The 144,179-nt window shown below is 41.6% G+C and overlaps 1 protein-coding gene across 1 annotated transcript; it reads right to left on the reverse strand.

Moving 5' to 3' along the window:
- Window positions 1-35,799: 35,799 nt before the first annotated feature.
- Window positions 35,800-114,855, reverse strand: LOC118390269 (ephrin-B1-like). Its single transcript, XM_035780660.2, has 5 exons — window positions 113,721-114,855; window positions 76,805-77,082; window positions 46,751-46,843; window positions 43,478-43,615; window positions 35,800-40,700 (listed from the first exon to the last, which is right to left on the reverse strand). Exons 1-5 carry the CDS (start codon window positions 113,837-113,839, stop codon window positions 40,318-40,320), a joined length of 1,011 nt encoding a protein of 336 aa, XP_035636553.1. The 5' UTR covers window positions 113,840-114,855; the 3' UTR covers window positions 35,800-40,317.
- Window positions 114,856-144,179: the final 29,324 nt, after the last annotated feature.

Raw genomic sequence — 144,179 nt, forward strand, 5'->3', positions numbered from 1 at the left:
CTATTGTCAATTTGTCCGATTCTCTGAATAGGCATTTTGTCTTTGGACTGAATTACTTTTGCTCTTTAACTGGCGGTTTGGAACCAGACAGTTTGAAATTGAGCACAGGACGGATGACCGGATCAGATTCCTGTGCTTCTCTTATCCCATCTTTTGGGATCGAGCTGGTTGTTGCAGTGGTTGTCTCACCTTCAGCTGATACTGACATAGATGCAGCTGAAAATGACCAAGGTACAACAGCCTCTTTCTGTACCTCAACTGCTTGTATCGTGTTGGCAATGGTGTCTGGTGGAAGCTCCTCAGAACATTCTCTCATCAGTGACTCTACATCCAGTGGCATCCTTGACAAAGCATCTGCATCACCGTTCTCTCTGCCTGTCCTGTACTTTATTGTAAAGTGGAAATCAGCCAAGTCTGCAACCTACCTGGAAGTGGTTTTGCAGTAGACAGAATGTAGCAGAGCGGGTTGTTATCGCTGTATACAGTGAAGGTCGGAGCATAGTACAAATAATCATGGAACTTATCAGTGATTGCCCATTTTAGAGCTAGAAATTCTAGCTTGCTCGAGTGGTAGTGATAGTTCTTCTCAGCTGCTGTTAAGGTTCGAGAGCCATAAGCAATGACCCTAAGCGTCCCCTCTTGCTTTTGATAAAGAACTGCTCCCAAGCCTTGGTGTGACGCATCAGTGTGTACAACAAATGGCTGAGTGAAATCAGGGAAACCTAAAACTGGTGGGTGAAGCAAATACTCAATCAGCTGTTCAAGGTCCTGTTGATGCTGGTCAGTCCACAGGATTGGCTTGTTTGAGGGTACCACATGACTTACTTTCTTTGTTTTTGTTTTTCGTGGGTGGTCAGGTAATTTCTCTGAATCTGCTTTCAGGAGGTCATACAGGCAGCTGGCACTCCTAGAAAAAGTATTTGATGTACTGTCTGTAGTAAGTGAGTAAACCAAGCATTTTTCTGAGCTGGCCCACAGTCTCTGGTCTGATTTCTTTCAATGCTCTTACTGCTTCAAAATCGGCTGGGTCAACTCGGCTGCCCTCTGCAGACACTATTGTGCCCAAATAACGGACCTGAGGTTTAAAGAGATCACACTTACTTGGTTTGAGTTGAATGCCATACTCTCTGAGACGCTGCAAAACTTTTCGCACATCATTCACATGGCTGTCGAATGTTTTACTGAAAACTAGCGTGTCGTCCAGATAAGGAATGCAGATGTTATCCCGGAGCCCTTCCAAACACTCCTCCATACAACGCTGAAAAGCTGCAGGAGCGTTCATGAGGCCGAATGGCATCCGTATCCACTCATGGAGTCCCCACGGTGTCACAAATGCTGTCAGTGGTCTGCTTTCTTCAGAGATGAACCCCTGGTGATACGCTTTCCCCTGATCCAAGAGGGAGAACCAGGAATTACCACCTAAACTGTCCATGATGTCTTGGACCCGAGGGATGGGCTGGCGGTCCGGATGTCTTTCTGTTCAGGTCTCTGTAATCTATACACAACCGGAGGGTCCCGTCCTTCTTACGAACGCACACGACAGGTGAAGAATATGAAGAGTTTGACTTCCTAACCCAGCCCTGGACTATGAGGTCATAAATGTAACCTTCATCTCCTGATACAGTGGCCTGGGCACTGACATGTATTTGCGCTTTACTGGTTCAGAGTCCTTTAGAGAAATAGTAATTTTCAATCGTTCAATGCAGCCAATGTCATTGTCTGATCTGGAGAAGGAGTGACACTCTTCTCTAAGCATTTGTCTAACAACCTCTCTCTGCTCTTCGGTTAGGTGAGTTAAACCTACTGGTGGATCCCACTGTTCAGTAGCAGTACATGGGGTTCGAACGCTGGTGTGATTCACTGTGGCTGAGGTGACAGTTTTTTCAAAGACTTGGGCAGGTAACACAGTCATAATGGTTTGTACTGTACCGATTATTGTGCGTCCTAGCAGGGCAATGTCGTGGTCAGTGGGGTTAGAGACATCAAGCAGGATAACTGGAAAAACACCTTTCCTGACTCTGACTAGTGTGTCAAAGAACTCAAGGTCGTCTGGCCACTGCGGGTTCAGGTCTGGCTGAGCAGAGTGGTTGGTATAACGGTTAGGTGCATATTGATGCTGTGCAGGGTCAAGTGCTTGGGACCGACTGTAGTTGCTGTAATACTGCTGCTGGGAAACAGGTGGCTGGGGGTCCCTATCTGGCCTCCTAACTGGGGGTGGGGCATAGGCACAAGGCGGTGACTGAAACATAGGCTGCTGTAGTGTCTCCTTAATCTGAGCAATCTCTGCACTGAGACCTTTTAGAGAAGCTACACCTGTCTTAAGTTCAGCTAACTCTGTTAACAGTCCTGCGGGTATCTTAGCTTTGGCTTCCTTCACAGGACACTTTGCAGATGGCGTATCTTCTAACTGGACTACACTTACACTTGTAGCAGGCTGTGGGGCATTAAACCGCTTTTTGTTTCGTCTTTCTATCAAGCAATGTTAAGCTTCTCTAGCAAAACCTCATCTGATGTTTTGCTCTCTAGCAGGAGAGGCTGCATGTCTATCCTGATACTGTCACTCTGGAGACCCGTAAGGACTGTGTGAAAACACATGCTCTGGACTAGAGCAGGGTCATACTTAAGCCCTGATTCTGACTCCTGGGATGCAAACAGTACTTTTTTTCTCAAATCTAAAACGCGCATCAGGAAGCTTTGAGGGGTCTCCTTGCTATGCTGTGCTTCTGAAGCTAGCTGTTTGTAAAGCTCTGTTGCATTCTTCTCTTGGAAGTGGGAACGCAGGATACATCTAAGTGTGGGAAGAGTTAGCTGGGGTTTACCTTCCAAGTAGCTGCGTAGCTGTGAGCCTGGAGAAATAGCCCTGACTACTGCGTCTACTATTTCTACCTCAGGATAGCCTCTGTTAAGTCCATTTTAAATCTGATGGGCAAGGCTGGAAAAAAAATCTGTTTTTCTTTCTGACCAGAAATTTTAAACTCTTTGCGCCAATATGAGCTGGGCTGTGCATTGGGTGAGAGCGGCACGCTCCGCTGAAGATTGGCATGGTGTTGGGGCTGACGCAGAGAATCACTGGCTTTGGCTGCAGTAATCTGCTCAGTTCCCACCCCTTGTTGTGGGGTTACAGTTCTCAGTTCCTCTATTCTGTGATGTGTTCCGGCTGGTTCAATATCATGGTCAATTTGCCCTGTTTTGTTATCTATGCCACTGATCATCTCTGTCATTCCGTCTCTAAGTAGCAACAATTCCGACATGCCGCCATCTTCTAACTCTGCGACTTCCTCTCTTTCAAGGAACATCATAATGCGAGTCATTAATAATATGCAGGATTTGTCTTTAACATCTCTTCTCTGTTCACCTGATATTTCAAGGAAATCACATATCTCTAGTAATTTCTCTTTAGTCAGGGTGTGCAATTCTCCTACTACCTCTTCCTGTAGTTCTTCCAAGGCGCTTGTCATGTTGACAGAACATTACATTACATTTACATTTAAGTCATTTAGCAGACGCTCTTATCCAGAGCGACTTACAAATTGGTGCATTCACCTTATGACATCCAGTGGAACAGCCACTTTACAATAGTGCATCTAAATCTTTTAAGGGGGGTGAGAAGGATTACTTTATCCTATCCTAGGTATTCCTTAAAGAGGTGGGGTTTCAGGTGTCTCCGGAAGGTGGTGATTGACTCCGCTGTCCTGGCGTCGTGAGGGAGTTTGTTCCACCATTGGGGAGCCAGAGCAGCGAACAGTTTTGACTGGGCTGAGCGGGAACTGTACTTCCTCAGTGGTAGGGAGGCGAGCAGGCCAGAGGTGGATGAACGCAGTGCCCTTGTTTGGGTGTAGGGCCTGATCAGAGCCTGGAGGTACTGAGGTGCCGTTCCCCTCACAGCTCCGTAGGCTTGTGGTCTTGTAGCGGATGCGAGCTTCAACTGGAAGCCAGTGGAGAGAGCGGAGGAGCGGGGTGACGTGAGAGAACTTGGGAAGGTTGAACACCAGACGGGCTGCGGCATTCTGGATGAGTTGTAGGGGTTTAATGGCACAGGCAGGGAGCCCAGCCAACAGCGAGTTGCAGTAATCCAGACGGGAGATGACAAGTGCCTGGATTAGGACCTGCGCCGCTTCCTGTGTGAGGCAGGGTCGTACTCTGCGGATGTTGTAGAGCATGAACCTACAGGAACGGGCCACCGCCTTGATGTTAGTTGAGAACGACAGGGTGTTGTCCAGGATCACGCCAAGGTTCTTAGCGCTCTGGGAGGAGGACACAATGGAGTTGTCAACCGTGATGGCGAGATCATGGAACGGGCAGTCCTTCCCCGGGAGGAAGAGCAGCTCCGTCTTGCCGAGGTTCAGCTTGAGGTGGTGATCCGTCATCCACACTGATATGTCTGCCAGACATGCAGAGATGCGATTCGCCACCTGGTCATCAGAAGGGGGAAAGGAGAAGATTAATTGTGTGTCGTCTGCATAGCAATGATAGGAGAGACCATGTGAGGTTATGACAGAGTCAAGTGACTTGGTGTATAGCGAGAATAGGAGAGGGCCTAGAACAGAGCCCTGGGGGACACCAGTGGTGAGAGCGCGTGGTGAGGAGACAGATTCTCGCCACGCCACCTGGTAGGAGCGACCTGTCAGGTAGGACGCAATGGGCCGCGCCGGAGATGCCCAACTCGGAGAGGGTGGAGAGGAGGATCTGATGGTTCACAGTATCGAAGGCAGCCGATAGGTCTAGAAGGATGAGAGCAGAGGAGAGAGTTAGCTTTAGCGGTGCGGAGCGCCTCCGTGATACAGAGAAGAGCAGTCTCAGTTGAATGACTAGTCTTGAAACCTGACTGATTTGGATCAAGAAGGTCATTCTGAGAGAGATAGCGGGAGAGCTGGCCAAGGACGGCACATTCAAGAGTTTTGGAGAGAAAAGAAAGAAGGGATACTGGTCTGTAGTTGTTGACATCGGAGGGATCGAGTGTAGGTTTTTTCAGAAGGGGTGCAACTCTCGCTCTCTTGAAGACGGAAGGGACGTAGCCAGCGGTCAGGGATGAGTTGATGAGCGAGGTGAGGTAAGGGAGAAGGTCTCCGGAAATGGTCTGGAGAAGAGAGGAGGGGATAGGGTCGAGCGGGCAGGTTGTTGGGCGGCCGGCCGTCACAAGACGCGAGATTTCATCTGGAGAGAGAGGGGAGAAAGAGGTCAGAGCACAGGGTAGGGCAGTGTGAGCAGAACCAGCGGTGTCGTTTGACTTAGCAAACGAGGATCGGATGTCGTCAACCTTCTTTTCAAAATGGTTGACGAAGTCATCTGCAGAGAGGGAGGAGGGGGGATTCAGGAGGGAGGAGAAGGTGGCAAAGAGCTTCCTAGGGTTAGAGGCAGATGCTTGGAATTTAGAGTGGTAGAAAGTGGCTTTAGCAGCAGAGACAGAGGAGGAAAATGTAGAGAGGAGGGAGCGAAAGGATGCCAGGTCCGCAGGGAGGCGAGTTTTCCTCCATTTCCGCTCGGCTGCCCGGAGCCCTGTTCTGTGAGCTCGCAATGAGTCGTCGAGCCACGGAGCGGGAGGGAAGGACCGAGCCGGCCTGGAAGATAGGGGACATAGAGAGTGAAAGGATGCAGAAAGGGAGGAGAGGAGGGTTGAGGGGGCAGAATCAGGAGATAGGTTGGAGAAGGTTTGAGCAGAGGGAAGAGATGATAGGATGGAAGAGGAGAGAGTAGCGGGGGAGAGAGAGCGAAGGTTGGGACGGCGCGATACCATCCGAGTAGGGGCAGTGTGGGAAGTGTTGGATGAGAGCGAGAGGGAAAAGGATACAAGGTAGTGGTCGGAGACTTGGAGGGGAGTTGCAATGAGGTTAGTGGAAGAACAGCATCTAGTAAAGATGAGGTCGAGCGTATTGCCTGCCTTGTGAGTAGGGGGAAGGTGAGAGGGTGAGGTCAAAAGAGGAAAGGAGTGGAAAGAAGGAGGCAGAGAGGAATGAGTCAAAGGTAGACGTGGGGAGGTTAAAGTCGCCCAGAACTGTGAGAGGTGAGCCGTCCTCAGGAAAGGAGCTTATCAAGACATCAAGCTCATTGATGAACTCTCCGAGGGGACCTGGAGGGCGATAAATGATAAGGATGTTAAGCTTGAAAGGGCTGGTAACTGTGACAGCATGAAATTCAAAGGAGGCGATAGACAGATGGGTTAGGGGAGAAAGAGAGAATGACCACTTGGGAGAGATGAGGATCCCGGTGCCACCACCCCGCTGACCAGAAGCTCTCGGGGTGTGCGAGAACACGTGGGCGGACGAAGAGAGAGGAGTAGGAGTAGCAGTGTTATCTGTGGTGATCCATGTTTCCGTCAGTGCCAAGAAGTCGAGGGACTGGAGGGAGGCATAGGCTGAGATGAACTCTGTCTTGTTGGCCGCAGATCGGCAGTTCCAGAGGCTACCGGAGACCTGGAACTCCACGTGGGTCGTGCGCGCTGGGACCACCAGATTAGGTGGCCGCGGCCACGCGGTGTGGAGCGTTTGTATGGTCTGTGCAGAGAGGAGATAACAGGGATAGACAGACACATAGTTGACAGGCTACAGAAGAGGCTACGCTAATGCAAGGAGATTGGAATGACAAGTGGACTACACGTCTCGAATGTTCAGAAAGTTAAGCTTACGTAGCAAGAATCTTATTGACTAAAATTATTAAAATGATACAGTACTGCTGAAGTAGGCTAGCTGGCAGTGGCTGCGTTGTTGACTTTGTAGACTAGCTGGCAGTGGCTGCGTTGTTGACACTACACTAATCAAGTCGTTCCGTTGAGTGTAATAGTTTCTACAGTGCTGCTATTCGGGGGCTAGCTGGCTAGCTAGCAGTGTTGATTACGTTACGTTGCGTTAAAAGAACGACAATAGCTGGCTAGCTAACCTAGAAAATCGCTCTAGACTACACAATTATCTTTGATACACAGACAGCTATGTAGCTAGCTATGTAGCTAGCTACGATCAAACAAATCAAACCGTTGTGCTGTAATGAAATGAAATGAAAATGTGATACTACCTGTGGAGCGAAGCGGAATGCGACCGGGTTGTTGAGTGCGGAAGTTCTATTCAGTAGACGTTGGCTAGCTGTTGGCTAGCTAGCAGTGTCTCCTACGTTAAGGACGACAAATAGCTGGCTAGCTAACCTCGGTAAATTAAGATAATCACTCTAAAACTACACGCTCTAAACTACACAATTATCTTGGATACGAAGACAGCAAAGACAACTATGTAGCTAGCTAACACTACACTAATCAAGTCGTTCAGTTGAGTGTAATAGTTTCTACAGTGCTGCTATTCGGTAGACGGTGGACGTTTGCTAGCTGGCTAGCTGCTGGGCAGAATAGGCAAAATAGGTAGCCCAAGAATTGGCTGATGGACCTCTTCGGCTAGTCTGGAGATATGCCTAGCTCGAGGCTAGCTACAGGCTAACTGGTGCTTGCTTCGGGACAGAGACGTTAGCCAGGAGAAGCCAACCGGATAGCAGCTAGCTAGCTGCAATGATCCGGTGTAAAGGTTCAGAGCTTGCGGTAGGAATCTGGAGATGTGTTAGAGAAAAAGCAGTCCTATATGCTCTGGGTTGATATCGCGCTGTGCGGGCTGGCAGGAATTGACCGTGCTGAGGCTGGCTGATGTCCGAGTTAACAGTGATGACCGCTAGCAGTGGCTAACTGACTACTAGCTAGTAGCTAGTTAGCTGGCTAGCTCCTGATGGGGGTTCCGGTAGCAGATCCGCACCACATTGGGTGAGGTGGGTTGCAGGAGAGTATGTTCAGTCCTTAGATGGAAATTGAGATAAAAAATATAAAAATATATACGAAATATAGAATGAAGAAAACGATATATACATGAGATCGGACGGGACAAGACAAAACAGATTTCCGACTGCTACGCCATCTTGGAACACACGTGGTCAGATTCGATTTTCCAATAAGGCTGAATGGATGCATTTTGATTGCTCTGCTATATCCCTGTTGTAAATGCATGAGGTTGCATCACTGGTTTTGTATGCTCTCTTATTATGACCTTTCCCTACCAACACGGAGAGGGAGAGCCAACACAATTGCTTCAAGGCCCATTCCATCAGGGAATGTTATAAATGCACATGCTCTGTTATATCTCTTAGCAGGCTATTAGGAAAGAATGTATCACTGTAGGTTCAATAAGATCCATACATATGGGATAGTCATTTGTGTCCCATGCATGAGAGTCGGTAGAGCTTACAGCTAAATGCAACAAAGCTGTCCTGTTCCTTCTCTTCCGCACCATAAAAACCCACACTTCCTCCCTATACGTGCTCCTCTAACAGTCACGTCTCTCTCCATGACTCTGATGACTTTCTTGTGTTCTCGTCCTGAGACACACCGTCTCTAAGCCATTGTCTCCGACCATTCCTACACGCACTTCATCTTATGGATTCCTGAAACCTTCTTTGCCAAGGATGTTTCTACCCGTCCTTCCGCTTGTTTTTGTGGCCATAGCTCACTTTAGATCCACATCTTGATCTGGAGACAAGGATCGTTATCCTCTCCTCCACTGGAGGGTTTGGTGTGAAGATGTCCACTTCATATGGCTGTAACTCTATATAGTAAATCATGTTAACATGTGACTGTTGTGTCATCATATACTACTGTATTTCCAAGCTACCCCAGTTTAAGCATGTCTACTCTTCTCTTACCATTCAAGTTCAAACATGAAGACTTTTTTGCTGATTTTCTCCCCCACTGTGCAGCCAGAGCTTTTGGAGACTTTGCAGACTTGGCTTGCCTCTGGCCTCCTCCAGACTAGAACATTATTTATCACAGTGGCGGTGCCTGCAGGAGCTGCAGAGCTACATACGCTTATTTTTAATTAGTGAATCGCCCCTGTAATGTGGGAGATAGGGAGTGTCCATTTCTGTGGGGCAAATAAACACAAATTGGTTTCTTATGAATTTGTGTTGTTGTAACCATGAAAGACCATGAATACTGTACTGTAGCCTTTAGGACATTATGATGTTGACATGGCCATTTCTAGAATTTTGGTGGCCCTAAGTGATATTTGGTTGCCACCCACCCCCAACCCCCTCCACCCCTCCTCGTCGGCAAAACATTTTAATGGCCCCCTTAATGGCCCCCTTGGTGTCGGAGAGAATAATATGCTATGTCCTGCAATTCTATGCATTTTTCTATGGGGCAGAAATAAGATTTTGCAGTTTTAAAATGAATTAGATGCGATTCTACTCATTTTGCCATGGGCAGGAGAGAGAACTGCAATTTTAAAGCAAAATTCGTGCAATTCTACACATTTTGCTACAGGGTAAAAAAAATTAAATCCCTTTTTGAAGCAAATATTTTGCAGTTCTTCACATTTAGCCTTGGGATGGAGAGAACATTTAGCCTTGGGATGGAGAGAACATTTAGCCTTGGGAAGTAGAGAACGTTTAGCCTTGGGATGGAGAGAACATTTAGCCTTGGGATGGAGAGAACATTTAGCCTTGGGAAGTAGAGAACATTTAGCCTTGGGATGGAGAGAACATTTCGCCTTAGGAAGTAGAGAACATTTAGCCTTGGGAAGTAGAGAACATTTAGCCTTGGGAAGTAGAGAACATTTAGCCTTGAGGAGGAAGTAGAGAACATTTAGCCTTGAGGAGGAAGTAGAGAACATTTAGCCTTGGGATGGAGAGAACATTTAGCCTTGAGGAGGAAGTAGAGAACATTTAGCCTTGGGATGGAGAGAACATTTAGCCTTGGGATGGAGAGAACATTTAGCCTTGGGATGGAGAGAACCTTTTGCAGTTTTAAAGCGAATTTCCTGCAATTCTACACATTTTGCAATGACATGCCATGTTTATATGACACCTGAGTGAGAGTGACTAACAAAATCAATGCGGGCTCTCTGGAGGGCAGGGCCCCTGGGCACGTGCCTTGCATGCCCAGTCAGTAATTTGGCCTTTATTACTACAATGTTTAGATAGCTGGCTGGACTAACTTACCTAGCAAACTATGAAATGTTAGCTAATATATGGGCTAATTGTCACTGTCAGTGACTGACATAACAAGAGTAAAATCATGTATTCCACTATCCTAACTAACATTAAGTTGAGACCACGACTGACTTCCTAAAAAAAATGTTTGGAGACCCCTAGCGGACGCACCTATGTCGCTTATGCCTAGAAACGGCACTGCCCTTGTATGTTGACATTACATAGTGCTGTACGTGCAAAGTGTACAGAGTGCATAATGCATATGGCCATTGGTCTTCAGGTGTTGTATTATGGTATCAGGAGTTTAAATATGACCAGCACATGTACAGTTGACACAATTTAGACTGCAAACATGTGCTCACATGTGCGTGATTGTGTACAGTATGTGTGCATTGTAAATATAGCTACATATTGTATGCACAGATGAACAAATACTGTATGAAAACAACGTATCAACCCGATGCAGGTCTGTAGGTAATCCAGTGATACATTTTCATGAAGGTGAGGTGTTAATTATCAAATTGAAGTAATTGTGGAAAACAATTCCACAGAAGCCTTTGGTCTTGCCTCAAAAATGATCCTAATGAAAATAATGACTGTGGTGGTGAATTACGTCTGTGGTCATAATATGTGTGTGCCACATGAAGTTTGCGGAGAGACTCATAATAAATGCTCTTGGCACTTTCATCCACAGAGATTTATTAACAGCCTACTTTATGTGAAAAAAAATCCCATCTGTTGTTTCAAAGGTGGCAGTCTTAAAATGCCTTCCAGGGATGAGAATGAAATCTGTTCATATTCATCAATATTATATGAGTTAAAGCTCACTCTTTAATTTATCCCAAGTCAAACTACTGTATAAGGAATTCACTCATTCAGATACACAAAGTCAAGGCTCATTCATTCATTCAGTTGAGTGAGGTGCTTGTGATTTTACTCACATCATTTGTGTTCATATGAGAATGAGCCACTCATATTATCTCACATTTACTTATATTCACTCTTATGGCTCTGCACCAGTTCAGATGTTATCTACCGGGTTGTGCACTGCAACTTCTAATGGGAGGGCTGCTAAAGTCATCATGTGTGATATGATATCACTTAATCTCAGCCACATGTTTTTTAAATTCCACCCCCTACTCTGCATCCAGGGCCTGAGTGCTCTGGGATTGATGTGTGAGTACTGTTCTATGAGTGCCAGAAACCCCTGATATGAAAACTTGCACTGTTGGATAGCAGAGCAATGTCGCATGCCACAGTCATTCTGATAACATACGTTAATACATTTATCTTACAGTAAGTAACTCATTTATCTTACAGAAAGCATTATGAGAAGAGGTTGGGAGTTTAAATAAATCTCATATCTTCAGATTTGCCCACTACAGTGATCTGAGGACGAACGAAAGGTTAAGTAATTTACACATTTTTAATGGCACTGTTTAATTTAGCAGCTACATAGAGAACAGTTTTGAACGGATAATACTGTACATGGTACAGAAAATATTTATCAGGTTTATCTGGTGACTAAATGACTAAGGAAATACCACGTTTTAGGGGGATTGCGTGCCTGATAGACCGTCTCCAGGAATAATTCTGTAGCTTTCAACTAAGTCTCAGGAAGCCTCATGGCCAACAATTCAAACTATTCTGTTTTGATGTTGCTGGGCAGCAGAACATTAGAATGGATTTGAGAAAAGATGGTGCTCTCCACTGTATTTGGAACTGATCATGGATCATGCCAAGGCTTGACACAGTGGAAAGTAACACTTACTTGAGTTTAACTGGGAGCTATAACTCTTTTTGGGCATATATTTATTTATTGTGGCGGTTGACTCTTGAATTCCACCCATTTTGTTTAATAAGGTCATAGTTAACATAGTACTAGTTCGCTTTGAATAGGCATTTCGTGTCCATGTAAAACTGTCTGTGAACTTTAAAACCAAAGTGTCACTTTATACTCTCTATGTACTATCTGTTTGAAATGACAAACGGGTGGCATACATTTTTTGAATATTTTCACTAATAAAAATACACTATATACACTATATCATCTCTAAGTTGATTTTTATACGTTACCTCTCAATTGTGATATGGTATAAAAACATTTTAAAATGTTAATACATTTCACATGCTTTAAGCCTATCACCCCTAATAATCTATACTACTTGTGCTCCTTTTTATCTCTCCAAAATAAAATAAAGATCTGGTGTGTGTTCTTGGAAGGCTATACTCTGGTCTCTCCTGCTGGTGTATAAAAAGCGTGAATCTATTTCCGGCTGATGTATATAGATAATTTAGAACATATGGTGACAGAAGGGGAGCAATTGTGACAGACCCTACACAAAAGCATCCATCTTGGAGGATGTGTGAATTATGTTCTACATTATGGTATTTTGTTTACCGAAACACTACTATTGTCTTCTGCTAAGAAACAAGGACAGACAAAGAGCGACAGGAGAAATGAGGGTGGGGCCTTGCTCAAGGGCACATTGGCAGATAGTTCACCTAATCAGCTCTGGGATTTGAACCAGTGACCTTTCAGTTACTGGCCCAACGCTTTTAACCGCTGGGGTTGGGATGTCATCCTCTGCCTCTGCTTGTGAAAGATCAGGAAAGATGCAGTAGCAGCAGGGGACCCCCAAACGTTTTGAAGCCCCATATGGCCAGCACCCTGACAAACCAGAAAGGGCATAAATTACAACCACTACTTCTCTCTTACACACAGACACAAAAATGCACACATGTGCACTCAGAGAGAGAGAGAGAGAGATGAAAAGAGAGAACGATGCTCGTGTCCCAGCACGTCTGAGAACAGCTTAATTAAGTGTCATTCTGATCCTGCGTGGTAATCTGTGTTTTAATGTCATATGTACAAATTGGAAGGTGAAGCAATTTGGCTAAATCATGTGGTGGCATGTGGATGTCTATAATCCTGCCAATGCATCACCAGCCGGTGTGCTGTAGCTCACTAACCAGGATAAAGTACAGATTACATTAAAATATGTGCAGACAGGGACCTCTGGAAATTATTGTGTGATACAGTGCAGCAATTTGTGGGCTGTGTCACAGTATTTCACACATTATGTGAATGTCCCAGATAAGCTGCTGACTGTTGATTCAAGCAGGCAAGGTACAGACGAGAATGTTTATGGATCCTGTTCAATCTGATATGCATTGTAAAAGGATGTACTGTAGGTGAATAAAATATACTATGAGAAAGAAAGCTGTGAAAAACTGTGAGAGAATTTCATACTTATTACACACCCTGACATATTCATACACATGCACGTACACGCACAAACAGGCCTACTGGACAGGAAAGCTTGTTTTCCATCCCCTCAATTGTGGCTGAAAAAAATTGCTATTTGTTCTTGGTCATTTTTTGCTCTTTCTTCTCTGCCCATCGTTTCTCCAAAGCTCCCTGACAGACATATTTGTCTTAAGCCAAGGCTCTTTGGCTCCTGTCATGAGTAGGAAGGCAATATTAAATCTGACATTTCCAAACATCCTCCCTCCTCACTGTGTGTGTGTGTCTGTGTATGCGCGTGTGTGCGACAGAGAGAGAGAGAGAAAGAAAGTGACACCGACAAACCTCATAATGCATTGGGGAGAAGGCTGTTAAGCAGGAAGACCAGGAGACTAAGATAACTAATGGGAACGTTTTCACACACTGGTACTTTTAATGATGTGTGTACAGTTGTATGATCTTAATTTGACCAGTATTGCGATAGCAAAAATCATTCTCCAACATCAGGATTTTTAAACTTTTTTTTAACTTGCTTGACCAGTAGACCAGGCTAAAATTAGGCTACATGAAAAGTGCAATACTGTTAATATAATTGCGTGTTAGTGCGGGTTTTCAGGGAATTTTCAGAAGCAACAGAGTGATCAAATTAAGATCATACACTTGTATTTGTTCTTTAAAAGTGTCAAAGCTTGCTTAATCGTAACAGGTGCTGCAGGGTTGAGTATGTGTTTCCTATAGCCTCAGGCTCTCTGCGGGGGAAAACTCCCATGAATAAGCTTTTTGAGGTTTGTTTTACTGCACAGAATAAGTATGGGATATTTAGCTACTGTACATAAATTCCTCCAAACCAGTGAGAAGCCTTTTAATTGATACCAAATGTTTGTGTGTAGAAAGGAATTGATTGAAATTGTGAGGTTTATTGTGCTGCTGGCTCTGTGGCCTGGGAATGTCAGAGGTCAAGTCTAATTGTCTGCAGATGTATTCTTGATGTAGGGTTCAAAAACCAACTAAATGCCCTTGCTTTTTAGTTGCATTAAAATCATCTAACACTGCAGAGAGAGAGATAGAGAGAGAGAGAAACTGCAGTGTTAGTTGTTTATATGTGAACCCTAGAAGGGAAACATTTGTGGTTTATTTAGGGTCATTCAAGGTTTATTATCTTCTCAAACGCTCACACATTCAGCCTTTAGGACTGTATAATGTAAGACCACACCTTAGCTGAAGGCTTGAGTAAACACTACTTGTATTTCTCAATGTCTGGTTGACTCACAGAAAAAGCATACTGTTCGGAGTAAATTGCCATTTGTTTAAATATTCTGAATAACATGACAGTCCGCTCTCTTGGCAGCGTTCATTTGATTTCTCAGGATGTGTACTTTATTGTCAGGGGATTTATATTGTACCATAAACACTGCCGTTCCACTGTCGTCTGCAAAGGACCTCCCATCTGCAAGTAACTTTAACACTAGTATTTAAGTTATGAATACAGTACATGGAGATTACTCAGAGCAGAGATTAATGGGACGTGGGACAGACTTGCTTTCTCTTTCCAACATGAATATTTACTTTATCTTCATTTTCAGGCAGAGTGGAGATGATACTGATGCTATCCTGACAGGGCTGCATATGGCTATTGTTACTTTCAAGTATCAAATTGTATTAGCCGTATATACGGGATACGCATGGTATAGATTGTCCAACAAAATGTTTACTTGCAGGCTCCTTCTTGACAATGCAGCAACAATAATACATAATAAAATATAAGAATATGAACATAAAGTAAATGGCTCAGTGGAATAGAATAATACATTTTAGCATAAGCATAATACAGGAAGGCACAATTTATAGTCCAAAATTGTACATGTGGGGCCTCCCGAATGGCACAGTGGTCTAAGCTGTGCCACTAGAGATCCTGGTTAGAGTCCAGGCTCTGTCATAGCCGGCCGCGACTGGGAGACCCATGGGACGGTGAACAATTGGCCCAGCGTCGTCCGGGTTAGGGGAGGGTTTGGCCGGCAGGGATGTTCTTGTCCCATTGCGCTCTCGTAACTCCTGCGGCAGGCCGGGCGCATGCACGGTTGCCAGGTGTACTGTGTTTCCTCCGACACATTGGTGGGGCTGGCTTCCGGGTTAAGCGGGCATTGTGTCAAGAAGCAGTGTGTCTTGGTTTGGTCATGTTTCAGAACACGCACGGCTCTCGACCTTCGCCTCTCCCGAGCCGTATGGGAGTTGCAGCGATGAGACAAGACTGTACTTGATACCAATTTGATACCACGAAATTGGGAAGAAAAAGGGGGTTAAACAAAATGTTATATATAAAAAAATATATTAAAACAATTTTAGGCAAAAAATTACAAAAAATGTAACCTAAAAATACTACAAAAATAAACATTCATGCAAAAAAACAATTGTACATGTGTATTGGGAAGGTGGGGATGGTGGGCAAGTGTATACATTGAGCAATATAATAAGAGACTGGTATTTGGGGTATTTATTAGGATCCTTATTAGCTGTTGCAAAAGCAGCAGCTACTCTTCCTGGGGTCCACATGAAACATGACATAATACAGAACATTAATAGACAAGAACAGCTCAAGGACAGAACTACATAACAACAAAAAAAATTTAAGGCACAAGTGGCATACATATCAATACATACACACAAACGATCAAGGTAAATAAGGGAAAGGTGTTGTGTCGTGAGTTGTTGCTTTATCTGCTTTGTGAAACCAGGTATCTGTTCATTTGAGCAATATGTGAGGGAATGCAGTTCCATGCAATAATGACTCTATATAACACTGTACTCTTTCTTGAATTTGTTCTGGATTTGGGGACTGTGAAAAGACCCCTGGTGGCATGTCTGGTGGGATATGTGTGTGTGTCAGAGATGTGTGTAAGTTGACTATGCAAACAATATGGGATTTCCAACACATTAACATTTCTTATGAAAAGAAGAAGTGATGCAGTCAGAAGAAGTGATGCAGTCAGTAATTTAGTTACCTCAACGTGTTCAACAGCCACACCATTCATTACCAGATTTAGCTGAGGTCTAGAACTTAGGGAATGATTTGTACCAAATAGTTTTAGAGATATTCAAGACCAGTTTATTACTGGACTGAAACTGTTTGTTACAGACTGAAACTGTTTGTTAAGGGTTTCTGTGACTTCATTAGCTGTGGTTCCTAATGCATATATGGTTGAATCATCAGCTTACATGGACACATGCTTTGTTTAATGCAAGTGGCAGGTCCTTGGTAAAAAGAGAAAATAGTAGAGGGCCTAGAGAGCTGCCCTGCGGTACACCACACTTTAAATGTTTGCCAAAGAGAGGCTTCCATTAAAGAATTCCCTTTGAGTTGTATTAGATAAATAGCTTAGAATCCACAATATGGCAGATGTTGTAAAGCCATAACATATGTTATTTCAGCATCAGGTTATGGTCAAAAGTATCAAAGGCTGCACTGAAATCTAACAGTACAGCTCCCACAATCTTCCTATTATCAATTCTTTCAACCAATCATCAGTCATTTGAGTCTGTGCAGTACATGTTGAGTTCCCTGCTGACAGTCTGTTGTTCATTTTTCTTCTAGGCTCAGATTAAAGATATGACAGAGTCAACTATCATCCTTAGTAGCTTTCCATCTAAGTTGTCAATGCCAGGAGGTTTGTCATTATTGATCGATAACAATAATGTTTCCACATCTCCCACACTAACTTTACAAAATTCAAACCTCCAAAGCATTTCTTTCATTATTAGTTTTTTTTATGCATGAACACGATGGCTCACTGTTTGTTTTTGGCATTTCCTGCCTAAGTTTGCCCACTTTGCCAATGAAGTATTCATTAAAATAATTGGCAACATCAAATGGTTTTGTGATGAATAAGCCATCTGATTTGATGAAAGATGGAGTTGAATTTGTCTTTGTGCCCATAATTTCATTTAAAATATGTCTGTTCAAACTCTCTTTCATATCATCCGATATCCCTAAAGATTGGAAAGCTGCCGCGGTCATCCCCCTCTTCAAAGGGGGTGACACTCTAGACCCAAACTTTTAAAGACCTATATCCATCCTGCCCTGCCTTTCTAAAGTCTTTGAAAGCCAAGTTAATAAACAGATCACTGACCATTTCGAATCCCACCACACCTTCTCCACTATGCAATCCGGTTTCCGAGTTGGTCACGGGTGCACCTCAGCCACGCTCAAGGTACTAAACAATATCATAACCACCATCAATAAAAGACAGTACTGTGCTGCCGTCTTCATCAGCCTGACCAAGGCTTTCGACTCTGTCAATCACCGTATTCTTATCGGCAGACTCAACGACCTTGGTTTCTCTAATGACTGCCTCGCATGGTTCACCAACTACTTCTCAGACAGAGTTCAGTGTATCAAATCGGAGGGCCTGTTGTCCAGACCTCTGGCAGTCTCTATGGGGGTTACACAGGGTTCAATTCTCTGGCCGACTCTTTTCTCTGTATATATCAACGATGTCGCTTGTGTTGCTGGTGATTCCCTGATCCACCTCTACTCAGACGACACTATTCTGTATACATCTGGCCCTTCTTTGGACACTGTGTTAACTAACCTCCAAATGAGCTTCAATGCCATACAACACTCCTCCAACTGCTCTTAAACGCTAGTAAAACCAAATGCATGCTGTTACGTTCCCCAGTTTATGTGTTGTAGTTTGTGTATTTGCATGTATGTATTTCAGGATATGGCTTTGTGAATTCTCCCCAAGCAGCTGATTGGTCAGCCCCGTTGATGATTGGAGCTGACCCCGCCCCTTCGTCAAGATGTAGCTGTCTCCAATTACCAATTGATTCTGAAACTATATAAAGGCCAGTGTTCTGTTCAGAAGAGAGGTCATTGCTGGGAGGTCATTGCTGAGAGAAAGATCATTGCTGAGAGAGGAGGCTGATGGCTATGGGTAATATACTGTGTTGGTTGTTCTCAGAGGGAGATGATTAGTGTGTCCTGTATTGGTTGAGTGAGAGAGCTGATTGGTTATGTCTGTGTGTCAATAGGACGCAGTGTTTTGATTATTGAAATTGTTTGTGTTATTCTGTTTAATTTGTTCCCAGGGGGAAGGGGAAGGCACCTAGCGAGTGCTTAGGCAAGAGGCCCGCGGGCATACATATACCCGTAGTATATTCACTGTCTAGGCACACTAGGTAAGACCTGGGCGATATTTACTTTCTTTGCTTTGGTTCCGTCCAGTCCATTTTCCCCATATTACCGTGTGACAGAATAAATTCCTTGTAAACGGTACCACTCTCTCTGCCTTTGTCATCCTTACTCGCACCTACAGTCCCATACCTCTTTCATGTCACGTTGAGTTGTAGCAGGGTTTTGCATTCCCTCTTCACAGAGGCGTGCATAACACATGCTCTTCAACTGTTCGCTGCCCGCACCCGCCCGACTAGCATCCCTACTCTGGATGGTTCTGACTTAGAATATGTGGACAACTACAAATACCTAGGTGTCTGGTTAGACTGCAAACTCTCCTTCCAGACTCCTGTAACTAGGGGGCACTATTTTCATTTTTGGAAAAATAATGTTCCCAAAGTAAACTGGCTATTTCGTCAGGATAAGAAGCTAGAATATGCATATAATTGACAGCTTAGGATAGAAAACACTCTTAAGCTTCCAAAATTGTAAAAATATTGTCTGTGAGTATAACAGAACTGATATTGCAGGCGAAAGCCTGAGAAATCCAATCAGGAAGTGACTCATGTTTTGAAAGCTCTGCGTTCCGATGCGTCTCTATTGAGCAGTGAATGGGATATCAACCAGATTCCTTTTTCTACGTATTCCCCAAGGTGTCTACAGCATTTTGACGTAGTTTCACGTCTTTATGTTGAAGAATGAGCGTAAACGATTACATTGCGTAAGTGGCCGGCTGAGTGCTCTCAGAGTAATTCTTGCGTAATAGACAGAGGTAGCTATTTTTCCTCCCGGTCTTACTGAAAATACAGCTGTCCCGGTTGATATATTATCGAATAGTTATTTGAAAAACACCTTGAGGATTGATTATAAACAACGTTTGCCATGTTTCTGTCGATATTATGGCGCTAATTTGGAATATTTTTCGGCTTTGTCGTGACCGCAATTTCCGGTTGAATTCTCAGCCAAACGTGAAGAATTTATGGAGCTATTTCGGCTACAAAAATAATCTTTATGGAAAAAAGGAACATTTTCTAACTGGGAGTCTCGTGAGTGAAAACATCCGAAGCTCATCAAAGGTAAACGATTTGATTGCTTTTCTGATTTTCATGACCAGGTTGCCTGCTGCTAGCTCGGCATAATGCTATACTAGGCTATCGATAAATTTACACAAATGCTTGTCTTGCTTTGGCTGTAAAGCATAATTTCAAAATCTGAGATGACCGAGTGATTAGCAAATGGCTAAGCTGTGTTTCAATATATTTCACTTGTGATTTCATGAATATTTTCTAGTAATAGTTTTTGTCTGTTGCGTTATGCTAATTAGTGTCAGATGATAATTCTCCCGGATCCGGAAGCGGTAGTTCCTTCTCTAATCCAACATTTTAATCTAGAATCGGCTTCCTATTTCGGAACAAAGCCTCCTTCTATCTCGCCCCCAAACATACCCTCGTAAAACTGACTATCCTACCGATCCTCGACTTCGGCAATGTCATTTGCAAAATAGCTTCCAATACTCTACTCAGCAACTCAGCAAACTGGTCACGATAACAACACCCACCCGTAGCACATGCTCCAGTAGGTATATCTCATTTGGTCATCCCCAAAGCAAACACCTTTCTGCTCTTTTGCACACACATTTTTACTTGCACATCACCATCTGCTCATCTATCCCTCTGGTGTTAATTTGCTAAATTGTAATTACTTTGCTACTATGGCCTATTTATTGCCTTACCACCTCACGCCATTTGCACACACTGTATAGACTTTATTTTGTTTTCTATTGTGTTATTGACTGTACGCTTGTTTATTCCATGTGTAACTCTGTCACACTGCTTTGCTTTATCCTGGCCAGGTCGCAGTTGTAAATGAGAACTTGTTCTTAACTAGCTTACCTGGTTAAATAAAGGTTATATAAAAGTACTTGTTTTTTTCCAAAATTCTTTATATCATTGATCTTGGATTTACAATACAGTCTATTCTTTTTGTTGAGTTTAGTCACATTTCTCAATTTGCGGTAAGCCAGCTGTGTAACCAGACTTTTATTAGCCATTCCTTTCCCCCATCTTTCAACCATGTTTTTTTTATTTCCTCATTAATCCTTGGAGCCTTAACAATTCTAACAGTCAGTTTCTTAACAGGTGCATTATCAATAATTGGAAGAAGCATTTTCTTAAACTAAATTCTGTGTCTGAGTTACATGCAAAATCGTTTGTATGATTTCTTATACACTATTTTAGGCCCAGCTTTTGGAACTTTGGCTTTCCTGGATATCACCACTATATTGTGATCACTGCATCCAATGGGTACGGATACAGCTTTAGAGCAAAGTTATTCAGTATTAGTAAAAATGTGATCAATACATGTGGATGATCTTGTTCCTGTAGTGTTTGTAAACACTCTGGTAGGTTGATTAATAACCTGAACCAGATTACAGGTACTGGTTAGTGTGAAGCTTCCTCTTGAGCAGACAGCTTGATGAAAAGCAGTAAATATTCAGGTCCCCAAGAAAGTAGTCATCTCTGATTACATCACATACTGTACACTATCAAGCATTTCACACAAGTTATTTAGATACTGACCGTTAGCACTTGGTGGCATATAGCAACATCCCAAACGAAAATACTTCAGCAGTGCCAGGTGAACCTGGAACCACAGTTGAGTAACACTTGACATGAGATCTTCTCTAAGTATTACTTCTGGGAGGGAGGATGGACAATGAGCCTGTCATAGCTGATGTAAGCAATATCCTCACGCGCTCTGGGCTTTCATGGCTGGGATAAGTTCTTTCCACTTCTGGTGCATATCTTCAGGATAGTCCTCATTGAGGAAGATGTATGTCCCTCATGTTCTTGGCTATTTTCAGCACAGCTACCTTGTCCTTGAGCCTCAGGAACTTGACCACTATCGGCCTGTGCCTGTTACTTGGGCCGGTGGTGGGTTTTCCAGACCTGTGAGCATGCTCCACCTCAATATTCCTGTGGTCCATCTTCAATCTCAGAGATAATTTCCATCACTTTGTCCTCAGACTCCTTCCAGGTCTCATGTCGAGATTCTGCAATTCCGTCCACAACCGTGTTCCGCCTTTATTGTCCCTGGAGAGTCTGATTTCTCCGTAATTGTTATTATGGATTCACACACGGAACTGGTGTCCTCTCTCAATGACTTACAGATTGCTGTCATCTTGCCGTTCTCCTATTTCAACTCATCGAGCTTACCCTGGGAGAACTACAAACTGTTCTTCAGGTCCTGGACCTCTCTGGTCAGGTTGTCCAATCCACCATTTTCTTGTGGTTGTAACAACTTGTAGAACTTGTTGTTTGTTTAAAAGATCCCTCAGGGCCTCCCGGGTGGCACAGTGGTTAAGGGCGCTGTACTGCAGTGCCAGCTGTGCCACCAGAGTCTGGGTTCGCGCCTCGGCTCTGTCGTAGCCGGCCGCAACCGGGAGGTCCGTGGGGTGACGCACAATTGGCCTAGCGTCGTCCGGTTTAGGGAGGGCTTGGCCGGTAGGGATATCCTTGTCTCATCGCGCACCAGCGACTCCTGTGGCGGGCCGCTAACCAAGGTTGCCAGGTGCACATTGTTTCCTCTGACACATTGGTGCGGCTGGCTTCTGGGTTGGATGCGCGCTGTGTTAAGAAGCAGTGCGGCTTGGTTGGGTTGTGTATCGGAGGACGCATGACTTTCAACCTTCGTCTCTCCCGAGCCCATACGGGAGTTGTAGCGATAACAATTGGATACCACGAAATTGGGGAGGAAAAAATAAAAGATCCCTCACGTGTGATAGTGACACCACTGTGCTCAACGGTACTCCCGCCAGCTTTAGTCTTTGTAATGGTCGCCTGCAACCTAGGTTACGCTGTTACTCCTCACAGTTCCAGACAGGGCAGGTCACAGGGAAGATTGAAAACAACAACAAACAGCAGGGATCTAGAGAGTCACAAACTCGGGACAATCTGCAGTCCCAGCCACAATGGCTGACCACATCGCGGGCTGTGTTCAAGCCCTCAAGAAAACCCTACTAGCTTGATAGGCTACACCAAATAGCTCCTCAGACCCGCCCTTGGTCGGCAGGATCACTAGACAGGGAGTAGCTGTCCCAGCAACTGATGCCAACTGCGTCACGGGATCCAAACTCAAAGGTTAGCTTGCTACTAAGTAACTTACCAATACACTTTCAAAACATCAAACGTTCCAAAACAACAAACCGAGCTCTCCCCTTGTAGCAGCAGTTGTGGTGTGTGGGTGTGTTATTAAGGACACTTTTTAAAAATGTTATCCTAAAATGACACCCTAATCTAACTGCCTGTAGCTCTGGACCTGAAGCAAGGATATGCATATGCTTGATACCATTTGAATGGAAACACTTTGAAGTTTGTGGAAATGTGAAATTAATGTAGGATAATATAACACATTAGATCTGTTCAAAGATAATACAACAAAATGATGTTCCATCATCTTTGAAATGCAAGATAAACGCCATAATATAATATTGCAATTTAGATGCAATTTAGATTTTGTCCACTAGATGACAGCAGTGTATGGGCAATGTCTCAGATTGATCCTGTGAAGCATTGCAATACTGGACAATATTTAGTGTCAAGTCTGCCCAAATGTGCTGAATTGATCAATTTTCAAGTACATAACTATGGTAATACAAAATTTAAGTTTACACACTCCCAGGAATGTCATACATGATGGATCATTAGCTTATACACTAACCGGGCAGGGTAGGTATGGAGCCAGAGACAGCAGGTGTTCAAACTGTAGAACCCAGTTCCTACATTTGAATATAAAAATGGATTTTATCCCCCAAAAAACTGCTACATTTTATATCTGGGACCCTCAGGATGACAAATCAGAGCAAGATTACTGAATATCAGTACATTATTTACCTTCAGAGGTGAATGTATCAAACCAGTTGCTGTGATAAGTGTGTTGTTGGTGTGCACTCTCCTCAAACAATAGCATGGACAGTTTTTCACTGTAATAGCTACTGAAAATTGGACAATGCAGTTAGATTAACAATAATTTAAGCTTTCTGCCCATATGAGACATGTCTATGTCCTGGAAAGTTTGCTGTTACTTACAACGTCATGCTAATCACATTAGTACACGTTAGCTCAACCGTCCCGGTATAGGGACACCGATCCCATAGTCAAGAGTGAGTGTATGCATGCAAGGTGCGGAGAATCAGAGCAGGTAGTCAGTTCAAGTGTTCAGCAGTCTGATGGCTTATAGATAGAAACGGTCTCTGAGCCTTTTGGTATTAACATGCCTTCCTCAGGCACCTTTTCGAGTAGATGTCCTGGATGGGTGGGAGCACAGTCCCAGTGATGTTCTGGGCCGTCTTTACCACCCGTTAAAGGGCCTTGTGGTCGGGATCGAAGCAATTCCTGTACCAGACTATGATTCAACAGGTCAGGACGCTCTCGATGGTGCAGGAGTAGTATTTGAAGAGGAGTCATGGCGGCATGCTGAATTTCTTTAGCCGCCTTAGGATGTAGAGACGCTGTTTTAGCCCTCTTGCCAAGAGTTGTGGTGTTCTTGGTCCATGACAAGTCCTCAGTGATGTGGACACAGAGGAACTTAAAACGTGTGACTTTCTCTAATGCTGTTCCGTTGATGTGGATAAGTGTTTGTTCCCTTCTCTGCTTCCTGAAGTCTGCAATCAACTCCTTTGTTTTGCTGATGTTGAAGGAGAAGTTTCTTGATAGGAAAGAAATTGTTTCTCAAATATTATAGTATATCAACTCCATCTTTACTCCCTCCCTCCCTCAATGCCAAGCAAGACACATGAAAAAAATCTGATATGAATTCTCTATATTCCTTTTTAACAACAATATACTGTATACCTCGTTGTACAAAAAATACACTGTACTACTGATGGGGAACAGGTCATAAACACATGATGTATGCTTTTCACATTGCTATGTTCTTTGATCAGACCGTGACATTTTGTGTATGACTAATACAGCTATATTAAGAGTCAGAGGCCCCTTGCTCTGGCTCTGGGGTAGAGGCACCGTTGAATGGGCATCTTTCCAGGTCCTAAAGCCATGACTGCCTGATATTCAAATGACCAGTTCCCTCTGCTCTCTCTTAAGATTGTAGGATAGCATTGTTTGGCCTTAACCAAATCAACTAGCCCCCCCTTGACAAAAAAACACATGTACAAAATCCCTGACTAAATGATTCCAGTCTTACTGTAGAAAACATCCCAAAGGTAGATCCAAAATGTAAATAATAACATATTAAAACCAGAGAATGGATTCTTTCTCTTTCTGCACAGAGACACTTAAATTAGAAGCAATGATTCTAACCACAGGAAAATAAACCTCTGAAGAAGGATGGACAATCTCTGTGGTTTCCACTCATTGTCCAACATACTCTACCAATGTTTCCACTTTGCTACGTATTTATAAATGCAAATGAAGGTGTCACAATAGACTAAATAGTTTACCTTTTCCATCTAGATATTGTGTGATGGCCGTCAGATATGGGTAATGCTGCCTTTGTGGCAGTGAGTGGGACTGCTGAGGTTGTTAGTGTTTAGATGGTATTACAGTCTATTTCGCCCCTGCCTCTGCCCCTACCGCCCCACTGTCTGCACATGGCTCCTAGATTTAGGTCATGTCTCAGATGGAGGGGCTGCCGCTCTGCACTTTTCACATGACACAATTGATAGTGAGTGAACTGAACTGTACACTATGTACGAGGGTGAGTGGATTTCGGGAACAGTTATGCACTGCTCAGTCTATGAAGCGTAACAAGACCCCATCAAAGGCTTTTTATGAGTTTGGCAATGTTTTCTTTCAAACTTTACAACAGATAAAATATTGAATTAGTGATTGACATAGCATATAAACACAAATGTATATGCATTGCTTTTAGAAATGATGGGCATCTTTTATATCGGACCACTGCACTTAAGTGTTACCCAATGTCTGACTAACAGTGACAAAAATAATGCCGTAAGTAGGCCTACAGTGAAACATGGAGAATCATGTAATCATTGGAATTATTATAATAATTTATCAAGTGCAATTTGAGATCAAGGGACAGGGATTAGAGCACATGTTTGTCCTTGTTGTCCTCAAAATATATTGAATATGTCTTTTTTAAATACATCTTTAATCCTGTACCGTGATAGTCATCTAATAGGCGAAACTATTCCATCACAATTAAATGTTTTATTTTATTGGAGTATTCAGTATGTTTGATTTCAGTATCGGGTGTGTTTTGGCTTGTATTGATATGCGGGAGGAATTCCAGGCATCCCATAATTAAGGTAATAGTGTAAAACAAACCACAACCTGTCTTCGTCTCCGCACTCATAAAAACAATCCTGTGGCTGTTCCAAACACGTATTTCAGCCAGCCTGTCTTGTACCCAGTTATCAGATGGCCGGAGGAGGTACACGTAGCCAGCAAAGATTTGAAACTGGCAGAAAAATGTAATGCTCTCAGCCATGCACCTGAATACATGACGGGTAATTTCCCAGGTTGTAGGAAAATGAGCTGCCCCTGCTTTACATATTTAGCAGTTTAATCTGCACCCCAATAATAATCTTTAACACAAGCATATCCTGTGTTGGTTGGTCTTCAGCCTATGCAGTGACAGTGTGTGTTAGGATCCGGTCCGGTGCATTGCCCTAAATGTGGATTGGTCTGTTGAGGCTGTTTCCAGGGGAAATTAGCTCATCCGGAGCAGTGGAGCCTCAGACTTGCCTCCAATTGGTTCTCACCTGTGATGTTACTGGAGACACATTACTTGTCAGGAAATTACAGTAACTGCACTCATTACAACATCCTGTCCTGTGTATCTTGGATATCTGTGTATCACAAGTATCCAGCACATGAAAAGTTTATATTGCAATTGATGTATTCAGTTGCTGAAATGTTGGTTTAACTGACATAAAAGGCCAGTAATGCCAATATACAAGTGTTTAGGAATCTCAAAGTACAATGTAACGGGGGTCAACGAGACTAATTTCCTCATGGCATCACCATCAGTAAATTAAATGCATTTATTAAACCAGGAATGACTAATCATGACTGCATCTCTTTATTTAAAGACACCTCGGTTTGCTGTGTATGAGCGTGTTTTAAGATCACCCTTAGCATACAGATTGCTGAGTGATGTCAAGAGAGGGTAAAGGTCGAAAGTCGGCCCTTTTCATGTCACAGAAAGTGGTTTATTTTTCGTTCCAGTCGCAGCACAAACATTCATGATATGCATGCGAATTCACAGCGATGGGGAGATCAAACAGTCCGTCGTGAAGGAGAGAGGGGGAAACTACTTTTCCTCATGACAGTATGATGCACTGCAGAGTGTCTGCAACATAAACATGGCCCAGAAAAGTAATTTCACTCTGAATTTGAGCACCGGTCTGACAGCACAAGCCAGATAACCAGAATTTGTGGGCAGAGTGTTATCTCTGCAGGCAGTGTCAGGAAATTTACTGCTGAAAACATTCAGCGGTAATCCATTTGTTGCTTACGGTCATTCCTAAAAGAGTGTTTCTCCCACCTCACTGACCAGATCTCTGTCTCTCCACTTTGGCTTGATGCTCTCATCAAAGATGAAGAGAAATGTCATCTACACTATATATTACAGACATGATACAAAATCATGCATGCATAGCTTCCAAGGTGAAAAGTTCAAGGTGAACTGTATATTAAAGTAATAATGTTTAAATAATACTAATAATGTTTAGTTAAGTCGCTCTGGATAAGAGCGTCTGCTAAATGACTTAAATGTAAATGTAAATTATTAAAACTCTAATGTTAAAATCAAATCAAATCAAACATTATTTGTCACATGCGCCGAATACAGTGAAATGCTTACTTAAGCCCTTAATCAACAGTGCAGTTCAAGAAGAGTTAAGATAATATTTACCAAATAAACTAAAGAAAAAATAATCAAAATTAACACAATAACATAACAATAACAAGGCTAAATACATGGGGTACCGAGTCAGTGTTCAGGGGTACAGGTTAGAGGTCGACGATTAATCAGAATGGCCGATTAATTAGGGCTGATTTCAAGTTTTCATAACAATCGGAAATCGGTATTTTTGGAAGCCAATTTTGCAGATTATTATTATTATTATTTTATTTTTTACACCTTTATTTAACTAGGCAAGTCAGTTAAGAACACATTCTTATTTTCAATGACGGTGGGTTAACTGCCTTGTTCAGGGGCAGAATGGCAGATTTTTACCTTGTCAGCTCAGGGATTCAATCTTGTAACCTTACGGTTAACTAGTCCAACGCTCTAACCACCTGCATCACGAGACACCTGCCTGCTACGCGAATGCAGTAAGAAGCCAAGGTAAGTTGCTAGCTAGCATTAAACTTATCTTATAAAAAACAATAAATCAATCATAATCACTAGTTATAACTACACATGGTTGATGATATTACTAGTTTATCTAGCGTGTCCTGCATTGCATATAATCGATGTGGTGCGCATTTGTGAAAAAGGACTGTCGTTGCTCCAACGTGTACCTAACCATAAACATAAATGCCTTTCTTAAAATCAATACAGAAAAATATATTTTTAAACCTGCACTTTTAGCTAAAAGAAAGGTTAGCAGGTAATATTAACCAGGTGAAATTGTGTCACTTCTCTTGCGTTCATTGCACGCAGAATCAGGGTATATGCAACAGTTTGGGCCGCCTGGGTCATTGCGAACTAATTTGCCAGAATTTTACGTAATTATGACATAACATTGAAGGTTGTGCAATGTAACAGCAATGTTTAGACTTAGGGATGCCATCCGTTAGATAAAATACGGAATGGTTCCGTATTTCACTGAAAGAACAAATGTTTTGTTTTCGAAATGATAGTTTCCGTATTCGACCATATTAATGACCTAAGGCTCGTATTTCTGTGTGTTATTATGTTATAATTAAGTCTATGATTTGATAGAGCAGTCTGACTGAATGATGATAGGCACCAGCAGGCTCGTAAGCATTCATTTAAACAGCACTTTTGTGCGTTTTGCCAGCAGCTCTTCGCAATGCTTCAAGCATTGAGCTGTTTATGACTTCAAGCCTATCAACTCCCGAGATTAGGCTGGTGTAACCGATGTGAAATGGCTAGCTAGTTAGCGGGTTGCGAGCTAATAGTGTTTCAAACGTCACTCACTCTGAGACTTGGAGTAGTTGTTCCCCTTCCTCTGCAAGGGCCCGCGGCTTTCGTGGAGCGATGGGTAACGCTGCTTCGAGGGTGGCTGTTGTCGATGTGTTCCTGGTTCGAGCCCAGGTAGGGGCGAGGAGAGGGATGGAAGCTATAATGTTACACTGGCAATACTAAAGTGCCTATAAGAACATCCAATAGTCAAAGGTATAGGAAATACAAATGGTATAGAGAGAAATAGTCCTATAATTCCTATAATAACTACAACCAAATCTTACCTGGGAATATTGAAGACTCATGTTAAAAGGAACCACCAGCTGTCATATGTTCTCATGTTCTGAGCAAGGAACTGAAACATTAGCTTTCTTACATGGCACATTGCATTTTTACTTTTTTCTTCAACACTTTGTTTTTGCATTATTTAACCAAATTGAACATGTTTCATTATTTATTTGATGCTAAATTGATTTTATTGATGTATTATATTAAGTTAAAATAAGTGTTCATTCTGTATGGTTGTAATTGTCATTATTACAAATACATTTAAAAAATTGTCCGATTAATTGGTTTTGGCTTTTTTTAGTCCTCCAATAATCGGTACCGGCGTTGAAAAATCATAATCTGTCGAACTCTAGTACAGGGTAGAGGTCATTTGTACATGTAGGTAGGGGTGAAGTGACTATGCATCGATAATAAACAGTGAGTAGCAACAGTGTACAAAACAACTGGAGAGGGGTCAATGTAATAGTCCGGTGGTCATTTGATTAATTGTTTAATTGGGGGTAGAAGCTGTTAAGGAGCCTTTTTGGTCCTAGACTTGGCGCTCTGGTACCTCTTGCCATGCGGTAGCAGAGAAAACAGTCTATGACTTGGGTGACTGGAGTCTCTGACAATTGTATGGGCTTTCCTCTGACACCACCTATTATATAGGTACTGGCAGAAGTAGGAAGCTTGGCCCCAGTGATGTACTGGGCAGTACGCACTACCCTCTGTAGTGCCTTACGGTCAGATGCTGAGCAGTTGCCATACCAGGCAGTGATGCAACCTGTCAGGATGCTTTCGATGGTGCAGCTATAGAACCTTTTGAGGATCTGGGGACCCATGCCAAATCTTTTCAGTCTCCAGAAGGGGAAAAGGTTTTGTGCCCTCTTCACGACCGTCTTGGTATGTTTGGACCATGATAGATCGTTGGTGATGTGGACACCAAAGAACTTGAAACTTTCGACCCGCTCCACTACAGTCCCGTTGATGATAATGGGGGCCTGTTTGGCCCGCCTTTTCCTGTAGTCCACGATCAGCTCCTTTGTCTTGCTCACATTGAGAGAGAGGTTGTTGTCCTGGCACCACACTGCCAGTTCTCTGACCTGCTCCCTACAGGCTGTCTCATCATTGTCTGTGATTAGGCCTACCACTGTTGTGTCGTCAGCAAACTTAATGGTGGTGTTGGAGTCGTGTTTGGCAACACAGTCGTGGGTGAACAGGGAGGACAGGAGGGGACTAAGTACAAACCTCTTAGGGGTCCCAGTGTTGAGGATCAGTGTGGCAGACGTGTTGTTGCCTACTCTTACCACCTGGGGGCGGCCCGTCAGGAACTCCAGGATCCAGTTGCAGAGGGAGGTGTTTAGTCCCCGGGTCCTTAGCTTAGTGATGAGCATCGTGGGCACTATGGTGTTGACCGCTGAGCTGTTGTCAATGAACAGCATTCATTGGATTTTTTTGTCCAGGTGGGAAAGGGAAGTGTGGAGTGCGATTGAGATTGAGATTGCGTCATCTGTGGATCTGTTGTTGCGGTATGCGAATTGGAGTGGGTCTAGGGTATCCGGGAGGATGTTGTTGATGTGAGCCATGACCAGCCTTTCAAAGCACTTCATGGCTACCAACGTGAGTGCTACGGGGCGTTTAGGCAGGTTACCTTCGCTTCCTTGGGCACAGGGACTATGGTGGCCTGCTTGAAACATGTACACTACTGTTCAAAAGTTTAGGGTCACTTAAAAATGTCCTTGTTTTTGAAAGAAAAGCACAAAAAAAATGTCCATTAAAATAACATCAAATTGATCAGAAATACAGTGTAGACATTGTTAATGTTGTAAATGACTATTGTAGCTGGAAACGGCAGATTTGTTATGGAATATCTACATAGGCATACAGAGGCCCATTATCAGAAACCATCACTCCTGTGTTCCAATGGCACGTTGTGTTAGCTAATCCAAGTTTATCATTTTAAAAGGCTAATTGATTATTAGAAAATCATTTTGCAAACATGTTAGCACAGCTGCAAACTGTTGTTCAGATTAAAGAAGCAATAACACTGGTCTTCTTTAGACTAGTTGAGTATCTGGAGCATCAGCATTTGTGGGTTCGATTACAGGCTTGGACAGCATCCCAGAGTCGCCTCTTCACTGTTGAATATTGAGACTGGTGTTTTGCGGGTAGTATTAAATGAAGCTGCCAGTGAGGTGTCTGTTACAGACTCATTCAGGGAGAGGTTGAAAATGTCAGTGAAGACACTTGCCAGTTGGTCTGCGAATTCTTTGAGTACACGTCCTGGTAATCGATCTGGCCCCACAGTTTTGTGAATGTCGCTCACACCGGCTAAAGAGAGCGTTATCACACAGTCATGTAGAACAGCTGATGCTCTCATGCATGCTTCAGTGTTGCTTGCCTCGAAGCAAGCATAAAAGGCATTTAGCTAGTCTGGTAGGCTCGCATCACTGGGCAGCTCGCGTCTAGGTTTCCCTTTGTAGTCTGTAATAGAATTCATGCCCTGACATATCCGACGAGCATCAGAGCCCGTGTAGTAGGATTCAATCCTAATCTTGCATTGACGCTTTGCTTGTTTGATGGTTAATTTGAGGGCATAGAGGGATTTCTTATACGTGTCCGGATTAGTGTCCCGCTCCTTGAAAGCAGCAGCTCTAGCCATTAGTTTGATGTGGATTTTGTCTGTAATCCATGGCTTCTGGTTGGGATATGTACGTACGGTTCCTGTGGGGACGACGTCGTCGATGCACTTATTGATGAAGCCAATGACTGAGGTGGTATACTCCTCTGGTACTTCCTGCTCCTGCTTGTAAGCAGGAATCAGGAGGATAGAATTATGGTCAGATTTGCCAAATGGAAGGCGTGTATGCATCTCTGTGTGTGGAGTAAAGGTGGTCTTGAGTTTTCTTTTCCTCTGGTTGCACATGTGACATGCTGGTAAATCTTTGGTAAAACTGATTTAAGTTTGCCTGCATTAAAGTCCCGGGCCTCTAGGAGCGCCACTTCTGGGTGAGCATTTTCTTGTTTGCTTATGGCCTTATAGAGTTGGTTGAGTGCGATCTTAGTGCCAGCCTCTGTCTGTGGTGGTAAATAGACATCTACGAGTAATATACGTAGATGAGAACTCTCTTTGTAGATAGTGTGGTCTACAGCTTATCATAAGGTACTCTACCCACAGGCGAGCAATACCTTGAGACGTCTTTAATATTAGACGTTGCGCACTAGCTGTTATTGACAAAAATACACACACCCCACCCCTGGTCGTAGCTTCTCTGTTCTGCAGATGCTTTGAAACTCCCTCGAGCTCTATATTGTCCATGTCGTCGTTCAGCCACAACTCGGTGAAACATAGGATATTACAGTTCTTAATGTCCCGTTGGTAGGGTAAGCAAAAAAATGAACAAATTGCACAATTGATTACGGCCATGTAAAGCGTTGGCCATCTTCTTCGGCACCATTTTATTTAAATAATCAATTATTTAAATAATCAAAATAATCAACTTCTACCATCTTCTTTATGTTAGATGGGTTGCTTACTGCTTAACGTTGCTTATTGATTGTGCCATATAAACGTTTGTACTTTTTTCCCTACTATGTTCAGAATGGAATACAACGTTGGTCTTCCTGTGAATAAAAAAAACAACAACATTTTAACAGTAAAATCATTCCTTGATCTCACGAATGCAAGAGAATGCGTGGCCCTCCTGAGGGTGAACAGCCTTGGTTAGATTTTTATGAACACATAGATCTCTATATTATAACTCTCACATTTAAGTGATGGGTTGGGATAGGTTGAACCCTTTATCTCATGGGAAGTCTGCTGCCTTACTGGGTCACATGGCCCAGCACTGCTTTCTAGCTCTGCTGTTCTGTTCCAAGAGGAACAAATTAAAGTTGCAGGGAGGAGAGGAAAGTTTCCAAAGTTAGCAGCGTTAGCATTCACTTTTCTCTTGAAGGCGGTGCATGTAATGATTTTTTCCCTCCAGACAGTTTTCTTTCACTCCATGAAGCAAATATGGAAAAGTTTATTTTTTTATATTCATGACAAGATATTTGCTGACAGTGGCACTTATGAAACTTTTTGAGAAGTCAAAGAAATATGTGCTGAATTTTCTTTCACAAACTGAGTGTCTGAAAGAGTTGAGGATGAAACATGTATTGGGGAGTGCCTGGAACATCTGGTTAAGAACCGATTCAATGCCTTATACAAACATTTAGCAAACCGTGTGAGAGACAGGATACTTCCAATTAATACCACCAAATACATGTGTTTGACTGAAATTCTGTTTGAAGTGACGACACCTAAGAGCTTGCTGTGGTTGTATTTGAGATTAAAATGACCAGCAATATCTAAATAAATGATTGCTTTGAAGAGTTGAATTTCTATAAATTCTGGAGGACTTCAGGGAGCTAATAGGGATCACTGCAACAACACATTTGTTCATTTGGATCAATCGCCAGTTTGGATGTCAAAAAGCCAGGATGTCAAACATCAGGATGACTCAGCAGCAGAGATATCCACAGTTAAAGCTCAACCTGCAAATACACATTTATTTCAAGACCTCCTGCACTAACTCCAGCCATGAGAGCAACATTTGCTCATTAGATGTGTGCTGGGAGCTGAGGCTCGGAACAAATGGATAGCATCAACGAAAAAGTCAATGGAGAAGAAATGTACAGTCGTGGCCAAAAGTTTTAAGAATGACACAAATATACATTTTCACAAAGTCTGCTGCCTCAGTTTGTAAGATAGCAATTTGCATATACTCCAGAATGTTATGAAGAGTGATCAGATGAAATGCAATTAATTGCAAAGTCCCTCTGCCATGCAAATGAACTGAATCCCCCCCAAAAAAACATTTCCACGGCATTTGAACCCTGCCACAAAAGGACCAGCTGACATCATGTCAGTGATTCTCTCGTTAACACAGGTGTGAGTGTTGACGAGGACAAGGCTGGAGATCACTCTGTCATGCTGATTGAGATTGAATAACAGACTGGAAGCTTCAAAAGGAGGGTGGTGCTTGGAATCATTGTTGTTCCTCTGTCATCCATGGTTACCTGCAAGGAAACACGTGCCATCATCATTGCTTTGCACGAAAAGGGCTTCATAGCAAGGATATTGCTACCAGTAAGATTGCACCTAAATCAACCATTTATCGGATCATCAAGAACTTCAAGGGGAGCGGTTCAATTGTTGTGAAGAAGGCTTCGGGGCACCCAAGAAAGTCCAGCAAGGGCCTGGACCGTCTCCTAAACTTGATTCAGCTGCGGGATCGGACCACCACTACAGAGCTTGCTCAGGAATGGCAGCAGGCAGGTGTGAGTGCATCTGCACGCACAGTGAGGCGAACACTTTTGGAGGATGGCCTGGTGTCAAGAAGGGCAGCAAAGAAGCCACTTCTCTCCAGGAAAAACATCAGGGACAGACTGATATTCTGCAAAAGGTACAGGGATTGGACTGCTGAGGACTGGGGTAAAATAATTTTCTCTGATGAATCCCCTTTCCGATTGTTTGGGGCATCCGGAAAAAAGCTTGTCTGGAGAAGACAAGGTGAGTGCTACCATCAGTCCTGTGTCATGCCAACAATAAAGCATCCTGATACCATTCATGTGTGGTGTTGCTTCTCAGCCAAGGGAGTGGGCTCACTCACAATTCTGCCTAAGAACACAGCCATGAATAAAAAATGGTACCAACACATCCTCCGAGAGCAACTTCTCCCAACCATCCAGGAACAGTTTGGTGATGAACAATGGCTTTTCCAGCATGATGGAGCACCTTGCCATAAGGCAAAAGTGATAACTTAGTGGCTCGGGGAACAAAACATAGATTTTTTGGGTCCATGACCAGGAAACTCCCCAGACCTTAATCCCATTGAGAACTTGTGGTCAATCCTTAAGAGCCGGGTGGACAAACAAAACCCCACAAATTCTGACAAACTCCAAGCATTGATTATGCAAGAATGGGCTGCCATCAGTCAGGATGTGGCCCAGAAGTTAATTGACAGCATGCCAGGATTGCAGAGGTCTTGAAAAAGAAGGGTCAACACTGAAAATATTGACTCTTTGCATCAACTTCATGTAATTGTCAATAAAAGCCTTTGACACTTGTGAAATGCTTGTAATTATACTTCAGTATTCCATAGTAACATCTGACAAAAATATCTAAAGACACTGAAGCAGCAAACTTTGTGAAAATTAATATTTGTGTCATTCTCAAAACTTTTGGCCATGACTGTACACTAAAGTACCCAGTTTTTTTTCTTTTCTTTTCTTTTTCTTTTTTCTTCCAAACTGCCTCTGGAAGCAACATCAGCACAATAACTGTTTGTCGGGAGCTTCATAAAAGATCACCATGGTTGATCATGGTTCGGGCTAGGCCCCTTAGTTCCAGTGAAGGGAAATCGTAATGCTATACAGCAGACCATGACATTCTAGATGGTTATGTACTCCTAACTTTGTGGCAACAGTTTGGGGGAAGGCTCTTTCCTGTTTCAGAATAGCAATGATCCCGTGCATATAGCGAGGTCCATATAGAAATGGTTTGTCGAGATCGGTGTGGAAGAACTTGACTGGCCTGCACAGAGCCCTGACCTCAACCCCATCGAACACCTTTAGGATGAATTGGAACACCAACTGCGAGCCAGGCCTAATCACCCAACCTCAGTGCCTGACCTCATTAATGCTCTTGTGGCTGAATGGAAGCAAGTCCCCGCAGCAATGTTCCAACATCTAGTGAAAAGCTTTCCCAGAAGAAGCTGTTTATATCGGCAAAGGGGGACCAACTCCATATTAATGTCCATGATTTTGGAATGAGATGTTCGACGAGCAGTGTCCACATACATACTCATGTAGTATACCACCACATTTATTTTGTTCAGCTAAGAAATGTGGCAGTCAAGATATACACTCTGAATTGCTTTTCAATAAAACCCATATCAGTGCTGCCTTGCGTAAGACACATTCTACCGTGCATGGTTCAATGCAACATCTGCTTGCTATACATTTTGAAATAAAAGACACCAGATAAATTCCATAGGAAAAATTTATTTATCAATATGCAATATCAGGATTTCAAACTTGGCTCATGGAATTTCCATTCCATAGTAACTGGTTATGTTGAACATGGGTTGAAGCTGCGTGTGAATGAAAGGCGAAATATGAACGCGGAGCAGATACAAAAAACACAAATGCACTGGGATTGCATACATGTACATTGAAAATAATACTGTATCATGAACAGAAATAAAACAATGACAATAATGACACAGAGCAGGGAAAGTGAGCAACCAGTCAAACTGAACAAGCCAGTACTGTTTAAACTGTGATGAGCAGGAAAACCAAAACACTGTATTACTACTCTAATAACATGGAGCTTTATAAGTTCATGTACTGTACTTCCACTCTCATGTCGCTAATCACTGCTCGAATATTTTCCTTTGTGAGCGGCCTGGCCACCACACACAGCACAGCAGAGTCTGGCTGAACTTGGCTGTGTGGCGGCTGATAGCTGAAGAAATGTCTGGGGCTTGAGCTGCTTTATCATTAAAGAGAGCCAGAGATAATATTGTGATAATCTGCAAAGGTCAAGAGAGCATCTCCATTTCACCTTGAGGGCTGACAAAGGAGTGAGATCGAGCCATGTATGCTGGCATTATTTATTTCCTAAAGTCGCAAGCTCAGCAGAGCTCCAAGCACGCAGCTCCCCCTTGGACTCTCACAACTAGAGATGGAATGACTGTATTTAGGGAAACTGGCCCAGAATAATATACTGCCAAAGAGATGCCCGGAATAATGCTTTGTTCATCTGAATATTTTAAATCAGCATGGGTTTATTTATTTACCTATGGAGTATGTTATTATACTCAGATGAATCTTGATCAAGGCATTAGATATTTAACTGGTTGCTGACCCTCCCCTGTTTTACGTTCACTAACAGTTCCATTGATTTCAAGGGGTGACTGTCACAGAGAAAATTGATTACATGTATAGTAGAGTGTCTAGCCCTTCTCTAGGTTCCCAATCCAGCACCCACAAACAAACAGTCTGGGACAGCTAGAATGAAACTAAGGGGGGGGGGGATCTCTCATGCTGAATGTATGTGGTGAACCATGATACGATGTTCTTCTCTCCTTGCAATGCCTGACACTTAAACACTGTCTCTAAGAGATGTGTCATCTATTATCGGTCTCTAAAAACAAAATCTGGATTTATATGAAATGTATTTCCAAAAAGACATCTATTTACAAAATTCTGCATACAAAAAAAACAAATATGTTCATAAATGGGGCTCTATTAAATGTAACTTTTAAATTGAATTTTTTCACATATTTACATTATTTTAGGCCACTGAACTAACCAAACAATAATAAACAAGCAGTAAATGGATGTCACTTCTAGGACCACATGGTGTTTGTGGTAGTGTTAATTGAAGACCATACAGTGGTGTAGACATTATCCTTCCAACATTTTGACGATTATCATTGTATTCAACTATACCTTTACCCAATGACAAACCACACACAATAACCACACAATGTTTGTTCAATATTTGAAGAATTTGGATTCTGTTGGTCACCAGTTTGTCATTGACTTCATCTGAGTTTTTTTTTAAAAATCACTTATTGAGTTGTGCCCTCGATAAAACTTAGTTACAGTATTGAACAAAATATGTTTAAAAAAATGTAATGCCAAATCATGATTACAGTCATTTTACATATGTTGTAAACAATGTATTTTTTCAATGTAGGTGTCAATGTACAAGACACTAGGAAGGCAATAGTACATTTTTTCTAGGCCCTTTTTAAGCCAAACAAATGTGAATGTATCAACATAAATCCAGACTGGGAAAAAATAAAATAAATGTTTTATTATAAAAGAACAGGCAGTCTGCTATAGCCCTCAAAGCAAACAAATATGTCTGTGTACAGCACAGGAGGTTGGTGGCACCTTAAGAATCTGAAACAATGCCAACAAACTGGTCGCACATGTCCTGCTCTTGCTGCTATACTTCTTAATAACTTTAAATAATGTCAATGTTATCAGCATTAAAAATATGCCAGAATAACCTCTACTGTAAATACAGGACAGTATCTATCTTCTTTCACAATAAACACAGACAACAACGGGACCAACTTCAGAACATGGGGACAAGATATTGACACAGAAAATACTGTACGTGTAATGATTTGTGTTAAAAACTATTTGGTACCAGTGTAATCTTCCCTGGTCTTTGAAGTTGCCATGTGATAGGAATTGTAAGTCATTAGTTGTCCTCCTGTTGACACCAGAGATGTTTAAGCGCCACCCTGTTGCGGTAATAATAACTCTTTAGGAATTAAAAAAGCCTTTTCATGAGCAGAAATAGTTTAAGATAAAAATGTTCTGTATTGCCTATTACGTTTATACAACAATTTGTAATGTAGAATCATTATTTACTTTAAGTGTCTACTCTGTGCCTCATCTGCGCTAAGTGATTTTGAAAGGTTTGGTTTTCCCACCATCGCACAGCTGAGGAGAATAGGGACTGGAGCTGGTTGCCAAACTCTTTCTATTATCATTTATTCTCCTGAAACTAGCTTTTATTGAGATGCACAACACACATGATTGACATTACCTGCACCTACTTCTCATTCTGAGCACATGACTGAACCAGGCACCATGTCTACAGTATGTGACTATGAATGAATTCAGACCCAAAAGAGAATGTGGAAAACAATAAAACCATCCTTAGCAACATCCCTATCCATTCCATTGTCTCCGGGTGCAGAACTAACACTACAAATGTCATACCATTCGGTGAACACCACTTATTCCCTCCAAAGCCATCCAATTCTTCTGAGAGCACGACCTTTAGGAGGGAGTGAAAGGTTTGATAACATCTTAATTGTGCCCACACCTTTTCTGCTCATACAAATCAGATCTTGTTATTATTTTTCACCGAAGGGAAAACTCAGGCCTAATTTAAGAGGAGCAAAACCCCTTGAGGCTTCAGATACAGAAGTGACTTGTCAATTTGAAACAACCTTTGTTTTCTTTTATTTCAGTCATGATGGCCTCTCACCATGATTGAGTATGAGCTATTTGTTTTTTATTCATTTATATCCAGGGTGAGGCAACTTTGTTGCTCGTTTTTTCCCGCCACAGTTGCATAACTGACTTTGCCTGTTCAGACAAGCTTAGAGAAGTAGAAGATGAGACACTTATTTCACACAAGTATGTCACCTAGATGTGTGTTTTTTTTAAAATACAGTACCAGTCAAAAGTCTGGACACAACTACTCATTCAAGGGTTTTTCATAATTTTTTTAAATGTTCTACATTGTAGAATAATAGTAAAGACATCAAAACTATGAAATAACACATATGGAATCATGTAGTAACCAACAGGACAATGACCTAAAACACCTCCAGGCTGTGTAAGGGCCATTTGACCAAGAAGGAGAGTGATGGAGTGCTGTATTAGATTACCTGTCCTGCACAACCACCCAACCTCAACCCAAGTGAGATGGTTTGGGATGAGTTGGACTGCAGAGTGAAGGAAAAGCAGCCAACAAGTGCTTAGCATATGTGGGAACTCCTCCAAGACTGTTGGAAAAGCATTCCAGGTGTAGCTGGTTGAGAGAATGCCAAGAGTGTGCAAAACTGTCATCAAGGCAAAGCGTGGCTACTTTGAAGAAAATATATTTGTATATGTTTAACACTTTCTTGGTTACTACATGATTCCATATGTGTTATTTCATAGTGTTGATGTCTTCACTATTATCCTACAATGTTGAAAATAGTACAAATTAAGAAAAACCCTGGGATGCGTAGGTGTGTCCAAACTTTTGACTGGTAATGTGTGTATATATATATATATATATATATATATGTATATATACTGTATTTATATATATATATATAAGAGAAAGAGTGGCAAAGTATCACTAAAGGACACATGAAAAATATTAATATTTACCATAATATTGTATGTATTAACTAGATATACAGTAGAAAATAAACAACGTTGAAGGAGCAGACATTGGTGAAGAGGGAGCTACTGTAGGTGACTGATAAAAAAGAATAGTGCAGATAAAACATATTAAAGGGAAGTGTGTTATGCTATATCATCACACTGTGCCTTTTTCTGTCTCTGAGCAGACCATGGAGGCTTCATTACAGGAATGGAGCCCATGAGTGACAGCCCTATCACGGGTCCTTTGTTTGTGTAGTATACCCTGTTTGCAACTTGTCTCCATTGTCAGAGCAAAGGCTTTTCTACTCCATAGGCTTGACCATCTTTACAGTCCTCTCAGACACACAGAATAGCGAAACTTGGGTGAATTCAATTTCTAGCAAGAAGCAGGAAGAGAAGACGACACAAACCCTCCAAAACCTGCCCTTTGGCCTATCTGGAAACAAAAAATTATTCAACTACCGTGTCCATGACGACCTGTTTTTTATTTCTGTTCTTGTGATGCTATTTTGAACATCAGATGGACAAGGTAGTAAAAGGTAGATCAGAATTCTCCCCTACAAGCAAACATCCTAAAGATAGTCTTTGCTCAGACCTTGTAGTAGATGTTGGCTGGGCTCTGCGGGGGCATCTCCTGGACTATATAAACCGGATGGCCGTAGTCCCCGCTCACCTTCTCGTAATGGGGGCAGTAGTTGTTTTCTGTAGTCCGTAGAGGGATGATGATGTCACTGGGTTCTGAGCCAGCGTTCCCAGAGCACTTGGGGCTGGCCAGCGTGCTGAGTGACAGAGCGGTGGTCCGCTGCTGGGTGTGCTTGCGGTTCCTCTTCCTCAGCTTGATCAGCAGGACGATGAGGATGATGATGATCAGCAGGAAGATGACGCATCCCGCCCCGATGGCAGCAAACAGCGCTGGCTTGGAGGCAAAAATACCCTCTGCTGAGTTGGACTTGTTGTCCTGGTTCATGGTGTCTGTGGATGGAAAAATAAAGGAATCAGTTAGCAGCAGGGAATGAACAAGTGGTGGTCTGCTTGGCAGCCAAGTCAGACAAAGCTGTACTGTTGCTGATCAGGATAGAGGTGGAACCCTGCGAGGGTGCAAATGGGTTCTCAATGAGAAAAAGGCTTCTTCCATTATTTCTCTGAATTGACTGAGTAGCTAGGGGCTTCCTGACTGTGTGGCCTTTGTGAGCGTGTGGGGGTGTCCGTTTTCCACAGATGATAGCTCATTTCTTCTTGGCATGCATCCTGAGAGCGAGTGGAGGATTAAACTGTGTATGTTTAGCCATATGTTATAACTCCACATGAGGGGGTAAAGGAAGAGAAGCTGTTTAAACGTATATAACCGGCTGCGAGGGAAAAGAAAACAACACCAGTCCCTCTATTAGACACAGAGGATGAGGATTGAGTCCAATTAGAGTGGCATGCCTATTTCCTGTGTGGTCCTGAAGCATCCCTCCCTCCCTATCCCTCCCTCCCTTCACTATGTATACTTCACTGCATCCCAGCGCTGTCTGCCTGGGAGCACAGCTTCTGCCGCTGTCTGCCTGCCTGCCCAACGCTGCTGCTGCACTGTCAAATCAGAGGCTGCTAGCTGCATTTACACTGGGGGTAGAGGAATGGATTCCACAGTGATCCCAAACATAACCAAATCACTACTAGAATTATTCCCAGCTCTTATTATTTTCTTTCATTTTTGCAGGGTAAGACGGCCCTGATGAAAGGGGAAGAAAATCCCATTTCAAAGTTGACAGATGGAAAACAGTCGACTATTGATCTTACAAGAGACCATAGAGCCAAATGTGTGTTGAAGGCAATGGAGCTGATCAGTGTCTGTCAGTCCCCACTGCTTTTATTTTCCAGCATGTCGAGTGAACAGAAGACTAGTTTGTGAACAAAATACTAGTTCGTTCTCGCTCATATTAATGAAGTCAAGACCACCTGCCGGTTAATGAGCATGAGGACGTTATCGTGACATGGAACATTAGCTTTCCTCAAGATCGTCTGAACGATTCTAAGACACTAGAATTATTCAAATGACTTTTGGGTGAACTAATTTTCACATTTGCACCTAACTGTAGACCCATGCCAACACTTCAGAATGTTCTGAATAATTTATAGAAATCTATTCTGGCCATCTCTCTACCCAGTTTAATTTAGATGCTGAGCATGAATGACTGTGAGTGTTATTATAATGTGCTTTCCTCACACTCTGCTGAGACCTTTTCTGCTTCCAAAGACCTTAATGGCTCAGGAAAAAAATGTGCATACAAATTAAAACGAGGTATTACCTCTTTGTATTACAGAGGCAAAACAACATTTGATCTTTCCACTGAATGAATGATGGGCAGAAGGAAGCAGCTTGATAAAAGCCTTTTTCTGCCATAATAAGCAGATACAGATAGTACCTGTGCTCCTCTGTCAAAGCATCAACACCATAAAGGCAAAGCATTGTACCGGATATCTCACTATATTTTCACTTTAGTGCAGAGGGATAAACCTCCCAACAGTATCTCTGACTGTTTAAATGCTGAAGTATTTGTAAATTGAAACGTATCATTTTGCTCCTGCTGGCAGCTCTGACAATAATCCCATGCATTTATTTTGTCTGTTGTCCTGATTTGGCTTTGGATCAGTTGTGCCCATTTAGCCGCCGTTCAGCGTTCAGCTGTGCAGACAGGCATGATAAACTGTGCACCTGTATTACATTCCTCTTCACCTGTGGTATGAGAGAAGTCAGACGCAAAAGGTTGTTAGGCGGAGCTCTCATGTGCAGGTAAAGGAATAGCACAGAAACAAAAGTTCAAAGTAACACACCAAGAAAGATGACTGTCAAACCTTCACATTGAAAGAAAACCCCACTGTGGGAGACTTGGCAGCTCTCCAGGATGAGAGGGAAGGCCATTTTGTTTGTCCTGCTGCAGAGCCAGAACTCTAGGGTCCAAATGACTTTCTAAACCTATGTAAACTTTAGCATTTTCTGCCTCCCTGTGAAAAAATACCATTCTGGTGACTGAAACCCAAGCAAAACAAACACAAATTGCTATATCTAATGTGCAGAAACCCTGCTGATGGATTTAATAGTCTCTGATAATTTGATCATCTGCCGCTAGATCTCAGCAGAGCAGATATGGTTTTAATTTTTCATTACCACACTTGAACACTGTGTCTATCTATCCACATTACTACTCAGCATAATTAAAAAGGTAGATTAGTGTAGCTTTCTTAAACCAAAATGGAAAAATATAATACTTTTGTGCCTGTGTTTGTGCATGCGTGCGAAACAGAGGATGCGGGGTGGAGCTATTGGGTGCTATTGGGTGGAGCTATAGCAGGACAGGCTCCACTGGTGGGTGGACCTATAGCAGGACAGGCTCATTGTAATAGCTTGAATGGAATAAATGGAGCGGAGTCACACATGTGGTTCCCATACGTTTGATGTGTTTGTTAGTGTTCCTTTATTAGTTTCCAGTCTTTACAATGAGCCAATCCTCCTATAGCTCCTCCCACCAGCCTCGCCTGGACTGAGAGAATATGTGTGTGGCAGACGTGGGGAAGCATTGTACTTAGAAAATGCAGTTACAAATGGTTTCACAATGTGGGATACAGTATTGGAAGCAAAACCATGACCTTTTGGCATTGAAGGTTACAGTCCAATCCACTGATAATGAGGACTATAACACAAAACAAGGAAACAGGGCTCATACTGAGACAAATATTCCTTTTCCCACAATTTTGAGCATCCTCACCTTTGTTGCCTGGCTCCACAGCCCCACCACTGCCCCCCTTTTTCTTATATGGGCTGGTGGTTGTCTCCTTCACAGTGTTGTCCTGGTCTTGGCTTGGCTTGTCTGTTATAACTGGGTCCGGTACAACTGTGTTTGGGTCTGCAATTTAGATGAAGAAAGTCAACAAAGTTAAGAATACTGTAAATTCTGTTGCTCTTTTTATAATTTTCCATTAAAGATTTGAAAATGGAGTTTGGAATGGGAGCCATATTTATCAGTTCCTTTGAACTCAATTTCTTCAAAGTAGTCGATGGCACACTTTTCAATTTAAAAACGGACAAGTCATGATGTCATATTTTGAGACATGTATCAGGACAGTATCTGCTATACCTTGCCAAATTAAGCTATAAGAAATGATGTAACTTGTCTCCTGACAAAAATGCATTTGTCACTTTTTTCATGGTTCCCCTGAGTCTCATCGATGCCATGCAGAAGTCTACGGGGATACGCTGGCATTAAGGGAGATTTCATCGACTGGAATATTATTGAAGTGTGCATATGAGTTTTACTGCCCCTCCTTCCAAGAGAACTTAGAGATCTTTGAATTATTTTACTGTAATAGTTTATAGAAAATATTCTAAATGTCCAATTGTTCTATTTTTAGAATAGCATTTTAAGAGCCCTAATGGAGGTGTGTCTCTTTGGTTATTAACACAGTATTTATAAAGGCATAGCTACAGATATTTATTATTTTAAACCAGCTCATATTGCTGCTACAGTGTGCTATGTATAACCTAAACTGCACCCTCAGTTTGTCTGTTTGATTACAGTTATTAAGAGAACTATTGTTCCAGGCGCTTTGGTGGTGTGCTGTCTGCTACTACTGAGTGCTAGTTTCTAATGTGCAACACAACAAATGGATATGTCAACAACCACTAAAGAATCTCCATCACAAAGACAATATCACACATTTTAACATGACAGCTTGTTCTATAAAGACATTACACACCCCATACTAATATAAATGTGACCAATTCACCTGAGTTTCAAACATCGACAGGCCTGGCTCTTTCTCATTATACTAACATTTTGAAAGCTTTGTCTGCAGATAAGAGAGAGTCCATCAAAGCCATCAGCCTCCCTTTAAACTACCCAGCATACGGTACCATACAATCTCATTTCATGGGTGAATAGTCATCTTATAATTGCATAAAATTCAATGTTCATATACAAATCAATAAATTAAATCTCATAGTGTGCAGTAATACAAGAGTGACTCAGTATGAGGAAGTGTATCAGCAGATTAACAGTCTGCTATATATCCAGATATTGGTCATATGATCGTCTCCAATCATTGCCATTTATGTTAACAAAGGCATTTTTTTAGAGATAAAGTTCTCTCCATGAAAAATATAGGAATTACTTTTTACATTTTTAATTTTTTTTTTACAAAAGGGTTTATAGCTTACTGTATGTATCCTCTTCTGATAATATAACATTTGTTCATGTTGCTTTGTGTGTATTTAACAATAATACTTTAGTGACCGTTGCCCTGGATGAGTCAGTGTAATAAAAGCAAATACGATACCGTTTCTTCCTTACTTTATTGTATGTAAACCGTTTCTCTGTGTCTACAATATTTGTGGCAACAGAGTTGCTATGACTCAGGGGCTGAAAATAGGACCCAATCCTTCAGCAAACACGCAGATGAATGTACTATGACCTAGGGTCGGTAACGTCATTGCTCCAAATCCTAAAGAAATAAACCGTTGCATTCCAATCGTAACTACCTGCACAAGACAGCACAGTTAATGACATCTATAATCTTTTTACTGTTTCCTAGCTTCTAACATAATGGGCATCTTGTGCATTAAACACAGATTTACGCAAACAAGTCTTGAGAAAGACAAAAGGAATGTCAAGCCAACTATGATAATTATTATCTAAGGTCAGCTATACAAATAATCCCTATCTGTAGAATAAGAGTCTTATCGGCAGACCCTCCCTTTGTGGTTTGTTTGTTTTGGATGTGTGGACGCTGACTAGGGCAGTGATTAAGACTGACCCTGCCACTCCTAGCATGACGGCAGGCCAAGCAAAGGTCTCTTTAGAGACCTAGCTACACTCTTCCAAAGAACCTAAAAGGGTTCTTCGGCTGTCCCCATAGCAGAACCCTTTTAAAGAACCCTTTCCAAGTTGAACTATTTTGGGTTCCATGAAGAACCCTTTCCACAGAGGGTTCTACATGGAGCCAAAAATGGTTATCCTATGGGGACAGCCTAAGAACCCTTTTGGAGCCCTGTGTGGATGAGTGGGCCAATATATCAGTGAGGATTTAAGGAGAGGGAGAGTGCATGTGCTGACTGATGCATATATATGGAGAACCTGGGTTTTTCCAGTGGTCTCATCTGTTCCACACGGCTGATGGTGCGTCTTTATTCCTTCATCACATTGATTTGTGTTGAATTGGTTTGTGTTGGCCTCGTAATCCACTGTCAGCATGATTATGTATTGAGACAAATGCGTATACATGTTGCACAGTGTTATTTCTAAAAGCTAGTGAGGACATGCCATGGCAGATTAGACAGCCCACACCACACCAGTGTAGAATGCCTGGAAACTCTTGCCCCACTTATCTCAATACATTGACATTATGTTAAGGCTGCTGCCTCATTTGGAAAACAATGTTAACACTTATTTGAGTTTGTGACACTGTGAGAGACAAAGTTCAAATTTAAGAGTGACAGTGTGTGAGAAACCTGGGCTCTTCAGGCAAAGCAATCTCATTCATGTTAGACCAACAGACAGTCTAAGTTATAGGACAACAGGTAGTCCATAACATGCTCTATGGAATGTCCTCTATGTTTTCCACAGATTTAATTTGTCATTGTGTGAGTGAGGTCTTTTGGTATGTGTGAGAAAGTGTTTCAGTGTGTCCATCTGTATTTGCACAATAGCTTTTCTTTGTTTCATCTTTCCCTTCTCAAAAAAGAAAAGTAAAGAATGGAGTGAAATGTGATGTCTGAGGCCCTTATTTTATGAGTGATGAAGTCACTGGGCGACTCTCCACACACTGTGAGCAGCGGAGTATCCCACTGTAAAACCCACGCCCGGGGCGTCTGGCTTTATGAACAATAGCTCATGAAACGCTCCTCTTGCACTGCAGTCATGACAGTCCCTATACTAAGCTTTCATTATCACTCATCCATACTTATATCCTGCCTGGCTCTATTGTGACTGCCTTTTACTGCTTTTCTGGCATTCCTGCCAGCCCGCATTGAGATGCTTACTTACCCTGGCCCACTTTCATGACGATCTTCATGGAGAGGGTGTTGCAGACCCCTCCTTCCCTGTTCTCTAGACCCTCCAGGGTCCCATTCGACGTGGCTGTGATGAGACAGAAAACAGTGTTGGAACATAAATAATAATTACAGCCACTCAGAATTAATGTATGGCTTGATTGTTCATTCATGAAGAGAAAATATATTTGCTTCATAAGATACAATCTAACCACTTGCGCTGAGAAAATACTTTTTAACATCAAGCTGTATATATTGCTTTACAACAGGTTCATTTTCTAAACCGCACACTGGTAATGTCCGCTCAGGCTGTGGCACCATATAAAAACAAGGCTCTATTATTTTTGAAGGTGCTGCTTATATCTGTACATAGGGAAGGAAATGGATGATGAAAAGTGGTGTCTCCTCCTACTAAGACATGGCTGTGATAGTAATCTGATCCCAAGGGAATGTGGTGGCCTTCAAAACACTGCTGAAATCATACATGTGGAGAGAGGGAGGTGTGCACAGTGCACAGTCCAATAATGTATATGTAGTAATCACTTTTACCCACCTCCTCCTATCTCTCCCCCTCCTCTTTAAAACAGGTTTTGTACCAAACATTTGGCAAGGCATGTTATGCCAGAAGCAATTATCGCAAGCTGCAAATGCCAGGGGCTTAGCTTTCTCTTTCGGCATGTCCTGTAATTAGAGACTGGGTGGCACAATGGCCTGCAGCCCTTATCTCTGAGGGGCTTTCCTTCAAATCAATATCCACTGAGGGGAGCTGAGGAGGCCAGGGGACAGGGGAGGCCAATAGGATCTCTGTCGCCCTGTGTTGCTTCTGTCAGCTTCGCTTCCCAAGGACTTAAGTCACAGAAACGGGGCGCAATTGGCACTCTCTATTCTAAGTTGGGACAGAAAAGACCAAGGAGTGTGAATATGGATCGGGTTCTCAATAATGCTTTCAGCCCATATATACGAGGAGGTGGTTTCCATGCCAGTGAAAGCTGGGGCCCAACCTGCCCTGTGTGATTCTTTTCAGACCTGCTCCGTGGGTATTTTTACCTCCAGAAACCTCCGCTTTTTTCTCCATCTGCTCCATTCTCCCCCTCACATGGCACTAAAGGGACGGCCACCTTATTAGCTGGTCCAGATTCCTCTCTCATTAAGAGTCATGAATGAGTTGCCATGTAGGAGAGTGTTTGACTAATAAGGTCCCTCTCCAGGAGAATCAAAGCCCCTCTCAGTGGAGCCCAGGCACAATGGCGGTGGGCCGGTGAGAATGGGGCATGTGGCGCTGCTCCAGCAGAGGTATCCCACCACACCACTGGCTCAAATCACCAACCGCTCAACAACACAGAATGGGAGGCCTGTGAACCTGATTTCACTCTTTCTTTCCCACATTTTGTTTTTTCATTCTTCAAGGATGCAATTAGAAGACAGAGGACACACAAAACCGGGCTCATGACAAACATTTTGGATTAGCAATTTCTTCTTATGGAGCAGCCAGATAGAATAACATGAGAATTTGAATTATTTTGTTTTACAGGCAAAGCTTAAAGGAGCTTATATATTTCACTAATGACACCCTGCATATACTGACAGCCGTACAGTATGGCCAATCAAGAGACATTATAATGGAAAGGGATTCATTAAGTTAAGGAGCTGTGAGAGGTACAGCGAAAAGACAATCTCATTGACTATTGGCCAATGCAGGGAATAAACGTGGAACCTAGCCTACCTACAAGCCGCGACCTTAGCTGATTACATTACCTGACTGTCTCATTCACATTGCATGCTATATCATGCAGGGCACTTTCTGTAACTCTTTTACTACTACTACTACCACCAAATGAGACTTCTTTGTCAGTCGAGAGAGGCTCCAGCAAACTAATGTTGGGTTTAAATAAAAGTGACAAGCTAACCTTGAACAGTTTGATGGAGCAAGAGAAGCAAAACACTAGACACAATTCATTAGTATTTTCTGATTGCATTAACCACCAAATAGACTTACCATGTTTCTCAAAAACCAACTGTCTCATACATCCTATATCTGTCCAGTATTCCACAAATAGAACCCCTCATTTGACAGATGCCTTTTTAAACTTTGTCGTTGAAAAGGTGGGCTTGTCTTATTAGGTTTTGAGCACTCATGAAATGAGAATGGATGTGAGAAAAACATGAGCAATCGATAGCTTACAGCACTTAACCCCAAGAACAAATTGCGTTACAAAAAAAATTTAACGGATCCTTAACGCTCTGTTAGTGGAAAGTTGAGGCAGTGAGTGGGAGAAAGCTCCGCTGCCGTGAATGATGTCACAACCATTAAGATGCATGGGCCTGGGAGAGGTGCCAGGCTCCGACCGAGTCGTCATGCACAATGTGAGCATGCCACCGTGCCCGCGAGAAGCAGGGCAGAGATACAGACAACTGTCCAACAAGGCCTCTATTTATAGGCCACTATGTTGCCCATCAGAGAAACACTTAGATTCCAGGACAGGAAATCACGGCATCACTGAGAAAGGATAAGGGAATTTTATAACATGCATTGCAGTTGTCTGTTATTATTGTAATAACAATTATTGTATAATTGTTTGTCACTCAACTCATAGTTGGTTCTAGGACTGTCAAGGCCAACCTTTGAACTGGGAAAACATAATTTAACACAGGATATGAAGCAGGGTCATCAGCAGTCCCATCTCTTCCACAGCTGCTTAAACTGACTTCTGTTTTCAAGGGAACTGGGGGTCACGTTTCACAACTCATGGGGCTCTGAGATGTTGGAAAGATATCTTTACCTTGCAACAACACTGGTCTCTATCATTCAACTTCAACAAAGCTACTGCACTCGTTCCATGAAACGGAGTCTGGAAAATAGGTATTCCAATGTAAAAGTCTGAAATAATAGTAAACTCTAGAAAAATTCAAGGACAATACTCAAACTATTCCGTCTGGGGGGTACTAGGAAATGGTCTTTTTTTGTCCCCAACTGTACTGTAGTGTACCAAAAACATCTGGAGGACATCTTGAGATTTGAACACAGCAGATTAGTTTAGGGACTGGGGATACTTTTTGCATGACAGCCTGTATCGACAAAAAGTTCCCTTCTTACCCAATAGATCAATGATTTATGTTGATAAAAAAACACCTTTCGGGGAAAGGGGGATACCTAGTCATTTGTACAACTGAATGCCTACAACTGAAATGTGTATTCTGCATTTAACCCAACCCCTCTGAATCAGAGAGGTGTTATATGTAAGATTACCACCTCAAATTATCAGGGCAAATGTTTGTTTATTTCTAAAGAATGTGGACCATATAGTGCATAGTTCAGGTCTGAGAATTCTAACTCGTTCCTAGGTATGTTTATAAGACTGAGATGGGACCCTTTGTTAATATACGGTGCTCAAAATATAAATGACTTACTGTATAGCTACCAATTATAAAAATCCCCTTGAGAAAGTGGAGCCTTTCTGTTTGAATCATAGCATGGTTGTTTGGAGCCTTTACCACTGGGGGTAGGGAGCCAACAGACATTAGCACATAATTCATTTGGCAAGAATAAGCTCTATATGCTATAGTGTGTGGCTCTGAGGGAGGCTTCATGACTAAAATAAATCTTGTGCCATTCTAGGTTTCTTCCTTTAGCACCTCTAATTAACTCCAACATGTTTCCTCTTGATTATGGTTTCTTTCTTTGCTCCAAGGACAAATAGCATGGTCTCGCAGGCCATCATACTTGTATGCAACTGCAACAGCACAGATACTGTGCTGCTTGTTTAAACATAAGCCAATCTGAAGGGAGTCTTATTCACTCATTGTAAGACATTGTGGGTGAGGATATGAAGCAAAACAGTTTGTTTTACCATTGACATTCTCTGTGGTATGTCCTCTTTTAGCTGACAAACAAAATGCAGACAGTATTTCCAAACTTAACTGTCATTTCAGTTTGTAGGACGCTATGGATGTTCCTCTGAGTGCAGCCAATACCACATCCCCACATACTCACCAATGCACACCATGTTTAGAAGCAAACACGATTTGTCCCAAAAATTCTTCTCTGTACTTAGATGAAATGACATTCTCCAAAAACAAAAGACCAAGCGCATTCAATTTTAATTAATGTGCTCTGCAGCATGCTTCTGTAGAATGCGTAGACAATACCTTATACACAGTCCTGTGCATGTGTTCACTGAGCAATAGCATGTACTTATGCATGCATGACTCAACATCTGACATACAAGGACCCTCTGTACTGTAATTAAACATGAGCAAAATCTATACTGTATACTCATTATTCATTTTTCAATTATATTTGATTACATATTGATTTAGCAGTATTACAGAACTTGCCAGTGTACACTACATCAGGCCCATAATGTTAATGCCACGGCTTCTGTATTCTTTCCCTGTAACTCACTGTAACTCCTAGTGGCATCTTTGCCCCAAACACCATCTGACATGTCTGAGCTTTGCCCCGTCTGACAAAAACTCATGTAATCTGTTTCAGTGGAGACAGAACCTTCACTGACGCGCCACTTTAAAACCTTGGGACAAATGGTAAGAAAAAAGCACAGAGAAAACCACGCAAAGCACCTTTAAAAGGCCTTGATGAGTGATAGGCTTAGCGGGATAGAAAGGGTTGTTGTAAACTCAACTCCCAGATGAGCACTGATAACTGTGTTCCAAGGACTATGCCAGGTAGCCACCCTGACAGAAACTGGAGTGGGATTCAGCATTCTGAGACAAGGCCACAGCTACTCTCTGACCCACATCATTTAGACACACAGGGGACACTGGAAACATTGAAGCTAGCTATTCTGTCCATAATAGAAGGAAATTATACAAGTCTTGAAAAGTAAGAAACTGTGGTATGTTAGACAGTTTAAAATTATATTTTGACAATGTCAATCGCTTGTGAAATAGAGAACATTTTGGACTCACTATCTTTAGCGAGAAACTGGGTTTGGTCTATGTTTATGGTCAGTAAGATAATAAGATGCAAAATATTTGGGTTAGGAATAGAAGCAGTTGTTTTAGGGATTCAAGGGAGAGTGGCTAAGTCCCAAGGCTGCCCCATCAGATCAGGCACAGTTGACCTGCCTGCTGACAAATTAAGCTGAGGGTCTGGAGTGGATATTTCAGCGCTGCTGCAAGATTACAGCACACTCAGCTCCGCCAATGATATTAAGAACAACCTTTAAATCCCGGGGGCCAGCTGCACCATGGGAGCTAAGAGTCCCAGAACAGGAAGGAGGGGGAACTCAGCCCAGCCGCCACCACTGTCTCCCACCTACCCACCTCACATCAGAATGAGACCACAGGCTCACTACACGACATCAGAACCAAAGCAGGGCTTTGACGAAAATGAAGGGAAACACATTTTTTTATTTTTCTCCCACTGAACCTGTCAGCTCTGTGAGTGTCTCTGTGGATGCTAGGGTGGATGCCAACTCACAACATTGCGATTACGAAAATGGATTGCTCCTACAGACAGTGAGTCACGTGGCCGTGGCTTGATATATAAAGCAGGCATCGAGGCATTCCGTTGCTGTTCGATTGAACATTAGAATGGGCAAAACGAGTAACCCAAGTCTTTGAGAGTGGTATGACCTGGCCGGCCTCCTGGACTTTTCACGCACAACAGTGTCTAGGGTTTACTGAGAATGGTGCGACAAACAAAAAAGCGGCATTCCAGTCAGCGGCAGTCCTGTGGGTGATAAAAGCTCATTGATGAGAGGTCGAAGGAGAACGGCAAGAATCGTACAAGCTAAAAGGCGTGCCACGAACTGACAAATAATGGTGCTGTACAACAGTGGTGTGCAGAACGGCACCTCGCAACGCACAACTCCTCGATCCTTGTCACGGATGGGCTATCACAGGAGACGGTTCCACTTCTATCAGCTAAAAGAAGAGGCTTCAGTGGGCACGCAATCACCAACACTGGACAATAGAGGAGTGGAAAAACATTGTCTGGAACATAACAGTGAGTTCAGTTTACTTGAGTGGCCTCCACAGTCCCCAGACCTCAACCAAATAGAGCATCTTTGGGATGAGATGGAACAGGCTGTTCGCAAAATGAATGTACCGTCGTCTAATCTGCAGCAACTGCATGATGCCATTGCGTCAGCATGGACTAATATCCCTGTGGAACATTTCTGACACCTTGTAGAATGCCCCAAATAATTCAGGATGTTCTGGAGGCAAAGAGGGTGGTCTGACCCAGTACTATATGGGTGTACCTAATAAACGGTCCAGTGGGCACCTGAGAGGTTGCCTGTGGTTGAACAGACAATTAAATGTGGGTTATGAGTGGAGACATGTGCTCAATATTTACAAAACAGGGTTCTGTATTTCTACAACAGGATTCTGTAAACACTCCAGGGTGTAACAATAATGAAAAGCCCTCAGATGTGTGTTTTTACATTTTGACAGCAGTCAAATGTAAATTGAAAAGTCAACATTTAATTCCGTTCCATATGACTTCATTAATGTATTGGGTTGGTTGCCTGAGCTTGACAGGGACCAGTAAATGACTAGTTTTACCCAAATCCCCAGTTTAATGGGCATAACTGTAATTATACACAGAGCACAGATCAAAGCTGTAACCCATGTTTAAAGATGATGCACAGGCACAGTAATTGTTTGTCTTTGGGGAAGCGGCGTTTCTGACAGAAATAGTGAGTTGAAAAGACCCCAGTCGACTCGTTCTGGGTCACTCCCTACCACTGTTCACAGAAACCTAAACTCTGGTGCCGCAGAGTGACACAGGAGACAATGTCTGGAAGGCTCTGCCGGGATCTTCCTACAAGCTGGGAGTATCTGATTTCACTCGAAGGAAACTACAGAGATAATATACAATCCTTCAATAGACACCAGAAGGATTTTATTGGGAAACTACTGAGCTCAGGAAACAAACATTTGATATGCTGAATACCACTTTCAAAGATTCTTTATTCTCAAGGTCATGCTAAAAGATGGATTAACGAAGAATACAATAGTTGAGAGGGGATGTCATTTTTTATTCTTGTTCAAACTGATTCACGTAGAGTGGGATCAAATAGAATAGGATCAAAAGAGTTTCAGAAAGCAATTCAAACAGAAAGCTTGACTTGAAGAGGACGTAATGGTGACATGTTTATTTAAACTATTATTTTCTGTGCACAATTTTTTCTTTATGCTACATACTTTCAATGAAATCCTTCAAATTAAAAATGAAACACACGGTTTTCAGATTTTTTTTAAGGGGGCAGAATTTAGGTATGCACAAGTACCCCCCTACACAGTCAAATCATAAGAGTTAATTCAACTCCTATGGATTCAAATGTAACAGTATTTTGGGGTTTATATTGTCCCACCCCCATTTGCTAAATCCCCTCTGGTTATGGTGTTGATCTTTTTTTCTTATTTTTAACGACACTAAATGGAGTAAATATTAAACTCTCAGAGAGTTGCTCAAAATGAACTTAAATGACAATTTCTCTTCTCAGTATTATTTTTAATCAACTCCCTTGCTATGTTACATTTGCCTGTGTTAACAATCAACTACAGCAAAGTACATTTTTCTTTCAGTTTACCTCCTTTAAGTGTGTATAAGAGTGTAATTTTGAGAAAAAAAAATGTATGTGTCACATTATGGTGGTTTGCAAAGTGATATCCAATCTCTGTTGGAAGCCAACTTGCTGGAAGAAATCCATCCCTTTTACATCACTCACAACTTGCAATTAAAATCCCTATCAGGGTAGGAAAGAAAATATCATACATGAAGACTACCTACACCCTTCAAACTCAACTCTGGACCTCGAAGCGAGTTCCACAGAATTTTTAAAATCTTTTATCGTTTGCCTCTAATCGGGGACTGATTTAGACCTGGGACATCAGGTGTGTGAAATTCATTATCAGGTAGAACAGAAAACCAGCATGCTCCAGACCTTGTAGGGTAAGAGTTGAGTACCCGTGACCAACACCATGTAAACTGGAACAACTATCTCACTAACTAACAGTTGCAATTAATCCAACCACTTACAGATTGGATTAGTTTAGAAAGATGTGTGTTTCTTATCTTTGTGTAGCAATAGATAAAAACAATCAAATGTAAATGCAAAAACACAGATATTGAAACAAACAATTTGAAATATGACAAGGCCCCTGCCACATATGTGGATAACTCAATAGATCTAACTGTCTCTGGTTACTCTTAATGGAGTTAAATGTACTCTGTCCCAATTAACCATAATTTATCAACATTAGGGAGCGTATCACTCCCTTGAGGGATAAGATGATTTACAGTAGAGTCAATTTAACCAACATTTTTTAACACTGATTTCAACTATCCTTGATTTACTTGATTTTATTTATTTTCCTGTAGAAATCTTGGTGTAAAGGTGGAAATTGCACATTACGAGAATGGTGTAGCCTCACATATCGCTTTTCTTCCAGAAGAGAAGCTTGCCAGCATTCCAACACTGGAACTGACCTGCTTTAATGCCCATCCATTCTCCCTCCCATAGGCAGATGTGATATTTAGTATACTGCCAGTTGGATTTGATACTCTCTGAACTCTTTTTTTCATGGGGACAACTGACATTTTTCACCCCCCATCCTATATACAGCATGATGGTAGCGCCATCCTGTGATCATACAGCAGTTCATCTTTAGTACCATAAGAGGTGATACAAACACAAAAAGGATCCAGATTATTGTAGCTTTATCATAGACCTATATTGCTTGGTACTAACTCAAACTCCTACAGTACTTCATCACAATCACACACACACACACACACACACACACACACACACACACACACACACACACACACACACACACACACACACACACACACACACACACACACACACACACACACACACACACACACACACACACACACACACACACACACACACACACACACACACACACAGATATATGGGTTCTTCAAACGTTTGAGTCCTCCCTCCTTATCTCCAGCTACTGTGCTGCAGAGTGTTTGTAATTCGATTTGAACTCTGGCAAATTGTTTGATGGGAAACACAAAAACAGTAATGCGGTCCTGCACCCGGCAGGAGGTTCATTGAACCAATATACTCCACTAATTTTCATAGACAGCAGGCGGGGGAGGGGGGCAGTACAGGTGCATCAAAGCTGGGACCGCGAGACTGAAAAACAGCTTCCATCTCCAGGCCATCAGACTGTTAAATAGTCACCACTAGCCGGCCTCTGCCCAGTACCCTGCCCTGAAATTGAGTCACTCTCACAAGCCACCTACCACCCTGTACTCAACCCTGCACCTTAGAGACTGCTGCCCTTTGTACATAGTTATTGAACACTGGTCACTTTGACAATGTTTACATACCGTTTTACACAATTTATGTATACATTATGTATTCTAGTCAAGGCTCACCCTATATAACTACTGCTGTTCACACCTTTTCTATTCATACACTGTCCATAAATGTCTATACACACCATCATATACAGTTGAAATCGGAAGTTTACATACACTTCTGTTGGAGTCATTAAAACGTGTTTTTCAACCACTCCACAAATGTCTTGTTTAACAAACTATAGTTTTGGAAAGTCGTTTAGGACATCTACGTAATTTTCCCAACAATTGTTCACACACACACTAAGTTGACTGAGCTTGGAAAATTACAGAAAATGATGTCATGGCTTTAGAAGCTTCTGATAGGCTAATTGATATAATTTGAGTCAATTGGAGGTGTACCTGTCGATGTATTTCAAGACCTACCTTCAAAATCAGTGCCTCTTTGCTTGACATCATGGGAAAATCAAAAGAAATCAGCCAAGACCTCACAAAAAAAATTGTAGACCTCCACAAGTCTGGTTCATCCTTGGGAGCAATTTCCAAATGCCTGAAGGTACCACGTTCATCTGTACAAACAATAGTACGCAAGTATAAACACCATGGGACCATGCAGCCGCCATGCCACTCAGGAAGGAGACGCGTTCTGTCTCCTAGAGATTAACGTACTTTGGTGCAAAAAGTGAAAATCAATCACAGAAGAACAGCAAAGGACCTTGTGAAAATGCTGGAGGAAACAGGTACAAAAGTATCTATATCCACAGTAAAACAAGTCCTATATTGACATAACCTGAAAGGCCGCTCAGCAAGGAAGAAGCCACTGCTCCAAAACCGCCATTAAAAAGACAGACTATGGTTTGCAACTGCACATGGGGACAAAGATGGTACTTTTTGGAGAAATGTCCTCTGGTCTGATGAAACAAAAATAGAACTGTTTGGCCATAATGACCATCGTTATGTTTGAAGGAAAAAGGGGAATGCTTGCAAGCCGAAGAACACCATCCCAACTGTGAAGCACGGGGGTGGCAGCATCATGTTGTGGGGGTGCTTGCCGCAGGAAGGACTGGTGCACTTCACAAAATAGATGGCATTATGAGGAGGAAAATTACGTGGATATATTGAAACAACAGCTCAAGACATCAGTCAGAAAGTTAAAGCTTGGTCGCAAATGGGTCTTCCAAATGGACAATGACCCCAAGCATACTTCCAAAGTTGTGGCAAAATGACCTAAGGACAACAAAGTCAAGGTATTAGAATGGCCATCTCAAAGCCCTGACCTCAATCCTATAGAAGATTTGTGGGCATAACTGAAAAAGCGTGTGCGAGAAAGGAGGCCTAAAAAACCTGACTCAGTTATACCAGCTCTGTCAGGAGGATTAGGCCAAAATTCACCCAATTTATGGGAAGCTTTGTGGGAAGCTTGTGGAAGGCTAACCAAAACGTTTGACCCAAGTTAAACAATTTAAAGGCAATGCTACCAAATACTAATTGAGTGTATGTAAACTTCTGACCCACTGGGTATGTGATGAAAGAAATAAAAGCTGAAATAAATCATTCTCTCTACTATTATTCTGACTTTTCACATTCTTAAAATAAAGTGGTGATCCTAACTGTCAGGAATTGTGAAAAACTGAGTTTAAATGTATTTGGCTAAGATGTACGTAAACTTCCGACTTTAACCATACATACAATGAGTGTCTTTCCGAGACAGACTGACCAGGTGAATCCAGGTGAAAGCTATTATTCCTTATTGACGTCACTTGTTAAATCCACTTCAAAATCAGTGTAGATTAAGGGGAGGAGACTGGTTAAAGAATGATTTTTAAGCCTTGAGACATTAATTGCGCAAGTGTGCAATTCAGTGGGTGAGTGGGCAAGACAAAATATTTAAATGCCTTTGAATGGGGTATGGTAGTACGTGCCAGGTGCACTGGTTTGAGTGTCAACAACTGCAACGCTTTTGGGTTTTTCACACTCAACAGTTTCCCGTGTGTATCAAGAATCGGATTATTAATATTAGGAAGGTGTTCGTAATGTTTTGTACATTCAGTGTGTTTATATTTATTTTCTGAACTCTGACATTGCTCGTTCAAATATTTCTATATTTCTTAATAATTTTCTTGAAATGTTTTGGCTTCGCATGGATTGTTTTGACAGGTATTACTGCACTCTCGGTGCTAGGAACATAAGCATTTCGCTACACCCACCAGAACATTTGCTAAATATGTGTACGCGACCAGTTTTATTTCACAGCCTCCCAGCAGAATGGTCCTGACTATCTCCTTATATTTTATTTATGTTAATTAATGGATGCTTAAAGGAGAAAAACGGCATCTTAACTTGCTCTCTAAAGTCTCACAATCCATTATGTACAGGATTGACAGCACTGGGACTAAACAGCCTCCTAAAATCCAGTAGATGCCTGGATAATTTATGCATCGGTGCAATGAGATAGCAGTGGGACACAGAGGCAGATATTGCAAACCTTATCAAGCCCTTATACACTGGACAAGATGGAGCTGCTCCCAAACTGGTATAGGGAATTATTACATGGTGTGTATAACCTACATTACATGGTTTGGAGGTGTGTGTATGTACATCTGTACTTGGTTGTGCGTGTTGGGTGGGCGTGATAGATATGTTTCACATTTGTTTCTCATTTTCCCCATGTTTTCTATTTCTAATAAAACAGTGGATTTGAAAGGATAAAGTAGCTGCTAGGGCTGATCCCATTTAGTAGACTGGTCGATTGTTTGGGCGATAAGAAATGTTGGCCGACCAACAGCCTTAGTCGAGCAGTAGCAAAAAATATAAAAACAGTACCAGTCAAAGGTTTGGACACACCTACTCATTCAGGTTTTTATTTTATTTTTATTTTTTACCATTTTCTACATTGTACAATAATAGTTAAGTCATCAAAACTATGAAATAACATATATGGAATCATGTATTAACCAAAAAAGTGTTAAACAAATCAAAATATATTCTTCAAAGTAGCCACCCTTTGCCTTGATGATAGATTTGCACACTCTTGACATTCTCTCAACCAGCTTCATGAAGTAGTCACCTGGAATGCATTTCAATTAACAGGTGTGCCTTGTTAACCCTTTCATGTGTGAGTTCCAAATATCTCTAACGGTTGCCCCAGCGTTATTCTTTTTTATGCACATGATGTTAGAATGTTCTCTCCATCTCAGAATGCGATTGTTACGCAACAGTACAACAGTACATTTAATCCACGCTGCCCTCAAACCAAGGCACTTAGCTTGTTTTTATTTATAGGCTGTTTCAACTTCAATTTCAAATGATTTTCTAACAAGTTTTTATTTTCTAAGAACAGTTTGAATTGAGGTGTGTTCCGCCTCCTCATTCATTGACATAAAAATAGTCCTTTTCACTTTTGCGGACAATTATGTTTTGGGACATTTCTGACCCAGACAAAATTCCCCAGGCACTTCCCAATTGTTTGCATGCATTCCGATTCTTGCATAGATTGTAATGGGCACATATTATGTCTGTAAAATACTTTTTTGAAGGTTGTACTGATTATGATGATCTAAGCTAATTCCAGCTGTGTGTAGCCATGTTTGTTGACAAACAATGCATTCTGGGTTTCACGTAATCGTCTGTTGGACCAAATATGTTATAACAAAATGAGGTGAGTAAGGGTTCACTCATTTTTTTGAGTAAACTTCCGGAAATGAATGGTGGGATGTGAACGATGGTGGACGACACCCTCCCTTGAGAAACTATAAACAGACCAAAAACATCGTCTCCTCTTACTATCTTTTGTTTCTGTGAGGGGAAAAAAAGCATGGCAGCGCACAGAAACTACCCATCTTCTAATTACTTTCAATTTCTAGAGAGTGTTTAACTCAATTATTTTGATCAATGGTGATCTCACCTGTGATGTGATTAATTATAAACAGTCATTTCTATTAGCTAATTCATATTGTAGTTTGTCAGCGAGAGTTATACAAACGTGTTACGTCAATCTTTCCTCAGTTAGCGCTAGGACAAATGTAGCCTACATTTTTCCGGTTTGGATGATTGTGTTATGCTGTAGATACTTTTGTGTATGTCTGAACATTGCATCCAAAAATAAACTGCTCACATTTTGGACATAACTTTGTAAGGACTGTGTTTGTGCAAAATGTTTCTGAAAAATGTGTGGCCAGCTCAAATGCTGATTGTTGCGTCATTCGAAACTGGCTGTTCTAAATAAGTGTTCTAATCACAATAGTTTGATCGTACACTACAGGGACCACTGTAGAACGATCACACCCGTGTGTCGGTACGTGTGAAAAGGTTAAATGCTCATTTGTGGAATTTCTTTACTTCTTAATGCGTTTGAGCCAATCACTTATGTTGTGACATGGTAGTGGTGGTATACAGAAGATAGCCCTCTGGGTCTTCCAGAAAAGGAAGAGTTCTCTCTGCTGCAGAGGATAACTTCTTTAGAGTTAATTGCACCTCAGATTACAGCCCAAATAACTGCTTCAGAGTTCAAGTAACAGACACATCTCAACATCAACTCTTCAGAGGAGACTGCGTGAATCAAGCATTCATGGTCAAATTGCTGCAAAGAAACCACTACTAAATGTCACCATTACGAATAAGAGGCTTGCTTGGGCCAAGAAACACGAGCAATGGGCATTAGACCGGTGGAAATCTGTCCTTTGGTCTGATGAGTCCAAATGTGAGATTTGGGGATTTTTTGTTAGATGCAGAGTATGTGAATGGATGATCTCTGCATTTGTGGTTCCCACCGTGAAGCATGGAGGAGGAGGTGTGACGGAGTGGGGGTACTTTGCTGTTGACACTGTTGTTGATTTATTTAGAAGTCAAGGCGCACTAAACCAGCATGGCTACCACAGCATTCTGCACCGATACGCCATCCCATCTGGTTTGCACTTAGTGGGACTATCATTTGTTTTTCAACAGGACAATGACCCAAAACACACCTCCAGGCTGTGTAAGGGCTATTTGACCAAGACGGAGAGTGATGGAGTGCTGCATCAGATGATCTGGCCTCCACAATCACCTGACCTCAATCCAATTGAGATGGTTTGAGATGAGTTGGACCGCAGAGTGAAGGAAAAGCAGCCAACAAGTGCTTAGCATGTGGGAACTCCTTCAAGACTGTTGGAAAAGCATTCCAGGTAAAGCTGGTTGAGAGAATGTGGCTACTTTGAAAAATCTAAAATTGCTTAACACTTTTTTGGTTATTACATGATTCCATATGTGCTATTTCAGTTTATTTCTTCACTATTATTCTACAATGTAGAAAATGGTAATAAAAAAAATAAAGAAAAACCCTTGAATGAGTAGGTGTGTCCAAACTTCTGACGGGCACTGTTTCTCACAAATCTATTGTCCAAGGACATGCTATCATCTACTCTACAGGGATATTAAACACTTTGAATTATTGTTCCAAAAGGGACTCATATGATATCAACATACTCATATCATTGACATAGAAACCAAATCATGGCTCCTAGAAGCATGTCGTTTGTCATATTTCAGCAACATTTTTCTAATCTTAAACAATTCCTAGAAACAGCTTAATAGGATGAAAGGCAGAATGCCCACTGTGTTTGCTTACAGCTTTATCTCAGACATAATGAGAAAGGTAGACAACAGGAATATTTGTAAGGGCCCGTGGAGAGGAGTTGGAAATAAAAAAATTCAGTGCGACTAGCAATATCCATATTAGCACATTTATTTATTATAGAGCAACAATAGTTTGTTTATGAGCAACAATATTGTGGAGGACAAACATCCTCCCAACGAACCTTCCTCCCGGTCTTTGATGTCTCAGCCAAGACAAATGGCAGTAGATTGGGGCGTGCCCTGTTTTCCTCACTGTACTCCCTGTCTATGATGGATCTGACAGTACCAACACCGACCTTTTCATAGTGCCCTTCTGATTTCATCGATTGAGGCATGGTTAAAGTCAACAGTGACTTATGAAACCCTACCACAATAAATAATTTCCACAACTACCGATCCTTTGGCCAGGACTGAGATGGATGGTTTACAAAAGAGGGCTTTCACATCCAGCTTGAAATCCCATTGGCAGCAACACTTTTCTCTGGTCTGATTATGATTGCTCTCATTTATTTTAATGATGTACACTGAGTGCACAAAATATTAAAAACAACTTCCTAATATTGAGTTGCACCCCACCCTTTCGCTCTCAGAACAGCATCAATTCATAGTGGCATGGTCTCTACAAGGTGTCGAAAGCGTTCCACAGGGATTCTGGCCCATGTTGACTCCAATGCTTCACACAGTTGTGTCAAGTTGGCTGGACGTCCTTTGGGTGAAGGACCATTCTTGACACATGGGAAACTTGAGCGTGAAAAACCCAGCAGCGTTGCAGCTCTTGACACAAACCGGGGCGCCTGGCATCTACTACTATACCCCATTCAAAAGGCACGTAAATATTTTGTCTTACCCATTCACCCTCTGAAAGGTACATATACACAATCCATGTCTCAATTGTCTCAAGGCCTAAAAATCCTTCTTTAACCTGTCTCTTCCCCTTCATCTACACTGATTGAAGTGGATTTAACAAGTGACATCAATAAAGGATCATACTGTCGCTTCACCTGGTCAGTCTATGTCATTCATGTTTTGTACACACAGTGTATAAGTGAACACAACCTCTGCAGTCATTTTCAAATGTCTGATTAAAAAGTCCACTATTATTCAAAATTAGATTATTCCAAAATAGTGCAGTGTAACCTACCATTTACAATGGCGGACCTGTCCAAGCAATTTTATTTAAATGGAAAAAATCATGATCCAGGATTGTAGGACAGTTCGTTGGAACTGCAAGCTTGATCTGACACTGCGAGATTTCTGAAAGAGCATCAACTTAACTACAATCTCTCCTCAGGGATGTGAGAAAGTCCCTGAAAGCATTAATTGGTGTAAAATTGGTGTTAGTTTCTGCTGTACGCACAGGGAGCATACTCATTACCCTACATAACACACATCACTACATCCCATCATGCCTCACTCTATGGCCCCCAAAGGTCAAGGTGACTACCTTGGGGATATTGCTATGGCAACAGGTGGGGGATCTGATCCATGTGGGGGCTCAGATGGTTCAGTGTTTGAATAAGCAGAGGCTGACCAATGACTGAAAAAACAGCTACACTCTGAGAAGGCAAAGGTCAACTTTAATCATCTCCACAGCTCCCCACAGGAATCTCATAAAAAAGTTACACAAGTTCATTCTCATCTCCACTCTACAAAAGAGAAAGGTGAGAAGAGATTAAAAGTATTTATCTAAAACAGTATTTAATCCTCTGAAAACTGATATAAAGACTAGTAAGTCATATTGAAAGTAGTTTACTGATTGGGCACTTTGTAAGAAGTTAATAAAAACTTAAAATAAAATTAGCTAAGATTGGATATTTACCAAGAAACAAAAGGAAAGCTTTGCCTACGATCTCGACAGAACCTAGTTAAATAAGATTTAAAAAATCTAAAGCATATGCTTTGTTGGAACTCCAAAGCCTGCGATTAAATGTGTTGTCTGCAGAGCGAACAATTAATATGCTTCTAAGCCTAAGCGCTCATTACGTTCACATCAAGGCAGTAAACAAGTCTACAAGAAAATGCAGATACAGTAGATAGTACATTACTGAACTCTGGTATGCAGCATACCACCCTGCATATCACTGCTGGCTTGCTTCTGAAGCTAAGCAGGGTTGGTCCTGGTCAGTTCTTGGATGGGAGACCAGATGTTGTTGGAGGGCCAGTAGGAGGCACTCTTTCCTCTGTTCTAAAAAATATGTCCCAATTCCCCATGGCAGTGATTGGGGACACTGCCTGGGGTAGGGTGTTGACTTTCAGATTGGATGTTAAATGGGTGTCCTGACTCTCTGAGGTCATTAAAGATCCCATGGCACTTATTGTAAGAGTAGAGGTGTTAACCCCAGTGTCCTGGCTAAAAATATATATATATTTTTTTTATTTATTTCACCTTTATTTAACCAGGTAGGCAAGTTGAGAACAAGTTCTCATTTACAATTGCACCTGGCCAAGATAAAGCAAAGCAGTTCGACAGATACAACGACACAGAGTTACACATGGAGTAAAACAAACATACTGTCAATAATACAGTATAAACAAGTCTATATACAATGTGAGCAAATGAGGTGAGAAGGGAGGTAAAGGCAAAAAAGGCCATGGTGGCAAAGTAAATACAATATAGCAAGTAAAACACTGGAATGGTAGTTTTGCAATGGAAGAATGTGCAAAGTAGAAATAAAAATAATGGGGTGCAAAGGAGCAAAATAAATAAATTAATTAAATACAGTTGGGAAAGAGGTAGTTGTTTGGGCTAAATTATAGGTGGGCTATGAACAGGTGCAGTAATCTGTGAGCCGCTCTGTGATTCCCAATCTGGACCTCAAACCATCACAGTCACCTAATAATCTCCAGTTTACAATTGGCTCATTCATATCCCACCTTTCCCCAGTAACTATTCCCCAGGTTGTTGCTGCAAATGAGAACGTGTTCTCAGTCAACTTACCTGGTAAAATAACAGATAAATAAAATAAATACATTACTATGTAACACACTTTTAAACTTTTCACACTATCTTTTATGAGACAACTAACTCCTTTAAATGAAGGTGTTTCATGTCACAGACTCCTCTACGACTGATTTCTATTTTCAGTTTATTCACCACACACTGCTTCTGTCAATAAATCAAGCCTTTGACACTGTGGGTCACACAGAGTTTTAGGAGTTTAGTCACCACCTCACACCATTTGAATAAACCTCTGAATAGGATGTTCTTCACACTATACTAGCGACCACTGTGGAAAGCCCCTTGGTCCCCACCTCAGGGAAACGTGACCCTTCTGACATGGCAGCCACTACGAAACAAAAAATTAACCTGGTAATTATAATTTTTCATCTGTGGCATATGAAAAATGTTTGCTCAGGCCGGCTCCAAAAGCTGTGGCTGCACTGCGGTACATCAAAGCCAGGGATATGTCCTCAAAATCAGAATCATATGTTCTTTATTCCAAAGTGACCGGCTATTCAACTTCCTTATGCATTCTAGTCAGCTCCGGCTCCGATCTCACCCTCAAGGTGCAGTCTAGGCCAGCGACGACTATCAATAAATAATCAGAGGCTCTTTTAGAATAAACCAGGCCCTAGATTAGCATTTCCCAAACTACACAGCTGATTTAAATAATAAACTCATCACCAAGCTTTGATTATTTGAATCAGCTGTGTAGTGCAGCGGAAATGCTGCCCTAGATAACTAAGCCATGAGCAAAGGTTCTACACTCCAGTGCCATTGTTGTGATATGTGCAACACAATACACTTGATAGGCCTTACATTTTTCATTATGCCTTCTCAATTGAAAATGTGGATCTATTCCTGATGAAACAAACCATTAGGGGTATCCAGGGACCAGTTGAACTAGTGATAAAAAGAGAACCTTTCAACTGTACATTTCCTGATCTTCGTTTTTCAGTCTGTTCCAGATTTGTAATACTTCTCTAGAGAGGATGACACTAGTTTCCAGGATCATGTTTTACACATTATCTTCTCTGAGACAATACCAGGTCCTTTTTTATTTTTACTCAGGCATGTTTACTTCCAGATTTAAGCTTTATTTTTTTTTAAAAACAAAGCCAATTCATTTGACGCCAGATTCATTATGAGCCAACTCACAGTTACTACACTGTATGTGACCTGACACATAACCACAAGTTTCACAAAATAAACATATTCGGCATATTCTTCAATGGCCTTCAGTCCGCATATGAATACTGGCCCAGTTGTCTCTCTCTCGGTGCATCTCGACTCGTGTGCAATGAGAGACTAATTGGAAGGTCTTAAACCGACTCGTAGACGATGGAGATGTCGTGGTGTGTCAAAAGGTAAGATGGAGCGCGGCAGATGACATCGTTCCTGGGGCTGTGCTGAAGATTAGAGAGTCAGCTGTCCGAGGGAGCCTCCATGACAAATCTCCCCATTCCCCTCCTGCATCCCCTGTGCTCAGGGGGGAACGTTGCTATATCTGGCCCAATTACACTGTGATTCCATCCTCCTCAGTGACAAGGCTCCTGCAGCTCTCTGCCTGCTTCCTGATTAACCTGATATGAAGGAGACCTCCAGAGGGGGTTAACGCCCGGGCATGGAAGGTAGCAGAGAAAAATCAAGAGGAATCAGGACAATAGAAGAGAGGCAACATGGGGAATATACGATCGGACAGATCGGTGCGGTCGGTCATAAAGATGGAGTAATGCCTGAGCAGCTGTTTGGCTGTGTTTGTGTTTCACATCCATTTGAATTACTAGAGGAAGGCTTTTGAGTCAAGCTCAGTTAGCGACCTTGACCAGCAACAGAAACCAGTTAACTGGATACACAAGTAAGATTTGACTAGTCAGCGTGTTGAACCAATGACTATGCATCAGTGATGTTCCGCTTGCGGTGTAATTTTTGTGCAATGCATTCCAATATTGCGAGTCCTATAATCAAGGTTCCCACTGTAACATTTTAGAGAAGTTATGTCAGTGAGAGACGGTGCTAGCGGAACACGATGAAAGAGTTTAATTGTTATCGGGCCCGGGATTGAAGATTTTCAAAGCTACAGTGAATTCTGCAGACGCAGTGCTTTATGAGCTGAATCGAGCAGAGGGAGATTATGGGAGAAGCAAATGCACTACACATGGTGTGGGAGAGCCATGGAAGCAACACCTCCTGAAAGACGCTGCCTGCAAAGGCTTTGTTGTGTTTTGCTGTAACAGCATGGGCCAGATCAAATGACTTGGGAGACATAATGGGATAACTAGTCACATTTGAATGCTGAAAAACATTAAAACAGTTTGTTAGCTTGAAATGGTACTCATTATTTCATGTCATTTGTTCAAATCTATCATTCTTTGAAAATCTTCATGTATTTCTTCCACAATACCTCTCATGAAAAATATTTGCCTTTATTGAACTTATACTCACGGTTATCTTTTCCTACCAGCAGTAACTTTGTTGATAGCTACTTTGAGAATAAATGTACTTATTACTATCACTGATGTTTGATTGTTTCACCTAACTATTTTAAGATGAATGCACTTTAAATTGCTCTGGATTAGAACGTCTGCTAAATTACTCTAAAGTAATGTAAAATGTATGTATACTACACTGCCCTACAAAGGAAAAACTTTGATCTGTTGTAATCTGATTAGTGTGGTATTTAGTTTCCTGAGACAAGAATGAGCCAGTTGATCAGAACATATCATGGAATATCAGAAGTGACGATGTCCTGATGGAAAGACTTCGAATTCAGATTTTGCAGTAACAATAATTAAATACAGTGCCTTGCGAAAGTATTTGGCCCCCTTGATCTTTGCGACCTTTTGCCACATTTCAGGCTTCAAACATAAAGATATAAAACTGTATTTTTTTGTGAAGAATCAACAACAAGTGGGACACAATCATGAAGTGGAACGACATTTATTGGATATTTCAAACTTTTTTAACAAATCAAAAACTGAAATATTGGGCGTGCAAAATTATTCAGCCCCTTTACTTTCAGTGCAGCAAACTCTCTCCAGAAGTTCAGTGAGGATCTCTGAATGATCCAATGTTGGCCTAAATGACTAATGATGATAAATACAATACACCTGTGTGTAATCAAGTCTCCGTATAAATGCACCTACACTGTGATAGTCTCAGAGGTCCGTTAAAAGCGCAGAGAGCATCATGAAGAACAATGAACACACCAGGCAGGTCCGAGATACTGTTGTGAAGAAGTTTAAAGCCGGATTTGGATACAAAAAGATTTCCCAAGCTTTAAACATCCCAAGGAGCACTGTGCAAGTGATAATATTGAAATGGAAGGAGTATCAGACCACTGCAAATCTACCAAGACCTGGCCGTCCCTCTAAACTTTCAGCTCATACAAGGAGAAGACTGATCAGAGATGCAGCCAAGAGGCCCATGATCACTCTGGATGAACTGCAGAGATCTACAGCTGAGGTGGGAGACTCTGTCCATAGGACAACAATCAGTCGTATATTGCACAAATCTGGCAAGAAGAAAGCCATTTCTTAAAGATATCCATAAAAAGTGTGGTTTAAAGTTTGCCACAAGCCACCTGGGAGACACACCAAACATGTGGAAGAAGGTGCTCTGGTCAGATGAAACCAAAATTGAACTTTTTGGCAACAATGCAAAACGTTATGTTTGGCGTAAAAGCAACACAGCTCATCACCCTGAACACACCATCCCCACTGTCAAACATGGTGGTGGCAGCATCATGGTTTGGGCCTGCTTTTCTTCAGCAGGGACAGGGAAGATGGTTAAAATTGATGGGAAGATGGATGGAGCCAAATACAGGACCATTCTGGAAGAAAACCTGATGGAGTCTGCAAAAGACCTGAGACTGGGACGGAGAATTGTCTTCCAACAAGACAATGATCCAAAACATAAAGCAAAATCTACAATGGAATGGTTAAAAAATAAACATATCCAGGTGTTAGAATGGCCAAGTCAAAGTCCAGACCTGAATCCAATCGAGAATCTGTGGAAAGAACTGAAAACTGCTATTCACAAATGCTCTCCATCCAACCTCACTGAGCTCGAGCTGTTTTGCAAGGAGGAATGGGAAAAAATTTCAGTCTCTTGATGTGCAAAACTGATGTGCAAGACATACCCCAAGCGACTTAGAGCTGTAATCGCAGCAAAAGGTGGCGCTACAAAGTATTAACTTAAGGGGGCTGAATAATTTTGCACACCCAATTTTTCAGTTTTTGATTTGTTAAAAAAGTTTGAAATATCCAATAAATGTCGTTCCACTTCATGATTGTGTGCCACTTGTTGTTGATTCTTCACAAAAAAATACAGTTTTATATCTTTATGTTTGAAGCCTGAAATGTGGCAAAAGGTTGCAAAGTTCAAGGGGGCCGAATACTTTCGCAAGGCACTGTAGTTACTGTGTTTTGCCTTTGTAGGGCAGTACAGTTAAAAAAGGTATTGTTTATATTATCTTGTAGCATCTCCTTACTCAGCTTTTCTTGCACAAATGTCCTCGTCTGCCCCTGCAATACACTGGATGGAAATTCAGGCTGTGGTGCCAATCAGATCAGTTTCCAGAGACATTTAGTGGATTATGTCCATTTCCTGCCAACAGCCCACCCAACACAACACAACACAACACAACACAACACAACACAACACACACACACAAAAAACACATACGCATGCAGACTTACATACTGTATGTGATCAAGCCCCCCCTCCCCACACACACACAGACAAAAATCCCCAATCCCCCATCCCAATTGGAGTGGCAGCTGTCAAAATGCGTCACCATCAGGCATGGTGGGTTACAGGGAATCAGTGTGTAGCTGACAACACAGCCAGACTGGTTTAGTGCAGGCTAAAAAAAGTATCCCTCTCCCAATAAATAACCTACTGTACATAGACATACACATCGTTCATAGCAGGGGATGTGTTGTCTTCTGAAAAGAGAACAAGATAAATTGCATGGAAGAACTCCATGCTAAGATGGATTTTTGTTTGAAGGATTGTTTTCTTCTCTGGGAGTATAATCACTCCAGTATGTCTGTTTCTTTCTCCTGCAGTTATGTGGCCTTGCTGCCAAATGGTGGTCAGGTTGGAGTTGACATCAGTGGGTTATTACTGACACCCCTCCCGCTGAGACTCGATGACCCTCTGTACAGGGGCACATGGGGAAAGACCCACACCACAGGGGGAGGGTGTCGGTGACCACCACAGGCCACCACAGTCACTGTTTACTATGGGGCTGAACTATGCAGTGCAGCCAGCGCAAGAACTGACTCCCAACACACAACATGTGTACGAACTATACCAGTGTGCATACAGTCAACAAAGATAATCCTCTCCATCTCAGTGTAAACACAAGGGAACTATGCCAACGAATCAGTTGGATGGGCATTTGATTTCCATACGTGGGCACGTTTTTTAATTTTTCTAAACAGGACATTTTTTTAAAGGATGTTACAGTAAAGACCATAAGCGGCATCTGAGTTTCAAGTTTGGGGAAGCTTACAAGCTTACATACATTTATACTGATCTGAATGCCAGGTAAGAGTTCCATATGTGCATTTTTGTGGAACTGTCATTTCATGAATACATTTTTTTTGTTTTTCAAAATCATTGTCAGGCGTTTAATCATAAAAATCTGAACTAAAATGATACAATTCTAAAAGTAACAATTAAACTAAAGGAGAGCACCAGCCTCTGCCATATGGACACTGATAAACTGTGATCCGTTGGCGGCTAATGAAATGAGTGCATGGAACTCCGAGATAGCTGATGATGCATTGGCCTATAGGCTAAGTAAAATACATACAGTACATTCGGAAAGTATTCAGACCTTTTACAAATTTTGTTAGGTTACAGCCTTATTCTAAATTAATGACATTGTTTCCCCCCTCTGTTTAATCTAGATACAATAACCCATAATGACAAAGCAAAAATATCACGTTTACATAAGTATTCAGACCCTTTACTCAGTACTTTGTTGAATCACCTTTGGCAGCGATTACAGCATTGAGTCTTCTTGGGTATCACGCTACAAGCTTGACGCACCTGTATTTGGGGAGTTTCTCCCATTCTTCTCTGCAGATAGAAGAGCAGGTAGCCTAGTGGTTAGAGTGTTGGACTTGTAACCGAAAGGTCGCAAGATCGAATCCCTGTGCTGACAAGGTAAAAACAATCTGTCATTCTGCCTCTGAACAAGGCACTACCCACTGTTCATAGGCTTTCACTGAAAATAAGAATTTGTTCTAAATAAATAAAGGTTAAAAAAATGATCCTCTCAAGCTCTGTCTAGTTGGATGGGTTCTGGCCACTCAAGGACATTCAGAGTCTTATCCTGAAGCCATTTCTGTGTTGTCTTGGCTGTGTGCTTAGGGTTGTTGTCCTGTGGGAAGGTGAACATTTGCCCCAGTCTGAGGTCCTGTATGCTCTGGAGCAGGTTTTCATTGAGGAACTCTCTGTACTTTGCCCTGTTTATCTTTCCCTAGAGCCTGACTAGTCTCCAAGTCCTTGCTGCTGAAAAACATCCCCACAGCATGATTCTGCCACCACCATGCTTCACCGTAGGGATGGTGCCAGGTTTCCGAATGCACTGTAGGTCTAAAGCCAACAATTAAAAACAGAAAATATCCTGATACAGTCATGTACTTTCAATCACATTCATCTATCTCTCTTCTCTGCCTCCCTTTTAATCTGTCTTGATTTGAGCTATCACTAGTAAAGTGCAACATTGTATCAAATCAATCAACTGGGTGTGGCCCAAAGCTGTAGCTAGCGAACTTGTAACATTGTAACTAGCCTATTTCGGGCCCTCAGTTTCCAGCGCCAGTGAGCTCAGGACCGAAAGCTATTTTTGAGTAAGGGAAAAAACATCAGGTACTTTATTTTAAGGCATTTCCACTGGATATATGGGATCATCAGATCATGATGTTTTGCTCTTTCACACTGAGGCTTGGTGATTATCAAGGCCGGTGAGGAACTATTGTAATTCGCAACGGATGTTAAAAAACATACTCCACTGACTTAGGCTACTGTGTGAGGTGAAGAAAAATGACTGAGTAGCTCAGGTTATAAGTGGTGGATGTGGTGAGTTAAGACAAACAGAAATCAGACATCCCCAGATGGGCATTTTCCTACATTTGCGCGCAGCAGGTCCTCAGGTACTTCTATGCATGCTCACACGCAGTTCTCCCTCAACATTATCAGAACAGATACACCAGATTTATGCTCATTGTTCACATGGACCACTCCAAACAAAAGACAATGAAGAAATGATATACAAATTTTACATTGCCGTGTATTTTACCAATAAAATAGTCAGACGGTGAAGTGGACATTCTCTGTATTCATATCCTGAAAGAAAGACATTATCTCACTACAATACATTTTTATAGAAAATTAGACAAGATGTTGCTACCTTGGAAAGAAAGGACAACACCAGTCCATTTGTGGAAAAATCACCCTGATTAATTCTTTAGTCATATTCCTGTTTACCTATTTACTTATTGCCCTGCCTACACCTAATGACTTGCTTTTTAAAAATGTATGTGCCTATTTGGGTAGGAACTATATCTTGTGGAAGGATGAAGTAGTATGAATACATTTTTTTTAAATGAAAATATGTCAATCATTATGTCAATCAACGGTAAGCTGTTGTATAAGACTGATAATGGAGGATATATTGGCACGATTTGCTGGCCCGAGACGTATGATTAAATATTAAAGCATTGGACCTCTCACTAAAGGCTTCAGTCATACATAAACTAGATTTAAAATCAAACTGGTTCTCTAGCAGATTAGTACAACCTCTCACTTTCGGTTATTTCAAAATGAAATCTCCAAAATACTGCTATTTTTAAAACAAGCCATAGAAAGCTGGTTGCAATTTCAATTTAATCCACCAGAAAAGACAGAACAAATATTAGAAAAAATATATATTTCCGTTATAAAAACTATATAACTAATTGATAAAAATGTATATATAAAAAAAAGATTATATAAAAAATAGGACTGGAATGCCACACATGCAGTTAACAAATATATATAGAAATGTCTGCTCTATCCAAAATTATAACCAACTAATTGCATCATTACTGCAAAAATGGAGGAGGCTAGTGGAAAGGGGAGAAGGTAAGGAACTTGTCTGTCGGCCCTGCATTAAAATTGTGATAAATAAAAGTATACCAGTTTCATTTAAGGACCAAAAAATGTATAGCTGCACCATACAGGTTGCAAAATAGTTTGGAGGAGATTTCTGATGTACTGATACACAAAATGTTTTAAAATGTAAATTATTATACAGAATTATTGCAACCAATAGAATGTTAAATATATTAGATTACTTGTTTTGGTACTGCCCATACTGTGTGTAGCTTGTTTTTGGTCGCAGGTTTGGGAATGGCTGAAAAATCTCACTTAAATTAATTTTAAATTCAGTCTAACACAACAAAATGTTGAAAAAGTCAAGGGGCGTGAATACTTTCTGAAGGCACTGTAGCTCTCTGCGTTTGATATTTGAAACAATCCACAGCAAATTATTTAAAGAAGCTTGTGATCCTCTGTGGCTAAGTCATTCTCTCTGGTGAAGTGCTTTGATTTTTTTTATTTAGGAGTAATGATATAATACTGGCAAAACATACATTTATTTTAGGTAAAGCCAGCATCTGAACAGTGCACTGTGCAGTTGACAAGCTTAGGTCTTTCCTTTCCAATTCGCAAAAGACTGCTTGAAACCAGAGAACTGTATATAATGAAGAGATGCTCATGTCTCCGCCCTAACAATGGGAGTCGTTGTCCCAAAGGCGAGAATGCAGTTGACAAGCTCAGGTCTGCATATTAAGCCCATAGCCACGCACAGAGGTTATTCTGGACAGATTTTGGCAAGAGTGAGCCTCTTTCGCTTCGTCTCTTCCTCTCTGCTTAAACTCTCTCACCGGAGAAAACATTGGAGCGAGTGAAACAGCGCCACTCTGTCTTACTATATGTAGCCCATGTATCTGATGCTGTCTGGTCAAAAAGAGTATGGCATCAGATACATGGGCTACACATACAGAGACAGAGGGGCAAATGTTTCGCTCGCTCGGATGCTTTATCTGAGATTGATGCGTCTGTCTGTCGGCATGCGTCTCTGTCAAATAAATTATAAATATTTCTATATTTTACTTGGATGGGCAAGGAGGTAAGGTAGGGTGGGCCAAGCCCCCTAAGGCCCGCCCATAATGCCGGCCCTGTATGCCAGAGCATATATTTTTATTCTTAGAAGAGAGAGGGAGTTCAAAGTTAATGCTAGCCTTCTCTGTGTACTGTATTATCCACCAATCACTGGAGCTAATTAGAGGCATTATCTCTGGTCAGATGATGTTTACAGAGCAGTATACAAATCTTTGATGAAGCCTTATGGCTACTTTGGCCACAGATCAGTAAAACAAGCACAGTTTGTCATAAAGCCACAGTTATTCTGAGAGAGAGAGTTAAAGTGCACACAAAGCTGGACCAGCTGTGTCCCATTGCCTCGAGACAATATTAAAGTGCCAGGGAAGTTTAATCTTATCAATCGAGTGATACCTAATAGAAAAATTGTTATCACAGAGTTAGATTGAGACAATTTGGCATACCAATTGAAAAAAGTGTATGATTAATCTGTACTGTCTGAGGAATGTTCATGGTCGGTTGTTTTGAGTCAAAGGAAACAAAGATCTGACCCTCAACAGTGAAACTCTTCGAGGCACTTTATTTTCCCTAATGTCATAAAAACTACTTGGACCCATAAAACAACTTTTATACGCCCTTAGTACACTCTAAATGTAACCCCTAGGATCTCTGCCAATTTTCTGAAAATGAGGTTTCAATACACCAACAAGTAAACTAATTACATATGTTCTAATATGGACATATTATATAACAGATTATATTGTCAATGGCTTACGAACATATATATTTTATTTCCTGTCTGTGTCTGACATACACTGAGTGTACAAAACATTAAGGACACCTGCTCTTTCCATGATATAGACTGACCAGGTGAATCCAGGTGAAAGCTATGATTCCTTAATGATATCACTTGTAAAATCTACTTTAATCAGTGTAGATTAAGGGGAGGAGACTGGTTAAAGAAGGATTGTTAAGGCTTGAGACAATTGAGACTTGGATTGTGTATGTGTGCCATTCAGATGGTGAGTGGGTAAAACAAAATATTTAAGTGCATTTGAATGTGGTATGGAAGTAGGAGGTTTGTGTCAAGAACTGCAACGCTGCTGGGATTTTCACGCTCAACAGTTTCCCTTGTATATCAAGAAGGCTCCACCACCCAAGGGGGTGAGCAACTAAATATTAGGAAGGTGTTCTTAATGTATTGAAATATAGAAGTTGACCACTATTGATCAGATCATCAAAGACACAAAGTCAGTAAGATCTCAGAGAGACTCACACTGACAGCAGCACTCTTGGCAATAGACATCCTGCGTTGTATTAAACCATACTTTGATTTACGAGGAAACAATTGAATCAGCAGTGTAGAGTGCACTCTGCCCCTGCCTCTCGTCTTCATCACTAATCCATCACTACTCAGAAAGCTACAGAGTTCACTAATTAAACAAGCACTTGAGCTCATTTCCCCTATATCAAGGGTGTTTAAACAAAAAAAAGAGACACTGTTTATCAAATGGATGTCAAAAGGATACTGGATACCTGATCCAACATACTGTACATGTGTGGCTGTGACACCTCTTACACATTCAGTGTGCACACGTTTTGATAAATGTGGCCCATTTACTTGTGAAACCACATAAATCGTTATTTTGGAACAAGACTAAAGAACATGAGAAAAATATACTGACTACTTTCAAGGATAGTTGAAAATGTAATCGGTTTGTATCAAAACTGCAAGCCTTTTTTTTTTCATGGGTCATTCACGTTGGGTTGGATAGACATTAGTGAGACTGGACATTATGGTGTCATTGATGTTCTAATGCTAGATCTCTGAGAGGATAGGACAATAGCAGAGTACCTTCCCCAGCCAGCCACCAGTGATTGTCTAAAGACATACCATGTGGATTAGAGGGTTAAAGAAAAGCAGCCGTGGGCCTGTGGAGTCAGTTGAAGTCGATTATGTGCTGGTGTTAGGATGTCAGAACCAATGGGCCCGGCTCAGCGATGTGTAACAGAACAAATCAGGCCTGCTTGACTGGAGCTGACCCCTCTGCCACTGAGTTTTAGTGTTATTGCAACTGACCGGATCTGACAGAAACGATTTTGCCTCAGAAAATTCAGAAACGCCACTGCGTTTAGAGTCGCGCTGAGCAGGGAGAGCTAGGCTAGTAATGGCTGCACTTAAACACAATGGGTCAAAAAGATATCAAGGCTGCTGAGGCATTCCTGACCAAGGACTACTTGATAAGGCTTTTATTCAACACACATTATATTCCGACGACCTTAAGAAAATGTTTATGGGGGGCCATGGGAGGTTAATGTGAGCTGTAATGATTTCAGGCTCAGCAGGATAATCAATTCAGTGGTACTAGACAGGTCTCTTTCAGAAAGTTACATGCTCCACAGCAAATATTTTATATAAGCTTTAATTCCAAGTAAAAGGCACAAGTAAGTACAGTACCTCTTCTATATGTTGCATACTATGGAACGTTAAGCCCATGGAAATTACAATTGTTTGATTTTATCTCAGCATTGCAATACCCATTTCTAAATGGTAGATTTAGGAAAAGCCTCATTGCATTTAAATGCCTTGTGAGTCCTTTGTATTCCATGTCAGGACTGTATTAAAGGGATACTTTGGGATTTTGGCAAGGATGGCCCTTATCTTCTTCCCCAGTGTCAGAGTTTTATGTATTTACCAAGAAGGAAGTTAGAGATAGTTTCGTGAGCCAATGCTAGCTAGCGTTAGCGCAATGACTGGAAGTGTATGGGGTATCTGCTAACATGGATACCCATAGACATCCAGTCATCCAGTCAACTCTAGTACTTAGTTCAAACTGCACTCAGTCATAAAAAATGTTATCCACAAGTTCATCGGACTCTGGGGAAGTAGTTCAAAAATCCCAAATTATCCCTTTAAACTATGAACAATAAATGAACAATTATGTTGTAATTTGTAAGCATAAATAAAATGTTTATAGATGGTGTAAAATACGATACAGTAAGGTAAAATGCCAGATACTCACATGTGATGAAGTAGTTGATGTTCTTTTTGAACTCCAGGCCCATGTAGTTTGGACTGAACTCCTGAAACTTGATGGTGAATTTGATGTCCTTCTCAGGTTTATTGCAGTTGACCAACACATTGGGGTCCATGACCGTGCTGCACTGGTCTGCCTGGTCCTTCTTCACCAGGTACAGTTTGTAAAACTCATATGGCCGCCCCATGTCTGCCTTTGGGCAGATAATGTCCAGCTTGTCCCCTATCTCTGGGTAGATCACCAAGCCCTTCCCATACTGAAATCTGAAACAGACAAAATAAGACAGAGAAATATTAGAATATTTCAAATATTCTAATAACCATACATGCAACGTTTGGGCATGCATCACATTAATTGCGTAAGTGTGTAATAACACTGTAAAATGCCATTAGTCTCTTCACACAAGTGTTTTTTCTTCTGTGTCTGGCTGAACAGCGACTAAGGGGGCATTCACACCGACTAAGGGGGCATTCACACCAAATTGGTTTGGAGTGTTTTTTCTGAACTCTGGTGCATTAATCCCCCAAGTTCGGTTCATTTGGACTGGTCTACGCACTAAACAAAGTGGTTCGTTCAAAAAGGGTGGTCTCGGTCTGATTCAATTCATATAGTGGTGGTGTGGTTCTTTGCAGGTGAGAACGCAGTCCAGACCAAACACAGGAAAAAAGAACCAGAGTTGCGTAGTCATATTAGTTTGTTAAGTGCGAGCATAATTTGATATCTTTGAAACATTGTGAGAGTTGATGGATTTAGGAGCACATCCAATGCAGAAAAGTGATGCTTTATAATAATCATGGATGGATTTAACATGAACATTTTTGTCCATAAAATGAATGACTTGCATGGGCACGTGGTTTTGTTTAGGAATTTTAGTTTGTTTGACATTTGGAAATGTGAAACCAAACGGGCCAAGTGAAAGAAATACAAATAATCAAACTATTCTAACCGATTTGAACTATAGCTCAAAAACTGTGTGAAAACGCCCAAATATAGAGTAGATTGTTTGTTATTTCACTTCACTAAAAGCCGGTGCAAAATAAATCATGAGTGAATTCGTTGCAAGGAACAGGTTAAGGGAAGCAGGGGCGGGTATTTACAACATCAAACACACAGATAACAACCGAGAGCCCAAGCAGTTATACGGTAAACACATGCATTAATTTACATTAATTCCCTTTGATTTAAAACACTGTAAACAAAGCAAACATACAGCACATTGCCAGGGTAGATGTCAATAGGAAATCAGTATGACAGAGGGCTGCAGGGGTCCTGACTGAGCGTAATCTGCGCCCGGCGAGGGAGAGTATAGATAAACACATAGCACTGTGATGGTCAGATGGCATGCATGCCTTATCGAGATGCTCCATGCCTTATCTTTCACATTCATTTTGATATCTTCTCTCTAACTCAAAGAGACAGACACTGCTGAATTCTATTTGAGGATTTGGACCCGCTGATTGCCTTTGGTGTGTGATACTTTGAGTGGTTTCATTTCCTTTTTTCCTTCTTGATAAGAACCCTTAGGTCTGCCGACATGCTTAATCCGCACAATTCATTATAAAAGAAGAGCTGATGTAGGCAATATTTGATCTGGTACTGTAAGAAGTCAAACAAATCTGTGTTGAATGTATTTTTGTTCCGCTTAAAGTCTAAACAACCTTGTCCTAGTTACCAGAGTGACGTTGCTCAATTTGATAATGACGTATTCGGTTACGGTGGAGACGGAAAGGGACAATCTGATCCTTATTTACATTTGATTTGCATATACACTCTTCCAGACCAGTTTAAACATGGTTAAATTGACAAGAAAACAGCTTTCATGACTCATCTTAAGGCCCTGGTGGTTAGGAGGCTGACTAATACTCAACACACATACAATTAATCAACAGTCAGCATTGTCTGTCTGCCTGCTTTTATCTGTCTGTGAGAAACATTAGTTATGGTTTGCTATGGTATCTTAGACAAAAGTATGTGCCCTGGTTCCACTATGTCAATCCACTATGGCTCCTTTAGTGTCTTGTCTGCACCGACCCTGTTTCTCTACATGCTGTAATTAGGATCTCTCCCTCTCTCAATTCTTCGTTCTCTGGTTCTATGTGGGATTACAGCTCTTTGCCATGCATGATGGGACTCATGATTTGTGAAATAAAACGGGTGCCGTGTGCTCTCTAACAGTTTAGGAGTGATGATGATGCCTTATTATTCCCCATATGGTGCGGCAGGGTAGCCTAGTGGTTAGAGTGTTGGAGTGTTGGACTAGTGTTGGACAAATCCTTCTTTCTGCCCCTGAACAGGCAACTAACCTACTGTTCCTAGGCCGTCATTGAAAATAAGAATTTGTTCTTAACTGATTTGCCTAGTTAAATAAAGGTAATAACAAATATACTGAAGCAGAACTGGCATACTATTACCATACTGTACATAAAGACCAAGCAAAGTGCACAGTCTGGAGTCAGCACAGTTTGCCTGGCCCTGCGGTTAGCTTGGTGTTGTCTTTGTTTCTCAAACAGTGGGTCCTCTGTTTGGCTTCTCAAACTCGTTTGATTTGCCCTTATCCTCAGGCTTCTTCAGAGACTGATCAAATGTCTGGCTTTAGTTTTCATATAGTCTACAATGTGTTTCTGAGCCAAAGGAAATGCATTCTTCAACGTGTGTAGGCTACATAATGCAGCTCTGTTAGCTAACTTTCTCAAACTAAAGACTTTCACATGCTTCGGTTCGGTTGGCACCTAGCCGAGAACCCAACGAGTGTACTCGTATACTCCTTTAAAAGACCTTTGCTTGAGCAACAAAAACAAAGCGTCAATAGTACCGTTTGTACATCTTGAGACTCCGTAGCCGGTATACACTTCCTCAAAAGTCTAAAATAACTCAAGAAATCTGTCATTCATTTTTACGTTTTTGTCAAGGAGATCTTAGTCGTGCAATTTTACTCCTAACTTAGATGTTTGGTGCAGTATTTCTCAAGTGATTTTATTTTCTTTATGGAAATGATTCATCTCTTATTGAATGACAGCAAACACGTCATTATAGAATCCCTACTATTGACCAATCACCGGAGACCAAAACTAACAAAAACTGTTCTGAACTGTTTCGGATGGGAAGCATGCAGATGCCTTAACATTCAAACCTCCACAAAGCAGAAATGCTCTATCTTCTATAATCCTCTGTATTTGCGATCATGGTACCCTGAGAGGATAAGGTAAACGGCCATGGGCCAGCACAAAGTAATGCGGCTAACAAAGGGTTCACTGCATTTGCGGTAACCGTCAACTAGCAACATACTGCATAAAAAAATAAACCAAACCAACTGTATTTCAAACTAAAGTGACCAACACATAATTCATAGCTGTCTACAAAACCGACACTGATTGTCTCATTCTGTAGTCTCTAAGCAGTATCCCCTTCTTCAGTTCACTTTTATGGCTTCACACAAGCATCTCAAAATGGAGTACTTCAACAGAAAAATATGACAAAAACCATGTTAGATATCTCTCTATACACTGGCAGAGCAATTGCTGTTGATAGTTGGCCGACTCTGCATGGGCCAACAAAAATAGAGAATAGTACATGTACAAAAACACCAACAATAAATGTCCCAAACCTGACTAAATGAACAACAGAGTGTAGATGGCAGAGGAGGATATAACTCAAGGATAACTTTAAAACCACATAATACCATGTCTGCTGCTGCTCTGTGCTGATTAGGATGTCTCAGGTTTTGTGACTCTTCTTTTCCTGCCTATTATTACTATTATTAACCATTTTACAAGTAGATGTCCAAACAGATTCTCCATTCCCTTTGTACTGATCCAACAGGACTGCTGCTCAGAAGAGCTAAGAGGCCGAGCAAAGACTGTTCAGATTCAAGACTGAACACTGGAAATTACAGGTCATCTTCACGATTAAGGCTTTAAGCTCTGAATATCCTCCCACAACTCTAGTTTCCATAGGAAATGTGGTTTAAAGAGTGACAATTTAACATGGCAGGCCAGAGTTTATATTTTTATTCATCACTATTATTTTCAGGGACAGATATCAGCAGAGACCGTGGGGTGTTATGTGTGTTTTAAAGTGGAATGAATATGAATGAGATTGATTGGCATATTCATCAGGAGTGCTCAATGGTTGCCATTTCATTCAGTTTGCCCGTCATACAAATCCTTTCATGTCTTTTCAATGGTCATTTTTCATCAGAAGAAGACAGGTATTATTACAGCTCTCCACAGTCAGTGGGGTTTTAAAGTGCTGTTATCTGCACGTGCAGCGAGCACACCAGGATCCTTTTCAGTTTAGGATGCATGGTGATCCTCAAATAAAATGCATTATATAGAATATGGGTACATGCATGTTCAAATCACCATAATTCATTGTTACAACTTAGAGATGTTTTACTCAAGGTCTTAAAAAAAGGCAGAATCAAACAAGTAACTTACATTTGCATAAACGATCACAGACAATAGTGGGGGGAAAACAATGAATGGTCAGTCTCATTCTGGATAGTCATACAATGACAATAAGCAAAATAGCTATCAGCATAATAACATCTGCAACTATTGACTTGAAATTCAATTGTCAAGGTCTTCCAGGGCAGGGAAAAATAGCAATGTTGCACTGAGTGCATTTGTGAAAACAGATTAAAAAAAGATTGGATTTGATTTCAATATTGAACTAATCCTCCATGACCAGGTTGCCTCTCCTCCTGCTGTACGTTGCCACCCTGGGCCTGATGCTGCCTCCGCTTCGAGGCCCCTGAGATCCTGTTTAACATAATTAGGTACCAGGTCAACCCCTTATCACAGCCTCACATGCAAAATAAAATTAACTGGGGTCCAGCAGAGACACAATATGGTGACTGCTGCTCTCAATCTCAAGACACAGCCCCTCAAAGTCAATAATCTAATAAACATTAGAAAAACACCCAGTTTAGACCGTGGGGGAATTATTGCTTATAGATAAGCGGCTGCTAGATTAAGCCAGCTTCTGTTAACATTTTACGGCATAGTTATCTTAATGTTTGATCATTCTAAAAACATTGAGTGAGTGACAAGCTAAATTAACACTCCTTTAAGACAAACTTTGATTGTTCTCCTTGCTCTGAAATCAAAGCATAAAAATTAAGTCAATATTTTTGTTTGAATGTTAAATTGATGTTTTAGGAGTCAACATATTTGCATTAAAATATACTTCAAGGCTACAACCTCAGGCGGACATTTGGCTCCATTATGGTCAAACACTGAATCACAGACATTCAATCAGCCTGTCAATGAAGATGTCAACTTCTGTGAACCATCACTGATACATGCCTCTGGTTGAACAAACCAAGCAGACATCTAATCAAATAAAAACACAAATGTCCCAGTATCTTTCCCACTGCTAGCAAAACTACTTAATCAAATACGTGTCAAATATACCAGGTGCAAGGGGACAAACTCAAGCAATATGGGCAAAGTTGAAGAAGCAAACTGATCTCCATTGTCTGCGCTGCTCATTATCAAACTGTGGAAAGACTGAAAAATAGCCCTCCTTTGTTCTTCACTCATTTGGGCCTCCTACACACTTAGAGCCTAGGCAGTTCCATTCAGGCTTTGGAGGAGACAAGGCCTCATTCTCTCACCAATCGGATTTACAAGATGCACCATTAGGGCATAAACAAGTTGCCATGGAAACGTTATGGTTTTTGCACAATCTGTCCCTTTTCCTCTCCCTCCTTCCCCTCCATCCTCTCTGATTGAAAATGATTAAACAGTATACAGCTGTAGGGAGGGAAAATATGTTATCTTATTCAAAATTAAGGTAAAGACTTACATGTACTTTCGTCTGTGACTAAAATGTGAAGTCAATTTATTCAAAGCCAGGAAAATAATATAAAATGTAGGTTTGAAGTTAAATTGTATGCGATACAACCCCACCCACAGAGTGACAAATGATAAACTTCATAAGACCTTATCACAGCGTTCTGCTTTTCTCATTTTAACATGAAGCACCCAGGTTCTCTCTCTCTCTTTACCAATTAAAGAGCTACAATTCGTAGTCCATGCAAATGAAGTTTATTCATGCACATGCTCTCACAATGCTACTGAGCTCTTCTCACAGCCAAGGGGGAAAAGGAGCTCTCATAAGTGGCATCGCCACACTCTCCTCCCCCCTTCATACATTCCAAGGGGGAATTCAAGCACATGACTTGGCAGACCCCTCCATCCCACAATGCCTCTCTGCTGGAGGATTTAGGCTATCCAATGGAATATCTGAGAGCAGTGCAACTAGTCTGACACTCTAAAGCAGTCACCATTCATACAACACTCTCAATAGGCCTCGGGCTAGCTAGAAGGCAGGATACACTCTACATTCAAACATGCACTTTGCATACTTAGTTATTTAATATATAGATATAATGATCAGTACATTTGAGTTGAAGACAAAATTGACTATGCAAACTTGCTATTGACTACTTTTCTTTTGCAGTTGAAGGATGTTGGACTCTCTGAAAGAAACATTTCTTTATTTCACCATAAGTAGTTTTCCCCTAGTCCTATTTTCAATGTTGGCTAAAAATGGAGATTGGCAGGTATAGTTTTCCTTCATGCCTGCAAATCATTAACTAACAGAAAAACATCTTCTTGCTCTGACAGTAATTTGAGGGTAAGGGAACCACAGCCCAAATGAGCTGTTATGCAGAGAGGGAAGAAAAACAAATGCCTCAAAAAAGAAAATCAACATACATCAAATCTTAAAAACATTTCCTGCAAGTCTGTGATTGTGTTAAAATACTGAACAAAAATATAAACACAACATGTAAAGTGTTAGTCCTATGTTCCATGAGCTTATTTCTCTCAAATGTTGTGCACAAATTTATATACATCCCTGTTAGTGAGCATTTCTCCTTTGCCAAGTAATCCATCTACATGACAGGTGTGGCATTTCAAGAAGCTGAATAAACAGCACAATAATTACACAGGTTCACCTTGTGCTGGGGACAATAAAAGGCCACTCTAAAATGTGCAGTTTTGTAACACAAAACAATGCCACAGATGTCTAGACCAGCCACCCGGGCAGCTGATGAAATTGAGGAGTATTTTTGTCTGTAATAAAGCCCTTTTGTGGGGAAAAACTCATTCTGATTGGCTGGGCCTGGCTCCCCAGTGGGTGGGCCTGGCTCCTAAGTGGGCGGGCCTATGTCCTCCAAGGCCCACCCATGGCTGCGCCCCTGCCCAGTCGCATGAAATCCATAGATTAGAGCCTAATTTATTGATTTAAATTGACTGATTTCCTTCAATGAACTGTAACTCAGTAAAATGGTTGAAATTGTTGCATGTTGCGTTTATATTTTTGTTCGGTATATATTTCAGATATGGATGTTGCTTTCCTGTTCAAAAGACTGCATCTGAAACAGTTAGTACCGGTCAATAAATTATTACTGTAGCGTTATAAAAATGTTGTCATATTGTACAAATTTTCTGTTTGTTTTGCTTCAGGTTGATTCTGTTTGTACTTCATATAATTGCCAAGCGGAACATGTAAACAGAAATGTACAACCATTCATGGGGTACAGTATAAAAAGGCCTGTGATACCATTCACCCCTAAACCAATTCCTTGGTTAAGGTTGCTCAAATACAGACTGGTCATTGTTTAGAGGTCAGTGTGGAATAATGGCTTTTGTTTCAATTGACTATACTGTGGTTTACAGAGGCCCTCGTGCCACGTGCATCTCTAAAGTATCACAGCAATTTCAACGAACCAAGACATTTTGCCCTCAACAAGGATTTGTAAAGCAGATGGCCAGTTCGTGTCCAGTGGTGGAAAAGGTACCCAATTGTCATACTTGAGTAAAAGTAAAAAGGTACATTAATAGGGGCTCCCGAGTGGCGCAGCGGTCTAAGGCACTGCTTCTCAGAGCAAGAGGCGTCACTACAGTCCCTAGTTTAGAATTTCATAGGGCGGCACATAATTGGCCCAGCGTCGTCCGGGTTTGGCCGGGGTAGGCCATCATTGTAAATAAGAATTTGTTCTTAACTGACTTGCCTGGTAAAATAAATAGAAAATAACAAGCAAAAGTGAAAGTAAAACTTCAGTAAAAGTCTAAAAGTATCTGGGGTTTGAATGTATGTAAGTACAGTGGTGGAAAAGGTACTGAATTGTCATACTTGAGTAAAAAGTAAAAGCTATACATCAAATTCATTATATTAAGCAAACCAGATGGCACAAAGGTTCTTTTTTATATATTTTTCCCCAGATAGCCAGGGGCACACTCCAACCCTCAGCCATCATTTACAAACGCAGTATTTGTGTTTAGTGAGTCAGTGCGTGAATTGGACCATATTGCTGTCCTGCCTGAACATTTGAAATGTAACGAGCACTTTTGGGTGTCAAGGAAAATATATGTGAGTAAAAAGTTAGGAATGTTAGGAATGTCATGGAGTAAAAGTAGTCAGAAATATAAATTGTTAAGTACAGATACCCTCCAAAAATGACTTAAGTGCTACTTCAAGTTACAGAGGATCAGGCACAGAGGTGTCATGCCCATAGGGGGCACAGGGCTCCTTATGTTCTCCCGAGTGGCACAGCGGTGGCACAGCGGAGACACTGCATCTTAGAGCAAGAGGCGTCACTGCCGTCCCTGGTTCGAATCCAGGCTGCATCACATCTCGCTGTGATTGGGAGCACAATTGACCCAGTGTTGTCTGGGGTAGGCTGTCATTGTAAATAGAATTTCTTCTTAACTGACTTGCCTAGTTAAATAAAAAGAATAGGGGCACATGTCCTCTCAGACTTGGCCTGCAAAAGAAACATTGCCACTTAGCAATTGTATGAAGTTGGCTTTAGCTATCCCAGATAGGTTCCCAATCTACCAACCTTATAACTAGCTGTCAAGAAGCCATTTCAGGCTATCAATCCAGTTAGAGTAGCCAACTATCTTAGCTGACAAGGTTGGTAGACTAAATGTACTACATGTAAGCAAGCATTAACTGACTGTGAAGTGTCAATCTTTTACCCAGATTTTAGCAGAGATGCAGAGAAGCATATTTAGTTTCTTTAAACAAGAACCACCAGTCAGGAGGATATAGACATTTATTTTTTTTACATAGATTTATGCATAATTATTAAGGCTCTAGATTGCAGGAAAAGGCTGTTTCGGACCACACCCCAGCCATCCTCACGTATTTTGTGCCCCTCAGATTTTTTGGGGTGCATGATGCCCCTGATCAGGCACAGTTAAACAGCTAGAGGGCTGGTAATGTGTTATCATAAAGTTGCCATACCCTCACTGAAATGTTCAAATACATATCGAAGAAGGAAGGGTAAACCCTGGGGCAACAGATGCCCCCAACAGGCGGAGAGAGATAATCACCCTCCTTACTAAATTTGCTTTTACGTCTATTCTGGTCTCCAGTGCATGGAGCTGCCTGAAATTACAGTGATACAGTAATTGGCAACATGGCTGTGACTTTTCCAGATCAAGAGCCCAGTTTGGAGTGTATATAAGTTCTCGTGGGCTGAAGACTGACGCCCAAGGCCGGCTGTATGAATTATCGAATGATCCCAATTACCTTCAAGCAGGCTAAGGATTCTGCAAAAGGCCAGTGGCAGTATGAAGAGTTGTCACTGTGACTGGTGTTTGATTCAGTGTAGTAACACCCTCCTCCACATTGAACAGTGACCAATGGCTAAACCTAATAACTCAATGGACAATTATCAGTCACATCATAGAGGTGCACAGCAGACAAGTTGAATGCAGAGAAATCATATCTGTCTACTACACAGTGCTTAAACACATATAAACGTGTATAAAACACGCATACATATCCACGCTATAAACACTTGATATCAGACACAGAAGTAGAAAAGTACCTGCTGCATGACTAATTTAGACATTTCCTTTTCAACTGAAAATCTTTCCACACCTCCTTCTTGTCGTATGAGTAAATGTGTCCCAGCTTATGCTGTAAAATACAAACAAGATTTCTAAATGATCAATTCCACCTAGAAATGAGAGTGGGATTCACCACTTCAAACTCTTTTAAACAGCTATGCCACTCTGACCACAAGGGCCTCGTACCAAAAACTTTGTTTAAATAAAACAAATTCTGAGATGTGGAAATACTGACTTATCTACACTCTTAAATCTAGATACAAAAATGAGTACAGTAAATAAAATCTAGGTCCTTTCTAAGCAGGTTGGAGACAGAGGCAGTCCAGGGTCCTGAGAGACACGTTTTCAGTCCTGGAGGAAGCCCAACCCCAGATGGACTCTGATCTGCTGAGGAAACCGGCTACAGGCTGTAGACCCAGGGGGCCTAGTGGCAGCCCAGAAGACCAGGCCTGATCTGAACGGTGGCCAAAACACACTGAGTGATAGAAGAGCGCTCCATACCACAAGGTCCTCAGGATGCTCCTTAAATTCGTTTTTTTTTAGGCGTCTGTCTCTGACTGTGATATGTGCTTCTAATGAGGATATATCCGGGTGGCCTCATGGAGAAAGGGATGACATGATGAGACATGCTGTGTTATAATATGCAGGGGTAAACAGACTATTACCTGGGATCGGAGAGGAAGGTGACATCCATACCCTGCTACTCGATAAGAGGGGGAGATTTTATGTTCTGTATCAAAAGGGCTTTGACAACATTTCTCTGTGATGTGTTTCTGAGGCAGGTGCCCTGGATAACGTACCAGGAATATATTTGGCTGCATGGCACATGGAAATAAATATATCACACATTTACCACAGGAGACTACTAGCTAGCACTAGTTATGGACATACATTTGAATCAGAGGTATTTCCAGTATACGAAATGGTCAACCACTCAGTGTTTTTATTGTTTGGGTTTATGTATCTTTCTGTGATAGCAAAGAAGGAAAAACAAAAGACAACCTAATTTCAATATCCTCCAACACAGACCAATGCAAAACTAAAACCACCATAAAGATGTTCAGATAGTGCCTCCTCTGTTGTTGCATCCCTTCAAGGGTACTAGGAAAAGTGTATAGAAAGAAATCTATACAAATCAATGGGGCATATAAAAAGCACAACTTTTTAAACGTATTTTTAAAAGTTGCCTCAACACTGCTTACACATCTCGTGTTCTCTGCTTTTTTCTCAGTTTTGCCTTGGTTTGGGGAAGGTAATTAGCTACTTTGAGTCCAGCAAGGCAGCATAATTTGTCTAGCTCACGCCCGGCAGCACAGAAGCAAGTCATTGCTGATAATAAGTCTGAAGAACGCATTTGACCTTAGGACTGTTCCCATATGCAAAAGCATGGCAACAGTAGCTCAGGACAAAACCTGACAGGCAGGCAAGATTCATAATGCAACTGAACAAACTTATAAGGGGTATAATGTTTTTTTTAAACATTTGTAACAGTGTTCAATATTTATCTTTCTTTGCTAGGAAATGGACCATCACAACTGTTGTTCAAGCCTCAATTGGACAAGCAAAGCATTCCTGGGGCAGGTTCCCCAGATACGTTCATGACTTTTGCCCACATTCCCATCGCTTTGGTTAGGAGGAGAGAATGCCACAGGTCAGAGGAATGAGACGATGAGGCTGGCTCCTTTCTTCCCCCTTCAGGTTTGACATGGAATACGTGATTGGCAGCTCTCTTTACCTTCCCCCAGTCAGAAAAATATCTCAATAATACAATCTGACTCCGACCAGTCCACTGCCAACAAGTACATATGATTCTAAATAAGAACTTTCTCCAAATTATTTTGAGGTAATACATTAGCAATGTACATACAGCTTTAAGATGTATTTGTCAACAAATATGATTCATAGTATTTCCAAATGTTACCCTCGCTACATTTCCTATCTGAGAGACTGCAGTCTTGCTTGAGGCGAAAACAAACCTTTCAGTGGATGTAGAATATTGCTCACTGACATTCCCAGGCAGCATTTGATGTGAGTGAGGGTGATCTGAATTCAGCGGGAATTTTCATAACTGTACTGTTACAGGAAGGACTTAAATCAGTGGTTTTAAGTACTTCAGTAAAAATACTTTAAAGTACTACTTAAGTATACTGAGCAAAAATGTAAATGCAACATGTAAAGTGTTGGTCCCATGTTCAATGAGCTGAAATAACAGATCCCAGAAATGTTTCATACGCACAAAAAGCTTATTTTAAAAAATACATTTGTTTCCAAAATTGTTAGTGAGCATTTATCCTTTTCCAAGATAATCCATCCACCTGACAGGTGTGGCATATTAAGAAACGAATTAAACAGCAGTATCATTACATAGGTGCACCTTGTGCTTGGGACAATAAAAGTCCACTCTAAAATGTGCAGTTTGTCACACAATGCAACAGATGTCTCAAGTTTTGAGGGAGTGTGCAATTGGCATGCTGACTGCATGTCCACCCGAGGTGTTGCCAGAGAATTACATTTTAATTTCTCTACCATAAGCCACATCCAAAGTCAAAGTTGTGAACAGAATGCCCCACGGTGGTGGTGGGTTTATGGTATGGGCAGACATAAGCTACGTACAATGAACACAATTTAATTTTATAGATGGCATTTTATATGCACAGAGATACCGTGACAACGAGATCCTGAGGTCCATTGTCGTGCCATTCATCCGCCACCATCACCTCATGTTTCAGTATGATAATGCACAGCCACATGTCGCAGGGATCTGTACACAATTATTGGAAGCTGACAGTGTCCCCAGTTCGTCCATGGCTTGCATACACACCAGACATGTCACGCATTGAGCATGTTTGGGATGCTCTGGATCAACGTGTATGACAGCATGATCAGGTTCCCGCCAATATCCAGCAACTTTACACAGCCATTGAAGATGAGTGGGACAACATTCCACTGGCCACAACCAACAGCCTTATCAACCCCATGTGAAGGAGATGTCGCACTACATAAGGAAATGATGGTCACACCAGATATTGACTGGTTATCTGATCCACGCCCCTACATTTTTTTCAAGATATCTGTATCCAACAGATGCATATCTGTATTCCCAGTCATGTGAAATCCATAGAGTAGAGCCTAATGAATTGATTTCAATTGACTGATTTCCTTATATGAACTGTAAATATACTATTTATATTTTTTACAACTAACTTTTACTCCACTAGATTCCTAAAGAAGCGATATGTACTTTTTACCCACATACAGTTTCCCTGACACCCAAAAGTACTTGTTACATTTCGAGTGCTTAGCAATTCTCGCACTTATCAAGAGCACATCCCTGGTCATCCATACTTTCGCTGATCTGGTGGACTCACTAAACACAAATGCTTTGTTTGTGCCGTCTGGTTTGATAAGGAATGTGAAATTATTTCTACTTTATTTGTACTTACAGTGGGGCGAAAAAGTATTTAGTCAGCCACCAATTGTGCACGTTCTCCCACTTAGAAAGATGAGAGAGGCCTGTAATTTTCATCATAGGTACACTTCAACTATGACAGACAAAATGAGGAAAAACATCCAGAGAATCACATTGTAGGATTTTTAATGAATTTATTTGCAAATGGAAAATAAGTGGATAATAAGTATTTGGTCAATAACAAAAGTGTATCTCAATACTTTATATATGTTATATACCCTTTGTGGGCAATGACAGAGGTCAAACGTTTTCTGTAGGTCTTCACATGGTTTTCACACACTGTTGCTGGTATTTTGGCCCATTCCTCCATGCAGATCTCCTCTAGAGCAGTGATGTTTTGGGGCTGTTGCTGGGCAACACGGACTTTCAACTCCCTCCAAAGCTTTTCTATGGGGTTGAGATCTGGAGACTGGCTAGGCCACTCCAGGACCTTGAAATGCTTCTTACGAAGCCACTCCTTCGTTGCCCAGGCGGTGTGTTTGGGATCATTGTCATGCTGAAAGACCCAGCCAAGTTTCATCTTCAATGCCCTTGCTGATGGAAGGAGGTTTTCACTCAAAATCTCACGATACATGGCCCCATTTATTCTTCGTTTACACGGATCAGTCGTCCTGGTCCCTTTGCAGAAAAACACCCCCAAAGCATGATGTTTCCACCCCCATGCTTCACAGTATGTATGGTGTTCTTTGGATGCATCTCAGCATTCTTTGTCCTCCAAACACGACGAGTTGAGTTTTTACCAAAAAGTTGTATTTTGGTTTCATCTGACCATATGACATTCTCCCAATCTTCTTCTGGATCATCCAAATGCTCTCTAGCAAACTTCCAACGGGCCTGGACATGTACTGGCTTAAGCAGGGGGACACGTCTGGCACTGCAGGATTTGAGTCCCTGGCGGCGTAGTGTGTTACTGATGGTAGGCTTTGTTACTTTGGTCCCAGCTCTCTGCAGGTCATTCACTAGGTCCCACCGCGTGGTTCTGGGATTTTTGCTCACCGTTCTTGTGATGATTTTGACCCCACGGGGTGAGATCTTGCGTGGAGCCCCAGATCAAGGGAGATTATCAGTGGTCTTGTATGTCTTCCATTTCCTAATAATTGCTCCCACAGTTGATTTTTTCAAACCAAGCTGCTTACCTATTGCAGATTCAGTCTTCCCAGCCTGGTGCAGGTCTACCATTTTGTTTCTGGTGTCCCTTGACAGCTCTTTGGTCTTGGCCATAGTGGTGTTTGGAGTGTGACTGTTTGAGGTTGTGGACAGGTGTCTTTTATACTGATAACAAGTTCAAACAGGTGCCATTAATACAGGTAACGAGTGGAGGACAGAGGAGCCTCTTAAAGAAGAAGTTACATGTCTGTGAGAGCCAGAAGTCTTGCTTGTTTGTAGGTGACCAAATACTTATTTTCCACCATAATTTGCAAATAAATTCATAAAAATCCTTCAATGTGATTTTCTGGATTTTTTTTCTTATTTTGTCTGTCATAGTTGAAGTGTACCTATGATGAAAATTCTCTCTCATCTTTTTAAGTGGGAGAACTTGCACAATTGGAGGCTGACTAAGTACTTTTTTGCCCCACTGTAAGTATATTTACTTTTGATACGTAAGTATACTTCAAACCAAATACTTAGACTTTTACTAGTATTTTACTGGGTGACTGTCACTTTTACTTTAGTCATTTTCAAGTAAGGAAACTTTACATTTACTCAAGTATGAAAATGAGGTACTTTTCCCACCACTTGGACTTAATGAGGATCTGGCACCGTGTTGGTGTTGCTGATCAGGTTACACACAGAACTGATTACCCTCTGCCCAAAAAACAGCAAATAAACAGGTTTTACTTGGCAAACTAGAAGAATGGATAACCTGAGTAGCCTGAGAGACCCATGTCAATGATTATAATATAAATTCCATTAAGGTGAATTTAAAAAAAGTCCCTAGCCTTGGATTTAAGACAGACGGGTAATGTTATCAATTGATTTGCTGAATGAGCTGCATTGGCATGAATGATGTCTTCTATCCTATAAGAGGCATCTGTAGCACTAATTCACCATTAGAGAAGCCAGAACTAAATCATTTGGCAGTAATAGCTGATATTGAAGCTGCCGACTGTGACTAGTCTGCCTAGCTAACACCTCTTCCAGGAAGAAAAAAAACTTGGTAGGCTCACAAAACACCTGGTTCAGTGCAAGTTGAAACATCTATGACACAACAGCCATTTGATTGTCAAGGCCTGTCTCAGGAACATGGAAAGACTGCAATAAAACCATATAAAGCACAGATCATTTTCTATAGGAGCATTACACCACTTTACATGTTGAGCCCTGCACAACCGAAAAGTAATATCTAATGTGTTTAACCAAAACTCACCAAATGCACACATAACATCAAAGTAAGTACATGTCTTGGCCTGACCAGATTTGTGTCTGATGGCCCTCTCATCCCCATATTAACTACCAAACCAAAGAGACTCCTTTCAGAGTCAAGCCAGGGATGAGAAAAGAACATGGGGGTAATTGTACACAAGGGAACAAAAAGGAGCCCAGCCTGTCATTGGGAAAGACAACTCAATCTCATATTGGTTACTTGAGAGTAACACAATGTAACAATTCCACTGTGGGGATCACAGTCAACTTACGTATGTATTTTTGATTAGAGGGCATAGCTTGTGATCATATCAACATCTAAAATGGACCCTCTTTGTATCACACTGCTGGTCTGTCTTGTATAACCAGGTGACATCTATATAAATGCAAATAGGATCTCCACCCAACACGTGGGAACATTCTGTTCACTGTCAAGAGGAAACAAGGTTAAAACGTTAAAACAACTTATTGACGACCTTTTCAGCACTTTGTGTGATTCTTTGTCACACTGGTTGTGAACAAGTTAGACCCCAAAGCAATGACATACATTTGCTGTCTATCTGCCTATTAACAGTGATACACAGGAGGGACTTTACAGAAACAGCCGACCACAGAACAATGTTATTAATAAGGGGGGATAATTGTATATTATTTGACACAATGTAATCTCAATCTCCTCAACACACTCAATGGAAAGGTCAGCCAGTAAACAAAAATATAGGTTAACAGTGAGACTAGACAGATGTGTATGGAACATACTACATTTGCTAATGCACCATTTCATTTGAATAGGTAATTAGAAAAAGGCAAATCTCTCTTGTGAAACTAGAGTTTCAACATTAGCTGACAGGAGTCAGAAGAAACAGGAGCAGTCTAAACAAAGCTGTTGTGATAGGGTTGGAACAGGTCTGCTTTAGTGCCTGGGGTGTGTATTACAGCTCTGGTCTGACAGACAGAAAGTTGACAGTCCTGTTCTTTCCTTGTTGTTTCAGTAGGGTTGTTCCCTTTTTAATTATAGTCTTCTCAAGAAACAATTTGTTTTTGTTTTTGAGGAACAGCTGGCTAATAGCTTAAGACAGCAGGGGGAAAGACACGCTATTAGTGAAGCTATATTATCACCATTAGTACCATCTGCAACAGATACTGGGCCTTAATCTCACTGAGATCGGCCACATTGACACCGGAGCCTTCCTCTACCCAACAAGTCTTCCCTTTTGTGGAGACAGCTGCAACCTTGCCTTGCAATGGGACTGTGGACACGCACTTCTAGCACCTGACCAGAACACGGATACAAAGTGATAACTGTGCTTAAGCAGACAATGCCAAATGCAGAAGACCACCACAGCCATAATGTCCGATCACAAAGCAAGTTCTATTTGGCTTCCTCCCAGGAATGTCTTAATGAAATATTGCATAAGACTAGTTAATCCTCTTTATTAAGATGTAGAAATTAAACTCATATGTGATATTTTCTACATGTTTGATTCTTGGAGATTTGATTCTTCCCTGGTTCTGCTTTCAACACACAGAGAACAAGAAATGTATTAAAAATCCTGAAAATACTTTTTGTGTGCTAAGCCAGGCTATTTTACAAACCTCGCTCCGAGGGGGTAAATGCTGACACACTATAATAGCACTTGTCACGCAGCTGGCAATCTTAATACCAGCACAATGTATCAGAGGACTGCTGTTTTCTGAGCTTCTTCCTACCCTCTTCTTTCAGCAGACAATTCAGTCCGACTAAATTTGGGAACATTGGAATCATTGCACAGCAGCTCCCCTAATATGGCAGAGAGAATTCTGATGCGTGGATATTGTTCCCTGTATCAAATAACTATTAGGATTTGGGCATGTGTGTTAGTTGCTTTGGTATGGCAGATGTTGAGCTAACGGAGCTGTTTGAGGTGTCAACTGCTCAAACTCTCCCCACTCTTCAAAAACACAGCAGTCAACCGTGAAAATATTGTTCCTTTGTGTAAGGAGTCCATCGAGTTACTTGCCTTTTCCTTAGACTTACAATACATCGGTCAGTTTATATAATAAAGTGTAATTTCCCCTACAGCTACGCATGTGCACCAGCCTGCACTCATGACAAATGCACCAAGACTAATTGCTTTAAGTTTTAGTGTGGAGAAAATTCTAACTCAAAAAGTAGGTTAAATCAGTAACTGGAGCATACATTTCTTTACACAGAATCTCAAATCAGTAAATCAGCTTCCCACCATTACTATAACATTCGATGTCCCTCCTAACAATGGTTGTCAAGCAATCAAGTTCCAGCCAATACAGTCAGAGGATAACCATGACCACTCTATTGAAACAACTTGCTTGAAAACTCGGAATTGAAATGTTTTGTGCGTATTACTGTTTACGTTACAAGCATTACTGAGGCAAGATGATATAACGTGCATATATTTTGCTGCTATTATGCAAAACAGGCTTCAAAGATGCATAGCCTGGGGTTTCTCAGTCATATTTCACTTCAGAGTGCCTTCAAAAGTTTTTAATCTGCCAGATCCATAAAGGCCATTCTGTTGGGAGGAAGCTGTGTCTTGTGTCACAGCCTCATCATCAGTCAGAGCCTTGGCGCGGTGACTTGCAGCCACACTGTAACCTCACTGCAGGCAGACAATGACCCATTCCCCCAGAGGAGTACCTGGTCTCCAGACAATGTCATTCATTTTAATGTGAAAGGCCACACTGGGAGGAATTTCAATATGGCTTTGTGTGGACTTCATTGTCCCCTTTTCTTTCTGAAACTTTAACCTGACAGCTCACCGCCTCTTCTCAAAACAAATGCTTTTGTTTGCAGGATTAATTCTCTATTGATGTGCCTGCATTGTCTTCAATATTTTCCAATGTCCCTGACTGTCAGGCAGTGTTGGGGAGTAGTGAACTACATGTAGTTCAACTAGTAATTTAATTACATTTTGCAGTAGCTTGGTGGTGGTTGAACTAAATTCAAATCTCTGTATTGTTTTTTAGTATTTACATTACTTTTTTCAATGTAGTGGTGTAGCAAACTACTGGAACTACACACCATATTTTTGCTAAGAGAAAGGAAAATATGGATAAAGTAGGGAAGAATGTTTTCTTTTTCGGCATCAGACCTGCCTAAATCTCACTTGAATCATCGTTTTTGTGTTTAATAGGCCAAATGACATATTCTGTTGACATCTGACACCAGAGTGACCTGTTCTTGCAATTTGTAGTGAATGATAATTTTTCACAAATCTCCAAGAATCAAAAATTTGTTTGCATACTTTGACCTTGAAGTGTATATATTTAAGGATAACTTCAGTGTAGCTTAACTTCTTTCAGTCTGAAGTAATTGGTAGCTTGGTAAACTATATTTTCAGAGTAGCTAACACAACACTGCAGTTAGGTCAAATAATTACATCAGAGTCATAAAAAGAGAACTTGCCAAAAATCTGACTTTTTCCATCAATCAAAATAATTCATTAAATGGACCTCAAATCCCACTTGCTTTAAGCCACTAAGGATATAACTGAAGCCTAACAGAATGTGTATGAAGCTCAAAACCACTATTCTCAGAATGTAAAAAAATATATATATATTTATATATAACACACCTACTCATTCAAGGGTTTTCTTTATTTTTACTATTTTCTACATTGTAGAATAATAGTTAAGACATCAAAACAATGAAATAGCACATATGGAATCATGTAGTAACCACGCAAGGAAGCATTCTCTCGCGCTCGTTTTAGGAGGCTGCTAAGGAACCTGTGCACACACAGAGAAAAAACAACCCCCGTTTCTCCTATTTTTGACACATTTTAGGCAAACTATAGACCGCCCATAGCAGATGATTTGTAGTGCATATAACTTTTGACCATGTGGATGTAACGAACCGGTCAAAAGATTGGAAACATCTACTCATTCAAGGGTTTTTCTTCATGTTTACTATTTTCTACATTTTAGAATAATAGTGGAATCATGTAGTAACAAAAAAAGTGTTATATTTTCGATTTTTCAAAGTAGCCACCCTTTGCCTTGATGACAGCTTTGCACATTCTTGTCATTCTCTCAACCAGCTTCATGAGGTCGTCACCTGGAATGCATTTAAATTCAAATGTGTGCCTTGTGAAAAGTTAATTTGTGAAATGTCTTTCCTTCTTAATGCTTTTGAGCCAATCAGTTGTGTTGTGACAAGGTAGTGGGGGTATACAGAATATAGCCCTATGTGTTAAAAGACCAAGTCCAAATTATGGCAAGAACAGCTCAAATAAACAAAGAGAAATGACAGTCCATCATTACTTTAATACATGAAGGTCAGTCAATCCGGAACATTAAGAACTTTGAAAGTTTCTTCAAGTGCAGTCGCAAAAACCATGAAGCTGGCTCTCATGAGAAACACCACAGGAAAAGAAGACCCAGAGTTAGCTCTGCTGCAGATTATAAGTTCACTAGAGTTAATTGCACCTCAGATTGCAGCCCAAATAAATGCTTCACAGAGTTCAAGTAACAGACACATCTCAACATCAGCAGTTCAGAGAAGACTGCGTGAATCAAGCCTTCATGGTCGAACTGCTGCAAAGAAACCACTACTAAAGGACACAAATAATAAGAAGAGACTTGCTTGGGCCAAGAAACACAAGCAATGGCATTAGACTGGTGGAAATCTGTCCTTTGGTCGGATGAGTCCAAATTTGAGATTTTTGGTTCCAATCGCCATGTCTTTGTGAGACGCAGAGTTGGTGAACAGATGATGTCATTGTGTGTGGTTCCCACCGTGAAGCATAGAAGAGGAGGTTTGATGTTGTGGGGGTTCTTTGCTGGTGACACTGTTGTTGATTTATTTAGAAGTCAAGGCACAATTAACCAGCATGGCTACTACAGCATTCTGCAGCAATACGCCATCCCATCTGGTTTGCGCTTTGTGGGACATTTGTTTTTCAACAGGACAATGACTCAAAACACCTCCAGGCTGTGTAAAGGCTATTTGACCAAGACGGAGAGTGATGGAGTGCTGCATCAGATGACCTGGACTCCACAATCACCCGATCTCAACCCAATTGAAATGGTTTGGGATGAGTTGGACCACAGAGTGAAAGAAAAGCAGCCAACAGGTGCTCAGCATAGACTGCTGGAAAAGCCTTCCAGGTGAAGCTGGTTGAGAGAATTCAAAGCTGTCATCAAGTGTGCAAAGCTGTCATCAAGAAGAATCTAAAATATATTTTGATTTGTTTAACACTATTTCTAGTTACTAAATGCTTGCATATGTGTTATTTCATAGTTTTGATGGTCTTCACTATTATTCTAAAATGTAGAAAATAGTAAACAAAGAAAAACCCTTGAATGATTAGGTGTTTCCACACTTTTGACTGGTACTGCACATCCACATGGTCAAAAGTTATATGCACTACAAATCACCTGCTATGGGCCCTCTATAGTTTTTCGAAAATTTGTCAAAAATGGGAGAAACGGGGATTGTTTTTTCTCTGTGTATTCGCAGATTCCTTAGCAGCCTCCTATAAAGAGTGGGAGAGAATGCTTCCAGGCGTGGGGCTATTGAGCTGGCCTCTCCAGCTGCCAGGCCACTCGGCGGTTTGAGGGTCCGCCAATCCTAGGGAGCTGTGGCGTTAACAGCGTGACTTTTAATCCCCCCCAACTCTGTGCAGTGGACTAGGGAATCCTTTCATGCTGGTCATTCACATAGCAACGCCTCGAGAGGGCTTTGAGGAGCCCCAGTAGAATGGGTTAAAGGTGGCATGGAGAAAGCCCTGGCTTACAGACACATTGGATCACTAGCCTTTGTAGAGCTGGACGGAGAGACAAAGGAGAGAGGAAAACCTCAGCGTAGCTCAAGATGGCTCCCATCTGATGTGTACACTCAGAGCGGGAGAAAAATCAGGTTTATGAAATGTGAACGATTTGGCTATTTGTCACTGTCAGGGCCTATGGTTATAATCACTATGTCTGTGTTACGCAATTTCTGCTGTGTAATTTCTCTCATTACACACAGTGGAAATTAAAGGGTCTGTTTCATAATTAATAATACAATGTATTCTAGCAAAAAAGTACATCTGGCGCAGCGACACACTTACAGAGGACTAGGCCCAGCAGGCCCATGGCATCAGCCATTTAGTTAAATCTGCTTTGAAACGCCGGTTCTAATGGGCTTTGAACTGGCTGTCACACCCATCCGTTCCAGAGCCAGGGACTAGATCTGGAATGCAGCGAGACACAAGGGTTTCCCTACTGTTGTCTTCTCCATGAAGGAGATCAAACCACTCTTTGGGATCCTGCTCAACACATAGGTGTAACTAATGGAGAAAGATCCAATCAGAGTCTTTGTCTGTGTGTGTGTGCTCTCCGAAGTATTGAGGATATAACAACGTTGATCCTAAGATAAAAGATAACACAAGAAGAGACATAGCATGTCTACACATTACCATACCTTTAGTCGTCCTTATTACGAAACGTTTCAAAGCATGTTTTAAGAAAACCTCTGTACACTATTAACACAGACCACCTGTTGCAAACTGTGATACTGCTGCAAACTGTGAATGCAAAAACGATTATATTGTTGAAGCCCTCAGAGACAGAGAGCACATTGTTAGGGGAGCCATATGCATTTATGGAAAGCAATATCTGGATCCAAATCTCACAGTTGGTTGGGGCGATATGTGTACTGAGTTTCAAGGAGATTGTGTCTGGTGGAATACCCATTTGTGTGACCTATGCCTCTGATATCTAACATCTGTTCCTCTCTCCTTGTGCTACACAATCCTCATTCTGTACAGAAACCTCTCCGCCATTGTTGGTGCAAGCATGAGCTAGGCATGTAGAGCTGACCCCCCCCCCCCCAACCCCCATATCCCAAGCCCTTGATTATTTAGTAGAGTCCCATGAATGTTGTAGTTAACTTAGGAATGGTCATGGATCGAGTGTGCCAAACAATGGTATTCTTGTGGTGTTCAACAATGACTCAGCCAACTCTGCCAATAAATATAAACTCAATGGCTTTGAGTCAACTGTATGTAACGGCTGTGTCAAGAGATAGAAAAACACATGCATCCATTTTCTCATGAAACAAAATGTCAGTAATGAAAAATATAACCTTTCTGGCTATTTTCTTTCATTTTATATGGCTACCACTAATGTACTACACTTTTGAATTTGCCTTTCAAATTATGTCCAGGTGCTGTTTACATATGAGCACCTATGTAATGGTAACTGCTTTAGGGTCCAATCTGATGACGGATGTGCAACTATAGGACATTAACAGACAGCATTAATTATTAGTTGTCCCTTAAGCATTTGGGTATCTTTCGTTGCATTGGAGAGCTCAGTATTTCATTAAGAGGGCTGCGTATGCATGAGTCACTGCTAAGGAACTTTACAGCCAGACTGTCGACAGATTCCTAAAAGGATTCTGCACATACAAGTCACCACGTGAAAAAAAATAATTGTAACAGCTAGAAAATACATAATTACTGCAAGAGATTTGGGTTGTCCATTAACAGTTCATTTGTCTGTAAATCTCACTCCCCAGTGTAGCCCTGAGAAAACCCGGTGTAGCCCTGAGAAAACATGCTGTAAAACATTCCCCTGAATATTCCCTTTTCATGTATTGATTTAAATAAATAACGAGAAGGGAAAAGGCCACTTGGAGCGACCGGATCGGTCAGCTAGACTAGAGCACTCAGATACGAGAATGTGGCTCACATGAGAATGAAGCATCAATGTTCTCATAGACATAAGATGTAGGAACAGTTTATGGATTTTGTATGTATTCATTTCAAAATGTCTAAAACCATATCTAACAAAGGCTTTACTCAGGATCTCAGTTGCTCAAAATCAAGCCATCGATGGCTGCAAAAGGAAGCCTCAGACACCTGTCTAGACAAGTAGCTCCAGTGCATTCTAAAAGTAGAATATTAGAGTGCCTAATAACCAGTGTTTGTATTTATTAAGGATCCCCATTAAGGATCCCTGGGATCCAGCAACATTAAAGCAGTTATATACAATTTATAATATTACATGACATTACATTTCATAACACTTTTCACAACACATTAAGTGTGTTCCCTCCGACCACTACTCTACTACCACATATCTACAATACAAAATCCATTTGTATGTGTGTGTGTAGAGTGCATGTCTTATCATGTGTATGTGTGTCTGTGCCTGTGTGTGTGTGTCTTCACAATCCCTGCTGTTCCATAAGGTGTATTTTTTTCTCTTGATTCTACTGCTTGCATCAGATACCTGATGTGGAATAGAGTTCCATGTAGCCAAGGCTCTATGTAGTACTGTGCACCTCACATAGTCTGTTCTTGACTTGGGGATTGTCAAGAGACCTTTGGTGGCATGTCTTGTGGGGTTTGCATGGGTGTCTGAGCTGTGTGCCAGTAGTTCAAACAGACACCTCGCTGCATTCAGCATGTCAACACTTCTTACAAAAACAAGTAGTGATGAACTCAATCTCTCCTCCGCTTTGAGCCATGCATATTATTAATGTCAGCTCTCCGTGTACATTTAAGGGCCAGCCGTGCTGCCCTGTTCTGAGTCAATTGCAATTTTCCCTTTTTGTGGCACCTGACCACAAGACTGAACAGTAGTCCAAGTGCAACAAAACAAGAGCCTGTAGGTCATGCCTTGTTGATAGTGTTGTTAAAAAGGCAGACCAGCGCTTTACTATGGACAGACTTCTCCCCATCCTAGCTACCATTGTATCAACATGTTTTGACCATGATAGTTTACAATCCAGGGTTACTCCAAGCCGTTTAGTTACCTCAACTTACAATATTTACAATATTTAGTTGAGGTTTAGTGAATGATTTGTCCTAAATACAATGCTGTTAGTTTTTGAAATATTTAGGACTAACCTAATCCTTGCCTCCTATTCTGAAACTAACTGCAGCTCTTTGTTAAGTGTTGCAGTGATTTCACTCACTGTAGTAGCTGATGTGTATAAAATCTAATCCAATTTTATTTGTCACATGTCCCGAATACAACAGGTTTAGACCTTACCGTGAAATGCTTACTTACAAGCCCTTAACCAACAATACAGTTCAAGAAAGAGTAAAAAAGTACTTTTTTTTTTAATCAATCAAAAAGTAACAATACATTTACATAACAATAATGAGGATATATCAGGTGGTACCAGTACTGAGTCAATGTGCGGGGGTACAGGTTAGTCAAGGTCATTTGTAAAGTGACTATGCATACAGTGTAAAAACAAGGAGGGTCAATATATATAGTCTGGGTGGCCATTTGATTTGGCCATTAGTGCCGTGCTTGTTGAATGTCCTTCCCTGTAAGCATGCTGAAAGTCTTGTCAATTTGTTTACAGTAAAATGGCATTGTATCTGGTCAAACACAATTTTTTCCTACTGTTTACTAATGGTTGGTAACGAGCTGATTGGTTGGCTATTTGAGCCAGTTAAGGGGACTTTACTATTCTTGGGTAGTGGAATTACTTTTGCTTCCCTCCAGGCCTGAGGGCACACACTTTCAAGTAGGCTTAGATTGAAGATATGGCAAATAGGAATGGCAATATCGTCCGCTATTATCCTCAGTCATTTTACATCCAAGATGTCAGACCCCGGTGGCTTGTCATTGTTGAACAACAAAAAATGACCTCTTCCACACTCACTTTACAGAATTCAAAATTACAATGCTTGTCTTTCATAATTGTATCAGTTATACTTGGATGTGTAGTGTCAGTGTTTGTTGCTGGCATGTCATGCCTAAGTTTGCTAATCTTGCCAATCAGCATTAAAAAAAAAGCATTAAAGTAATTGGTAATATCAGTTGGTTTTGTGATGAATGAGCCATCTGATTCAATGAATGATAGAGCTGAGTTTGCCTTTTTGGCCAACATTTCATGTAAGGTGCTCCAAAGCTTTTTTACTATAATTCTTTATATCATACATCTTTGTTTCATTGTATAGTTTCTTATTCTTTTTATTCAGTTTAGTCACATGATTTCTCAATTTGCAGTACATTTGCCAATCGGTTGTGCAGCCAGACTTATTTGCCATTCCTTTTGCCTCATCCTTCTCAACCATACATGTTTTAAATTCCTCATCAATCCACAGGGATTTAACAGTTTTTCAAGTAATTGTCTTAACGGGTGCATGCTTATTAGTAACTGGAATAAGCAATTTCATAAATGTGTCAAGTGCAGCGTCTGGTTGCTCCTCATTACACACCACAGACCAACAAATATTTTTTGCAACAAACATAGGAATCACTACAAAACTTCTTGTATAACCTCTTATATACTATATTAGCCCCCAGCCTTTGGAACTTTGTCTTTCCTAGATATGGCTACTCCTGTAGATTGTGATCACTACATCAAATGGATTTGCATACTACTTTAATCTTTTCACAAGTGAGTGTCAAATATCTCTAACGGTCACCACAACATGAGTTGATTTAAGCATGTGATGTCAGAATTCATTCATTGTTCCAAAATGTGATTGTTAAGAAAAAGGACAGTTAGCACGCGCTTCCTCATTAACTACAGTGGGGCAAAAAAGTATTTAGTCAGCCACCAATTGTGCAAGTTCTCCCACTTAAAAAGATGAGAGGCCTGTCATTTTCATCATAGGTAAACTTCAACTATGACAGACAAAATTAGGGAAAAAAATCCAGAAAATCACATTGTAGGATTTTTAATGAATTTATTTGCAAATTATGGTGGAAAATAAGTATTTTAATGTCATCTGTTCTGAGCAAATTATTGATTTCATGAACCTTGTTTCTTAAGCTACATATGTTAACCTGAGCTATTTTTACCACTTTTTGGGGATGCCTTATTGTTGTTATTGCTTTACTGGAAAGTGTGGCAGAAGCAGACATGATCATGTTATTTATGTTTGTGCAGGTTGAGCTGCACACAGTGGACTTCCTACTAGGGACACTGCCTCAGTGGTTCATAGGCACATGATTACTGCATACATTAGCTGTAGGATCAGCAGAGCCGCCAGAGTCTCCCGTCTGTCCAGAGCCGCTAGAGTCTCCCGTCTGTCCAGAGCCGCTAGAGTCTCCCGTCTGTCCAGAGCCGCTAGAGTCTCCCGTCTGTCCTGAGCCGCTAGAGTCTCCCGTCTGTCCTGAGCCGCTAGAGTCTCCCGTCTGTCCTGAGCCGCTAGAGTCTCCCGTCTGTCCTGAGCCGCTAGAGTCTCCCGTCTGTCCTGAGCCGCTAGAGTCTCCCGTCTGTCTTGAGTCGCTAGAGCCGCCAATCTGTCCTGAGCCGTCAGTCAGCCAGGAGCTTCCAGAGCCGTCAGTCAGCCAGGACCTGCCAGAGCCGTCAGTCAGCCAGGACCTGCCAGAGCCGTCAACCAGCCAGGACCTGCCAGAGCCGTCAACCAGCCAGGAGCTGCCAGAGCAGTCAGCCAGCCAGGAGCGGCCAGAGCTGTCAGCCAGCCAGGAGCGGCCAGAACCGCCCTTCACTCCGGAGCTGCCGGAGTCTCCCGCCTGTAGGGCACTGCTGGATTCTCCCGCCTGTCCTGCGCTGCCGGAGTCTCCCGGCTGTCCGGCACTGCCAGAGTCTATCATCCTTTCGGGACCCGTGGCGTGGGTCCCCAGTCCAAGATCGGCGGCGAGGGTCGCCGCTCTAAAGAGGCCATGGAGGCGGGCTAAGAGGCGCACCAAAACTATGGTGAAGCGGGGTCCACATCCCGCGCAAGAGCCACCACCGCGGACAGACGCCCACCCAGACCCTCCCCTATAGGTTCAGGTTTTGCGGCCGGAGTCCGCACCTTTGGGGGGGGGGGGTACTGTCACGTTCTGACCTTTATTTTCCTTTGTTTTGTCTTTATTTAGTATAGTCAGGGCGTGAGTTGGGGTGGGCAGTCTGTTTTGTGTTTCTATGTTTTTCTATTTCTGTGTTCGGCCTAGTATGGTTCTCAGAGGCAGGTGTCGTTAGTTGTCTCTGATCGAGAATCATACTTAGGTAGCCTGGGTTTCACTGTTGGTTTGTGGGTGTTTGTTTCAGTGTCTGTGTTTTTCACCACACGGTACTGTTTCGGTTTTGTTATTTCACATATTCGTTTATTGTTTTTGTATTTCATAGTGTTCAGTGCTTTTGTTAACACTTACCACGCTGCATCTTGGTCCGATCCTTACTCCTCTTCAGATGAAGAGGATGAAATCTGCCGTTACACTTCTTATAAAAATGTGAGGTCGACCGATTAATCAGACTGGCCGATTAAGTTTTCATAACAATCGGAAATCGGTATTTAACTAGGCAAGTCCGTTAAGAACACATTCTTATTTTAAATGACGGCCTAGGAACGGTGGGTTAACTGCCTTGTTCAGGGGCAGAACGACAGATTTTTACCTTGTCAGCTCAGGGATTCAATCTTGCAACCTTTAACTAGTCCAACGCTCTAACCACCTGCCTCACGAGGAGCCTGCCTGTTACACGAATGCAGTAAGAAGCCAAGGTAAGTTGCTAGCTAGAATTAAACCTATCTTATAAAAATGTATCAATCATAATCACTAGTTATAACTACACATGGTTGATGATATTACTAGTTTATCTTGCGTGTCCTGTGTTGCATATAATCGATGCGGTGCGCACTCGCAAAAAAGGACTTGAATGCAAGTATATATTTTTAAACCTGCATATTTAGCTAAAAGAAATTCAGGTTAGCAGGCAATATTAACCAGGTGTAATTGTGTCACTTCCCTTGCATTCATTGCACGCAGAGTCAGGGTATATGCAACAGTTTGGGCCGCCTGGCTCATTGCGAACTAAGTTGCCAGAATTGTACGTAATTATGACGTAATATTGAAGGTTGTGCAATGTAACAGGAATATTTAGACTTATGGATGCCATCCGTTAGATAAAATACAGAACGGTTCCATATTTCACTGAAAGAATAAACGTTTTGTTTTCGAAATGATAGTTTCCGTATTCGACCATATTAATGACCTAAGGCTCGTATTTCTGTGTGTTATTATGTTATAATTAAGTCTATGATTTGATAGAGCAGTCTGACTGAGCAATAGTAGGCATCAGCCGGCGAGTAAGCATTCATTCAAACAGCACTTTTGTGCGTTTTGCCAGCAGCTCTTATGACTTCAAGCCTATCAACTCCCAAGATTAGGCTGGTGTAACCGATGTGAAATGGCTAGCTAGTTAGCGGGGTACGCGCTAATAGCGTTTCAAACGTCACTCGCTCTGAGACTTGGAGTAGTTGTTCCCCTTGCTCTGCATGGGTAACGCTGCTTCGAGGGTGGCTGTTGTCGATGTGTTCCTAGTTTGAGCCCAGGTAGCGGTGAGCAGAGGGATGGAAGCTATAATGTTACACTGGCAACACTAAAGTGCCTATAAGAACATCCAATAGTCAAAGGTATATGAAATACAAATCGTATAGAGAGAAATAGTCCTATAATGCCTATAATAACTACAACCTAAAACTTCTTACCTGGGAATATTGAAGACTCATGTTAAAAGGAACCACCAGCTTTCATATGTTCTCATGTTCTGAGCAAGGAACTTAAACATTAGCTTTCTTACATGGCACTTTTACTTTCTTCTCCAACACGTTGTTTTTGCATTATTTAAAACAAATTGAACATGTTTCATTATTTATTTGAGGATAAATTAATTTTATTGATGTATTATATTAAGTTAAAATAAGTGTTCATTCAGTATTGTTGTAATTGTCATTATTATAAATACATTTTTTTTTTTAAATTGGCCGATTAATCGGTATCGGCTTTTTTTTGGGGTCCTCCAATAAATCGGTATCGGCATTGAAAAATCATAATCGGTCGACCTCTAATAAAAATAGCTTTGCTTGCAGACGGTATCAAAATTGTCAATGAATGTTACACATACAGAGCTGCAGTATAACTGCCAGTTGTGGAGGGCTAAAAGTCTGCTGAAACATTCAATGCTACAATTTAGGGAGGGCACAGGGACATATACTATGGGGAGTTTGTTGGTGTCAAGCAGAGATCCAATCAGTTATTTAAAATCCATCTTCAGCTGTTCTGAGCTGCCTGTAATTGAATCAGAGTCAATTTCCTGATGCAGGTTTAAATTGTTTGGGAGCAGTTTACTGATGTCCTGTACTCGTGCTCCTGGATAGCACAAAGTTTTGCTCCAAGAACTGAGACATTTCTCACCATTGAACTGCCCAATACAACGGACCGAGAAGGGGTTGAAGAAATCTGCTCATTCCTACACCTCACACAATTCGTGGAACCTTTCACAGGCCCACAAGAAGCAGGATAGCATACGCCCGCAGCTCCCGGGCAATAGGTCCAGACCTCCCACAGCAGGCAGTGCCCTGATAGATCCAGAGAGAAGAAAAGGAGCTGGACTTGCTGCTGGATTCAGCCTAGTTGGAGTCAGCGAAGCCGTCGCAGACATAGGTAGTCCCAGCGATGAAGGCGCAGTTAGATCAGGCACCAGGGCAGCGAAGCTATTCCTCATGTCAATCTGCTCCAGACCTCTCGCAGGCATTCCAGTCCGCTTAGCAGCATGCCGCTACCTTCGTTTTCCACGACTTGTGACATGGGACCAGCGCTGATTGGAACAATCCTCTTGCTGTTCTCCGTCTACTCCACTGCAAGATGGAAGAGGAGAAGCAGATGGAGACGACTTCCTTGGCAGGCAAGTTACAGGTAGTATAGACCATTCGGATAGGGACAGATGACGAAGTGGGGATACATCCATTAAGCCCGAGTGGCATCCAGCCACAGGAGTTGAGAGAGAAGTTCCAATTTGCGTTTTCCCCCATAAGTTCACACAGAATTGAAATTTGCTTGCTAAGGATAGCCACCTCATTCCGCAAGCAAACAACTGCTGCATTGAAACTCCGGATTGTCAATATTGTCCTGGAAAAGAGCGTAATAAACACAGCTGCTACAGCGCTGGAGACGTTCGTTAGCTATTCCAGGCGAAGCAGGCTCCATTGCAACCTAGCTAGCTGGCTAGTAAGTAGCAGATGTTGCAGGCCTGGGCAACTCCAGTCCTCGGGGGCCTGATTGGTGTCACACTTTTGATCCAGCCCCAGCTAACACACCTGACTCCAATAATCAACTAATCATGATCTTTAGTTAAAAAAATGCAATTAATATAAAAACAGGTGTGTTTGCTAGGGATAGGGCCCCCAAGGACTACTGAAATTGCCCAGGCCTGTAAGAGGGTTGGAGTTGTTACTCCAACAAGGTCACATTATCTATTACTCATTACTTATTTTAACAGTAACAAATTACTTTACTTATCACTTCATGGGAAAAGTGATTAGTTACAATACTCTTTATATTACTTTTGCCTTACACCCCAAAAGGTTGCTCAATGTAAACAACATTACAGAGTTAGGATCTTAATTTGTGCCAGTTTGCTACAGCAGTAATATAATTCTGCAGCAACAGGAAAATATAATTATTGTGTGGATTATAATTTATGGACATTTGTGTTGTGAGGTTGATAGATTTTGTTGTTAGGGCAAATCAAGTGGTACTTTATAAGCCTTTTTAAGACTCAAAAACACTCAAATGTTGCATTTCCTGTGTGCAGTAAAATTCTCAGCATCAAGAAAATTATCAAATTAAGATCCTACATCTCTACATTATGTAGGACTATTCTACCGTGGATAAGGGCAGAATTTCCTCTACAACATACCCAGTTACAAGCTTGTTCAGCTCCCCCCGGGTTACAGCCTGTCCTCCAGAACTATTCAAATCAAACCTTGGTTGTTTGGATGAGGTAGGCCTAAAGACATCTTCAGCAGCAGTGGTCAGGCCTCAGGGATCTTTCGCTACAAGTTTTGTCTTGCTTTTAATATGATGCTTCAAAAGATTTGGAAGATGTGTTTCTAGCAGTGGAGAGCACAGTTTATATTTCACAGTTATATTCTTGTCATTTTATCCTCCTACCAAATCAAAGTAATGGGAGTAACCCAACCCAACACTTCTGCCATGTTTAATCTCCCTCACTAAAGCAGTTAGTAGTAATGTGTGAGTGTTAACAGGAACTTGGTGAGAGGACATCAAACTCAGGTTGAAAACAATTAGAATCGGGGGCGGGGGATTTTTTAAAATTGCGCCAACAGAGAGGGAATAATAATCTTCAAAAATATTTATTTGGATCAATAACTAATAGGAAGGGAATGATAACAAAAGTAACAATGAACTATCTGTGATCAGTAACTGTAATATTATTACTCAAATTGGAACAGTACTCCATTATATTACTTGTTACCACAAAAACTTATATTATTTCTGTAACGGGTTACTTTGTAATGCGTTAACCCCGACACTGCTAATGACTGACTGCTTTTACTTTCCTTTCATTCTTGAACTAAGCCGCCCTGAGGTGGCTCTAAGTCTCTCCTCTTTGTGATGGGGTCTGGGTTTCTGTGAAACGTTATCAAAACCAGCGTGAAGGGATGAGGCCAGGAGGAGAACAAAACCACTCCTGTGACACTTCTCAAAGGAATCTCTTTCTTGTGTAAACTACGGCTGAAACCTAGGGAGCAGGGGCATGGGTGGGTTTATTAAAGGCTGGAGGGTTGGCACAGCCTATTTAAACAGTGACAGAGTTAATCTCTAGACTGTCACTTTTAATCACAGGAGCATTGATCATGATGGCACAGTCAGGCAAAGCTCGAGCTACTTCACTTGGCTCTAATGCATTAAACACACAGGCCACTCGATATTTGCTCAATTTATCATACACTGCTGAATCTTCCGACCAAGCTAGATCTGTAATTGTCTGTATGGAAGGCCATGTGACTTTGTGGGAACAATTAAAACACAAATCAATATCAATTTTCTCTCCCGTTTTACAATGTGATGTCAAACTGTTGACATAAGCATAGACCAGTTACTGCAGACAGTCCCTCGTGTCGGTCTTCACAGAGTGAGAATTCCGAGGTTTCACCCCTCTTAAAGATAACTTCAATAACACATGAGCTGAGTGGTTAAAACATTAACTGACTGGTGTCTCCCTTCTCTTTTTTTGTCTCCACTTGTTTTTCCTTGAGGAATTAAATCAGGGATTTGTTGAATTACCTAAAGCTGGAGGGTCTTATTTCAAGATTGCGCAAACAAAAATAATACTCCCTGGCTTTAACAGGCAAAGATCATTTCTGAATCATTGGCAACAGTATAATTATGGTATGAAGTGCACCATCAAATGGAATGAAACTGCTTTCAAACTTATTTTTTTCTTAACAGCTATCTTCGTGTTGTCCTATCATAACTTCTGTGAGAAGACCTTTCAGAAAATGCCCTCATGAAGATATTATAAAACTATTACTGTTTGCATGTAAGTGCAAGTTGTCTAAAAGCTTACCATTGCCTGTAATTCACATGTGCCAATGGTTAAACACAACAAATATAGTCTCTTGACGACATACAGTAGGCCTGACTGGCCACCACCTGCTTGGGTCTGTCAGACACCGAACTCATAATCTTGGAAATTACAAGGCCAGAATTACATTACAAGGCCAGAATTACATATTGTTCTCACAAGGGAGAGAGATGGCAGGGTAAATGTATGAGATTTAGCAGTGATGGGTCTCAAAAGCTGATAGACGTACTACATGTAGGATGCTTTAAGTGACAAATGACTATATTCTTTCTCATTGTTTTTGTGAGATACCAGTCCCAGCCTAACATGGGAATTGCTATACCACACTATATTATAAGATGACAAATATGATTTCAAGTATATTTTCTAAGGCTATCACATGCATAACAAAATAAATACAAGTTTGTCATAATATATTTGATTGTGCTTTGAAAAAATTAATGGTAGATCTGTTGTAAATGCAAGTAAATCTATATTAAGTTAATAGTGAGCTCAATTCTGAGATTTTCAATTACCTCATTTTATTCCATCCTGAGAGATTAGAGAGAAGCAGGTTTGTTCAATATCAATAAATCCAATTACAGCTATTTCCCCCTTGCAAACACTCCATTTAGCTGCTGTCTCAGGAGAGAGAAAAAGCTCAAATAATATATACAGTTATCTATCCTTCTTGCATAAGAAACAGCAGGTTGCTATCTAGCTAGCTAGATAGCTAACATGACTAGCTAGCGAAAAAAAATGTGTTATCAAACCAGAAAATAGAGTGTCACGAGTAGTTTAAAACTGCCCGTGACAGGCGCACGAATCAACGGCAGAAAGAAAAAGCATAACTCTGTTAATATTGGGCATAACTTTCACCTGATTTTGGTTAGAGGCACACAGTCTTCAGCTATGTAAAGGAGGAAGCAAGCATTGACTAGCTGTGTTCCATGTTGTGTTCTGCATGTGTGTTGAAGAAATGGAGATGCGATTAACAGCGGCAAAGAAATGATGGTGGTAAACATGTCAAGCGTTAACTTTGACAGCCCTAATTTGAATGTTTAAATTAGAAGTCTGCAAGAAACAACTTGTCCAAAATGTTAACAGTATCTTAAAATGTTGGCTTGTGACCAAAGAACAACAGCTTTTAAGTGCATTCATCTTTGTATTCTGTCTAGAGTTCACACTTTTAAGCATTCTGTCTACCACAAGCTTTTCCTCATGTGCTCAATCACCATCTCTGCTTTTTATGATGTACAAGTTTGGTCTCTGCATCTCAGTAGGCCTATCTACATGTTTCAGTGTGACTTCATGATTCATGTGATTAAATGAAAGGAACGCTCTTCTTTAAGTTTATAGCTGTAACGGTGTGGGCTAGCCAAGCCAGAGGTCTGGTACTGGTGAGAATTCAGCAGACAGTGTGGCTGAAGTGTATAAGACTCAATGTGGTAGACCGTCTGCATAACTTTAATGAGGCAAAATAATAAAGAGCCGGAGAAGGGAATGGTGGCAACCCAAAAACATTTCTGTTAGTCTGTTAATCTGAACAAGCAACAGAAATACTGAGTGCCAAAGTAAAAGACCATTTGAGTGAACATTGACAGAGAAGTGAAGTATCCCATTGAGAAAAATGTAAATCATAAAATCATACAATATAATAATTAAAGTAATAACCAGTGCTTTTGAAACATACTAACAACCAATATTATATACCAGGGGAATTTGCGTGAATGTGTTAATTTTTTTGAAAAATGTGGAAATCACAAAATCATACAATATAATAATTAAAGTAATAACCAGTGCTTTTGAAACATACTATCAGCCAATATTTTATACCAGGGGCATTTCCATGAATGTGTCTTCTTCAACAAACATGTGTGGGCTCTGCTCATTATCTGAGAACTGAAGTTTGAGTTTATATCCACACTGGAACTAATCCCAACTACTGACAACTTTGGCATACAATATCTTGATACAAAATGGCTGCTGCATTACAATTCAAAAACTACAGCTGCAGTTGGAGCAAACTTAGTCTGCACCAATTCAGCAAAATAAACGTTGTGCCTCTGTATAAAATTAATTATTTTAGTTCATACATTGGAAAGACAATCTATATTTTATGTTTTGAGGTAGGATTCTCTGGTGGTGCAGTCCTGCATTTGTTTGTGTGAATTCAATTTATAACAAATCAACAAAAAAAATGTTATGGCTTTATGAACATGAGCATGCCCTCATGTCCAGATAGATCTGTAATCAGCTTTTAAGTGCCTGTCTGCACTCTCGATGACCTAACTACAAGCATTGTAGAGGTAGGAAGAGCAAAGCATCACCCCTTGGTGGGGTAAGTAAACAAACATTAACTTACTTGAGAAAACAGCCACCAACTGTTTTAAAACAACATAGTCTTTATTTTAACAAATGGTTTACGGCAATTGAAGTCTTGTCTTTTACGTTGTTCAGTGTCGTGACTTCTTTTAGACTATGTACTGATGAGTGAACAAGGCCAGGACTAGGCCACTTCACTTGTCTACATCCACAGCTGGTGTTTAAATCCTGAATATTGAGTCCCTTGGTAACTCCTTTCAATAATAATAGAGATGTGTTCTGAACATTTCACATTTTGAAGAGATTATTATAAAATGTGTGATTCACCTTATCAGCCCATATACTGTACTTATATGCACTATACATAACTCTGCTACCTTCTGGTACCACAACTTTTCCCCCTTATATTAATGAAATGTTGAATTGAAGGGATTTTGCCAAAACGTTTTATATGTATGTATGTATATATATATATATATATATATATATATATATATATATATATATATATATGTATTTTTATATGTATATGTATATGTATGTATGTATATACATATAAAAATACACATATATATACATACATACATACATACATACATACATACATACATACATACATACATACATACATATGTATATATATATATGTGTGTGTTATTTTCTACACTGTAGACAGACAGAGACCGCAACAGCGAAACACTTAATATAATCTATTGAAGACGAGGTAATATTAATAATTCCAGGACTAACTTGGATTGAAATACAAATATATAGACATTTGATATATATTAATCTAGATCAAATAACAAAATAACATTTAAAGGCCTACATATTCTAAAAGCAAAAGTCCCTGTTACTCTCTGAGGACTAAAAGTTGGGATGTTATCTTAGGCAATGTGTCTACCCTCAAAGCCAGAAAGATATTGATTAAACTTGAAAAACACACTTATAAATGTGTCATTCCAGCCAGAGGAGAGCACCTGAAAACACATATGAGAGCACACACACCAACAGCAGTTGCTGCCTCTCCCTTGATTGTTGAGACCACTCTGCAGTAGAGATGCAGGCTACCCGTAAATGATGGGGCCTGGTTGATTCTAGCTGAAATTGGCACCTCATAAATGTTGGTTGGAAGTTGATTAATGGCAAACACGAGTTAATGAATCCTATCAAAAATAACCTATATGAAAGACATTTACCACAACATGTAGAAATCTATTAATGACTCACTAGGCAGAACTGAATGCTTATTGTTGTATTGTTTAAACTATGGCCTATATGATACATGCTATCAAACAATGTCTGGCTTTTTCCTATGATGCCTTCTTTCATATTGTTTTACAGCATGCGGTTTCATTCAACACTGTGTGAGTCTTCAGAGCCAGCACATCACAGAGTCCTGAATGTCATTCAGCGCAAACAGTAGTCGAAAACATGTCCTGGCGTCAATGCATATTTATTTCCATTAGCAAGCTTTACGCATGCTAATAGAATAACATAAGTATTCAGTGTTTTTTTCAATGCATGGTAATACAGTTTACGTCTTCTATAGACTAGATTAGCAAATTTAACACTTACTTGGGGTTTTGCGAGTTCCAAATCACCGATTCCAATGATTTGGCATAGGGCAACAGCGACCTGCACAAGACTGTCAAAATCCAAAGGTAGTACTTCCAATTGGAACCGGAGCCTGCCATTTCCACGCTTATTCAGTCAGGCAAATTAGTCAACGGCACGATGAAATCATTCGAAAATGTGGATACAGTATAAATCTCGCACAATTCTAGATCCCATTCACTAGTGTCGCATGTAGCCTAGCCTAGATTATACGTAAATCTACGTTGACGATAGAAAAATATTACCCAGCAATGAATATAATATATGAAATCGTATTTTCCCGTTTCGTGCAGGCTATGCAAGCAGAACAAGAGTATCTTGCAGGTGAGTGAGTCAATGTTCTGGATTCTTTATCTCATCACCTTACCGGTGTCGAATATATTTCTAAGGTAGGATATGCGCACGTTTAAACGCATTGATAGAACAAGTTTCTTGTTACTGGTCAGAAAATAATGTTGAATCCGGTAACAAGTGGAGTCTTCACCCACGAACCCGTACGCTGGAGTGCGTTTTGCGGTTGTTGATGCACATTTAACAAGCAGACTACAATAAATGTGACCCTTTTGTTATTGCTTCTTCAGTAAACATCTGTTTTGTCCAGTTGGTGCAACGGTGTCTTCTTGGTATGGTGAAGCCGTTGTCTATAGATACATCCATTTAATTTTTAGCGACTATTAAAAAAAAACGCTCTGACAGAAAATATTTTGCGTACCTCCAAAGTAGTCTACTCCATCAGTGTAGCAGCAGACTCAAAAACAGTCGCGATAAAATGCGTAAAATCCTTATTTCAGGTGGACATTAGGCTCCGATGCATTGAACTTAGAATCCACTTGAAATGTTACAGTCTAGTCTGCCTGTATATTGTGGACACCAACTCATGTTCGAAGTCCGCGCTGAACTGCTTCTTCCAAAGGGCATGAATAGTCTCTTAAACATCACGTCATTGATACGAGTGAGTAATCCAGTTCAGTATCTAAAAAAAAAACAGTTTGTAAATAAAGTGAAATATTGTGCCTATTTAACTTGAACTCGCAATGAATTTTAGCAGTGAAGGTTCCAGCGTACAGTGCACACCAAACTAGCATTCGATACTCATTTTTCGCACACACTGCTGAGTACGTAATGCAACGTTTAGATAGCCCTGGCCTTCTAACCAATCAAGGAAGCTTGGCGAAGTCCTCTCATTATTCAGTTGGTCAACATTCTCGTGACTGAAGATATTCAGGCATAGTGCAGCCTGGGTCTTTACAGTGAATACATTATAATTAAGAGATAATTATCTTTCTCAACATATGCACGGACTATGTTGTATAAATATGAATTGATTAGATATGGTGGCCTAGACTTGTCTCCACAATCAACAGGTAATATAGTATGCCTACATATGTTTTAACGTAGCAGTGCATGGTAAATGTATTATCAGATCTTGCTCACTACATGGGCTACTTATAAGATGTTTTGATAGAATCCAAAACATATATTTTTAAAATTTCGTTGATTCTCCCATTACAGATGGTAGTCTATTCTACGTGACTCTTGTAGGTCTAAGATGGCTTGCAATACTCATTTGACAATGTTGCCCTCTATTGGAATGGGTGGAAACGTTGTGGGGAAACAGAAAGCATTATCACGAGTGGATCTTGCTGGATCTATTCTGTTTCTATTCTATTATAGGCCTATTATGTTATATAATAAAACGTTTCCCTGCTTGTAATATATTTGATGCCTTTGAAGTGAAATTATGTTTAATATCAACGTTAGGGCAGCCTATTGTAAAGTCATTACTTGGTTATAGTCCGGCTTGCTCTTTCAAAACGTATTAACCAACTTTTTTTTACCAGTTATAATGTGTATTTAACATTTGTTATTGATTAATACATATCTCGATATGGTTCTAATGTAAACTATTTCTTGTTAAATCACATTTCAACACAAGCCTTAACCAAAGCTGCCTAGTAAGATTGTGCTTATACACCAAAAAACTCATTCTAAAAATGTAAAGTTAGAGCACAACTGTTTTCATAGTTGTGTTTCATGCCATGGTTAGCATTAGATGCATCTCTACAAAGTCAGGAATATGTGACCTTTTCATATTGCTGTAACTTCATCTATGGCAGGTCTCTAAAAATAACTAATTGCTCTAAACTAGATGTTTGATTGGTGACCTACTTACGATAGACACCTATATCAACTTTACATTGCAGTTTGCTTATTTGATATAACCTAATATCATGGCATGAGAGTAGACTATGTAGAAGTTTCTCCAACCTCCTTAACAAGGCAATTATTTCAACCTTTGGAATAAGGGAGGAAAAGACAAATAGGTCTTCATTTGAATATGACACTCATTGAAAATACCATTCAGGCATGTAGTGAAATGCTCCAGGAATCCAGCGGTATGATGTAGCAGACGATTGGCATGTGGCCAGGTTTAATTCCCAGATGTGGACACTACTGTTTTGTCCTTGAGAAAGGCACAGCTTCACTGAATATAATCAGCTGTATAGTTCTGTGTCAAGTATGAAATGCAGAGTTACTCTCAGATTGTAAGTGCCATCAACCAGACACATATTATAAATTGTTGTTTGTATGCATTTCAAGTCATGTTTGCCACCCAGTAAGAGGGAGATGGATGCAGCTAGTTGTCATCATTATATAATTATATATTATTTAATCTTTATTTAACTAGGTAAGTCAGTTAAGAACAAATTGTTATTTACAATGACGGCCTACCCCGGCCAAACCCGGACAATGCTGGGCCAATTGTGCGACGCCCTATGGGACTTCCAATCACGGCCGGATGTGATACAGCCTGGATTCGAACCAGGGACTGTAGTGATGCCTCTTGTGCTGAGATGCAGTGCCTTAGACCGCTGCGCCACAGGGGAAAATGTGTTTATTGATAAAAGATGGACTACATTTTAGTACTAAGAGGTGTGTTTGGACAGTTTTATGTTAGAGCTGACTGTTTAGACTGATGTTCTAAATACATATCCAATGAAAGGCAGCCACTGTGGCGAGATATTTTCATTTAGATCATTCTTGGCTATGGATTTCCCCTTGTGTTTTTACTGGTTATGGACTTAGACAGATGACCTCAACAACTGTCTGACATAGTACAGTCATGGCCAAAAGTTTTGAGAATGACACAAGTATTAATTTCCACAAAGTTTGCTGCTTTAGTGTCTAGATATTTTTGTCAGATGTTACTATGGAATACTGAAGTATAATTACAAGCATTTCATAAGTGTCAAAGGCTTTTATTGACAATTACATGAAGTTGATGCAAAGAGTCTATTTGCAGTGTTGACCCTTCTTTTTCAAGACCTCTGCAATCCGCCCTGGCATGCTGTCAATTAACTTCTGGGCCACATCCTGACTGATGGCAGCCAATTCTTTCATAATCAATGCTTGGAGTTTGTCAGAATTTGTGGGTGTTTGTTTGTCCACCCGCCTCTTGAGGATTGACCACAAGTTCTCAATGGGATTAAGGTCTGGGGAGTTTCCTGGCCATGGACCCAAAATATCAATGTTTTGTTCCCCGAGCCACTTAGTTATCACTTTTGCCTTATGGCAAGGTGCTCCATCATGCTGGAAAAGGCATTGTTCATCACCAAACTGTTCCTGGATGGTTGGGAGAAGTTGCTCTCAGAGGATGTGTTGGTACCTTAGGCAAAATGGAGAGTGATCCCCTCCCTTGGCTTAGTCCTGGACCTTCTCACTGACTTCCCTGTCGCATTCTTTATTCATGGCTGTGTTCTTAGGCAAAATTGTGAGTGATCCCACTCCCTTGGCTTAGAAGCAACACCACACATGAATGGTCTCAGGATGCTTTACTGTTGGCATGACACAGGACTGATGGTAGCGCTCACCTTGTCTTCTCCGGACAAGCTATTTCCCGGATGCCCAAACAATCGTAAAGGGAATTCATCAGAGAAAATGACTACCCCAGTCCTCAGCTGTCCAATCCCTGTACCTTTTGCAGAATATCAGTCTGTCCCTGATGTTTTTCCTGGAGAGAAGTGGCTTCTTTGCTGCCTTCTTGACACCAGGCCATCCTCCAAAAGTCTTCGCCTCACTGTGCATGCAGATGCACTCACACCTGCCTGCTGCCATTCCTGAGCAAGCTCTGTACTCGTGGTGCCCCGATCCCACAGCTGAATCAACTTGGAGATGGTCCTGGTGCTTGCTGGACTTTCTTGGGCACCCTGAAGCCTTCTTCACAACAATTGAACCGCTCTCCTTGAATTTCTTAATGATCCGATAAATGGTTGATTTAGGTGCAATCTTACTGGCAGCAATATCCTTGCTGTGAAGCCCTTTTTGTGCAAAGCAATGATGATAGCACGTGTTTACTTGCAGGTAACCATGGTTGACAGAGGAAGAACAATGATTCCAAGCACCACACTCCTTTTGAAGCTTCCAGTCTGTTATTCAAACTCAATCAGCATGACAGAGTGATCTCCAGCCTTGTCCTCGTCAACACTCACACCTGTGTTAACGAGAGAAACACTGACATGATGTCAGCTGGTCCTTTTGTGGCAGGGCTGAAATGCATTGGAAATGTTTTTTGGGGATTCAGTTAATTTACATGGCAAAGAGGGACTTTGCAAGTAATTTCAATTCATCTGATCACTCTTCATAACATTCTGGAGTATATGCAAATTGCCATCATACAAACTGAGGCAGCAGATTTTGTGAAAATTAATATTTGTGTCATTCTCAAAACATTTGGCCACGACTGTAGATCAATACCATAATAAATGGTCTAATAGAAAATATAGTTTCTGAACATTAACATTTGTTTGGCCATCTTGTACCTGCTGATGTCATACTGTACCTTTACTGTAAAATTAGTGATATCGGAATTACATTCTTACATTCCCCTTACATTGCTGCATCGCTGTACCAATTTAGACTATGAAAAAGAAGTGCTACTGTTGTTAGAAATTACGTGTGTTAATTAGCTCTAAAAGGGGTTCTCTATCTAAAGTTCATTGTCTATATACAATGCATTCCAAAAGTATTCAGACCCATTTAGTTTTTCCACATTTCTTTTATGTTACAGCCTTATTCTAAAATGGATTAAATAGTTTTTTTCCCCTCGTCAATCTACAGAAATGTATTTTAAAAACAAACAAACTGAAATATCAATTTACTTAAGTATTCAGACCCTTTACTCAGTACTTTGTTGAATCACCTTTGGCAGCGATTACAGCTTAGAGTCTTCTTGGGTATGATGCTAAAAACTTGGCACACCTGTATTTGGGGAGTTTCTCCCATTCATCTCTGCAGATCCTCTCAAGCGCTGTCAGGTTTGTTGGGGAGCATTGAGCAAGATTCTCCAGAGGTGTTTGATCAGGCTCAAGTCCAGACTCTGTCTGGGCCACTCAAGGACATTCAGAGACTTGAACCGAAGCCACTCCTGTGTTGTCTAGGATGTGTGCTTAGGGTCGTTGTCCTGTTGAAAGGTGAACATTTGCCCCAGTCTGAGGTCATGAGCGCTCTGGAGCAGGTTTTCATCAAGGACCTCTCTGTACTTTGCTCTGTTCATCTCTCCCTCGATCCTGACTAGTCTCCCACTCCCTGCTGCTGAACATTAGATAGCCCTGGCCTCCTAACCAATCAATGAAGCTTGGCGAAGTCCTCTCATTATTCAGTTGGTCAACATTCTCTTGACTGAAGAGAACACAGCACCACCATGTTTCACCGTAGGGATGGTGCCAGGTTTCCCCCAGAGGAAGGCCTTTTTATCCTAGACTTGGCACTCCGGTACCGCTTGCCATGTGGTAGTAGAGAGAACAGTCTATGACTGGGGTGGCTGGGGTCTTTGACAATTTTTAGGGCCTTCCTCTGACACCGCCTGGTGTAGAGGTCCTGGATGGCAGGCAGCTTAGCCCCAGTGATGTACGGGGCCATACGCACCACCCTCTGTAGTGCCTTGCGGTCAGAGGCCGAGCAATTGCCATACCAGGCAGTGATGCAACCAGTCAGGATGCTCTCGATGTTGCAGCTGTAGAACCTTTTGAGGATCTCAGGACCCATGTCAAATTATTTTAGTTTCCTAAGGGGGAATAGGCTTTGTCATGCCCCCTTCATGCCTGTCTTGGTGTGTTTGGACCATGTTAGTTTGTTGTTGATGTGGACACCAAGGAACTTGAAGCTCTCAACCTGCTCCAATACAGCCCCGTCAATGAGAATGGGGGTGTGCTAGGTCCTCCTTCTCCTGTAGTCCACAATCATCTCTTTAGTCTTGGTTATGTTGAGGGATAGGTTGTTATTCTGGCACCACCCGGCCAGGTCTCTGACCTCCTTATAGGCTGTCTTGTCGGTGATCAGGCCTACCACTGTTGTGTCATCTGCAAACGTAATGATGGTGTTGGAGTCGTGCCTGGCCATGCAGTCGTGGGTGAACAGGGAGTACAGGAGGGGACTGAGCACGCACCCCTGCGGAGCTCCTGTGTTGACGATCAGCGTGGCAGATGTGTTGCTACCTACCCTCACCACCTGGTGGGCGGCCCGTCAGGAGGTCCAGGATCCAGTTGCAGAGGTAGGTGTTTAGTCCCACTATCCTTAGCTTAGTGATAAACTTTGAGGGTACTATGATGTTTAACGCTGAGCTGTAGTCAATGAATAGCATTCTCACATAAGTGTTCCTTTTGTCCAAGTGGGAAAGGGCAGTGTGGAGTGCAATAGAGATTGCATCATCTGTGGATCTGTTCGGGCGGTATACTAATTGGAGTGGGTCTAGGGTTTCTGGGGTAATGGTGTTGATGTGAGCCATTACCAACCTTTCAAAGCACTTCATGGCTACGGACGTGAGTGCTATGGGTCTGTAGTCATTTAGGCGAGTTTGCCTTTGTGTTCTTGGGCACAGGGTCTATGGTGGTCTGCTTGAAACATGTTGGTATTACAGACTCAATCAGGGACATGTTGAAAATGTCAGTGAAGACACCTGCCAGTTGGTCAGCACATGCCCGGAGCACAAGTCCTGGTAATCCGTCTCGCCCCGCAGCCTTGTGTATGTTGACCTGTTTAAAGGTCTTACTCACGTCGGCTATGGAGAGCGTGATCAAACAGTCGTCCGGACCAGCTGATGCTCTCATGCATGCCTCAGTGTTGCTTTGCCTCGAAGAGAGCATAGAAGTGATTTAGGTCATCTGGTAGGCTTGTGTCACTGGGCAACTCGCAGCTGTACTTCCCTTTGTAGTCTGTAATAGTTTGCAAGCCCTGTCACATAAGACGAGCTTCCGAGCCGGTGTAGTATGATTCAATAATAGCACTTGTATTGACGCTTTGCCTGTTTGATGGTTCGTCACAGGGCATAGCAGGATTTCTTGTAAGCTTCCGGGTTAGAGTCCCGCACCTTGAAAGCGGCAGCTCTACCCTTTAGCTCCGTGCGAATGTTGCCTGTAATCCATGGCTTCTAGTTGGGGTATGTACGTACAGTCACTGTGGGGACGACGTCCTCGATGCACTTACTGATAAAGCCAGTGACTGATGTGGTGTACTCCTTAATGCCATCGGAAGAATCCCAGAACATGTTCCAGTCTTTGCTAGCAAAACAGTCCTGTAGTTTAGCATCTGCTTCATCTGACCACTTTTTTATAGACCGAGTCACTGGTGCTTCCTGCTTTAATTTTTGCTTGTAAGCAGGAATCAGGAGGATATAGTTGTGGTCGGATTTACCAAATGGAGGGAGAGTGAGAGCTTTGTACGCGTCTCTGTGTGTGGAGTACAGGTGATCTAGATTTTTTCCCCTCTAGTTGCACATTTAACATGTTGATTGAAATATGGTAGAACTGATTAAAGTTTCCCTGCATTAAAGTCTCCGACCACTAGGAGCGCCGCCTCTGGGTGAGTGGTTTCCTGTTTGCTTATTTCCTTATACAGCTGACTGAGTGCGGTCTTAGTGCCAGCATCTGTCTGTGGTGGTAAATAAACAGCCAAGAAAAGTATAGCTGAAAACTCTCTAGGCAAGTAGTGTGGGCTGCAATTTATCACAATATACTCTACTTCAGGCCAGCAAAATCTAGGGACTTCCTTAAATTTCGTGCACCAGCTGTTGTTTACAAATATGCACAGACCGCCAACCCTCGTCTTACGTGTGCTGTTCTATCTTGCCGGTGCAGCGTATATCCCGCTAGCTGAATATCCATGTCATCATTCAGCCACGATTTGGTGAAACATAGGATATTACAGTTTTTGATGTCCCATTTGTAGGATATTCGTGATCGTACCTCGTCTAATTTATTGTCCAATGATTGCACGTTGACGAGTAGTATTGACGGTAACGGCAGCTTTCCCAGTCGCCTTCGCCGGGTCCTGACCAGGCATCCGGCTCTTTGTCCTGTGTACCTGCGTCGCTTCCTCTTGCAAATAACAGGGATGTCGGTCCTGTGGGGTGTTTGGAGAATGTCTTGTGCGTTGTCTTTGTTATAGAAAAAAATCTTTGTCTAATCCGAGGTGAGTGATCGCTGTCCTGATATCCAGAAGCTCTTCTTTGCCGTAAGATATGGTTGCAGAAACATTATGTACAAAATAAGTTACAAAAAACGCAAAAAAAATCACATAATAGCACAATTGGTTGGCCGCCCGTAAAACTGCTGCAATTTCTTCCAGCGTCATTTCCAGTATTGTGTGTAGATTGATGAGGAAAAACTAATTTAATAAATTTTAGAGTAAGGCTGTAACGTAACAAAATGTGGAAAACAGGAAGGGGTCTGAATAGATTTCGAATGCACTGTATAATTGATGTGGGGAGGAATTGAAAAATGCTGTTTTCTCTCACCATGTCAGCAGATGGTGCATTGATTATGAAACAGAATGGCTCTTACTCGGTTTTTGAATGTGGCGGTGAGACTACTGAAAAGATACAGTATCACAAGTTGTTGTTTTTTCTCAGAATGTGAGCCGGTGAGTTTAGTCAAAACACAACCTGACCACATATAAGTATTGACTTAAGGTTACTTGCATAACCCCGGTTCTCTGATAATATTAGTGAGGTATCTCACTATGGGGAATGCACTTTGAGGCAATGACCACAAGGAAACTCCAATCACCCAACGTAGACAGACAGGAAGTGTGGCCAATAGTGGGGAACCCCACTCCTTATAAGGTGCCATGATCCCGCCCTCTAGCCATTATCAAGAATATGTTTTCTTTGATATTCATAGCATGAAGGGAAACATAGTTATATACCTCACTCATAATATTAGAGTACGCAAAGTAACCGTAAGTTGTTTTCAAATACTTATTTTGGTATTTCACTATGGAGATATAGCCAACTCCCGTTGCGCTCATATACTCTCCGAAGCTAAATAGTCTCAAGAGCATCACCCCCCAAAGGCATTGACACTGAGCACTGTATGCGCCAACGAAGTCCAGTCGGTAGAACCGCATTACAGATCTCTCTAAAAGAGATGCTATTGAACAATGCCCATGACACAGCCATACCTCTGGTGGAGTGAGCTCTCAAGCCCTCCGGAGGTGGTAACCCCTCTCTATTATAAGCCACTATAATAGCCTCCACTATCCAGTAGGATAGGCACTGACGAGAAATGGGCCTGTCCGTATAGGGAGGTGTCCAAGAGACGAGAGCCCTACATCCTGTCCATGAAGACGCGTAAGGCACAAGACACAAGCGATGGAGATGCTCTTCTATCGTAGAGGAAAAGGGCGGTGAGTGAAAGACTAACAGCTCTAACATGAGCACTGCTGACTTTAGGCACAAAATCAGGGTGAGGCTGTAAGGATAACCCCAGGTGGTGGACTGACAGTGCATGCAGCTCACTCATCCGCTTTGCAGATGTAATGGCTATAATGAGAGATATCTTATTCCAACGCTTTCCAGTGGCTTCAACGGCTGCTTTGAAATGGCCTCAAGCACAATAGATAGGGGACTAAAGGCTTGGACGCAGGCCGTAAGCAATGTGAGCCCTCAAAGTGAAATTGGGGGTCACACTGTATTATTGTCGAAGCCTGTATGACAGGCAGAGATGGCAGCCAGGGACACCTTTACAAAGGTCCTGTAAAAAGCATAGCACCTCTGAAATGGAGCATTGGAAGGGAATTCTCTTTTTCTGCTCACACCATCCCTCAAACACATGCCACTTATTGTCATAGTGAGCATGTAGAAAGGGCCTTTTCGCTCTGAATAGTCTCGACGACTGAGCAGTAGGCCTGTTGCATTAAGATTCATCCTCTCATGGGCCAGGCCCAAAGAGATAGAATATCCGGATGAGGATGGAAAATCTCTCCGTCTGCTTGGGTCAGCAGATCCCTGCACAACGGCAGCTGACAGGGCTGGCCATAAAAAGCAATGAAATTATCTCCACTAGCCACAGCTGTCCTGGTCATCGAGGTACTATAAGAATGAAGAATGACGTTCACACGTGTGCCAGCGTGTCCACCCCTAGTGGCACATTGCTGCTTGCTAATGCAAAGAAAAGTGGACAGTGTGTGTCTTTGCGTGATGCGAAGAGATCTATGGACACTTGTCTGTATTTCTCCCACACTTTGGCCACCACTTGGGGATGGAGTCTTCTGTCCCTATATAGGGGATTCCTTCTGTGTTCATTAGGTCTGGGACATGAGTTGCACGTAAAGAGAGAAGATGTGCGCTGCTCCAGAGAATAAGCTTGTGGGCTAGTCTGCACAGTTGAAGAGATCACGTGCAGTGTTGGGGAAGCTACTCTGAAAATATAGTTTTACCAAGCTACCAATTACATCACACAGGAAGAAGTTAAGCTACACTAACGCTAACCTTAAGAAAAAAGTTGTTTAGTTAACAAAAATTACTATGAAAAAGTAGTTCCCTCCATCCTAACTACTTTGTGGAAAATTATCACATGTAAATCTGAAATCCCATTGACTACAAATTTCAAGAATAGATCACATTGGGGTCATATGTTAGTTAACTGTAAGTGTAATTTAGCCTATTAAATACAAAAAATGTTTCAAGTGAAAATTGGGCAGGTCTGATGTGGAAAAACAAAATAAATTATTGCCTACCTCACTCATATAAAAAAAATGTTTTGTTTTGCAAAAAAAGTATTGTGTTGTTCCAGTAGTTAGCTACATGGCAAAAAAAACAAATGAACTACTGAAAACACTACCTAGATTTCAATTTGGTTCAACTACCACCAAGCTACTGCAAAATGTAGTGTAAATGACTAGTAGTGAACTAAATGTAGTTCACTACTCCCCAACACGGATCAGGTGCCACCCTGGCGGTTGATGTATGCCACCACAGTCATATTGTCAGTACTGACCAGAATGTGACAATTCTGAAGAAAAGGTAAAAAAATGCGTATGGCCAGAAGCACTGTAAGCAACTTGAGGTAATTTACAGCTGTTCACTGCTCTGCCCTCATGGACTGCGCTCCACCCTGTGAGACATGTCTGTCCTTACTACTATCCTCGCAGACACTACCCCATGGAAAGCTGCTAAATACTGCACTGTTGTATCGTGAGCCCACGAGTGGAGTCACTCAGGGTGTGGGATGGAGGACAGATGTTCACAAGATCCCACATTCCGGGTCAAGATTCAGTCCTGAGTACCTTAACCTGTTTGGGATAGGCGGCAGCATTTTCACGTTTTCACAGCGTGCTACTCAGGCCCAGTTGCTAATTCATGCATATTATTAGTAGATGTGGATAGAAAACACTCTGAAGTTTCTAAAACTGTTTGAATGATGTCTGTGATTATAACAAAATGCATGTGGCAGGCGAAAACCTGAGAAAAAGCCAACCAGGAAGTGGGAAATCTATCGAATATACAGTGTCTATGGGGTCAAATTACATTTCCTAAGGCTTCCACTAGATGTCAACAGTCTTTAGAACCTTGTTTGATGCTTCTACTATGGAGGAGGGGGGAATGGGAGCTGAATGAGTCAGTGGTCTGCCAGAGTGGCATGAGCTGGTCACATGCGTTCACGTGAGAATTAGCTTGCGTTCCATTGCCATTGGACATAAATGGTGGACTTTATCGTGGAACGGGGATTCCTGGGAATGTATTCTGATGAAGAATCATCAAAGTAAGTGAATATTTATAATGCTATTTCTGACTTCTGTTGACTCCAACATGGCAGATATCTGTATGGCTTGATTTGTTGTCTGAGTGCCGTACTCAGATTATTGCATGGTTTGCTTTTTCCGTAAAGCGCCAATGTAAACTGAGATCCTTGGATGTAAATATGCACTTTATCGAACAAAACATACATGTATTGTGTAACATGAAGTCCTATGAGTGTCATCTGATGAAGATCATCAATGGTTAGTGATTAATTATATCTCTATTTCTGCTTTTTGTGACTCCTCTCTTTGGCTGGAAAATGGATGTATGTGTTTTTGTGACTAGGCTCTGACCTAACATAATCATATGTTGTGCTTTCGCTGTAAAGCCTTTTTAAAATTCGGACACGATGGGTAGATTAACAAGAAGTTTAGCTTTAATTTGATGTATTGCGCTTGTGAATGTATGAAAGTTACATATTTCTACAAAATATTTTTGAATTTTGCGCACTGCCTTTTCAGCGGAATGTTGTCAAGCCAGCCTAGCCTTTAAACATGCCTTAACAAGCTCTCATTGGACTGAACAAAATTAGAACTTAACTGAGAGAGCCTATGCTTGAGCTCTGACGAGGGCCTTCTTTGACCGAAGGCTCCAACACCAGGACCCCTGACTGACCCTTTTCCCTGTGTACCACTCTGTCATAATGGAAACTCACCTGAACCAGACAACACTCAAATTCACGTAAGTACCTTGTTGCATTTAATTTCCCTTCTGTGTGACGCTGCTTGCTACTCAAGCCTAACCGTGAGGTCTGTACAACTTAGTTAACGAGTAGCAGGCTGAAGTGTAGCTGTAGTTAGCACTTTGTTACCAAGAGAGCACTACATGGGGGTGTTGCTCTACAGGCTGAAAATTAACCACGACGGTAGTACCGAGCGTGTGCTAGAATGGTTTTACCTTGCAACGTGGGCTAAACAAATTTAAAAAGTATCTTTACTCTCTTCCACCTTGGTGTGAAAAAGCAGCAAGAAGCAGGAGCTAAGTGGGCTAGAGGGGCGAAGGCTATTCCTTTCGGTAAAAGTACTCAACCCTCTCGAGGAAAATCTGTAATCCTACTCTTGGAGGTGAGTTCTAGCGGGTCACCTGCTCCCAGTTAAGCAGAAAAGCAGTAATTCAAGTCATGCTGAGGGGAGTTGGTGAGAGTTTATGATCTCCGTAATGGGAGAAAACCATAACGACGAGTGGGCGGGATTGTGGCACCTTATACGGTTCCCCACTATTCGCCACACTTCCTTTCTGTCTAAGACAGATGTTGTGTGATTGGAGCTTCATTGTGGCCAATGCATCGAAGGGCTTCCCCATCATGAGATACCGAAACAAGTATTTGAAAGAGAACCACATTTGCAAAACACTCTCAGAAATGGATAGACAGGGAGAGAGGGAAAGAGAGAGGTGACTAATGGCCCTCATGTTAGCAGCACTTTAGAGATGCTGAAAGCCATAGATGTGTCTCTGATGTCATTAGAGACCTCGCCTATTGGAATGCAGCCAACCTTTGGTGCAGTCAACTCTGATAAATCATTGATGATACAATATACAACTTAGATAAGTGAAAGAGAATGCAAAGATATAATGTGTCTACAGATTTTGTTTTCAAAACAGTGGTTTTGTCTTTCTAAATTAATAAGAGGTTCTATGTGGAAAAATATACAAGTCCAAAGAGCAACTGAAAAGCACATAACGCAAGAAGAGCACATAACTCAGTGTGTGTCAAGCAAAGGAAAGAGTGGTGCTGTTTTGGATAGGAGTTGAAGTGGATAAAACTTCAGGGCTTACTGCAGTGTGGGGCATGTGTAATTATAGGGTCTAAAATGTGTCAGCAATTATTTAATGGCGCCAGAGAAGAAGGCAGACGTTTTACGTTTCCCCTCGTATTTTTGTTAGTTTATTTGCGTTGTTTTGTAACTTATTTTTTAACTTATTTTGTACATAATGTTGTCGCTACCGTCTCTCATGACCGAAAGTAACTTCTGGACATCAGGACTGCGATTACTCACCGCGCGCGGACTAGCAGAATCCTTTTTTTCCTTTAACGAGTCTGACGAGCCCGACGCAAACGATATACTGCTCTCTCGGGAACAGGCCCAGATCCCCGTGATTTGCTTGGAGAGGAGGTGGAGAAAAAGGGGCCAGAGGGCGGGCTTACTTCTGAGAATTTGTAGGCGACCGACTAAACCCCCACTTCCTTACATTCTGCTAGCAAACTTGCAATCTTTGGAGAATAAAATTGATGACCTACACACAAGATTATACTACCAACTGGACATTAAAACTGTAATATTTTATGCTTCACGGAGTTGTGGCTGAACGACGACACTATCAACATACAGCTAGCTGGTTATACGCTGTACCGGCAGGATAGAGCAGTGGCGTCTGGTAAGACAAGGGGCGGCGGACTATGTATTTTTGTAAATAACAGCTGGTGCATGATATCTTAAGGAAGTCTCAAGCTATTGCTCATCTGAGGTAGAGTATCTCATGATAAGCTGTAAACCACACTATCTACCTAGAGAGTTTTCATCTGTATTTTTCGTAGCTGTTTAAATACCACCACAGTCAGAGGCTGGCACTAAGACAGCATTGAATGAGCTGTATTCCTCTATAAGCAAACAAGAAAATGCTCACCCAGGGGTGGTGCTCCTATTAGCCAGGGACTTTAATGCAGGGAAACTTAAATCCTTTTTACCAAATTTCTGTCAACATGTTAAATGATCAACCAGAGAGAAAAAAACTCTGGACCATCTTTACTCCACACACAGAGATGCATACAAAGCTCTCCCTCACCCTCCATTTGGCAAATCTAACCATAATTCTATCCTCCTGATTCCTGCGTACAAGCAAAAATTAAAGCAGGAAGCACCAGTGACTAGATCAATAAAAAAGTGGTCAGATGAAGCACATGCTAAGCTCCAGGACTGTTTTGCTAGCACAGACTGGAATATGTTCCGGGATTCCTCTGATGGCATTGAGGAGTACATCAGTCATTGGCTTCATCAATAAGTGCCTCGATGACATCGTGACCATACGTACATACCCCAACCAGAAGCCATGCATTACAGGCAACATCTGCACTGAGCTAAATGCTAGAGCGGCTGCTTTCAAGAAGCGGGACTCTAACCCGGAAGCTTATAAGAAATCCTGCTATGCCCTCAGATGAACCATCAAACAGGCAAAGTGGCAATCAAATCAAATCAAATTGTATTTGTCACATACACATGGTTAGCAGATGTTAATGCGGGTGTAGCGAAATGCTTGTGCTTCTAGTTCCGACAATGCAGTAATAACCAACAAGTAATCTAACTAACAATTCCAAAACTACTGTCTTATACACAGTGTAAGGGGATAAAGAATATGTACATAAGGATATATGAATGAGTGATGGTACAGGGCAGCATACAGTAGATGGTATCGAGTACAGTATATACATATGAGATGAGTATGTAGACAAAGTAAACAAAGTGGCATAGTTAAAGTGGCTAGTGATACATGTATTACATAAGGATGCAGTCGATGATATAGAGTACAGTATATACGTATGCATATGAGATGAATAATGTAGGGTAAGTAACATTATATAAGGTAGCATTGTTTAAAGTGGCTAGTGATATATTTACATCATTTCCCATCAATTCCCATTATTAAAGTGGCTGGAGTTGGGTCAGTGTGTTGGCAGCAGCCACTCAATGTTAGTGGTGGCTGTTTAACAGTCTGATGGCCTTGGGATAGAAGCTGTTTTTCAGTCTCTCGGTCCCAGCTTTGATGCACCTGTGCTGACCTCGCCTTCTGGATGATAGCGGGGTGAACAGGCAGTGGCTCGGGTGGTTGATGTCCTTGATGATCTTTATGGCCTTCCTGTAACATCGGGTGGTGTAGGTGTCCTGGAGGGCAGGTAATTTGCCCCTGGTGATGCATTGTGCAGACCTCACTACCCTCTGGAGAGCCTTACGGTTGAGGGCGGAGCAGTTGCCGTACCAGGCGGTGATACAGCCTGCCAGGATGCTCTCGATTGTGCATCTGTAGAAGTTTGTGAGTGCTTTTGGTGACAAGCCAAATTTCTTCAGCCGCCTGAGGTTGAAGAGGCGCTGCTGCGCCTTCTTCACGACGCTGTCTGTGTGAGTGGACCAATTCAGTTTGTCTGTGATGTGTATGCCGAGGAACTTAAAACTTGCTACCCTCTCCACTACTGTTCCATCGATGTGGATAGGGGGTGTTCCCTCTGCTGTTTCCTGAAGTACACAATCATCTCCTTAGTTTTGTTGACATTGAGTGTGAGGTTATTTTCCTGACACCACACTCCGAGGGCCCTCACCTCCTCCCTGTAAGCCGTCTTGTCGTTGTTGGTAATCAAGCCTACCACTGTTGTGTCGTCCGCAAACTTGATGATTGAGTTGGAGGCGTGCGTGGCCACGCAGTCGTGGGTGAACAGGGAGTACAGGAGAGGGCTCAGAACGCACCCTTGTGGGGCCCCCGTGTTGAGGATCAGCGGGGAGGAGATGTTGTTGCCTACCCTCACCACCTGGGGGCGGCCCGTCATACAGGACTATGATCGAATCAGACTACTAAGAACACTAAGGTAACCAGCCTAAATGACTAACGACCCATAGCACTCACGTCTGTGGCCATGAAGTGCTTTGAAAGGCTGGTCATGGCTCACATCCCAGAAACCCTAGACCCACTCCAATTTGCATACCACACCAGCAGATCCACAGAGGATGCAATCTCTATTGCACTCCACACTGCACTTTCCCACCTGGACAATAGGAACACCTATGTGAGAATGCTATTCATTGACTCCAGCTCATCGTTCAACACCATAGTGCCCTCAAAGCTCATCAATAAGTTAAGGACTCTGGGACTAAACACCTCCCTCTGCAAATGGATCCTGGACTTCCTGACAGACCACCCCCAGGTGTTAAGGGTAGGTAACAACACATCCGCCACGCTGATCCTCAACACAGGGGCCCCTCAGGGGTGCATGCTAAGTCCCCTCCTGTACTCCCTGTTCACTCATGACTGCATGGCCAGGAACGACTCCAACACCATAATTAAGTTTGCCGATGACACAACAGTGGTAGGCCTGATTACTGACAACGACGAGACAGCCATTAGGGAGGAGGTCAGAGACCTAGCTGTGTGGTGCCAGGACAACAACCTCTCCCTCAGCGTGATCAAGACAGAGGAGATGATTGTGGACTACAGGAAAAAGAGAACCGAGCATGCCCCCATTCTCATCTACGGGGCTGCAGAGGAGCAGGTTGAGACCTTCTTGTTCCTTGGTGTCCATATCACCAACAAACTGACATGGTCCAAGCACACCAAGACAGTCGTAACGAGGGCACGACCAAACCTATTCCCCCTGAAAAGACTGAAAAGATTTGGCATGGGTCCTCAGATCCTCAAATGTTTCTACAGCTGCACCATTGAGTATCCCGACTGGTTGCATCACTGCCAAGTATGGCAACTGCTCTGCCTCCGACCACAAGGCACTACAGAGGGTAGTGCGAACGGCCCAGTACGTCACTAGGGCCAAGCTTCCTGCCATCCAGGACCTCTATACCAGGCCGTGTCAGAGGAAGGCCCTAAAAATTGTCAAAGCCTCCCACCCTAGTCATAGACTGTTCTCTGTGCTACCACACGGCAAGCAGTACCGGAGCACCAAGTCTAGGTCCAAGAGGCTTCAAAACAGCTTCTACCCCAAGCCATAAGACTCCTGAACACCTAATCAAATGGCATCCCAGACTTGCATTGTTCCCCCCCTCACTTTTACACCGCTGCTACTCTCTGTTGTCATCATCTATGCATAGTCACTTTAATAACTCTAAATCAAATCAAATTTATTTATATAGCCCTTCGTACATCAGCTGATATCTCAAAGTGCTGTCCAGAAACCCAGCCTAAAACCCCAAACAGCAAGCAATGCAGGTGTAAAAGCACGGTGGCTAGTAAAAACTCCCTAGAAAGGCCAAAATCTAGGAAGAAACCTAGAGAGGAACCAGGCTATGTGGGGTGGCCAGTCCTCTTCTGGCTGTGCCGGGTAGAGATTATAACAGAACATGGCCAAGATGTTCAAATGTTCATAAATGACCAGCATGGTCGAATAATAATAAGGCAGAACAGTTGAAACTGGAGCAGAGGCACAGTCAGGTGGACTGGGGACAGCAAGGAGTCATCATGTCAGGTAGTCCTCTACCTACATGTACATTACCTCAATTAACCGGTGCCCCCACATATTGACTTTGTACTGTATATGGTCTCCCTATTGTTATTTTACTGCTGCTCTTTAATTACTTGTTACTTTTATTTATTATTCTTATCCGTATTTTTTTTAAACTGCATTGTTGGTTAGGTTTGTAAGTAAGTGTTTCACCTGTTCTATTCGGCGCATGTGACTTATACATTTTGATTTGATTATAAAATATTTGATTTGATTATAAAACACATTTTCTTGTCATCCAATATTGTAACGTCTGTTTACGGGAGAAGGAGAAGACCAAGGTGCAGCGTGGTAAGTATTCATAATACCTTTTAATCAATACAAATACTTGAACAAGAAAAACAACAAAACGACAAACGAACAGTTCTGCAAGGTGCAATACACAAAACGGAAAACAACTACCCACAAACACAGGTGGGAACAGGCTACCTAAGTATAGTTCCCAATCAGAGACAACGATTGACAGCTGCATCTGATTGGGAACCATACCAGGCCAAACACATAGAAATACAACACACAGAACAAAACAGACTGAAAAACATAGAATGCCCAACCCAATTCACGCCCTGACCAAACCAAAATAGAGACATAAAAAAGGAACTAAGGTCAGAACGTGACAAATATTTAAATGTTGCTTCAAAGGAAGCCATTGAGTACCTCTAATGTTTGGCTTTCAAGAAAGATTTAACAATAACAAGACAACAGCATTATAGAATCAATGACGGAATTGTTTATTGCGATTTTTATGGATCTACAGGAACAATATGGTTGCTTTTGTGTTTATTTGCTATGACAGTAGAGGCTAGCATTTCTCTCAACGAGCGAGCCTATTGCTGAATATGCATAAGCCACAATAGGAGAGAGGACGAGAGGACCCCCTGAGTAATCTCAGGGTTGTGAGAATGGAACAATACTAACTTAAAAACACTTTATTTAAACTGCTCTCCAGAAACTACTCTGCCTTGGAATATTATAAATCAGCCATGGCTAGATGAGACAGGGGGACAGAATAAGTCAATTGAATTAAGACTGTTGCACAATGAGGAATATTTCCTCTCAACTTTTGTCAGGCAATTTCCTTGCCATTTTGACTTATCTCAGCAGATATTAGATTTTCCTACTAAAATAAAGTTGCAGGAGTTGATAATACAATTATATCTAGGTCATGCACTTCTAGGAATGTATTAAGACTATTCTTTAGGATTGTCCTTCATTGCCTTCAGCTACCTTGGCGTGGTCTGACTCTGATCTCTGATTAACACTTATCATTTCATGATGTGCCAGAAACATTCTGGGGGGATTCAAAAACCTCCAATAAAAAGCAGCTGCTCCTGGTGCAGCTGTTGCATGAAGGATGTGTACATGGCTAGATCGCATGACTGTCATGAACCTTCATATGTAGGCTACAGTACAGTATGATCTCTATGGGAAAGCGGTAAAGCTGTTGGATGATCAGACAGTCGCAAAGGCATGTGAGCTTGGAAAACACATTTTGCTACACCAAAGAAAACCAGTACAAACACTGCCACTATAGCATAGTGCAGACCAACATGACCGGCCCTAAGCGACATAGGCAGACACCTAGGGCCACCGGCAACTAAGGGGCCGTTGACCAGAAAAGGGGTCTTGACTTACTGTTGAGCTGTTAATAGTACAATACACAAGGTGCAATTTCTTAATTTGTTTGTGCATCAGCAGTTTTCCTCTTCTTGTCAGGGGCCCTGACCTCCAGTGGGTCTGTCATGCCAAAAAGTGTCCCTCTACCAAAAAGTGTGTCCCCCTGCTTCACAGTGGGATTCGCTAAACTATTAGTGTCCGTTGCTGTATAGATGGTATGATGAGCTAATGCATTGAATTTTGGAGATCATTACAGCCTAAATGACATTATTTTCATCCTCACAATACAAGCAAAGCTGAGTTCTGCGACAATTTCGCTGTTTAAACTAGTTTTGCTTAGCTAATAAGATGAAACCATTACTTCAAACTACTTTTGGGTACTTTGTTAACATTTCAACAACATGAAGTCCATGTCATAAACGTTGCTACGTTTCGGAAATAGCAAAGCAAATGTTTAATCTGCTTGACACGTCAATGTTACTTACCTTAGAGATCACAAAGTCAGCGAATTTCTGCTCTATTCATGTGCAAATCCGTTTGATTCATACACTGGCTTGTCTGGCTGCCATGTTTTTATTTCAACCTGCCCTTCCCTTATCTACAGTGAAATAATATTATTTCAGTCCTCTGTTATGATTCATTTCTTTCTATCTCGCATAGCTCATTAGTACACCTTTGTGGTTGAATAAATATGTATCTATTGTAGGTCCTAGGATACAGCAATGAATCATGTTCAACTAACAAATACCATCAAGGGATACCTTATCATTTACAACAATGAACACCTTATGAAACAGCTGTGAAAACCAACCTGGCAATATTTAAATATATTTTGAACTTTTGTTTGGTACAGGTGTGGCATTCCTTTATTTTCACATATTTTTTGTACACTCACATGGTAATCATAGACTGCAATACAAAATGTTGGTGTGTGTAATAGAGAAGAGGTCACTTCTGTGTGCGTGGGAGGTTCTGCCTGTCACTTGTTCTCAACAGGCAGCCAGTCTCGGAAGGAGGACTCAAAGGGGGAGACTGCCAAGTCCAGGCACTGCTGCTTTCTTTGTTCTGAGTGTCTGCAGTGCTAGTGTTTTTAGTTCATCTGTGTATCTCAGTATGATAGAGCAAGAAAACGTTCTTAGCAGATAATGACAACATGACAATAACAGTAGCTGTATATTATGTAATGAAAAGTTGGAGGGTGGTTGGAAATTGAGAAAATCAGGTTGACATCAGGTCATGACCCCCAAAAGTCCTCCATCTGGCCACAGAGAGTAGCTGGCCTTACTTGCCCCCGATGGACACTAGTGATAAGAACCTGAATAGTGTCTTCTAGTCCAGTGACTGGACTTACCTGCCCCTGTTCCTCCATTCGACACATGCCACCTGTGAGAACATTTGATGGATTAGTGCAGTTTTATGAAGGATAGATATGTACTTTTCAACCGTTTTTGAAGGTATAGCCTACCTCAAGCTGGTCCCCCTCCGAGCACAGAGAATCATCAGACTGATCCGAACTCACTGGCTCTGGTAGATGGTATACCTTATGGGTGGCTCGGACAGTCAATGGTCCTAAAGTCATTTGGAGAGGTCAATTGTATAGAGGTATATTTTGTAAGCTCAGCATAACTACCATTTCTTGCTTTCTTAAATGTCAACCAAAGCTTAACATACTTTGTCTCATGGACTTCACCGAAGTGTAGGCCGTCAGGGCTTTCAGTGGTCAACCGTCCGACTGCTCCAACTGGAGAAGATTGTTGGCTTCCAGCAAGGTAACCCAAGGAAAACAAAGAAAAATATAATTGAAACTAAACAAGACTAAAACTAGCTTCAGGTTATTTTGTTTGCAAATGCAAATTGTTATTATCTGAGATTTTTATAATCACCTTAACATATGGTGAACCCCGCTAGGAGTGAAAAAGCATGATTTTCCAGGTCTCGCCTTCATTTCGTCCTTCTTCTAAACCAAGTCACTCGACCGGATGTCGAAGCACTTGGTCCCTTTCTTGATTTTCCTCCGGTAGCTCTCCTTCTGTTTCTCCTGCGCCTTGTCAATGTTCAGTCTCACCTTGATTGATAATAGAAATGTAATTATATTTCATATTATTACAATTATACTTTATCTCTTACATATCTCTTGGAAAGACAGAATTGTTTTACTTGGTCAATAACGAAAATATATTTTTGGTTCAAATCACCCTTTTTTCACGGGATACAGAAGGGAATTTAGAGTTGAGCACATGCTCTTCCTTTACTGAATTTAAAGGGTATTGCCTTCACCCACTTGGTAAAGTTGCCGACAGACACCAGCTGTTGCCATTCCTGGATTTCGTAAAGGGTCTAATGAGGTCCACCCCTAACATTGAAAGTGTTAGAGAGATTACTTCATTCTTAACTGTATCTGTGTAATACAGTATGCAGCTTTTCATATTTGTAAGGATACTGACACACACACATTCTATAATATTGAACTCTGCTGTGGTCAAATAAAGCAACCATTACAAAACAACAATCAGGGCAAAGGTTTTGACACTTACCGATCATGTGCCATGGTGAAACAACTGCGCCACAGTCTTCACCCTCTCAAACTTCTGGGAGACCAGGTACTGACCATTAATCACAAAGTGACAAATTGAAACATTGTGTGCTCTCTGATATCACATTCATTGAATTCATAATAATTTCAGATATAATAGAATGTGAATGATAAACTGGTTATTTCATTTGCCCAGCTGTCCACATCCTTGACAATCCCATGCCAGAAGAAGCGTCGGTTGATTTTGGCCATCAGCGCTTCACTCCGAAATGGCCAACATGCATGTTGGTCAGCACGGCCTCCTTCTCCTCAGTGAAAATCACCCTCCATAGGTACATGCTGTCTTTCTCTCTCTTTTACTCTCTCTCCCCCATCTCTCTCTGTCTTTCACTCTCTTCCCACCTCTCTCACTTTCATCCTTAATTTATCACTGTCTGTCTGTCTGTGACACCGAGTTAAGGGTAGTTGGAATTACCATAATTGCTTACACCTGTCCATTTGATTTATCAGGGTTAACTTATAGCTACATACCTCAATCAGCAGTTAGTCACCGTCAGAGCGATTCTGAGGTAATAATTGTGTGCGAACTGAGCGAGAGCTTATGAGGTGGAATAGAACTAGAACTGCCCACGTCCTCCATCTTCCGCGACACCTACAGGGACAAATAGTGCCAGGAAACCAGCATAGCAACAGATGCTTTGGTTCATTACGTAGGCCAGTCAGAATTTTGCAAGTTCTAGCAACAACCCTAGAAACGGAAGCTGGACCTCATGGAAACCCCCTCCCTCCTTTCAGCAAATCTGAACACAACTCCACTTTAATCCTCCCTCCCTATAGGCAGAAACTCAAAAAGGAAGTACCCGTGATAAGGACTATTCAATGCTGGTCTGATCAATCGGAATCCACACTTCAAGATTGTTCTGATCACGCGGACTGGGATATGTTCCGGGTAGCTTCCGAGAATAATATTGAGGAATTCACTCAAACGGTAAATGAGTTTATCAGGAAGTGTATTGGAGATGTAGTACCCACTGTGACTTAGAACCTACTGAAAGTGTGAACCACCGCATATAAATGTGGCAACGTGACTGGGAATATGGAAGAATAAAACAGAGTAGTCATTCCTTCCGCAAGGCAATCAAACAGGCAAAACATCAGTATAGAGACAAAGTGGAGTCGCAATTCAACGGCTCAGACACGAGACATATGTGTAAGGGTCTACAGACAATCACGGACGACAAAAGGAAAACCAGCCACGTCGTGGACACCAACGTCTTGCTTCCCTGAACAAGCTTAACACGTTCTTTGCCCGCTTCAAGGATAACAAAGTGCCACCTACGTGGCCCACTACCAAGGACTGTGGGCTTTCCTTCTTCATGGCCGATGTGAGTAAGACATTTAAACGTGTTAACCCTTGCAAGACTGCCGGCCCAGACAGCATCCCTAGCCGTGTCCTCAGAGCACTTCAATGTTCTTACCGCCCCAATATGTCCACAGATGATGCAGTTGCCATCACACTGCACACCGCCATATTCCATCTGGACAAGAGGAATACCTATGTACGAATGCTGTTCATTGACTATAGCTCAGCATTCAACACCATAGTACCCTCCAAGCTCATCAGTAAGCTTGAGGCCCTGGTTCTGAACCCCTCCCTGTGCAATTGGATTCCGGACTTCCTGACCGGCCGCCCCCAGGTGGTGAAAGTAGGAAACAACACCTCCACTTCGCTGATCTTCAACACTGGGGCTCCACAAGGGTGCGTCCTCAGCCCCCTCCTGTACTCCCTGTTCACCCATGACTGTGGGGCCAAGCACACCTCCAACTCAATCATCAACTTTTCAGATGACACAACAGTAGTATGATTGATTACCAACAATGACGAGACAGCCTACATGTAGGAGGTGAGGGCTCCACACGACGCATCAGCAAGGGCAAACTACCTGCCCTCCAGGACACCTACAGCACCCAATGTCACAAGAAGGCCAAAAAGATCATCAAAAAGACAACAACCACCCGAGCCACTGCCTTTTGACCCCACTATCATCCAGAAGGCGTGGTCAGTACAGGTGCATCAAAGCTGGGACTACTGTATCACAGTCTATGCCGCTCTGACATTGCTCGTCTATATATTTATAAATTCTTCATTCCATTCCTTACTTAGATTTGTGTGTATTGGGTATATGTTGTCAAATTGTTAGATATTACTTGTTAGATATTGTTGCACTGTTGGAACGAGAAACACAAACATTTAGCTACATCCGCAATAACATCTGCTAAGCACATGTATGTAACCAATTAAATTTGATTTGACGCACAGGAGGGCGGAGCACTTTTTTATCAGGGGGCACTATTTGGCATGACAGTCCCCCATAGATTTTGCTAGTCACTCTTAATCAGATGTCATTTTAACATGGCATAAGTCATCGCAAAATGTGTGACATTTCAGTACAATTTCTCTCCACCCTATGGCAAAATATTTAGAATTGCAGGAAACTTGCTGTAAAACTGCTAATTTTCTCTCCGCCCCATGACAAAACGAGTACAATTGCATGAAATTAGTTATACAATTGAAAAATTGTCTCTACCCCATTGCAAAAGGAGTAGAATTGCAGAAAATGTACTTCAAAACTTCAAATTGTTCTGCCGTCAGGGGGGCCATTAAAATGTTTTGTCAGCCTGACGGCCTACCCCAGCCAAACCTGGCCGACGCTGGGCCAATTGTGCGTCGCCCTATGGGACTCCCAATCACGGCCGGTTGTGATAAAGCTTGGAACCGAACCAGAATCTGTAGTGATGCCTCTAGCACTGAGATGCAGTGCCTTAGAATGTTGCGCTACTTGGGAGCCTGGCTAGGGCCGGTCCTACTGACCAAAGTCGATTTATTAAAGTTTTGAACACCCTTAATATGAACGAATGAGTGCCAGCAACCATCATACCTTCATACCTATCATACATACAGAAACTGATAAACCACAGCGATACAAGCTACATCAGGTTATGTTTGTATCATAAGAAAAGAAAAAGCTGCACACTCTTGGAGCTCTGATGCAATAATGTATTTTTTACCAACGTTTCGACAGTCAAGCTGTCTTCATCAGGGTAGCATTACATCCATCATGTGGTTCAGAAGCCTCGTCTCCCAGACTGTGCACATTCAGTAAACTCTCATGTTTATCCGCAGTGGATTAGATTGTGCATTAGCTAGTTAGAGAATTATCCACTCAACATGGCTTAGTCTCCACTTGTCTTTATCATGAGACCAAGGGCTGAGAAAAAAAGGTTCATCAAGATCTTTCTTCACTCCTCTTCATCATGAGACCAAGCACTGAGAAACAATCAAGGTACAGCAAGGTCTTTTTTTGTGATTACTTAACCCCTTATCAGTGTTAGGGAAACTACTCTGAAAATATAGTTTACCAAGCTACCAATTACTTCACACTAAAAGAAGTTACACTAAAGCTACCCTTAATAAAAATATAGTTTTTTAAAACTAAGGTTACTTTCAAAAAGTAGTTCTCTACTTCCAAATTAGGCTCCTTCATGAAACATGATCATATGTACATTTGAAATTTCAAAGACTACAAATTGCAAAATTGGCATCATAGTGTAACAGAATATGAAATTTAGCTTATTAAACACGAAAACATTGTTGTGAGAGTCAAGGAGATCTGATGCCGAAAAATAATATTTAGGGATTCAAGCCAGCAAAGCTGGGTGAAACCCAGTGGTCTAAGGCACTGCATTTCAGTGCAAGAGGTGTCATTACAGTCCCTGGTTCAAATCCAGGCTGTACCACATCCGACTGTGATTTGGAGTCCCATAGTGCAATGCACAATTGACCCAGTGTCGTCCAGGTTTGGCCGGGGTCGGCCGTCATTGTAAATAAGAATTTGTTCTTAACTGACTTGCCTAATTAAATTAAGGTTAAAAATATAATAAAAAACGTATTGTATTTGTTGGTATTCATTATTATATATTCTTGTTCGGGTTCTTCCATACAAATTCCTGTGGCATGGTAAGGCCTAGGACACATATGTCAGAGTCAAGGCCCGCGGGCCACATCCGGCCCGCGAGAAGGTTTTTTACGGCCCCTGGGATGATCTTGATTTATTATTAGAACCGGCCCGCAGACCGCAGCAAGCCGGCAGCCCGCAGATCTTTTACACGCACCAATACTACATTTCCCACAATGCAACGGTGACGCACCGAGCAGTAGGCTGCTTCATTTCAATATTTATTGGCACAGCAGTTGTCAGCATCACAGTAAAATTAACTTTCAGATACCCATCAAAAATGGCAAAACGGAAGGTGGACACTGAGAACCGGGGTTTCAAACAAGGTGGGAGTCGGAGTATTTGTTCACGGAGGTAGCTGGAAAACCTGTGTGTCTTCTGTGTGGAGAAAGTGTGGCGGTACTGAAAGAGTATAATCTGAGACGACATTATGAAACGAAACACGCGGACAAAAACAAGAATATGGACATGGAACAAAGGCTACAAAAGGCAGAGGAATTAAAACGAGGCCTCAAATCTCGACAGGCTCTGTTCAAAAAGCCAAATCACAAGGCCAGGCTGCTGTCAAGGCCAGTTTTATTTTGGCAGAAGAGATCGCTAAATCAGCCCGGCCATTTACGGAGGGGGATTTCATCAAAAACTGCATGATTAAAGTTTGTGACGAAGTTTGCCCAGAAAAAAGGCAACTCTTTTTAAATGTGAGTCTGAGCAGAAACACCATTGCCGAGAGAGTAGACCAGTTGTCCATCAATCTAAAAGAGCAGCTTGTGAAAAAGGGAAAAGATTTCATTGCATATTCCTTGGCTGTGGATGAGAGCACCGACATTTCTGACATTGCCCAGTTGTCAATTTTCATCCGCGGAGTGGACTCCAGCCTAAGCGTGACAGAGGAGTTTTTGGCTTTACGTCCTATGCATGGCACAACTACGGGGCATGATTTGTATGAAGAGGTGTCAAGATGTGTAAATGAGATGGAGCTGCCTTGGGAAAAACTCGTGGGTTTGACAACCGACGGAGCACCTGCGATGTGTGGACACAGGAGCGGACTGGTGGCGAAGATACGGGAAAAGATGCAAGAGGAAAACGCGACAGGTGAGCTGACAGCTTATCATTGTATCATACACCAGGAAGCGTTGTGCGGTAAAGCCTTGAAAATGGAGCATGTAATGAGCATCATCACGCGCACAGTTAACTTTATCAGAGCCAAAGGTTTGAATCACCGCCAGTTCAAGGCATTTCTGACGGAGTTAGAAACGGAGCATGGTGATTTGCCTTATCACACAGAGGTGCGATGGCTAAGCCAGGGAAAGGTGCTTCAAAGATGTTTCGAGCTTCGTGAGGAGATTTGTCTGTTCTTGGACAGCAAAGGGAAAGACACAACACAACTCCGAGACGAAATGTTTCTGTGTGAAATGGCTTTTCTGTGTGACATTACGAGTCATCTGAATGCAATGAACTTGCAGCTGCAGGGTCGGGATCGTGTCATCTCTGATATGTACAGTACAGTGAAGGCATTTAAAACCAAACTGACTCTGTGGGAGACGCAGATGCGGAAAGAAAATTTGAGCCACTTTCCCAGCTGCCAGACCATGAAAGAGAAGCTCTCTACCAGTGCGTTCCCGAGCGCACAGTTGGCTGATAAAATAGGTATGCTTGCCGCTGACTTTCGACGCCGATTTGCTGACTTTGAAGCACAAAAAGCAGGTTGGAACTGCTCGGTAACCCATTTGCTGTTGACGTGGAAAGCTCACCACCAAACCTCCAAATGGAGTTGATTGACCTCCAATGCAATGATGCACTGAGGGCAAAATATGCGGCAGTGGGTGCTGCGGAGTTCGCCCGTTTCCTCCCCGACACAATGCCCCAGCTGCGCATCCAGGCTGCTCAAACGTTGTCTATGTTTGGCAGCACATACCTGTGTGAACAACTGTTTTCTTTGATGAACTTGAACAAAACATCACACAGAAGTCGACTTACTGCTGAACACCTCCACTCAATTCTGAGGATTTCCTCAGCTCAGAGCCTTACCCCGAACATTGATGAACTTGTGGAAAAGATGGGACACCACCAAGTATCACCCTCAACCTCAAACAAGTGAACATTACTGTGCAATCACATATTTAGAGTTTTTACTCAGTTCAAGTTTAAAAGTTAAAGTTTAATATTTGTTTTCACTGCATGTTACTTCTCCTTAAACAAAGTGTTGTTTTTGATTAATAGATTTTTGCACTTTATTTTATTGTATTTCAATCCAATTATATTTTAAAAATATTTCAGTTGAGTGGATGATAGAAAATTGCTATTATTGTTTTTTTCTTTGAAGTAAATTTAGCCCACTTTTGCTAAAATAGAAAATATAGGCTACTGATGGTGCCTTGAATACCGGTTTCTTTCATTTAATGTTCATGTTATGGGGATTTTTATATAAAGGAAATTTGTCTTTTGTGTCTGTTGAAAATTAAAGATTACTGACAGAGCCATAAGAAAATATTGCTTTATTTATCTGATCATATTGGAATATATTTGTTAGGTTTTCAGTAGGTTCAATTAGGTTCACTAGACTATATGCGTCATTTAAAAAATTTTCAATGAACATTCGAACAGTCCGGCCCTCGGCTTGTAGCTAAATTTTTATTTGGCCCTCCGTCCATTTGACTTTGACACCCCTGGCCTAGGAGGTTGCAACCCTGCTTAATGATGAAGTGCCACCACAATGCAATGTCATGTCAATTGGCCACATGGTGGCGCTATAAAAACAGATCGAAATTGCAAACGTTGAAAGGTCAAGCCCCTCACCCCGTGTGACCTAGAGTCCTAAAATTAGTTACATAGGTCTCTCTTCACAAGGAGCAAATTTGCCTCAAGGACCCTAAAGGTCCGCCATGATGGATTTTACACAATTTAGAATTTAAAACGCTACTCTTCTGGCACTGAATGAGTGATCTGCACAAAACTTGGCATCTATGGGTACATGGCATCTATGGACCAAGCACTCACATTTCAAACAACATGGCCACTACTAAACAAACTTTCACGTGGGCATGGTCTGGCACATAAATGCATAACTCTGACACAGATATTCGTATTGTAACAAAACTTGGTACACATGTTCCAAACACTGTCAAGACTCAATATTTCTATATACATTCAGAACAACCACACAGTGGTGTATAATGGGGACATGTTTATATCTCTTGATTTGACTCACAGTGATGAAATTTGGCACATATGCTCAGGGATATGAGTCTAGCTAACTCGGTTGAGTTTGGACACATGGTGGCGCTGTTGGACAGGAAAACACATTCACGCAAGCTGGTTTATAACTGCCATGTTATTTGAATTATAGGCTTTGAAAATGTTGCTTAAAGATGAGTCTATAGATGCTATATACCAAATTTGGTGCCGATTTGTCAAGCGGTTCAAGAGTAGAAGTCAACAGAATAAAATAAAAAATCCTAAATCCATCAAAAGCATATTGCATGATCTGTTCGATTTTGAGTTCTGATATTTGGCAAAAGTGGTAAGAAGTACAGAAGTAGCTCATCCAAGGGCAATGTGTCCAATTGTCTTGATGGTGGAGCTGTGGGGCCAAAGCTTGAACCCCGGCATGGCTGCTAAAAAGTACGGTGTAGTCCATTCCAGTAGTTAGCTGCACTGCTACATGGAAAAAAGTATATTAACTACTGAAAACACTACCTAAATGTAGATTTGAATTTGGTTACCACCAAGCTACTGCCAAATGTAGTTAAATTAATAGTTGAAATAGAATATCTCAATCTGTTGCATGTTGCTTTCACATTATCTCCACCTGGCTCAGCTATCTCATAGCTTAGCCTCAATGCTATGTTGCCACAACTTGATTGATAGGCATTCTGATTCTGACTTTCTTTGTTTCTCTCAATTTCGAATCTCAAATAAATGTAGTGTGCTTTCAGTATCTCAAATGAGTTAAGTGTATCCACTT

Source organism: Oncorhynchus keta, chromosome 11 (assembly GCF_023373465.1).
Source record: "Oncorhynchus keta strain PuntledgeMale-10-30-2019 chromosome 11, Oket_V2, whole genome shotgun sequence".
NCBI lineage: Eukaryota > Metazoa > Chordata > Actinopteri > Salmoniformes > Salmonidae > Oncorhynchus > Oncorhynchus keta.

Excerpts from the sequence above, each read along its gene's own strand:
- LOC118390269 (XM_035780660.2), bottom strand. The coding sequence starts at position 113,839 with ATGGCAGGCTCCGGTTCCAATTGGAAGTACTACCTTTGGATTTTGACA. Across the intron at positions 46,844-76,804 it reads CATCAACTACTTCATCACAT|CCACGTCGAATGGGACCCTG; the intron begins GTGAGTATCTGG and ends GTCTCATCACAG. Across the intron at positions 40,701-43,477 it reads TGTGGAGCCAGGCAACAAAG|ACACCATGAACCAGGACAAC; the intron begins GTGAGGATGCTC and ends TTCCATCCACAG.